Below are 133,177 nucleotides of genomic sequence, written 5' to 3'. Positions count from 1 at the left end.
ATCATAGTAAAAGCTAGTATGTCCTCAAAAATTATGAAAAAATGTCATAGTATAGTTTCTCATCCAAATTCATAAATAAAGTCATACTATAGTATGTAGTCAAAATACGTCATAATATACTGTGTCGTCCAACATCATGAAAAAACGTCATAGTACAGTACGTCGTCAAGAGTCATTGAAAATTAGTCATAATATAGTATGTCATCAAAAATCATGAAAAAACATCATAGTATACTATGTTGTCACAAAACGTAATAGCATAGTTTCTCATCCAAAATAATGAAAAAAAAGTCATAGTATAGTATGTCGTCCAAAATCATGAAAAAACGTCATGGTTTAGTATGTCATCAGAAATCATGAAAAAACGTCATAGTATAATATGTCATCAAAAATCATGAAAAAAAAGTCATAGTATAGTATGTTGTCCAAAATCGTGAAAAAAAGTCATAGTATAGTATGTCGTCAACAGTCATGGAAAATTAGTCATAGTATAGTATGTCGTCAAAAATCACAAAAAACCCATCATAATATAGTATGTCATAGCATTGTATGTGGTCCAGAATAATGAAAAAACGTCATAGTATAGTATGTGGTCCAGAATAATGAAAAACACGTCATAGTATAGTATGTTGTCCAAAATCGTGAAAAAAAGTCATAGTATAGTATGTCGTCAACAGTCATGGAAAATTAGTCATAGTATAGCATGTAGTCAAAAATCACAAAAAAACCATCATAATATAGTATGTCATCAAAAATTATGAAAAAACATCATAGAAGAGTATGTTGTCAAAAATCCCAGAAAAAAAGTCATAGCATAATTTCTCGTCCAAACTCATGAAAAAAGAGTCATAGTATAGTATGTGGTCAAAAATCATGAAAAAATGTCATAGTATGGTATGTCGTCCAAAATCATGAAAAACATCAGAGTATAGTATGTTGTCAGAAATCATGAAAAAATGTCATAGTGTAGTATGTTGTCACAAATCCCAGAAAAAACGTATTAGCATAGTTTCTCATCCAAAATCATGAAAAAAAAGTCACAGTATAGTATGTCATCAGAAATCATGAAAAAACATCGTAGTATAATATGTGGTCCAGAATAATGAAAAAACGTCATAGTATTGTATGTGGTCCAGAAGGGAACTGCCCATTGGTCCGACAGCCCATTGGTTCAACATCCCATTGTTCCGACCATATTAAACTCATTGTTCCGAAGTCCGTTCCGAAATCATCATGATGCCCTGTGGTTAAGGTCTGGTTAGGTTTAGGCACAAAAACCACTTGGTTAGGGTTAGGAAAACATCATGGTGTGGGTTAAAATAAAAAAGAAAGTGACAAACACATAACTGTGAGCCTGCTCCATCTCAAGCCGGTCGCGGCGCACCATACGCGGACAGTCGGACTAATCGGATGTCGAACCAATGGGCTGTAGCACCAATGACATGGACCCGTCCAGAATAATGAAAAAAACGTCGTAGTATAGTATGTGGTCCAGAATAATGAAAAAACGTCATAGTATAGTATGTTGTCCAAAATCGTGAAAAAAAAGTCATAGTATAGTATGTCGTCCAAAATCATGAAAAAAGTCATTGTATAGTATGTCGTCAACAGTCATGGAAAATTTGTCAAAGTATAGCATGTAGTCAAAAATCACAAAAAACCCATCATAATATAGTATGTCATCAAAAATTATGAAAGAACATCATGGAAGAGTATGTTGTCAAAAATCCCAGAAAAAAAGTCAGAGCATAATTTCTCGTCCAAACTCATGAAAAAAAAGTCATAGTATACTATGTTGTCCAAAATCATGAAAAAAGGTCATAGAATAGTATGTGGTCCAAAATCATGAAAAAACGTCAGAGTACAGTATGTTGTCAAAGATCATGAAAAAACGTCATAGTATAGTATGTCGTCCAAAATCATGGACAAACGTCATAGCATGGGATGTCATCCAAAATCATGAAAAAACGTCATAGTATAGTATGTCGTCCGAAATCATGAAAAAACATCATAGTATAGAATGTCATCCAAAATCATGAAAAAACGTGATAGTATAGTATGTCGTCAAAAATCACGAAAAAACGTCATAGTAGAGTATGTCGTCAAGAATCATGAAAAAACCTCATAGCATAGTATGTCGTCCAGAATAATGAAAAAATGTCATAGTATAGTACGTAGTCCAAAATCGTGAAAAAAGTCATAGTATAGTATGTCGTCAAAAATCATGAAAAAACGTCATAGTATAGTGTGTAGTCCAGAATGATGAAGAAACTTCATAGTATAGTATGTCGTCCAAAATCATGAAAAAACGTCATAGTTTAGTATGTGGTCCAGAAAAATGAAAAAACGTCATAGTATTGTATGTGGTCCAGCATAATGAAAAAACGTCATAGTATAGTATGTCGTCTAAAATCACGAAAAAACGTCATAGTATAGTATGCCGTCAAAATCATGAAAAAACATCATAGTATAGTATGCCGAAAAAATCATGAAAAAACATCATAGTATAGTATGTCGTCAAAAAACACAAAAAAAACGTCATGGTATAGTATGTCGTCCAAAATCATGAAGAAACGTCATAGTATTGTATGTGGTGCAGAATAATGAAAAAACGTCATAGTATAGTATGTCGTCAAAAATCCTGAAAAAACGTCGTAGTATAGTATGTCGTCAAAAATCATGAAAAAACGTCATAGCACAGTATGTAGTCCCAAATCATGAAAAAACGTCATAATATAGTATGTGGTCCAGAATGATGAAAAAAAAGTCATAGTATGTCGTCAAAAATCATGAAAAAAAAGTCATAGTACAGTATGTAGTCCCAAATCATGAAAAAACGTATAGTATAGTATGTGATCCAGAATAATGAAAAAACGTCATAGTATAGTACGTAGACCAAAATCATGAAAAAAAAGTCATAGTATAGTATGTCGTCAAAAATCATGAAACAACGTCATACTATAGTATGTTGTGCAAAATCATGAAAAAACATCACAGTATAGTATGCCGTCCAAAATAATGAAAACAAGTCATGACATAGCATGTTGTTAAAAATCACGAAAAAACGTCATAGTATAGTATGTACTCCAAAATCATGAAAAAAAGTCATAGTACAGGATGTCGTCTGAAATCATAAAAAAACGTCATAGTATAGTATGTCGTCCAAAATAATGAAAACAAGTCATAACATAGGATGTCATTAAAAATCACGAAAAAACGTCATAGTATAGTATGTCGTCCAAAATCATGACAAAAAGTCATAGTATAGGATGTAGCCCAAAATCATCAACAAAAATTATAGTATTGCATGTGGTCCAGAATAATGAAAAAACCTCATAGTATAGTGTGGTCGAGAATAATGAAAAAACGTCATAGTATATAGTATGTTGTCCAAAATCATGAAAAAAAGTCACAGTATTTTATGTCATTCAAAGTCATAAAAAAAAGTCATAGTATTTTATGTCGTCCAAAATCATGAAAAAACGTCATACTATAGTATGTGGTCCAGAATAATGAAAAAACGTCATAGTATAGTATGTGGTCCAGAAAAATGAAAAAACGTCATAGTATTGTATGTGGTCCAGCATAATTAAAAAACGTCATAGTATAGTATGTCGTCAAAAATGACGAACAAACGTCGTAGTATAGTATGTCGTCAAAAATAACGATAAAAACGTTATAGTATAGGATGTTGTCCAAGATCATGAACAAACGTCATAGTTTAGTATGTCGTCCGAAATCATGAAAAAACATCATAGTATAGAATGTCGTCCGAAATCATGAAAAAACGTGATAGGATAGTATGTCGTCAAAAATCACGAAAAAACGTCATAGTAGAGTATGTCGTCAAGAATCATGAAAAAACCTCATAGCATAGTATGTCATCCAGAATAATGAAAAAATGTCATAGTATAGTACGTAGTCCAAAATCGTGAAAAAAAGTCATAGTATAGTATGTCGTCAAAAATCATGAAAAAACGTCATAGTATAGTGTGTAGTCCAGAATAATGAAAAAACTGCATAGCATAGTTTGTTGTCCAAAATCGTGAAAAAAAGTCATAGTATTGTATGTCATCCAAAATCATGAAAAAACGTCATAGTATAGTATGTCGTCCAAAATCATGAAAAAACGTCATAGTATTGTATGTGGTCCAGCATAATGAAAAAACGTCATAGTATAGTATGTCGTCAAAAAAAAAACCAAAAAAAAGGTCATCGTATAGTATGTCGTGAAAAATCACGAAAAAACGTCGTAATATAGTATGTCGTCAAAAATCATGAAAAAACGTCATAGTATTGTATGTGGTCCAAAATAATGAAAAAACGTCATAGTATAGTATGTGGTCCAGAAAAATGAAAAAACGTCATAGTATTGTATGTGGTCCAGCATAATGAAAAAACGTCATAGTATAGTATGTCGTCTAAAATCACGAAAAAACGTCATAGTATAGAATGTCGTCCGAAATCATGAAAAAACGTGATAGTATAGTATGTCGTCAAAAATCACGGAAAAAACGTCATAGTAGAGTATGTCGTCAAGAATCATGAAAAAACCTCATAGCATAGTATGTCGTCCACAATAATGAAAAAATGTCATAGTATAGTACGTAGTCCAAAATCGTGAAACAAAGTCATAGTATAGTATGTCGTCAAAAATCATGAAAAAACGTCGTAGTGTGTAGTCCAGAATGATGAAGAAACTTCATAGCATAGTTTGTTGTCCAAAATCGTGAAAAAAAGTCATAGTATTGTATGTCATCCAAAATCATGAAAAAACGTCATAGTATTGTATGTCGTCCGAAATCATGAAAAAACATCATAGTATAGAATGTCGTCCAAAATCATGAAAAAACATCATAGTATGGTATGTCGTCAAAAATCACAAAAAAAAGTAATAGTATAGTATGTCGTAAAAAATCATGAAAAAACATCATAGTATAGTGTGTAGTCCAGAATAATGAAAAAACTTCATGACATAGTTTGTTGTCCAAAATCGTGAAAAAAAGTCATAGTATTGTATGTCATCCAAAATCATGAAAAAACGTCATAGTATAGTATGTCGTCCAAAATCATGTACAAACGTGATAGTATAGTATGTCGTCCAAAATCATGAAAAAAAGTCATAGTACAGGATGTCGTCTAAAATCACAAAAAACGTCATAGTATAGTATGTCGTCCAAAATCGTGAAAAAAAGTCATAGTATAGTATGTCGTCAAAAATCATGAAAGAAAAAGTCATAGTATAGTATGTGGTCCAGAATAATGAAAAAACGTTCCAGTGTAGTATGTTATCCAAAATCATGAAAAAAAGTCATAGTATTGTATGTCATACAAAATCATGAATAAACGTCATAGTATTGTATGTGGTCCAGAATATTGAAAAAACGTCATAGTATAGTATGTGGTCTAGAATAATGAAAAAACGTCATAGTATAGTATGTCGTCCAAAAAAAAACAAAAAAAAACGTCATAGTATAGTATGTCGTCAAAAATCACAACAAAAAAATGTTATAGTATGGGATGTTGTCCAAGATCATGAACAAACGTCATAGTATAGTATGTCGTCCGAAATCATGAAAAAACATCATAGTATAGAATGTCGTCAAAAATCACAACAAAAAAATGTTATAGTATGGGATGTTGTCCAAGATCATGAACAAACGTCATAGTATAGTATGTCGTCCAAAATCATGAAAAAACGTGATAGTATAGTATGTCGTCAAAAATCACGAAAAAACGTCATAGTAGAGTATGTCGTCAAGAATCATGAAAAAACATCATAGCATAGTATGTTGTCCAGAATAATGAAAAAACGTCATAGTATAGTACGTAGTCCAACATCGTGAAAAAAAGTCATAGTATAGTATGTCGTCAAAAATCATGAAAAAACGTCATAGTATAGTGTGTAGTCCAGAATGATGAAGAAACTTCATAGCATAGTTTGTTGTCCAAAATCATGAAAAAACGCCATAGTATAGTGTGTAGTCCAGAATGATGAAGAAACTTCATAGCATAGTTTGTTGTCCAATATCATGAAAAAACATGATAGTACAGTATGTCGTCCAGAATAATGAAAAAAACGTCATAGTACAGTACGTAGTCCAAAATCGTGAAAGAAAAAGTCATAGTATAGTATGTCGTCAAAAATCATGAAAAAACATCATAGTATAGTGTGTAGTCCAGAATAATGAAAAAACTTCATTGAAAAAACATCATAGTATAGTGTGTAGTCCAGAATAATGAAAAAACTTCATAGCATAGTTTGTTGTCCAAAATCGTGAAAAAAAGTCATAGTATTGTATGTCATCCAAAATCATGAATAAACGTCATAGTATTGTATGTGGTCCAGAATAATGAAAAAACATCATAGTATAGTATGTGGTCTAGAATAATGAAAAAACGTCATAGTATAGTATGTCGTCAAAAAAAACCAAAAAAAAACCGTCATAGTATAGTATGTCGTCAAAAATCACAAAAAAATGTCATAGTATAGGATGTTGTCCAAGATCATGAACAAACGTCATAGTATAGTATGTCGTCTAAAATCATGAAAAAACGTCATAGTGTAGAATGTCGTCCAAAATCACGAAAAAACGTCATAGCAGAGTATGTCGTCAAGAATCATGAAAAAAAGTCATAGTACAGTATGTAGTCCCAAATCATGAAAATACGTCATAGCATAGTATGTCGTCCAGAATAATGAAAAAACGTCATAGTATAGTATGTTGTCAAAAATCACGAAAAAAAAGTGATAGTATAGTATGTCGTTCAAAATCATGAAAAAACGTCATAGTATAGTATGTCGTCAAAAATCATGAAAAAACGTCATAGTATAGTATGTCGTCAAAAATCACGAAAAAACGTCATAGTATTGTATGTCGTCCAGAATAATGAAAAAACATCATAGTATTGTATGTCGTCCAAAATCGTGAAAAAAAGTCATAGTATAGTATGTCGTCAAAAATCATGACAAAACGTCATAGTATAGTATGTGGTCCAGAATAATGAAAAAACGTCCCAGTGTAGTATGTTATCCAAAATCATGAAAAAAAGTCATAGTATTGTATGTCATACAAAATCATGAATAAACGTCATAGTGTTGTATGTGGTCCAGAATAATGAAAAAACATCATAGTATAGTATGTCGTCCAGAATAATAAAAAAACGTCATAGTTTAGTATGTCGTCAAAAAAAACAAAAAAAAAAAAACGTCACAGTATAGTATGTCGTCAAAAATCACGAAAAAACGTCGTAGTATAGTATGTCGTCAAAAATCACGAAAAAACGTCATAGTATAGGATGTTGTTCAAGATCATGAACAAACGTTATAGAATAGTATGTCGTCCAAAATCTTTAAAGAAAGTCATAGTATAGGACGTCGTCCAAAATCATGAAAAAGAGTCATAGTACAGGATGTCGTCAAAAATAATGAAAAAACGTCATAGTACAGTATGTAGTCCAGAATGATCAAAAAACGTCATAGCATAATTTGTTGTCCAAAATCGTGAAAAAAGTCATAGTATTGTCTGTCATCCAAAATCATGAAAAAACGTCATAGTATAGTATGTCGTCAAAAATCATGAAAAAACGTCATAGTATAGTATGTCGTCAAAAATCACAAAAAAACGTCATAGTATAGTATGTCGTCAAAAATGACGAACAAACGTCGTAGTATAGTATGTCGTTAAAAATCACGAAAAAAAACGTCATAGTATAGGATGTTGTCCAAGATCATGAACAAACGTCATAGTATTGTATGTGGTCCAGAATAATGAAAAAACATCATAGTATTGTATGTCGTCCAAAATCGTGAAAAAATTCATAGTATAGTATGTCGTCTAAAATTACGAAAAAACGTCATAGTGTAGAATGTCGTCCAAAATCATGAAAAAACGTCATAGTATAGTATGTCGTCCAAAATCACGAAAAAACGTCATAGCAGAGTATGTCGTCAAGAATCATGAAAAAAGTCATAGTACAGTATGTAGTCCCAAATCATGAAAAAACGTCATAGCATAGTATGTCGTCCAGAACAATGAAAAAACGTCACAGTATAGTACGTAGTCCAAAATCGTGAAAAAAAGTCATAGTATAGTATGTCGTCAAAAATCATGAAAAAACGTCATAGTATAGTGTGTAGTCCAGAATGATGAAAAAACTTCATAGCATAGTTTGTTGTCCAAAATCGTGAAAAAAAGTAATAGTGTTGTATGTGGTCCAGAATAATGAAAAAACGTCATAGTATAGTATGTGGTCCAGAATAATGAAAAAAAGTCATAGTATAGTATGTCGTCAAAAATCATGAAAAAATGTCATAGTATTGTATGTGGTCCAGAATAATGAAAAAACGTCATAGTATAGTATGTGGTCCAGAATAATGAAAAAACGTCATAGTATAGTATGTCGTCAAAAATAAAAAATAAAACGTTACAGTATAGTATGTCGTCAAAAATCATGAAAAAACGTTATAGTATAGTGTGTAGTCCAGAATAATGAAAAAACTTCATAGCATAGTTTTTTGTCCAAAATCGTGAAAAAAAGTCACAGTATTGTATGTCATCCAAAATCATGAAAAAACGTCATAGTATAGTATGTCGTCAAAAATCACGAAAAAACGTCGTAGTATAGTATGTCGTCAAAAATCACGAAAAAACGTCATAGTATAGTATGTAGTCCCAAATCATGAAAAAACATCATAGTATAGTATGTGGTCCAGAACAATGAAAAATCGTCATAGTAAGTATGTGGTCCAGAACAATGAAAAATCGTCATAGTATAGTACGTAGTCCAAAATTGTGAAAAAAAGTCATAGTATAGTATGCCGTCAAAAATCATGAAAAAAAGTCATAGTATAGTATGTAGTCCCAAATCATGAAAAAACATCATAGTATAGTATGTAGTCCCGAATAATGAAAAAACGTCATAGTATAGTACGTAGTCCAAAATCGTGGAAAAAAAGTCATAGTATAGTATGTCATCAAAAATCATGAAAAAACGTCATAGTACAGTATGTAGTCCAGAATGATCAAAAAACATCATAGCATAATTTGTTGTCCAAAATCGTGAAAAAAGTCACAGTATTGTCTGTCATCCAAAATCATGAAAAAACGTCATAGTATAGTATGTCGTCAAAAATCATGAAAAAAACGTCATAGTATAGTATGTCATCCAAAGTCATGAAAAAAAGTCATTGTACAGGATGTTGTCTAAAATCACAAAAAAACATCATAGTATTGTATGTGGTCCAGAATAATGAAAGAACGTCATAGTATAGTATGTTGTCAAAAATCACGAAAAAACGTCATAGTATGTCGTCCCAAATCATGAAAAAACATCATAGTATAGTATGTGGTCCAGAATAATGAAAAATCGTGATAGTATAGTACGTAGTCCAAAATCGTGAAAAAAAAGTCATAGTACAGTGTGTAGTCCAGAATGATGAAAAAACGTCATAGCATAATTTGTTGTCCTAAATCGTGAAAAAAAGTCATAGTATAGTATGTCGTCAAAAATCATGAAAAAACGTCATAGTATTGTATGTGGTCCAGAATAATGAAAAAACGTCATAGTATTGTATGTCGTCAAAAATCATGAAAAAACGTCATAGTATAGGATGTTGTCCAAGATCATGAACAAACGTCATAGTATAGTATGTGGTCCAAAATCATGAAAGAAAGTCATAGGATGTCGTCTAAAATCACGAAAAAACGTCATAGTATATTATGTCGTCCCAAATCATGAAAAAACGTCATAGTATTGTATGTCGTCAAAAATCATGAAAAAACGTCATAGTATTGTATGTCGTCAAAAATCATGAAAAAACGTCATAGTATTGTATGTGGTCGAGAATCATGAGAAAACGTCATAGTATAGTATGTGGTCCAGAATAATGAAAACATGTCATAGTATAATATGTTGTCAAAAATCGTGAAAAAAAGTCATAGTATCGTATGTTGTCAAAACTCACGAAAAAACGTCATAGTATAAGATGTGGTCCAGAATAATGAAAAAATGTCATAGTATAGTATTTTCATAAAAAATATCATAAGTCATAGTCTTCTGTGTCCTTAGAGTTGAATATAAAAGACAGTACAGTACGTCAGGAGAAATGGCATTATGATGTCATAGTTTAGTTTGCCTTGAGAATACAATCAAACAACCACAGAATAAGAATCAGCTTTAATGAGCAAGTTTTTGTTCACATACAAGGAATTTCACTTTGGTTTCACGGGATGTTTCAATTCTTTTAACTCCATACACTGAATGCAAACTGCCATATGTACAGAGAGTACTGCATCCATCCTACTCCAGCCTTGCACTCTCCCACTGCTGCAGTGTTCTATCTTTCTGAATGAGGATCAATGGGGAGGCACTGCCCAGAATGACAATGACCATCACCACAGCTTTACATTCACCACTAGAGGGAGATAATGTATTTGCAATCCTCACTGCAGCATGAGGCCTGGGGAGGGCTGCTAATAACATTTAATAGGTCTCGTGTCAGGCTGCCTGGATGTCCTGATCTATAAGAGAGGCAGGGTCAGTTTTACATGTTCCCTCTGGTGGATAATATGGCTCCGGCAGCCCGGGAGAGCTGCTGTTTCATCTGTGCCCTCCGGGAACAGCAGGGTAGAGAGAGTGATGCATCAGTGGCCCTGCTGCTGGGTTTTGTGCACTGGGGCGCAGCGATGCAGATGGAGATGGGCAGTATAGAGCTGACACAGGACATTATTTCATGTCAGGGATTTGTTGCTTTCCTGTAACTGTTTTACAGTCACAGTCCCAGGTGGACACAGCTCACGGCATCTATTGCTGCTGACCAAGACGGAGTGCTCATGTGAACTGACTTCAGTGTGAAGGGAAAGACCAGAGACAACAACTTCACTTGGTTTCTGGATGGATTTAGACACAACAAGCAGCTTTACCTTAAGAAAGAGGAAGATACGATTCCTAAGCATTTTATAATTACATACATTTACCTGCTATGGCACATAATACATTTTAAATTTCTTTATTTGCACAGGAAAATGTCAAACAGATGACTTTTGTATGACGTTAAGGGGGATATCTTAAGTTAGGACCCCTATATCTGACTAAAAATCGATGTGTGTGTGTGAGGTCTTGGAAAGACATACTAAAAAAATAATATACATTTCTTACATAAATAAAGAAGCCAATGGGATGACAGGATTTGGTAAGGTTGCTGAAAATGCATTTTTGGAGAATATTTTGGAGTTGTGGAAAATGTCCTCTCCCATATTTTTAGAGTGCTTTTCAAGACAAAACACAAAATAATAGACTACAATAAAATACACACATCATTCACACATTAAAAGCCATTTTAAAAAGATGTGTTTTGAGAAATGATTTGAACCTGGAGAGGTCAGTGCGGTCTCAAATGTATTTAGGGAGTGTTACAGAGGGAGGGGGCCAGGTTTGATGCTTGGTCCTGTTGTTGTAATATATGGATGTCATATCACATGAAAAAAAAAATCTAATGGGAGTACCTTTAGTGGGTGTGAAACAGCCCCATCGTTAGGACATTGCCATCAACTACAGGGCCTGATAAATTATGCCATCAACTGAATGAAACCGCTCGGACACGGCTCCAGTCTGCTCCATCTACATAATTAACTGTGAATGTCATCACCGGCCGGCTGAATAAAAGTGTGCTGCGGCCGGGTGGGTGGACGTGGGCGGAAGCATAAAAGAAGAAAAGACATCATGTAAATTCAGTTTTTAATCAACATTTGAAAACAAATTGGACAAATGAAAGACTGTTTTCGCTTTTTTATAAACTAGATGTGTGTTGTTTTTTTTAAGGTTTTTAAATCATTTAAGAAATCACATTTTTTTTCCAGAGAGAAAAAAAAAGAAATTAACTGACAACAGTGACACTGAGAAAGCAGATTTCAGAAAGTAAGGAGTAACATCTCAAAAGTGTTATCACTGACACAGTCTCTCTTCAGCGCTGTCTTAAGCAAACCAAAATGAAAGCATAGTCTCAAGCCCATACAGTGTGAACATGTGGTCCTCAGAGAATCAAGGGCAGAAGATGAGGGAGATGAGAGAAAAGCAGACGTACATACAGTGTTTAACATCCAAACAACGACCTCTTAGATTTAGTGAAAAACCACTAACGTAATAAAATAATGAACGCTTGACACTAAAATGCGACATAATTTTTCATTGTAGAAATTTAATAGGGTGTATGACGGGAAGTCTTCAGTCTGCAGGCTTTAATTTATGAATCTCTAGAGAGCCCAGTTGCAGTGTTATTCTTTAGTGTGGACGAAACATCGCTTATCAATTTATCTACTTAGTCATTTAAACAAATCAGGCTGGCAGTCGGCAGAACAAAGAGAAAGTTGTGTGGTTTTGGTTTCACCTTGTGGCACAACATGAGTCGTGGGTATTAGTCACGTGTTTATTTGGTCTTGTCAAAGAGGTGAGACGTTGCACAAAAATAACAACCGGGTCCAAAACATCTTACACCCAAAATCTGCTGGGAAACAAGGGAAAATGAAAACTAGTGATGCAAGACCAAAGAACAAGACATCTATAAACATACAGACATCATTGACACAGGGGGGCAAGCCGAATTCTTTTTTTCCCTTAGCGAATTGACATGTAATAACATTAAGGCTTTTTGGTAAGGAAGATAAAAATCCCTTGTTAAATACCAATCTGTTTGCCTCTCCCCATCTTCCTTTGTTTATTTCCTCTTGAATTAAATCAGGACTGAACTGCTGAGACAAAAACAACCTCACCTGTTAAAAGCTGTGCACAAAAGATGGACGTGAAAAAAAAAAGTTACAGAAAATAGAAAAGGAAAAGAGAAACTGGCGTAACGTTCTTTTTCTGCAGCTCGTGTTATTCTGCGGCCTGAATACAAGGTGATGTTACAGCTCAAATCAGTGAAGCTACACACAGTATTGAAACAATTACAGTTGACATTCAGATAAAGTCCAATTAGACAACATATTCTCTAACAATCGTCCTGAGGGGGGCAGCAATCTGGTGAGAAACGAAACAACATGGAGAAATGAAAAAAAAGATAAGTCTCCTCTCGCCCTTTCTAATGATGGTGGTAAAACGGAAGTGGATGTTACAACTACTGAGTATCTAGATTAGATGGTCAAACAAAAATGCCCTCATCTTCCTCCACATCTCCCCCACATCTACCTCTCTCGAATAAACACTCTTGTTTTCTCCACCCTTCCTCCCCGTCACAATAGTCCAGTTAGTTCCCTACTGCAGCTCCTTCCTAATGTACTTAAAACAGGCTACGTCCATTTAAATACAAACCTTAAAGTGGGGCACCCCCCTCCCACCCAACATGACGTCCCTGTCTCACAAAGTATAAAAATTGTTGACCCCACCCTGGACCTATTATTACACACATTTCTCAAAAATCTTTGACTCCCCCACCCACCCAGCTACACCCTCACCACCCAAATCTAGCCCCCTCTGTAGTGGACTGAATATAAACCCTCCCAATTCATCTCCGTCACCAATCCAAATATCTGTTTTAAATGCTGGACATTTCAAGTAGATCTCAAATGATAAATTGGGTACCACCAAAGCCATCTGTCAAACAATTAATACTCCCAGATCTATCCGAAATGTTGTTCTGCCAAATTCATCAGGGGGCCGATTTTGAAATGGGTGATACATGTACCCTCCCTCCCTCCCTCCCCATCCCTCCCCTCATCCCGTCTTTTCTTCATGCCTCCTCTACCAGAAGTCCCGACGGTGGTAAGCGTCTGGATCGCAGTATTTGGTCACCACCACCCTGTTGGCAAACTTCCTTCCTGTCAGCCCCTGCATGGCCTTCTGGGAGTCAAAAACGGACATGAACTCCACAAAGATCTATAAAGAGAGGGGGAAAAAGATTACAGTGAGGACTGAGGGTTTATCAGCATGTAACACTGGTTCTCAAACTTTTTACAACACGTACCACCTCAGGCAATATTAAACTCCACAAGTGGCACTGTTATGACCGACATTAAAATACAGTGGCGTAGGACTACCTCACACAGGTTTCGTCAGCTCACACAGGAGGCAGGTTTTTAAGAAGATTTTTTAGCCCTTTTTAGATAGGAACTGTGCAAATTTGCAGGAAAGCCCAATCAGTCTTCTTTCAGCATTGGCAGCATAAAAACAAAATCGGGGAGTGCGGCAAAATGACGCCTACCTACTTTTGTTTATACAGAATGCACCTTTTTCGGGGCAATGGGGGGCGTGAGCAAATAGCAAAACATGTAGCTCAGCATGTGACGTAAACAGTGACGTGGGAGGGAAGCCGCGGCTGGTCAGTCCTTCGGCAATTCTCTCCTAAGTCGGCCCGTTCTTCACCGTTCCCGTCATCTAACGGTTAATGGCCTCTTCGTTTGCAAGGGCAAGGAGGGCGCACAATTCCTTGTCTCCCCAGTTGCTCATCTTTACAGTGTCTGTCAGGTTTGCGTTTCCCTCTTGCTACTACCTGCTCGCTAATTCCTGCTATCAGCTGTTTCCTGTTTATCCACCGCCAGTGGGTCGCACGTGCGGCGTCATCAACAGCTCCTCCCACAAGTCTTCAACAGACCCTCCCATTGCGGAAGGCCACCTCAGTCTGTTTAAACTAAAAGGGTTCCGCCAATATGACTACCCTATGAGGCAGAAAATTGGGCACCTCGGATCAACTCGCCAATCTGCCTCTGTGTGTCTAAACGCTTGCAGCTTGCCGGCAAAACGGCCCAACATTCGTGCAAAATCTGGCAGTGTAAAAGGGGCTTTTTATAGAGGTTACTCAAGTCACTATTTGCTGCTAGAGGTGCTGTGGAGACTCCACTGCCACTGCTCACGTAGCCACGAGCACAATTCACTGTCGTCTGATTCAGTTTCAGAAAGGTTGCTCAAAATTTTCAGTCTTATTTGCACTTCTCTTGCTAATTATTCCTGTTAGCGTGAATGCCGCTGTTACTGAACATCCCAAACATCCCACTGAGCCTCGTTAAAATTAAAAAAAAAATAAACAAAAAAAACAAAACAAAACAAAACAAAAAAAAAACACGAAATGCTTTCTCCGCATTTACTTATATTCATATAAAAACAGCCCAGTCTGATTGCGCAACATAATTCTGACTCGGGTACATTATGATTTAATCAATCATTTTATTTCATTCTTATAATGTACACTTGACCTGTATAGAGGGTGTTTAAGTCTTGAAATAGACCCATGTAGAGCTGCTCAGCACTAGTCATCATTATTGGCCAATCTAAAGGCTGAAAAACATTACCTGATTTTATCCCAATTAATTTCAGAATTGTATTTAGTGTTGCTGAAAATATAAAGTATTTGTTCCATACATTCGGTTGAGAAATTCAAGTATCTATTGAGAAACATTTGTTTACAAATCTTCCAATTTAACAAAATCATTCTTTTAGCAGCTAAGAAGGCTGAGCTTACAGTTTCCCTGTCATTTGTTGACCTTCACTGTGCAGCCCTATACCCTTACCAACAGCAGGACAAGGAGAGGGGTTGATATTTATTATTACTGAAGTCAAATGAAACACTTCTGTCCAAAAGGACGTCACTACAGGGCAGTGCCACAGCACATGAATCAAAGTTCCCACTTGACCACAACCATGCCAGCAGAGCTCAGCGGAGCCTGGGGTCTATTTCTCTGAGACTGGAGGGAGTAAAATGTGCTCAGTGTTGGATTTTCATTTGTACAACTCTGTATCTGACTGACTTGGTAATTACTGCAGGGTACCTCCATATTCTTTCCCATTCTGCCTGTAAGAGTGAAACGTCTAAGTCTTGTTTCCACTGTGAGGGAGTCCGAATGAGTACTGAGTGAGTACTGTACCTCTGTCTGATGCAAAACATCTGAACTGTTCATCAGCCTCAAACTTGCAGTCCAAGTATTCTTTGAGAGAATTTAATTCAATTGGGGATACTATAAGATGGTATCTGTGTTCAGGTTATACCTCTTCTAAAGCTCCTCAAAGGTTAAAATCACTCCATTTTCAATGGTTTGTGAAATTTCTGTGATGTTTCGTTGCTGCCATACATAATTGAATAGCAGATTCCCTGCTGCTTTAAAGGCTGTATTGTACTAAAATTGATATGATGCTATGCCAGCTCTTGTGATGCCCATTTTTTAAAATAGATCTTTAAAATTATATCACATAAGAACTTAATAATACCATTAATAATACCAGGCAACCAACCCCGATTCTATCCTTTTTATAGCACCAATGTAAAGGATACCTGGCATTACATGCAAGATAATACAGATACATATCTGGGGCTCCAAAAACCCTCTATCTCTCAGGAGAGATTTTGTTAATGTTATCAAACCAAGGTTTTGAAAGATAAAATAGCTCAGAAGACAATTAAAAAAAAATCAATATTAGGTTCATCTTGAGCGCTTCAGCTCTGCCCCGTAAGGATAGAAGCAGGGTAGACCACCTTCTCAGGTCCTTAGCCATAGCATGTAGTAAAGGCTCTGAATTCAAAGCTGGACCAAGATCTGTAACATATGACCAGTGATTTAAAAGGCATGGCTTCATTTTTGGTTCAATTTATTTTATAGCTAGAGGACTGCCAAATGATTTAACAATTTCTAAGACTTTTGGAATGGAGCGTTAAGGGTTAGACAAGGTCAACATAGTATCATCTGCGTATACGTTTAATTGGTTCAACAATAATGGAGACAAGGGACAACCTTGGCTGGTGGAGCGTTCAAGTTAAAAGGTGTTAAAACCATGCCATTGCTCTTAACTGATGAAATGGCTTCATAATATAATGCTCTTATCCACTGTAATCACCTCTGACCAAAACCATATCTGTACAGTGTATAAAACAGGTAAAGCCACTCTATTTGGTCAAACGATTTCTCCGCATCCACTCCGCTACTAATGAACGCTGGAGAGCTCTGGACATAGGCATAATTTGCAGATGCCTCCTCATATTATTGGATAGGCACCACCCCGGGATAAAACCTACTTGATCAAGGTGAATTAGATTGGATGTAACTTTTTCTAAGCGTTTCGCTAATATTTTAGCAAATAGTTTGTAATCATTATGAAGCAAACTTAAAGGCATGTAGTTGTTTGTGTCCAAATGGTCTCTCCCTGGTTTGGGCAACAATGATATAATAGCTGTTCGCATTGCTTACGTGCAACATCATGATATCAACAAAGAAACAGTAGGGAGATTTCTTTCATTTATAAAATTCTGTAGTATAACCACTCACTCTTGGTGAATCCCATTTGCTGAACATTTAATAGTGTTAAGAATCTCTACCTCTGAAATGGGGGCCTCTAATGTTGCTTTTTCTGGTTCATCTAATTTTGGTATGGGTAGATTCACAAAGAAATTGTTCGAGTTTTTTCCAATTGGTATGCCGCCATTTTCCCTGCCTTTCCCCCATTTTCATGATATTTCCTTCTTAATTTATATCATGCAAAAGCACACTCTTCATGCACCATCGCCTGTGTCTCTGCTCTTGCCAAAAGCAGTTCCTGTTTTAGACAACTGTTATTTGCATCCCCCATATGTATCAACTCCTTTGTAGCTCGTTTTTGTAACTGGTTTATGTACTTGAATTTAGAGACAGGGCAGAATGATACAAAAGGGACACAGGCATTTATATAAAGAAAAGAGGTTGCCTCTGCAGCCACTTCTGTAGCTCCTCCCGTGCCATTTCAGGTGTGTTATACATCAACTTTACTCCACTGATGGTGACAAATCAGGTTGGTTATGATATTCCAAACCTCAGGTTTTGCTTCTTCAGCTCCTCTATTCATTAATTATATTTTGCATGTAGAAAGGCTGCCCTTTCCAAGAGGACGATATTTTTTCTTTACTGCGGTAAGGATCTTCTGCGTGTCACTCCATCTCAAAGGGTGCACTACGATCAGATGAGGTGGATCCTCTGTGTCTGGGTGCGGTCGCGAGGCGAGGTAGAAGCTCTTTTGCACCCAAGTCCAGTGCATAATGAAATATGCGGTTCAGTAGCCCAATCAGATCCCCTACTTCCCTATCTTCCTTCAGTCCCATTATTCTGATGTTATGTCTTCTGCTGCGAGATTCAAGGTCTTTAACCCGATAGCAGAGATTTGTAACTTGCTTGGATAATTCCTTAACCAGAGCATTTTCCTTTCCCAAGTCATCTTCCATATCACCTGTGTTCCACCACTTTTAAATTCTCTGGATAAGTTTCGAATGGTCGAGTTAATCTTCTCGAGTTTAACATTAGGGCTTCTTGGTTGCTTTGGAAAGTACTGGTTAAACATTTCGTCCATGTTGGAGCCTACTTACTTGTGTCAGTGCCCTGAGTCTTCCCTTCACTCACACCCTTCACTCCCTTCACACCTGTGTTCTTTGAAGAATACCCAACTTTCCTTCTTTGTCTTGTTACCTGGTCTTGAGACATCCGCTTGATAAAGCTGTTCAACTTATTTTTTGGTTTGCTACTTGTCTTTTAAATGTTTTAAGCATAAATTTTCCAGTCTGGTGAGTCAAGAATCTTACGAAGACACCATCGTCATCTGTCCGTAGTCAGGTGATTCCTCACACTGCCATATAACATAATTTTTCATGACCTGCAACTCAGGACAAATCTAACTAAGGATGATCAAATTAAATAAAGCAGTTCCTACCTTGCCAGTCCCAGGCACCTCCAGGCCGTCCACAGGTCGAGGTATCTCAATGCTCTTAACTTGGCCGTACTTGCTGCACTCGTCCCTGACGTCCTCCACAATCTCCTCATATTCCTCATCATCCAGCAGCTCCTCTGGGGCCACCATGTTCATCAGACACAGCACCTCAGTGGGCAGGCCACCCATCTGAGTCACTGAGCTGTTCAGACCTGGCACCTGCAGCGTCACTGGGGTCTGATTTATACTTGTCTGCAAGTACAGACAGAAAAGTTGGGACAGGGTCAGTGGCGTAATTTACATAACAACGTGCTACTATTATTATGACATCTTCAATGTCATTCAATGTAGACATAATAAAGGTGAAAAAGAGGATGTGTCATATTTAACTGCTGACTGCTGCTGTGACTTTTAAGAAACCCCTTACAGTGCTGGCTCACATGAATAACAAAACATTTTCTCTCTTACGTCTACATAGCGTTCGTGTTATTTACCACTAAAAGGGAGAAAATGTTTTAATTTGTGATTAAAGTGAAACCACAGCCTTCATTATATGACTTCACATCCATCTTCTCCCTGCTTTAATCATCTAGCTGTATTTAATAATTTACTGATGGTTCAGAGTGTGTGAATAAAGTGCACGATGTCCCCAAGTCGTTTATCTACAAATAACAGTGGTGCTTCATCAAATTTCAGGCTGCTTTCTGCGATACCATAATGCACATAATTAATAATGAATGATAAATGTTAGCAATAGTGTGTGCTGTAGCTGCTAACAATAAAGCGAGTGGTTACTAGTTTTAAAGCCAGGGACTGTGGATTAAACTTTCATATGCAACACACTGGAACCGACCAAGTTTACGGTACTTGACAGCTGATGCTTATGCAAAATATTTTCTTGGACTACTCTGCAAACATAAGCTTGCTGACCAGGAAAAGTTTTACATGTATACTTGTTAGCAGTGTGCCCGAGAGTGTGGCAGATATATTTGCAGAGTAGATTTCGTCAGCAATGTGTCTTTATCCAATTTAGCAACTCTAAAAGAGCATCCAGCCTCCCACCACCCTGCTGTCATCTGTCCAGCCTTTGGACACTCACCAGAGTGGCGTTCTTGGATCCCACACTGGCTCTCTGCACCAGGAGCTTCTTGTCTCCCAGCTGCATGCCGTTCAACCCAGCAATAGCCTGTAACAATACCGAGATTTTAAGTTATCCTTTCAAAAGCCATACACAACTGTGGAAGTTTAAAATGACAATGTAGTCTTTGGATAGTCTGTTTAAAATTGTCTTTTTTTCTGTAGCATTGGTTACCTGGTCATTAAGGTTGACATCAACATATTCACAAAAGGCATATCCTTTAGATAAGCCTGTAGCACTGTCCTTCACCAGGTTGAAGGCCTTCAGGGGGCCAAATGACGTCAGCAACTCTTTCACCTGAAACACACAAGACAAAAGAGTCACAGAAGGTTTGGAGAATTTCACAAAGTTTCACTGACTTCAGGCATTTCCATCAGGTGAACAAAACAGACCAAAGTGTAATATTGCCTTTAATGGCAGCCAGAGTTACAGTTTTATATCTTTCATTAGTTGTTATTTTCTACTAATCTTTGTCGTTAATTCACTTTAATTTTAGTTAGTTTACAGAGTATGTTTGCTTGTATCTCTGCTTGTGTTCAGTTTTATTCTTATTTCAGGTAACTAAAATGTTTTTTCTCACCTTGTTTTAGTTGCCTATAACAACCTTGCTGCATGCATAAAAGCATCATTTTGTCTTTCTTCTCTTTTTACAGGACAATACAGAACTCAGTGTGTATGACATGGTCGACTTTCATACTAATCTAATCTACTAATACTAATTGCCATGGTTAAGGAGGTCAATACTGTTTTGGAAGGAAATATAAATGTGTTGGGCAGTATGAGTGTCGTACATTAGCTGTCCAATGCAGAAATACCGACCTGGTCATCATTCAGGTAGTTGGGCAAGCCGCCAATGAAAAGCTTGTGAGCAGAGTCAGGTACCACTGTGGACACCACACCTGCAGGAGACATGAAGACAACAGTAAGAAACATGAACAGGGAAGCACAGAGAGCAAGCTCCTGTGAGGAATGTATTTTTGAATACTCATGAATTATGCCACAAGTACTTAGGGGTTAAAAACCATTAAGTGGCTGTGTACCAGGCACATAGACACTGGGGTTCTCGCTCATGCCGGGCAAGGGCTGGTAATCGTGGGGACGACGAATCTTGAGACTCTGGCCTTGAAAGATGATGCCATCAAAGGCCATTGCCTGTGTTGTTTCGTCCACTGAACGAAACTACACAGAGACATAATTAAAGGTGATTACATTATAAATTGCTACATTAAACCCAAAGAGGACACATGATATGTTTATAGAAATATTATCTCACCTCAAGGAAGGCAAAATTCTTATCCTGGTTGATCTGTACTGCAAGGACAGGGTTCCCAGGGGCCTGAGTAAGACCACCCAAACGCATCTGGGCATTGAAGAAGTCCATCATGGACTCCTACGCAGAAGATGAAAATGAACGAAATGGATGAAATAGGATGAAGAGGATGAAAAAGTCATATTAAGAAACCTAACAGGCTTATAACCTTCGACTCAAAAGCCAAATGCTGTCCTGTTCCTCACCTCTGTGATACCAAAGGGGATGTTGCCCACGTAGAGCCGGCGGGCCTGCCGGGTCATCTGGCTGCCCACGACAGGGACAGGGGTGGGAGTAACAGCCAGGCCATCTGGAGTCATGGTCGGCAGGAGGGCTGTGGCTGGGATCTGGCCCGCAGCTGGAGAGCAAAGCCGAAGACAGGAAACATTCATCAATCTAATCACATTTTTTACAACAATCATACAGTAACTTGATGAGCATATTACTGATGTGCTGCAGTAAGGTAGCATATGGGCATCAATTTCTTAACTGTAAAACTAGGACAGTGGAAAGTGGGATGTTACCTTGCATGGCTTTGTACTGCATGGGAGTGATGTGTTCAAAACCAGGTGGAGGGACATCCCAGTACTTCTTCACCTTGTTCTTCTTCTTCTCACGGTGTGGAGAACGGCTGTTGGAGAAACAGAAGGTGAAATAAAAGACGCACCATCAACATGTAACAGACATCTCTCATTAGCTCAGCAGTAAACTACTAGATGTGATGATGAGTCATGTCTTCAAAAAGTACACAACAAAATGTAGTCACTTTTGGGGGGGATTGCATCAATAAAAACTTTGTAAACATGATGGGAAAGGGGATAAAGGGGCACAAAACCCCACCCAGGCAGATGTTTACACAATGAGCCAATACTACAAAGAATCAGAGGCAGGTCATTAAATTGCAGTTGTTGCAGTAATGCACAAACCAGCTTTGTGTTAGTTTGCTGTATTACCTTCCAGCTTTGTCCTGGGGGAAGCTGGATGGTGAGCTGAAATGACATTGGAAGGGTTTCACATTTCTCTGAAATCAATCATGACATTCACCAACATTTCTACTTCACAAAATTAGAACCTGCTTTTCTATGACCCTCACCAAATACTAAAAAAGCTCTTATGAGCCTCTGCAATTTGTGTATTTCAAAAACGGGTGCATTCAGTGAGCCTCGCAGCTGACGTGTAATACCATTTGTGAACAACTAATGATGCAATGAAAGCAGAAATTATATCCTCAAAAATACACAGCAGCTGCAAAGGGGAGGGGTCAAATTTTACATCTGCTCACACTGAGTGACCACCAGTGACTTGTTTTAAATTGAGAAACAAGGTGCAGGGTGAGGCCAGAGGTCACATTCACAGCCAACCTGAACAAGCCTTAAAAAAGTCCACGTTAGGAAGAATGCATTCACTAAAGAGATATAGCTTCAAACTGTTAAAAGTCAGCCTCTATTAAATTCATTAACTAATTCAATTAACCAACACTGACCAATACTAGATTTACTAAAAGCACATTATTTGAAAGATATAATTCTCAACAGCTGCTATGTGTCAAAAAGCGATCATGTTTCCCTGACAAGAGACAGGATTGTCACATTGGTCGGTGTTATCAGCGGTTTTGGCAGTATTGTAGGAAGAGCTTGCACACATATGAAAATGTTCCTACAGCCACAAGCCTAAACAGATTTTTATCAAACAATGCAACTCAGGCTCATCACAATGAGACAATCACACACGCAATGCTCGGCTGCATGTGTCAAAGACATCTGATATAATGCGACACCAGAGTGAATATGCAAATTACAAAGCCATTCGTGTCACAGGAGTTCTATTAATACCAGTATGTGTGATTTATGATTCCAGGGTGGATCTTAAATTCTTCATAAAACCATTTTGAGTTAGTCTTGATGTTCTGTGTTAAATTATCAAGAATATAAAAAGAGGTTACAGCAGCTGTTGCTTTGTGTATTCGAGAGCTTGTCTCATAAGCTGGAGGCAAAATTACTACAATGTCATTAACACCTGTGACAAAGGGCTTTGGGACAGAGAACATAAAAATAACATCATCCAAAATAGACTCTATGAAAGTCAATCTGTTAGTGAAATAATAGGAATAATATTTCACAGGCTTATATGCAGTTAATTTTCAGTAGCAGCCAACCAGCTCATCTGAAGCCAGTCTAAACCAATCACTGTGATCTACAGCCTCACGTTACAGTCACAACTTGCTGCAGACACCTGTCAAGCTTTGTGAATTTACACTGGGGCCAAGATTGGTATCTGCCAGTGAAATTGAGACGACATCAATCAATCAATCAATTTTATTTATAAAGCCCAATATCACAAATCACAATTTGCCTCACAGGGCTTTACAGCATACGACATCCCTCTGTCCTTATGACCCTCGCAGCGGATAAGGAAAAACTCCCCAAAAAAAACCCTTTAACGGGGAAAAAAAATGGTAGAAACCTCAGGAAGAGCAACTGAGGAGGGATCCCTCTTCCAGGACGGACAGACGTGCAATAGATGTCGTACAGAACAGATCAGCATAATAAATTAACAAGACATCAACCCCCAAATTTTGAATGGATGACAGGAACGGGCTTGTGAGGACAGGACTTAAATTTGCTTGCATTAGCTTGAATTTGGAATTTGCAGCCACCTACAATACAGTAGGCCACTGGTTCAATGCCAAGACCAAGTCGAGGGCGTGGAGAAGACATGCTGGTATGGCAATAAGGCACGTCTGCGTGCACACTCAGAGTGATGCCGAACCAGCAAAAATGTGTGCATGCTTGTATACATCTACAACTAACTGTGAAAGATACTAGCTTCTTTAAATTAAAATGGTCAAAATCGTTCTTTGTGATGGCGTATGCCTGACTGAAAGACACAATTTTTACCCAGTGGTAATTACACAAACTGCTAGAAGGGAAGACTACATGATGATGCAACGTTGGTTTTCACAGTTCTTTGGTCCAGGTCTAAGTTTATTAGAGGTACTAACCTGCGTCTGTGTCTGCGCTCCTTACTGTCCCCACGGCGATCCCTGCTGCGTCTGTCCCTGTCTCTGCTCCTCCTTTTCCTCTCTCTGCTACGGCTGCGGGAGGAGGACCGGCGGTGGTGGCGGTTCTCTTTGTCCCTTTCAGCTGCGGGAATGAAGGGCTTATTAACTTACAGAACAGTATATAATATGTAATACCCACTTACCAGTCAGAGGAAGGATAAAAACATAGCAATAACACAGCATGGCAATATAGTAATCATAAATACCAACATCTGTCATAATGCACATCCCAAAGAATCTAGTAATACCCAACAGCCCAGTGTGTTATATTCTCTTAGACTGCAATCACATATGCAATGAGTGACACAGCTGAATATGAATCTAACCTCAACTCAGTTCATATGGTGATCCTAGAATTGGTATTGGTAAACTACAAGTAAGCAATTTAATAACAAGACTACAGCTTACATGTGAGTACAATGCTGAATGGATTAGTTACCAATAAATGCAATGTGTCCTCTGAATTTGAAATAAAAACTAAATAAAAAAACATAGTATGAATTTGGTTTTAAGTGCCACAATGTGTAATTTGCCCAGCTCATAGCCAAGCATTGACTACTACCTTGGAACAGTGTATTGAGTGTAAATGTAGATCTGGGTTAAACTGAGCTTAATATGGGATAAGGGTCGAGGCTATGGTTGGTGACGTTACCGCCTGTGTGTGTGTGAGAAAGCTGAAGGCGATAATAGGTAAAGAGCACTGGAAATTTTCGCTGGACGCAACAGCTGCAACGGATGAATGCTACCGGCCCCAGTCATTCAGTCAGCTGGTACAGGCAGTTGGACTACCATGACATAGACTGCCCCTGCCTTAAGGAAACAATGCAAGAAATCCTTACGTTACAACACCAGCTACCGCTATTAGGATATCACAGAAGGTTATTGGCATACGCAATAATTGGTCAGACAGAATTATCTGACGAGATACATCACATTTGAAATGATAAAAGAATGTAGGCTAATAATTTAGCTAACAGTGCTCCAGTAAATAGTCATATCCACGATTAGCTTAAATGAAAGCAGCGATTACAATAAAACTAGCCGCCACCGTTTTATATTTCTGATGTGAAACTGGTTCATTTACCTTGTTTGTTTTCAGAGAGCTGTCTTTCGAATTCGTCGAAGTCCGACATCTCTGTGGGTTGAAGGCTGCTACGCTTTCAGCGACTGCGTTGTTCAGTTGGCGGTGGCTAGCTTAAGCTAGCAACAAAGTGAACAACACTTTTAAAAGCAAGTGCCCCGTAGATGTAAGTTAGCTCGACTAAGTTTGCTTCACCTAACGGCCTATTTAACAACAGAACTTACAAAAATCGTTAACCAGCACGCACATCAGCCGTGTGGTGTATATTTACAACGTAACAGACAGAATCATTGAGAAAGAAAACGTGTTCGCATGGGTTAGCCTGCTAACGTTAGCTAACTAGCTTGTAGCAAAGTCCAGAAGAATAGGCCTCCTGCTCCAGACACTAGTGTGGACGCTCGTTAGCTCGTTAGCTTGCTAGCTGCTGCGAAAGACGGATGAATGAGACTCGTTTCCACGCCAAATGCAGGTCCCAGGGGGTCACTGGTCCACAAGGCGCAATTGTTTGACTATATAAGTCAAATGCATACGCTTTTAAATGTTTAAAGGCTAGTGAAAACAATTAAGATTTCGGTATGCCCGCTTTTTTGCTCCGTCTCCCAGGAACCCCGTGACACCGGAAGTTGATGAATGACAGGTTTCCGGTGAATGAAAAAGGACACTACGGAGCTAATACTCCATCCGTCAGGGTCACACGGTAGATAAAAGAAGTTTCGTCTTCAGCCCCCTTCTTTATTCTTTTCACAGCTAAATAAAGTCTCATTAACTACTGCTAAAGTTTTTGTTTTTATTTATTCACTTTATTTTTTGTAACGTTGGAGCCCCATTTTAATTTGCAGGTCACCAGTTTTGACCATAGACTGTATAAAAATATTTTTGACAGATCAAGATGGCTCCCTAACTTTGGGGTTGGACTCTTGAATGCATCTTATGAGAAGAGACGATACATACATATATAAATAACATTAAAACCATTGACAGAGGACATGAATGATACTGACCATCTCGTCACAATGCCATGCTCTGCTGGGGAAACCTTTGGTCCTGGCATTCATGCAGATGCCACTTTAAGCACTTCACTCATCCAAACACTGCTGCGGACCATCCCCAGCAGAACATGCACCATGCCTCACAACAAATAATGCTCAGTAATGGCCCGAGGAACATGACAACGTGTGCGAGGCATCAACCTGGCCTCCAAATTCCCCAGATCCCAATCTGATCAAGCATTTGTGGGACGTGCCAGTACCCCACCTCACAACCGACAGGTGTCAAAGGATCAGCCGCCAAGGCCCTAGTGCCAGACTCCAATGCACACCCCAAGAGGTCCTGTTTCCATTCCTTGACATGTCAGAGCCAAGTCCGATCCACAAAGGCCCCACTGTGGATCAGGGGTACCTCTGGGGTACTGACACGTCTCACGAATGCTCAGTGAGATTGAGATCTGGGGAATTTGGAGGCCAGGTCAATGCGTTGAGCTCTCTGTCACTTTCTTTGGGCCACTCCTGACCAGTTTTTGCAGTGAGGCATGGCGTATTGCTCTGCTTGGGGGGCCACTGCCATCAAGGTGCATTGTTGCCATTTGGGGGGTGTACTAGGTCCACAGTGGCGTTTGGGTGGGTGCTGCGTGTCAAGTGGTATCCACATAAATGCCAGGAGCCAAAAGTTTCCCAGCAGAAAATTGCATTGTAACAAGACCATCAATGTTATTCACTTCACCTGCCAGTGGTTTTAATGTTTTGGCTGATAGGTGTATATATACACACACACACACAGTTGCACGCTGATCAGCCAACTCATTAAGGCCACTGGACCTAGATCCACAGTGAGGCCTCCCTGGATCATATTTGGCCCGGACCGACCTGTCAAGGATGCCCCGTGGTGTCTGGCAGCAGGGCATTGGCGGCAGATCCTTTGAGTCCTGCAGTGGGTTGTGAGGTGGGGTGCCAGCACATCCCATGGATGCTCTCACAGATGGGGGTATGGGGAAATTGGAGACCAGTTGGATCCGTTGAGCTCTTTGTCATGTTCTTCAGGCCATTTGTGGTGTGGCATGGTGCATTGTCCTGCTGGGGGGGCACTGTCATCGGGGAGCGTTATTGCCATGTATATATATATTTATATATACATAGTGCACTGCTGTTCATTGGATTTACTGACATTTAAAGATGTTAGCACACACTGGGTTTATCAAACTAACTAAAAAAATCACAAGCCTTATGTGATATCAGTATTGACCTTGAAGGATACAATTCTGACTAAATTTTTTACAGGAGAAACTGTAAGTTACATAATAAAGTGCTCAAAGGAAAGCTACATTGTCTCTAAGCAGAAACACCACTCACAGCATAATGTAGTTGCCCAGTTCCTAATGCTTAAAAGAGAAAACATTCTATTTGCATTTTGTATGAGCCCCTGGCTGCCCTGTCTGCCACACTCTCCTACAGACAGACAAAACCATACAACACTTTACTCCCCAATGGATATCACAGATGAATAAATCTACATTTTTTAATCAATCAAATGCCTTATTGGGATTAGTGCCTTAATATACATTTAGTGAAGGATAGCCATTGTTTCAGTGAGATACACATTTCACTCAACATACATGAATATGAGACATAGAAACGAGACAGATTATTGTTTCAAACATTGTACCCTGGTATGATTTTGCTAAGTTTAGCAGCTGCACAACAGCGTGCACCGCTTGCCTTTAAGCCATACAATCAGACACTGAATGTGTGTAATTTCCACAGATTGAAGCACCTCTATTTTTACTTTTAAGAAAAATGTTTTAGGAAATTTTAAACCAAGAATCACTGTATTCCACTGTTCCCTTATCTGATTTAATATGAGATGTCATAATTTCACTGTACCGGTATAAACACCACACATTATTGTACAATATAATCAACAGTCTGCTGCTTTGAGAATTATAGATTTTGACCTCTATAAACTACAAACCATCAATTAGCTATTATTTTTACATGCATTTGTAGTGGGAAACAATAATAGATCCTCTGTAGGCACAAGCTAGTTGCTTTGCTGATGCCGTAACTCACACTATAAAATTGTTTGTGTGATTAATGCCCAGTTTTTCCCACACAGAACCGGAAGTTACACAAAGTTACAAATAGCTAATATAGTAAATGCTCTGTGCTGTTTTACAAAAGGTATAATTGTCACAAAAGCATTACAGCAAGAGCCCCAATAAGAGAAGCATAAGAAGTGACATTTACTGTGTTTTAGTGCAGATCATTTACAAAAAGGTTTGGTACAACCCTTAGTGGAACATCAGAGTAATGCAGCAGTATTCTTGTTAAAACTGGGCTAAAGTGAGTCAAACACACACAATATTACCAACATATGTGTCTGTCTTTGATTTTTATCTAAGAGACGTGAATCTTGTTGCAAGAAGTATGTTACTGTCAGAAATGCATCTGCAGCTAATGTTGGACTTGTCTTTACTGTAGTCTGTACGGTCCTTCTCTTCAGGGTGTTCAGGAAGTGAAAGTGGTCCAAAACTGTTGCTTGTCTCACACGAGGAGATCACATAATTGCTTTAAGGCAAGTGAAAATGGTTGAGGATATAATGACAATGCTAAAAATGATCTAACAAAGACACAGAGCAATATAAACAAAACAAAATTTGGATGACTTCTTAAAAATACAGTATAACTCTACAAAATCTATTAAGTGCAACATAATTTTAACATACACAGACATTGTGATTGACAGCTACCATATTTTTGGGATCATGTCATAATTGCACACATAAAGTGATAAAAATGGCTACGCTTAAAAATCATTTACACTGTCAGGAGCTGAAATGATCGAGACAATCAATTAATGAACTACCAACCACAAGCTGATCCAGATGTTCAGGTTAGAAAAGATCAGTGTATCTCTGCAAAGGCTGAAACATGAATGAGCTAAGTTGGTTACACTCTATAATCCCAATCGTAAAGACACACTCGTGTCCAGAAATTCTGAATCACAGACATGCCACATTCGCTCTTTGAGCAATGACAACCATTTTTTTCCCTTTCCGACTGCAGCGGACACTCCCACATCCTCTATATTACTGGAACAATGGTGATAGATTTGTCAAAGAAAGTGACATCATATTGATAATAAAAAGTGAGATGCTAAAAGTTTGTCTGAAAAACAAAGGAGCTCAGCTGCAGTTCATATGTTTTCCAGAGAGATGTCCCATTCCTCTGTCCTTCTCTGCTCAGTGTCTAAACCTGTAGGAGATGGGCAGGAGCAGGTTATTCTTCTTCAGGGCCTGCACCCTGCTAAGTGTCTCCTCATCCAGGGCCGTGTAGCAGCGCCGGGCATAGTCCAGCAGCTTCTCCTTGGATGGGTCGAACTCACCCACCTCTGCCACCTTTTCTGGGGCCACTAGTAGCAGCTCAGCGATGGGTGTGGTGGAAGCCACCGTGTTGCGGTCCACACCGTGGATTTGGAAGGCTTTCGACATATTTTTCAGACGCTGGTATGTTAGCAGGATCTTCTTGTAGCGAAACAGCACTCCAGCAGCGTCTTTCACTGAAGAAGAATGTACAAGAGAGTTAGCTACAGCAGTCTTATAACAGACTTATGCAGGATTTTTCTCCTTCCCTTACCTCTCTGCCTCTCTCTAGGGGCTCGGAAGACCCGTCTTCTCTTTAGTTGGTGTCTGTTGCTGTTAATGGTGTCTTGCATTACATCTTCCCCTGATATCAACTCCTCCTCCTCGAGGTAGCCCTCCTGCTCCAAGTACTCATCAGATTCTCCCAAGAGTGAAAGGGACTCTAATGAGAACATAAAAAATTCCCTCAGCAAACATCACAAGCTGAAAGAAATCAACAAAGGTGATGGGTAGCTTTGTGCCATTTGCATTACCTGGACCCATGTTGCTATGCCCACTCATTTCATTCATGGATGACCTTGCAGCACTGTTGCTGTTGCCGCTGCTCCCGCTGGCTGTGGTGTTGGGAGTACTATGGCTATGGCCTTGCAAGAGGGCCTGGGATTGTGTAGAGTTGAACAGAGCATTTATAGAGGCAAGCTGAGTGGTTAGTGGATTGGAGACATTGTTTTTGGAAGGCACCATGGTTGGAGGGCCAGGCCTTCGCTGGATAAACTGACGTGAGGGAAAATGCTGAGACTCCGTCTTCTGTTGCTCTAGGAAGAGAAGAAAGATGTAAGATGAAATACATACTGTATTTATTTTATTGTAGTGCATAAATCTTTGTTTTTACCAACGGGACGATCTTCCTCTCTTCTTGCCCTCCAGTTGAATCGTCTGGATTCATAACCTACCAAGACAAATACCAAGAGGTAAGAATTTGTTTTCCATCCTTAGAGACTTGCCTTGGGAAGTTCTGTTCCTGATCAACTTATACTTCAAACGTTTGTCAAACAGGTTATCATCTCACACCTGTATTCTGTCCTCACCATTACTGTACTGGCTCTGACTCTGCTCCTGTCCCTGGCTCTTTGTGGAAAAGATGAAGCGGTCCAGCTGGCAACGGAGGAAGTCCCTCTCCTCCTCCAAGTCCTCAATCCTTTTCTGCAGCCAAGAGTTTTTCTCCAGAGAGATCTGTAGCTGGGTCCGCAGGTTGGTGATCACCATGTATGAGTTGTTTACTGGAGACGGGCCAGCAGATGGGGGCGACTCTGAGGAGGACAGACAGGATAATTTGGGAAATCACCAATGCTGTGCATCAAGAAGAATGAAATCATCGTAGAGATTGAAAAAGTGAACTTTCTGGTAGTGATTCTGACATTCACCATCAAAGTTCTGATCACTTTGATTGAAAAAACCTTGCTGCTCAAAGTTGCTCTCCTCATAGGGAATGGCAATTTCATAGGCATCCTCATTTTTGGGAGCTGAACAGGAGGAAATATGCACAGTGTTAATCAAGTACCTGACCTACAGCTGTATGCTTGAACATCATGTGTATTTGCAGTTTTTAAGAGCTTACTCTGCAGGTGGAGTGAGCCTGCGTGACTCTTGGATGTGGAAGCAGCATCACTCCTGTTTCCGTCCTCCATCTCACAACGTTACACACCAGACAACATGAACAATGAAAAATTAGTTACTTAAGAGGTCACTGGGACATTTCACACTTATGTACCGACTCTACAAATGCCTTCGTTACATAAATATAGTGCTTATGCTCACATTTGTTTACAAAAGGTAACGTTACAAGCTTTCCCTATGTGTCTAGTCGTGTTTAATACAAGCCCACACATCCAGCACACCATAGCTAATTTTATTATAACCCTCTCTGCTCATGCACGCATTAACTGACACAGTAAAACTGGATGTGTTGCTCAAATATAAGTTTGTAGCAGCCAGGCACAGTGCTCACAATATGGAAGCTTGCTAACATTATAGTTAGCTTCGCACTACGTTAGCCTCGCTTAACGCTAGCAAGAATTTAGCTGCGAATATAAAATTACAATTCCTTCCTTTCTGTACACTTTAGTGTTTAACTCCGCCATTCGGACATTACTACAGTCTCCATGCTACCAATATATTGTGCAGAAATTGGTACATACCACTTTACGTTTGTAATAACTTAATCGTGCACATGTAATAAGACGTTATTACTCTGTCATATCTCCATTCACCAGTTCGACTGCTAGCTAACAAGCTAACAATAACAATTACCGATGTTTTCTTTTTTTCATCACTGTCTTGCGTCATTTCCGGTTTTAATGAAATCACCGGATGAGCGTCTTCAGTAAATAAAATAAAAATAAAATTAAAAAAAAAGTCCTGTAGAGGCTTTGTTTGTAAAGTTACTATAGATAAATATAGTATTTAAAGCGACGAGTCTTTTAAAATATGTATTTAAATAATACGCAAAAGAAAAAAAAATATATTTTGTTTGGTAAAGTTACACATTCTGGAGCAATTTTGCTTAAAATATGCAACGTTATATAAATAATGTACGTAATAATAATTTTGTTTAGAGTAAATTTATATATCCAGGAGCATTTGTGTCTTTAGATATCTAAGTTTATGTAAATAATGAATTAAAAAAAAATGTGTGTAGTAAAGTTAGATATCCAGGAGCATTTGTTTCTTTAGATATGTAAGTTGATATAATAATAATAATAATAAAAAATAATAATAATTTTGTGTTAAGTAAAGTTACATATTCTGGAGTAATTTTGCTCAATATATGCAACGTTATATAAATAATGTATATAAAAAATAATAATAATTTTGTGTGCAGTACTTTCAGATATCCAGAAACATTTGTTTCTTTAGATATGTAAGTTTATATAAATGATAAATAAAAATAATAATAATTTTGTGTGTAGTAAAGTTACATATTCTTGAGCAATTTTGCTTAAAATGCAACGTTATATAAATAATTTATGTAAAAATTAATAATAATTTTGTGTGCAGTAATGTTAGATATCCAGGAGCATTTGTTTCTTTAGATATGTAACTTTAGATAAATAATAAAAAATAATAACATTTTTGTGTGCAGTAAAGTTACTGAGCAATTTTGCTTAAAATATGCAACGTTAAATTAATAATGGATGTAATAATAATAATTTTGTATGCAATAATGTTAGATATCCAGGAGCTTCTCTTTCTTTAGATATGTAACGCCATATAAATAATAAATAAAAATAATAATAATTTTGTATGCAGTGATGTTGGATATCCAGGAGCATATGTTTCTTTAGATATGTAGGTTTATATACATAATAAATTTAAAAAAAAAAAAAAAGTAATTATGTGTGTAGTAAAGTTACATATTCTGGAGCATTTTGCTTAAAATATGCAACATTACATAAAAAATAGATGTAAAAATAATATTATTTTTGTGTAAGTTAGATATCCAGGAGCATTTGTTTCTTTAGATATTTAACTTTAGATAAATAATAAAAAATAATAATATTTTTGTGTGTAGTAAAATTACATATTCTGGAGCAGTTTTGCTTAGAATATGCAACGTTATATAAATATGTCAAAATTAATTTTGTGTGCAGTGAAATGACATATTCTTTAGACATATATATATTTTTTTAGATATATTACGCTTTAAAAATAATAAATGTAAAAATAATAATTTGTGTGCAGCAAACTTACACATTCAGGAGCATTTTTCTTGATATAATGTTAAAACATTATAAATTAATTCGCTGGCAAAACATGCAACAGCATTTCCCACTCGTAGTGTCGACACCACATGGTGGCCACACCTGAGGACAGGTAGGGCAGGTGCCGAGGTGTCAGGTTTCAGTGTCGGCTGGCAGCTCTTTAGAGTCGATCCGGAAAGAAACACGATTTCCTTTGTGACCACGATTGAATTTAAAATACTTATTGACTTCACGGTAAGTTTGGGATTTTGTTTCTGCCTTGAATATGTTCATATTAATGTGGACTCTGCTGCTGCTGTGTGGTTGGGCTGCATGTAAAGGAAGTTTTGTGAAACGCGCTGGACAGGTGTGGCACCTGTTGTGACTTGAAATGCAGTGTCAAACATGCAACAAAACAGAAGCCAGTATCTAGTATTGAAAATGTACCTTTGCATATTGCTTTGTATTATTGGAGGAAAAAAACACTTGCTTACAGCTTATTGATTGATTAATGTTTGAATTAATTAAGAATATTTGTCTGTATTTCTATAATGTAACTTAAGTCACAGAGACAAGGCAACATTTCCACATCACATCCTCCCCTCTCTGTTCCAGTGCAGCCATGGCACCTAAATATGACGGCCTGTCCCACTGTAAGCTGGCCCTGGTGTTTGCTGTGCTCATGGACTTACTGGGTGTGATTTCCCTGCTGCTGGGGGTCTTCGCTGAACTTGAGATCCAAGGCCGAGACTTTGGGGATCTGCTGGTGTACACAGGAGCCCTCCTGGTGCTGCTGTCCCTGGCGGGCTGGGTCATGTGGTACAGTGGCAATATTGAAGGTCTCACCTCTCAGAAGGAGCTGGGGAAGACTGCTGGAGCTATGGACCGCCTCGCTCGCTCCCTGAGCCGCAGGATACGCATCCCCAGAACTCGCAGCAGCCCCACATAGGAAGTGGAACCTGAAGATACGGACTGACTGATTGACTGTTACATGAAGGGCTGCCTGCCTTTAACCAGGCAGCTGGCCAAACTGCCTGAGGCAAGGGAGTGTCACTCCTGGTTGTCGTTCTCCTCACAAAACAAAAGCCTCATTCACATGGGAAAAATGACCTGTCAGTGTCATTTGTTGTGTTGTCATAAGGAAAACTGGGAAAATGTGTATACTGGAAGCTGTATATGGACTACACTCAGGTTTATGTAATAAGCATTATAGATTCCAATATATGAAGATTAAAAACATGAATCTCATGTATTAATTTGTCAGTTTCCTTTGAAGTAGGGCTGGGCCATATATCCTGAGAATTATATCGCGATATTTTTAGGCTATATCTCAAAACACAATACATAAAAAAAAGAATGTATATTAAAAAAATAAAATAACATATATTTATATTTAAATCTCCTCCAGCGCACCTTATCAGTGCTCGGACAGGAAAACAAAATCGAACATAACAATATTTCTTACCAAATACTCTCAGATGCAAACAAAAAAGTTGCAGAAAATATTATTACAATGAGATTGTTGATCAATAATCATCAGTAATGTGGATATAACCACTAAGTGGGTTAAGGCATCACTTTACTGTATTTCTGTCTTTAAAATGAGGGAAAAACCCACTTATTATATCATGATACAATGATATCTAAAATCTAAGACGATGTATCATGACACAATATAATGTCTTAATATTGCCCAGCCCTACTCTGGAGTTATTATTTTTTTTATTTTGTAATGTGGTGATAACAAGTGGGTCAAGTCGTTCATCTTTACACTTGCAGAGTTGTATTTCGAGATCGGTCTACACCACTTTTAAAAGGTCTCTGTCTCAGAATCACCTCCAATCATCCTCAGTCTTGTCTCACTCTGACAAAGAGGACTCAGGATGTTAATTCAAGACCAGTTAAAACCACAACTATGGGATATCTAAGTTGCCTGTGTGAAAAAGGAATGCTGAAAATGAATGGTTAAGGCAAATTCCGACACATAAAATTCACCTCTGCAATCTCTTTTTATCAAGACACATGGTACGTGTAAATATACGCACATATATACAGTATGGCAATGAAAGTGAATGAGGAGTCTTCAAATGTTTTCTGTGTGTTTTTATGGGAATGTGGATGTCTCGGATCAGATTCAGGAGTGCATATGGTTTTTATGTTCTACATTTTATTGTCATGCAGTGTGGGACTCGCACTGCTCTGCTCTTGGTATTGACTCGGTCTCAGTTTAAGTGGTCTTCACTCCTGCACTGACTGTTTGGGTTTCTGCACTGGATTACAACACTTTTGCTCAGAATAAAAATTCCACAACGTCCATTGAAGACATATTTAATGACAATAATCATGTTTGCACAAGGTTGAGCCAGAAGGAATACTTACGTCCTAATTTTCTTAATGCGAAGAATAGGGAGATGCTACGATATCACCATGAGTGCATTTAAATACTGCATAGGACACTTGAAGAAAAAAAGATCTCCCTTATTTCACAAAACATACTGAAATCAAATTAAAACAAATTAAGACAATCAAAGACATTAAGGTGGAAAACGTATTGAGAAAATAAATAATTTTTAAGGACAAGCACTGATGAAGCTCATTTAGAGGATGGGATATCACACAATTAAAATGTGCAGTTTGTAATTTCACTACAGTGCAACGTGGAGGGGAGAGTTTGAAAGGAAGAAAAAGAAAAAAAAAACAATCAAAAGAAGTTATGCCCAGTCTCCGCAGCATCACGACGTAACAAGTGTCTGATTGTCTTTACGCTGAGAGAAGAATAATACCTGTTTCCAGTTCACAGTTAACAACAAAATATGTACACAGCAGCTTCACGTGCAGCCACAGTATTAACTTAAACTCTATGATCACAAGATGAAGGACAGAAAGACCTGGTGCCGCCTGGATGGAACGAAGATGTGAATGAACACTGGCAGAAAAATGAATCAGAGAGCTGTACGTCAGGGAGACTGAATGTTAGTGCAAAGGTAAAATGAGCTATGAACAATCAGGCAGCTGAATCACTGACCAGTTACAGACATGATATAACATCAGATGAAGGCACACAGTAAGGCATCGACATCCATCAGGACAATCCAGTCCAAACACAGATGTACAAAATTAACGAGGTAAACAAGGATGAAACAGCATGTATCATATATCATATATATTTTAGAAGATACTTTAATCACTGCCACATTGAAACGCTGGTTCCTTCAGTTCCATGAAAGCACCATTTCAATGTTTCTAGCTTTGCTGGTGCACAGTGTACAGTATGTCTGCTGCGTCTTTATGTCATTCCAGCGGGGCAGTACTTGGAGATGATTCATGTCAGAGGGCAGGGCTGGGCACAGAGGGCGTGGAATTCTGCCAGACGATCATGTGACTGCGTTCCGACCGCTGAGGTGTAGCCTGGGACAACTCAACCGATCCCTCACTTGCATCGTCGCCTGAAAGAGTGGACGGCTCAGTCAGGCGTTTCATAAACAAAGCACTGACTAAAGCAGTGGTTCCCAACTTTGTACAGCGCCTTTCTAGTCATCTGACCACTCTACGAGTCACATTCACCCATTCACACACACATTCATACACTGGTGGCCGAGGCTACCATACAAGGTGCCACCTGCTACTCAGTTTTTAACACACTCACACACTGATGGAACAGCTATCAAGAGCAATCTGGGGTTCAGTATCTTGCTCAAGGATACTTTGACATGCAGGAGCCGGAGATCAAACCGCCGATCTTCCGATTAGTGGATGACCCCCTCTACCTCTGAGCCACTTCTTATTTTTAAAGTTTAGCATCAGGGAGAAGAAACCCTAGGGTATATATGACTGTTAAAAAGGACAAACACAATCGGAGAAATGTAAAAATAAAAAAAGTTTTAAATGTCAGAAAAACTGATGCAACATTCACAGCAAACTATCTGCTCAAATTCATCCAAACTGCTTGTTTTACACAAACTTTCTGCAGTTACTATGTTCACTGTTTGAATTAATCCTATAGTTTATCAGTTGCTCTGTACTGTTATTGTTATGCATTGAATATAAAATGAAATATCCATAAAACATGTCATTTAAGTCAGTTTATTCAACGACAGAAAAGGGGTCCCTCGGGGAAAATCGTTGGGAACCACTGGACTTAACGGTCAGTAAATGCAACCTAGAATAGGAATAAATCAGACAAGTTTTAAACAATTTGACACTACAGTATTTTCCTTCAACTCACCAATCCTGAAGTTAATGTAGCCCTCTCCTCCACTGAGGATAAACTGAGAGGTAGTAGTGCTGCAGCCAGGGGAGACGATCAAACAAGCTGTGGGGCAAAGATGATTTCACGTTCACTATGAGACAACTACAGCATGCAACTGCTTTCTGAAACAACTCCCTGAATCAAAATGTTTAGCATGCTTCAGACAATTAGTTTCTTACCAGGTGCAGCGATGATGAACCTGACAGCTTGTCTATGCCCATGGTAACACAACTGAGCTGATGGCATGGTGCAATATGGGATGGAAACATCCTCTGATGCTGTAGATGGTCATTAATATGATTAATACTAGAGCGAGCACATTTCTGACAATGTAAGATTCAAGTGCTTACACTCTCTGTCTAAATAAAACTCACTTATGGATAATGGGACGGAGAAAATGGCACCACCTCCTGTGCCCACCCACAGACGGCCAGAGATGACTGTGAGAGATGAGATCTGGAGCGGTGCGAGTGTCAGGAAGGCTTGGCCTACAGAGGGAGACAGAAGCATGTTAGCTGAGCTGCAGGGAACGAGTTTAAATCTGGGTGTCTAAAGGCATCAGACACTTTAATGCTGTTTAAGACATTTTCGAGATAATTCATGATGAAATTTAAGAATGATTTTTGGACGAATAACCGTTTTCTTATTCCAGCATTGCAGGTAAGTATAAAGGTTACTATATTATGTTGGAATATGGTTTTTAGAGTCAGCGAGATTAATCTAAATTTTGCCAACAGGTACGTGTAGGTATAAAGTAAAAAGACAGTATTAGGTTCAACGGTAGGTTTTAAGATTTGAAACATCAGAAATGTGGACATTCACACAGAATCTAAGACTATTTAATGAATTTTAAGGTCTAATATTTGTAAAACAAAATTGAATTAAAGACATCTTAAGACTTTTAAAAGGACCTGCAGACACCCTGCTACACTCAAAGCTGCCTGACACAAACACACACATAAAAAATGGTTGGTTTTTTTTTTTTTTTAACTTAGGCAGGTTGACCTTTTGTCTGTTGATTATGAATTGTTTCCACACACCCACAGAGGAACCTGCACATGCTCTTGAAGCCACAAGGGCTGCTAAAAATATAACAGTTTAACACATGCAAAGGTAAATTCAAAAACACCACAGGCTGAAATTTCTTTCCCCAATAATAAAATTAAGAACAGAGAAACAAAAGGTAGTAACGACGACAAGATGACAAGATGTCAGCATCCAGCTAATGACTATTAGTGTGAGCAGTGCTCCTGTGAGCTCAAACTGTGCTTGCTAACATTATAGGAAATGACTACACTATGATTAAACATACTGTAAAACCTCAGATTCCACTAAATGTATTTCTTCACATTTAAAAATGATTTTTAACAAAAGAAAAAATGCAGTTTTAGTACCTAATGTTTTAGTGACCAAAGCGCTAAAATCAACTTCCTGTAGCGGCCGTCCTGTGGACCAGTCAAACAGTCTGAGGATTGGGTCGAGCCGGCAGGATGCCCAAACACCGCTTCCACCGGCACACAGGAAACGGACCTGCTGCTCACTGCGCTCAGACACTGAGAATGTTTGCTGTGGGGTCAGATAAGGAGATACGGTAAGTTCAAAGATGTACGTGAAAATTAGACGCTAACAATGTAAATAACACCGTCGTTTCTTACCTCAACCTTCTTACTGTCAATGTCAACCACGTGGACTTTGTTCCAATATCCCACCCACAAGCGGCCACCTTTTGCAAGGCAGCAGCGAATGGGCTGCACAGGGTTTGATCCGAGAGGCATCAGTGAGTGTGACTGTAGATTCCAGCCACCTGAAAATCACAGCATTCACTGCTTCGTTATTTGTCACTAAACATTAAAGGTCGACTCCATCTGTGTTTTTTTCCCCAGTTTTTTTTTCAAATGACACTACCCACTTAGCTGTTAGCAAATAGTCATGACATAGGTTAGATTGAGGGGTTGTATGAGGTAATTATCCACAGTCAATGTAATATTTTTACCACTTAACCTTGCCGTCACACAGCCCTATCCCACCAGGAAGTGAAGCCCTTATATTGCTCTCTTCAAAGCCATCAGACTCCTTTGACAAAAACACTAATTTTTCATCCCTGAACACAGGAAGTCGCTGGTTAGCCGCTGCCTCGATCAATTAGCTAGTTTGTGTCATTGTGTTACTTCCAGATCCAAACTAAAGTGACGTCCACAGCAGCATTGCTCAGCTTCCGTGCTGGCTAGCGGATCAAGGCTGAGACACACCAAACCAACATCAAATAACTAGTGGCAACTAAAGCCAACTGTTGGGTCGCCTCATGTGGCCTGTGTCTCAGCCAGAAAGTTGCACCTGAACACACCGCAGAGACTACAGCCAACGGCCAACTAGCACGTACGTTCTGTGCCTGTGTGAGAGGAAATAACTCTCCATAGCGGCAGGCTGTGGTAGCCTGTATTCGTCATTCAAAAAGGGAGATTGGAAGACCGACAGGGCAGATTCAAGACATCATTTGTTTGCTTTCTTCATTTTTTGTTTCTCTTCTCGTGCACTAAGTTGAACTGCCAATCTCACTGACAGACTAGTGACAACTGTGACACACCACACCACAAAAACTGTGACGACAGGCTCTCACTGATGGCTCGACATTGACAGACAGCCAACAGTCAGCCGGGTGTGTCAGGGCTGTTAGAGGGATATAGCTTATTTGGAGGATTGATAACACACAATTCTCAAAGACGGCTTGGCTCAGTCATGAAGAGGCACATTAGGCAGACAGGGGGGTTTATATGTAGCAACCTCATCATTAGAAACCTAGGGCAGGTCACGTGGGAAAAAGGTTTTAGGAGGGCTTGGGAAAATTGCATTTTGATGCTGAAACATACGTACTTTGACCAAAGTTCAAGCTGCCCTTTAAGTTCTGTGACGAATGCACTGATTAACTGAGACTCTTTACCATAAAGAGAAGAACAGAGAGACGTTACCTGAACTGTGTGAGAAAAATGCTAAAGTCCCATCAGCTAAACCGGCAATGACTTGACCCTGGGAATACCTGTCAGATTGAATCAACAAAACGCAGCTTATTTTCAAAGATCTCTGGATGACGACATGAAGATAACTCAATCTTACATTATAATATACAATAATTAAATGCTAATACTTAAATATGAATACAAATATGTTTCAAACAGAGCAGGTGGAACTCACAAGAGCGAGTGAACGCCTTCTGAGAGAGAAACAGACTGCAGACAGCGCCTCCTGCCAGCAGAGGCTGAGTGTATCAATATACTATGAGATAGAGAGAGAAACAAGAGGGGGATTAGAGTCAGAGCGCTTTGCCAACATGCATTTTACTCAGAGAGGGTGTCATCCAGCACACACTACCTTCCTTCCTGAGTTCCAATCCACACAGTTCCTGCAGTGTCACCTGACATAACAAGACCAGAGAGGAAAGGAAGTAAGCAGTGTTGATTTCCAAATGTTTCCAGTTATCAGTAAGGCGTGAAGGGATAATATGAGAACAGTACACATTAGGAAAGTTGTCTTTAGGCAGCTGCTGCAGCCCATTGTACTGGCACTGACCTATGGGAGGCACAGCACAGAGGCAGAGGGCAGGAGCTGTGGGAGGGAGGCTGAACTGATCCAGTACTGTGTTGGACCGTGCTGGATCAATCACTGTAACATCGCTGCAGGAGGCGGGGCCAGAAACTACCCACACAGAACACTGGCAGAGAAGGACGAATATGGAGTTTGGAAAGATGAGCAACATGACACAACATGTCCATGGGTGGTGTTAGTTATGGTTGGATGGCATTGTACATGGTGATTAGAGCATGACTGCAGTTATTATTTAACCAGGATAATGACAGACTCACCGTGGCCTCTCCTGAGATCTCAGGTGTGACTGCAACCGCACAGTTCAGCTGCAGAGAAAAATAAGTTTTGTTTAAATGCACCGGAGGCGTGACGTGAAGGGCTGCTAGGTTCTTGTGTTGAAGAGTTTTGCAGTGGAAAGATTTACCTTAGCTGTGGAGTCTCTGTGATCCAGCAGTCTGAGCTGCATTAGGACAGGCACGTCCTTCGGCTCCGGGACGGGTTCTTGGGATTCCTACAATGAGGACAGATAATCAGCAGGACTGCAGAAATGTACACGTCCAGATATTTTAATTGGTTTAGTTCAAGTAAATGCTAGATGGTAACATAAATGCACAATTCGCACACAGACTAATAAAAGCCAGATGAGCAAAGAGTGCTGCAGGAATGAGTCCTAAAATGGAAAATGCTGAAATGAGTTAGCATTTTTGCACTTTCGGTTCCCTTGTCTTGAAGTTAATTGGTTTTTAGTTTCGTGCTTGAAGTAGGGTCTGTGGTTAATACAAGCTTTAAGAAGTATTTCACTGTCTGAGAGATGGTCTTTTCACAAAACTGGGCTGTCTATGCACAAGATATACTTTTGAAATGGGTGCTACATGAGCAGAGAAAACAGAGGAAAGGGGCTGTGGCATTCGCTTTTGCTCAAGAGGTAGAAAACCTACAACTACAAGGATGCACTGCGCAGGCCAATAAACCCTCCTGCTGATTGGGAACGTAATGCCAGTTGCCCATCCCAAAGCAATATGGTGGCCAGCTGATAGCAAACAATCTCATATTACAGTTACAGAAGGAGTGTGTAGGATTTATTGGTATCTAGCAGTGAGACTGTAGATTGCAAACAGCCGAAATTTCTCCCATGTGCCAAGTGTAAACTCGCAGTTAGAATTCCCTCAGTGTTCACTGTTCAGGAGGTTTTTACAATGTTTGGCTTGTTGCACTCGGGGGTGCCAGCCCAGCACCTTACCTTTACCTGCTCACCTTTTGTCTCTGATAAGATAAGATTCAGATATTCGGGAGGTTTTCAAGGAGAGCTGAATTTTCTGCAGAGGTCTCGTCATCTCCTTACAAATAACTGTTTTTTTCGATGCTGTTCAGCTCGTCACAAAGGGGCTATTAACTACGCTGGCTGACGTGAAAACACAGATGGCCCTGTCAAGAGCCAGTGTTTGGTTTGACCATTCTGGGCTACTGTAGAAACATGGTGATGCAACACGGCGGATTCCATGGACAAGGACCTGTTCTGTATGTATTTATAAACGGCTCATTCGAAGGTAACAAAAACACGATTCTTTTTTCCAGGAGACTATACACTGAAGAAAACATATGAATTATATAATATTCTATTTCTGCAAATATATCCTCCTCAATTCTGCACACTGAACCTTTAAACAGTGCACTAAAACATGTTTCTGAAAACTGTTTTAGGCATGAAATAGGCAATACAGTAACAGAATCTTGGTTTATATTTGATCAGCGCTGCCTAGCTTTATAGTTTGATTGGTATTTGGTCTGAGTTTGAGAGAGGGAGGAGGGTGCTTCTCTCTCTCGATCCGCTTCTATACACAAAAATGAGGAAGTACAATCTTTAGATCGACTGAATGAGCAGGGAGATGTGGGTGCTGGTATGATGGGGTGATGTTTACCACAGTTAATTTACACATTCTACCTACATTGTTATGATACAAAGCTAGTCAAAATCTTTAAAGTATGTTGTTATGTTTTGTTCTATGGCATAAAATACGTCAGTAAATACCCCTTGTATGAATTTTGAAGCTTTTCCATGTACAGCAACATTGAAGTCATGCCACCCACTATCCATCCCATGCATGCATCCCACTAGCTTTTGAGATGCTAACTTCCACATCAGCCTACAAAAAAACATCAACCCTGCAGCATTCTGTTGGGCCCATTTAAAATCATGTACTCTACAAAATTCCCACTCAGATTGCTGCATTCCTGTGTACCTATATGTGGATTTCTGCTACCTGTGTGTTAGCCAGCGGTGTGCTCCAGCCGTGTATCTGCCGTTTTCCGAGTGAACCCCAGACGTGGGAGCGAATTTCTTTGTAGAGTTCTCTCCTCCTGACACGAGGGGAGACAGCAGCAGGAGAAGCAGATCTAGAGAGAGTGCTTTTACTGTTAATCAGCTTGACTGAGCATTTTTTTAATGATTCGAATTTGTTGCAAATAATGACAGAGCATATGAAAGAGTGACACGCCCAGAAACACTTGCTTACTCAGCATAAGTCTGACTGACAGCCGGTGGAGACTCCAGAGGAGAGCGAGCGAGCGATGGAGAAGTTGGCAGGGCGAATATAGAGGCAGGAGGCGGGATTAAGGGCTCTCTGGACAGGCCGAACAAACGGTTGAACCTTTAATTAAAGAAAAAAAAACCACAATATTTTATACAGACCATCAAAAACACCTGACTTCAGCATGTTACCAAATGTGCAGTTTTATTTCTACAGCTCCGTGTTGTGTCCACGTGTGTAGCTTTACAGACAGGTTCAACATGAATCCAAAAGACGCAATGGTTCTTCCCTCTCAGGCATGTAGTTGCTGTGCTAACACTGTTTACCTTTTCAAACACTAAGGTTGCTTTACAGGATACTCAAGGAGCGGCCTGTCAGCCTTCATGTAACTCTTCTGAGCTTCAACTTCTGCATATTAAAGTTCATCAAACCAAACTGAAATTGAAACTGTAGTTATTTCTGTGACTATTTTAAAATCAGACTGCCACAACGCTACATTCCCACTGCTTTTATTTTTGATATTTTTATTTTAATGTGTTTATGGACTGCAGGCTGCCCTATCAACAGGAGGTCAAGGCAACCTGGCAAACCTCATATCTTGGTTATCCCAACTGTTTTTCTTATATAGCATATTGTTTCATTCTTTGTTGGTTTGCTTCAAAGTTCCCCTCCAGACATGTTTTTAAGTATGTACAAATACTCTTCTATGATTAATATTTTGTTTCCCATAGTTCTCCCACTACAAAATTAAAAAAAAAAAATATCTGAAAAGGGTCTGGAAGTCCATCTACTGTTTCTTCCTCATTAAGACATTCTGGATCTGGCCTTGCACCCCGCCCAACAACCACTGCTTGCTGCTAAACAAAACATCTTAGAGATTCAGCCACAAATATTTGAGTCTCTGTCAGAACCAGCTTCAGATGAGGAGTTTGTTGTGCACTCATATCAGCAAATAGCAGACAAATCAGCATGACAAATGTAGTTGTATTTATTTGTTTATGTTGTTTGTCAGCTTGCAACTGGCAGTGGCTGACACAGTGTCAGTGGTCATAAAAGGTACAATGTTACAGTGTGTTCACATTGTCACATTGTGATTACGTAATCATACACCAAAGGTCTAATCAAAGTTTGCAGAAAGATGTATTCTGTCTGGCTGAGATTTTTATATTGCTTGCTCGGTGTACGTTCAAATCTCAGACTTTGAGAAAGGAATGTGAAAACTCCTCTCTAGTGACAACCTTTGCACAGATACAAGACGGTCACAGTATAGTAAATATCAGACATTTTAGGGGACATAAACACATCCTGAGTAGAGGGGATCTTTAAAGTAATCTGTAATAACAGTTTATGAGCATCACAAGGCAGATTTACTATCTGTTTATCATCTGGCACACAGTAGCACAGGAACCAGACACCCTCAGAGGCTGCACCAGCCAACATTCTGTAATGAGGACATTAACTCTACTGCAGTTATAATTGACAAGAGGGTGGGTATGCAGTATAATAAGACAAGACAAACACTTACTTTCTCCAAACACTCAACCTTTTGTCCTCCGTCAGCCTCTCCTCCTTTGTCGCTCTATCAAGAAGAAAAAACAAACAAACGCTAAATCAGACAGGAGATTAAAAACCGGAAACACAACTGCACAATCATAATTCTCTATCAAAACTGACATAGTGTATTTAAATATACTATGCTGGCTCAGTGGTCTAGTTACCTGAGTGTCTGACTCCGTCGTACAGCCTCCTGCAGCTCAAACAGACGCTGTTTGTACTGGTTCTTCTCCATGACCACACGAGCCATTTCAGAGCGAGAGAAGTGGCGCATGGAGGTGGGCAGAGAGGCCTGAGTGGAGAGATTCATGCTGTTTAATGTGGTGATCATAATTAACACAGTGAGGTTACTGAATTTAAAAAAGCTTTACAAATGTAGTGCTACTGCTGCTGCGTGATACAGTAAATTAAAATGATGAATAAACTCCTCTTACATCAGGATCCTCAGATTGGCATGCCTCCAGTTCTTTCCTAAGTCTATGAAAAATAGTGGATATAAATCACAAAGTTAATTTATTGTTATTGTTCCAAAGAGACTGAGAATCAACAAACAAGATTATGATGGGAAAATATCTAGAACAATCTTCTCCACCTCTTTGTTTCCTCCTCCTTCTCCTTCATCCGCCCCTCCAGTCTTGAGACTGTTTCCTGAAGAGAGGTCACCTCCAGTTTGAGAGCTGACCGGTCGTCAGTGAGCTCGACTACCCGAGATATCAAGGCCTTACGGGCAGCGTCTACTAACTCACTGAAAACAGAAACCGGAATAAAAGATGAATAATTAAAGATTATGAGGACAACAGTTCCAACAAATTTGTGACAACAGTATCTTCTATCTTTTATTGATTTGTTTGTACTGAAGCAAGAAACCAAAGTGTTTGGAAAATCCCCCGCATGCTGGACTAGTCATAATAAGAAGAGAGGATTAAATATAGGACTCACTGGGTGACTTTCAGTTCCTCATACTGAGAAAGAATCTCCTCAAACTGGTCTGCACTGCCTACACAGAAAAGAAAGTGTGAAAAATGCTTGAACACACAAAGAACACTGAGAGAAGAATATATTTAGTCCTCACTCACATCCAACAGGAAATGGCTACATGAAAAGGTGCAAATCAGTAAAAAAGGAAGTAAACCTAAACTAGTGGCTTAAAGATGTTTTCACTGATGTACTTGCACTTCATGTTAGCAAGGTATAAATAGTTTCTCACACCCTGATGTCTGTGACCACTTACTCTGTGCTTCAGTGCTGCACACAGCACAACACAAGCATTGTTTCTGCAAATGATAACTGGCTAATTCCTGGGGAGTTAGCATTTTGTAAGCATGAACTAAACCTCTGGTTAAGATGAAGTGAAAGTACATCAACCCTGTTTGTAAAAAAGCTCTATGAATGTGTGACTTTACCTCTGACGCTGGCCCCTCGGTCAACGCTCTCCACATAATCCCGACTCAGCTCTGACAGCTCAGAGAACACAGAGTCATTGTTGCGCAGCTCCCACTCCATGCTATCATCATCCTCCTCCTCCTCCTCTTCCTCTTCCTTCTCGTCTTTTTCCTGCCTCTCCCCACCCTCCACCTCTTCTTCTTTACAATCCTTCTCCTCTGCCTCCCTCATCTCGTCCTGCACGCTGGTCCCTCTCGGCAGCTCTTTGGCGTTCAATTTAACCGGGGTGCTGATGGAGATGCAAATGAAAGATAAGGAACGATGTGCTCTGCTGTGAACATGAGCTGAGGTGAACTTGGGGTTAGTTAATGATTACACATGCTTTTCACTGAAATCTCCATCTGACAAAATGTAGTTTATGGTTCCAGATTATTACCTTGCATTCATGCTGCCGTGAAATTGCCTCAGCTCGGGAGTGGAGCTTATGATGTCATTGATAAACTCATCTGCGGCTGGCTTTACTGCAGTGTCAATCACCTTTTCCTTCTTTGCTACTAGGTCTTCCAAACAGGGAGGACCAGACTGTGAATGTGGTCTCTGAATTATCTGAGAAAAAGAGAAGGAAACAACAGCTACTTCTCTGCCAAAACTGTCTTTAAAAATAGTTTGTATATGTGTAAAGAGAGAATTTGTTTACCTTTTCATTCACACTGGATTCTGACGGGACATGATTGGATGGAAATTCAGCGTTCTTGGGACGCAGATGATTCCTAAATACAACATGCAACATAACACAGTTAGGACAATTCAATTAAACAAACAGTTTCAATCTTTCAAAACATTTTGCAACACTTTCTTGCAGCATTCTTAACATCACTGAATTATAGCCTGCAACCTTTGATCAAAACCTAGCAACAAAAGCTATTTTATATTTAAAATTACCATTATATACCTTTTTTTCAAGACAAAGGCTCAAGATGAAATTATAGTTTTCTTGCTAACAAGTTAACCACTTGTGCTTTCCCAAGTGTTGCTGAAAAGCAAAACTCAATTTACATTTGCAGACTGACATCTTTTAGTTACATAACGTACATACTGTACTTCGTATACTACTAAAAGGTAAACAGAGACACTGCTATGTTATGCAGTTGTTATGGTTTGAGATACACTATGCAAGATTGTCCTTAAAAAATCCTGTGGTGGTGTATTTTTCTGCAGAGACTCTGTCTTCTGCCTGTATTGTCCTATTTTATTCTTATTTTCTGTGTTCAAGACATTTATGGGTGTATACCCCCACAGTGCTCAGGTGAAGTCGTAGCTTTATAAAAAGTTGACAAACAGGTGTCAGACCTGGCAGCAGGCATCTTAGAGACACAGCACAGACAAAAACGCAAATACAACAAAGCAAAACATGAAACGAGAGTGAATCTGGGGTTGGATTTCACTTTCACTTGTCTACCAACAGTAACCAACAATCCTGCATAGTATATATTTAAGCTCAGAAATGTTAGTTAGTATGTCCCAATGTGGGTCAATATCCAATGTCGAGACAGGTTAAGAGTGGGATATCTTGATTATGTTGTTGGCTATGGCCCACAGTAGCTTGTGTACAGTTCAAAATGAAGCTGCTGTCGTGAAATACTTAAGTCTTTATGTGTGAGACACAGTCTACAGCATGAGAAATAAGTTATAGATAAAAAAAAGAGCTGAATAAGAACAACCTTAGAGGAGAGTCTCGTTCAGAATCCTTTCTCTTGTCCAAAAGTTCTCGATATGTGTGAGCCAGCTGAAGGAGAGGACATGAGGGATATGTAAGAAACAGGGTAGAGACAAAAAACAGGTAAATATTTTAAGGGCTGCATAATTATGTCTAAAACGAGAGTCATGATTTTTTTCATCAATTTTGAGATCGAGATTATTTAGCTTGATTATTCATTGATTTTAAGGCCAAAATAATTTTATTGTGCTGTCACATGTGCTCATTCCTGCAAATGTAAAAGATATGTGCATCAAAATAAGACTGGTCCTTACTCACAATGCATCTCTGAGAAAGAAAATATAAATATTTCTTCTTCACCTTCAGTGCATCTCTCAGAAGCAAAATATAATTAAAGTTATGCCCAAAATATAGGCTAGCTAAAAATAAATACACCATTACAGAATGCAACCGAGTAAAAACGATGTTTATGAGCAGAGCATGTACTTAAAACATTAATATGAGAGGGAACCAAGTTTATTTAATTGTAGGAAGATAAAATTGTGGCGGTGAATAATATCTGATTACTTGTGCAGTCCTTAAATATTAAAACATGATGTTAATAAGTCACTGTGTTGTGATACAAGAGACTAAACAGTCGGCCCTGACCTTGTTGTGAGTGAGCCTCAGTGTGCTCAGTTCTCTACTTAGATTTGCCTTCTGCTCATCCAAGGCCACCACTGCAAGAAAACATAACATACAGCTTTAGAATTATGGTCTACTGAGTCAGTTCCACTAAAAACTTTTTAACTGTAGCTCTACTTTAGCATTTAAAATGTATCTAGTCAAGCCATGCGAAAGAAAGATGGATGACTGGAAGGCTAATATGCCATTTGTCACCATTAATACTCAGATACTCACACTGGTCAGCTTGCTCTCTTGCTTTCTTCTCCAGCTCCCTCTCTCGGCGCTCTCGCTCCTTGTCTCTCCCCCTCATGGCTCTTCTCTCTTGTTCAATTTGGTCATCCAGCTCCAGATACCGCTGACGAAAACAGATCACTTTAACACCTCTGAGCGGAGACAACTACCTACTTTTGTAGTCTTTAAATGCACATAATCTAAATCATGGTATGCCACACTATATGAACACAACTCCATCAGTCCCCACCTCCTGACTGTCTTTCCTGAGTGCCCTCTCCGCTTGGTATCTCTCCAGCAGCTCCTCTCGTTCAGCTTTCTCCCTCTCCGCCTCCTCCTCCCTGTCCCTCAACTGGGCTTTGCAGCTGGCCAGCCCCTCCAGGACCCACACAAATATGGGCACCAGCGACTCCACCACACCTTCGCCATGGGCCTCAATAACAGTCTGTGATGGGGCAAAGCAGCAGAGTGAGTACAATTCAGAAAATAATGGTATAGAAAGGAGACAAAAAAAACTTGCAGAGCTGCTTTACCTGTAACTCTGAGTACAGTTTCCCTGCCTCTTCACTCACGATGTTTGGGTCCAGCTCCACCTCCCCTGACCCACACAGCACTCTCTCACTGTACTCCATCTGCCTGTTGCTTTACTGCATAAACTGTTCAAACGGGTTCCCCAAATCACACTGAAGGTAGATTTTACAACTCTGGGAGCCAATTTTGTAGCTCTCCTGACTACACTTCCTCTACTACAACTACTACAACTAGTTTATCTGGCTTTCTAACATTTCTGCTGACACCAGCACCACCCATCCTTCACAGCTTCATGTTCCATTCGTTCTCGACAAGGGCAGCATCATCTCAGACTGCATTTATCTAGCTGTTTCTGCACTGTGGAGTTTATCTGATGTCAGGGGGTGTTTTAGGCTCCATCCTGGGAGAGAAAAGAAGAAAATATAATCATATATAATAATGATAATCTCCTCCACACTGCAGTTAGTTTAATAACAGAAGGACAGTCAACTGTGTTGTGCAATGTGCAAGCTCAGACATGCATTTTTGCCCCTTTTTCCAACTAATTACCATAAGCTTGTAAATGATTGAACATGGTCATGTGGCTCTCTGCTTTAATAATCTGTGACTAACGTGGTTTATTTAACAGCAATTAGGGATGAACTTTAAATTCCAATGGTTGGTTTTACACTCAAAATACATTTCTTTAAGATCAGTAACTTTAGAGTGTGTCAGACTTACAGACAAATGTACAGTTTAGATTACACACACTCATGTCTGGAGGGATTTCTTTTAAAAGTCACTATTTTCAAAGGCAGACACAAGTTAGTTGTGTGTAGTTCTGTGGGTTAAATACATTTTAAAATAATTTGGCAACTACTTTGATAAACAATTAATCATTTGAGCAATTTCAAACAAAAATGCCCAGCATTCCCTTGTTTCAGCTTCTCAGTCTGGCATATTTCCTGCTTTATTTTATCTTATGTAATAGTAAACTGAATATATGTTGGACTGTTAGTTGGACAAATCAAACAACAAAACAAAACACAAATTATTTTGCCAGATATTGTCTGAAATAATTGTTTTTTTCAATAATATCTCAAATAAATGTGAAAAATGCTGATTGCAATGTTTTTGCGCTCTACGTCACTTCCTCTCTTTGGTTCACTTCAGGGCATGCACCAGGGTTCACTTGCAAGTGAACCAAGACCCCCAACTTTCAAGTGGACCAGGGTTCGCTCATTTGGTCCGCATCAGAGTTGGAATGAGCGTTCACACCACTCCAAACAAACCGAACCATCCGTGGAAGCGGACCACGGTTCGTTTAAAGCGGACCAAATAGCGCCAGTGTGAATGCGTCCTTAGAGATAGGGTAAGGAGCTCGGAGTAGAGCCGCTGCTCCTGCGTGTTGAAAGCAGTCAGTTGAGGTGGTTCGGGTATCTGATCAGGATGCCTCTTGTTAGAGGTACTCCTTGCACATCCCACTGGTAGGAGGCCCCGAGGCAGACTCAGAACACGCTGGAGGAATTACATATCTAATGTGGCTTAGGAACACCTTGGGGTCCCACAGGAGGAGCTGGAAAGCATTGCTGGGGAGAGGGATGTTTGGGGTGTTTTGCTTGGCCTGCTGCCCCCACGACCCGACCCCAGATAAGCGGATGAAAATGGATGGATGAATTATTTTTTGTCAATGGACCAATCGACTCATCCTTTAACTTCCAAGCAAGATAAGCAACCTTAAGTGTCACCATGAGCTTCAGGAAATGTGATGGGACTTTTTTCTAACTATTTCCTGACATGTTGTGGACAAAATGATTAAGAAAATAAACAGCAGCTTAATTGATGTTGGTTAGTTATCATACATATTTGGCAAGGTGTGTAATGAAAGGGTGTAGCTCCAAAGTTGCATGTAGCTACTTTCTTATTTTAGTTTTTGGCAGTGCAGTCTCACTAATGAGCTCTAAAGACCCTCTGGCATTTAACCTAAGGAGTTGGTGGGTCTCTATGTTAAATACTTATGTATCTCTAATGAGGATTATGTAATGTGCAGCACGGAGGGACAGTATGTGAGAGCACCACAAATAGCATACAGAAATTCAAACGGTTAAATGTAAACACTCAACCTAACATGACAGCTTAAAGACACTAACAGGTTATATGTGTCGCTAATTAGCCTTCATGGTCAGCAAAGAGGAATAAACAACGGTTGGAAACGTCACAGCTGAATTGACATACTGTATAAATAAGTAACATGACTGACAGTGGACACCTTCAGAGATCTCTGGCAGCAACTTTACAAAGTTGTAACTTGACTATAAAACAAGCCGAGTCGTCGCGTTGTTCGGCGGCCGTTACACAAACTCACCTTAACGGCTGACTCCTCCGTTAACTTTCATTTCACTGCCCCCTCAAAACACTGTAACTCCAGCCGTGTTTCTTCGGGGACGATATCAATTACACATAAACGAGTTTAAAGAAGGAGGTGTTGTTTGATTGTGACGTACGCAGACATGTACTCGATTCGGCCAATCGGAGCGCTGAAATTGTCAGAGTAGCCAATGGGCGTGAAGAGGAGGCGGGACGTGGACAGGTTTGTTTTCAGAGGAGGAAAAAAAAAAGTTTCCTGAAACTTGAACGTTGACACGTGACCAAGAAGGTTGCAGCGGATTGTCAGGTGATCTGAGTGACACACGGCCGAGTCTGATACCTGGGGAAATACTTCACATGCCTGAGAAGTGGCTGGTCTCTTTCCCATGTCACTTTAAGTGATAACAATAGTATCAGGAAGTTTAAATGTATGTATTGTGCAAAGGTCGTGTAGGTGAAGTTATTCAGGTGCAAAGTTAAAAAGCAAAGGAGACAGCTGAGCCAGTCTTTTTATAAAGACATCATTCCAAAGCCTTGTTGTTTTATTACATACAAATGTGCTGTAAAATAATCACCACGAAACCAGCTTGAACAAAGGTTGATTTATAATTTCACACAGTGAGGGACAGAAGGAAACAACATGTACAGTAAATCACAGTGAGGAATGTCAGTGGATGATGTACAGTTCATTTTAATTCCAGCAGATGGAGGTACTAACACATTAACCCCCTCTCAGTCCTCTTCTTCTTTCTGCCCCCCTTTGATTTCTGATGAAGTTGTTGGTTTCTGTTCTGTTGACCTGCATTTAATAGCCTTTAAAATAACAAAGCCTTGCTTATTCACACCTCCTTGTCTGCAGTGTATTACAAAGCATAACAATATAGTCTCTACATCTTTTATATTCACCCCAACAATTATTTACATTAAAGGGTCAGCTTACGTACAACATAATACTTATATAGCTGCTTAAAAATGTATTTTTAGTTGAAGTACAAGTAGCAACCATTACTGGCACATTAACAGTTCAGTGAAGAGCAAAAACAAGCTCTCCAAGACTGTCAACATTGCAGCAAAGTTTTTAAATGTTTTTATTCTTATTATTAGTGGTAGTTTTACTCATTTATTCATTGTTTGAACTTTGTATTAGGTTCCCATACAATACACCCAGTGGTTAACACATTCAGTTTGCACATAAAGTGGAAAACAATGATCATAAACCATACATGAAAATAATGTAACAAGTACGCACAATCTCCAGGTATAAATGTAATCATACAAAACCAAACAAAATGAGAAAAATAAAAAAGACAAGAGTATGTACATACACACAGGGGTTTACCAAATTGGTCGTAAAGTTGTAGGATATGCATAAATCATTCATTTTGGTCAGTTTTTTATTACATATTTTAAAATTTGACATTGTTTTATGATATTTTTCTAGATTAGATAGATAGAATTCTTGAAAGAAGCACATGGGGGCAATTTTTTAAAAGTATTTTGCTCTATGAATATAATATTCAGCTAAGATAATGAGTAAATTGATTACATTAAATTAGTTATATATTGGTTTTTAGAGAAATTTGGATTTTTGAATATTATTAATAAAACAGGTTTTTTGAGTGAAATGTTCATGTCGAAAGAGTTTTTACGAACTTCACGTTTTTACATTGAGGCTACAGTAGGTTCTACAAGCTTGAAAGGGAGGGGGAGTTGAGGGGTATTCAGTTGGTTGCAATCTACAATCTCACCACCAGATGCCACTAAATCCTACAAACTAGTCCTTTAAGGTATCAAAAATAAAGTATTCATCAGTATCCATCATGAGTGAAGAGCAGAATGCATTTTCTGTCTGGTATGATATTTGCAGAACAGTCCATTCAGAGTTTTGTGCAGACTTGTCAATAATTCCTCTTCATACTGTGACTTTTTTAATCACCCTCCCACTCTCTACAAGAACTTCTTTCCCGTCCTCTCTCTCCCCTCTTGTCATCTCTCTCTTCTTCCTTGTCAGGAGGTAAAACGCCACCACACTTCCCACCACAGCAAAACTGAGGCCCAGAATCACAAGTCCCAGTGCCAGTAAGTGAGAGGTTCCTCCCTTAGACTGGTTCAGTTGGTCCCACAGTCCCACAGCTACACAACTGAAGCCGATTAGAGTTCCCCAAAAACCAAAGGCCAGCATGCAGGATCCACAGGACAGCTCTACACCCCCGGTCATCACAGTGATGCCCGCCACAGAGACGACCCCTTCTGGTAAGGTCACTGTCTCAGACTTGGGGTCGTAGGTGACGGTAGAGGTGGCGTCTGATAGAGTTGATGGGTCGAGCGTTTCCAGCTTGTTCGCCATGGTTGGTTTTAATTCCTTTGTCAGACGGTCAAAAGTGATTTTGCTTACAGCTTCCTCTTCGTCTTTGCTCCTTTAACATGACATATAGACCTGATTAAAACATTTAACATTCAGTTTTCACTTTTTATTTAAGAAACTTTTTATAAGATTGGAAAAATCATCTTATTCCAACTCTTTATTGAAGCTATGTTTACAGCAACTGAAATATTCAAACCACATCATTATATTTCACCAAAGATGTCCAGTGCATTATTTACACGTTTCCTAAAAATACAGCCTAATAACTGGGTATCTTTGGGCTCTCCACTACAGTTTAAAGATGTGTGGGTGTGAGCAATGTTTTGCTGCACAAATTATGTAATGATTGACCCACTGATGGGCAACCAAAATAGGTCCAAGCATTTCAGCTGAGGTGAATTAAGATACACAGCAACTTAAGTAAGGTTTAGATACAAATACAAGTGAGATCTTTTTACATGGAACCAACAAATATTGGAGATTACATAACTATAATGGACTCAGTTCAGCGAACTGCGATAAGCCTTAAAGGGTGAGTTCAGTGTTTTTAAACTTGGACCCATGTTTTGTGTCTTAAGCCCCATTTCCACCAAACACTTTTGGTATTGGTCCTTTGGAACCAAAAGTAACCCTTCAGACAGGGTACCTAGACCCTGGTGTTTTAATTGCAAACAGTACCCTTAAATGTGGGCGGAGTTGTTGTCACTCACTGCTCCGTATATCACTTGCTGTATTTCCTCATCAGCGGTGACACAGATGGAAGTCTACACCTTGTTTATCGTCCACAGAACGAGGCTGCACACCGCCATTTTCAGAACAAAATAAAACAGGCTGCAGTGAGAGTCTCTCTCCATGGGATATTTAAAAATAGCAGCTTTGTGCATTTAGTCCTTCTCAGGCAAGCTCAGAGGTTTAGTGTTGACGGAGCCCACAGGAACTACGCTCCGACAAGCTTTTTTTTCTCTCCAAGTGTGTGCTAGGTACCCCAACAGAGGGGGGACAAAAAAATGGGGACGGTACAGAACGGTTCCATTGGTACCATCCACAACTTTGCACAGTAGAAACGGAAAAAAATGCATACCGAACTGAACTGTACCGTACTGTACTGCTCGGTGGAAACGAGGCTTAAGTGATGGGAACAAGAATTTTTTAAAAGGGGCCACTGCAGACAGTAATTAAATATTAATTTTATCCTTGGATAACACTCCATTAAAAGTCCATCCATCCATCCATTTTTGTAACCGCTTATCCTCTTGGGGGTCGCGGGGGGGGCTGGGGAGGTGGGGTACACCCTGGACAGGACGCCAGACTATCGCAGGGCTGACACATAGAGACAGACAACCATTCACACTCACACCTATGGACAATTTAAAGTCACCAATTAACCTGCATGTCTTTGGACTGTGGGAGGAAGCTGGAGTACCTGGAGAAAACCCACGCTGACACGGGGAGAACATGCAAACTCCACACAGAAGGGCTCCCTCCTGGGATTGAACCAGGAAACATCTTGCTGTGAGGCAACAGTGCTAACCACCACACCACCATGCCATCCCCATTAAAAGTGGAAAAATAAATAAATAAAATAAAACTCACAAAAACCGTCTTGGTTGGTCTGTTCACTGTTCCAACAATCACCGACTGTGGTTTGGTTACAATTAACTCTTAATTCACTCAGGTAGATGTGAAAATATGCTGCCTCTATACATGCTAAAATGACTGTTTGACTAAATAGAACCCAGTGGGTTTAGCGATAGTTATTTCTGGGCAGGATCTCACTCTATCAAAGAGGTCTATCTCTATAGGATCATTTCCGAAATGTTGTCAGACACTTAGAATGATAATCTGAGCATGTCATTGGCAAAGACTTCAAAGATTATTGTCCCCATCAGTCACTTCGACACTAAAACATGGGAAAATAGGGTCCAGGTAGAAATATATAATATGTCGAACTTACCCTTTAACATAAATCTTACTCTCTTTAACCCAGTGGACAACAGATCTATTGTAAAATTGTGTCATGCAAACAAAATTGCTCAAACCCACTAATTTCTAAATTCTAAACTGAAATGAAGATCACAAGTTCCCCAGGTGTATATCTTTACTTTTTAATCTCTTTGATGGGACAGAATATGAAAGAGTAAAAGACTTGCTCACATCAGAAACTAAAATGTTGTACATGTATATAAAAAGTACAGCAGTGCTTACCTCAGCGTTGAATCAGGAGCTCAGATGTGAATAGAAACTGATAAAAAAGGGTCCTTTATAATCATTCATGTGATTATTTCTTGTCCAGGTATGTGAGAGATTTTAGCGAAAGGGTAAAAGTGCTGCTGACTTTCTCTCTGGACAATGGGTGCCGAAATGTGAGCAGGGGCCCTAAGTGCTGTTACCCACTCGTATGCGTCACAACATGAGGCCTCACAAGATGGTGGACACAATTGTGAAGATTGTTGTCACCACTTGTTTGTTCCTCTCTTTCCTCGTGTTCAGTAGGAAGCTCTTGTCCGTCATTAAGCCTCATTATAACCCATTACCAGATATTTATCTTGGAACAACTCCCTTCCTCTTTTCCTCTCTCTGACAGTCTTAAGATTTGAGTTGTGTCAGCACAGAGGCATTGTTTGGGCTGAAAGTGGGTTTTTCTTCTTTTAAAACATTTTCCTGTTCAGCATTCCTATTTCTCTGGTGGTGAAGTGCACATTATTTCATCAGTGCTTTACTTCTAAAAATCTGGAAAGTGGAAGCCCATTTCCACCAGTGTGATTAAAAGAAAGGACAACAAGAAATGTCTGAAAATAATCACTTTGTATCTTAAAATAATGAGAAACATTGTTAAAATTATGAGTTAGTATCTCAAAATAGCAAAGATCTTACTCGAAATGATGACTTAAATCAAAATAATTACAAACTTTTTTTCAGAATAATGAGTTAGAATCTGAAAATAATGACAAACTCTCTCAAAATAATGTTGTAGCATCTCAAAATAGTGATCTAGTGTCTCAAAAATAATGACTTATCTCAAAATAATGAGAAACTTTCTCAAAATAATGAGAAACTTTCTCAAAATAATGAGAAACTTTCTCAAAATAATGATTCAGTATTTCAAAATAATGAGAAAAGAGACTAAGTCATTCTTTAAGCTTCCTATTATTTTGAGATACCAAGACATTATTTTGAGATTTGTTTCATTATTTCAACATACTAAATAATTGTTTTCATTTAAAAAAAACAAAAAAAAACAAATATCATTATAATGAGTTACAGAATCTTATTTTCCATCACACTGGTGGAAATGTGCTTCCATACTATTCGACATTATGACTATCTTGAAATATGATCAGGAAGGAAGATGACTGAGAGTTTTGTACTGTTATAGTGGTGTTCCCGTACCTCTACCTCGCACATGCACTACTCACACTGGGCAGCTCATAAGTAGAGAGAGGTAGAGAGGAGAGATCAGCAGCAGCAGCAGCAGTTGTATTTGGTTATGACCTGTTACTGTGGCTATGGCAGCAGATGGAGATGTGTGGTCCTACGGGCATGTCTATAGGCAGCAAATTCAACAAGCTTTTAATTCTACAGGTTCTGGGATGACCCTGATGAAGGCCACAAGCCGAAACGCGCCGGTCAATAAAGTTGTTTTTCATACCACAAGTGTTGCTGGAGCTCTTTTGACAATTCTACAGGTTCTACCAGCAAGTTGGTGCATTCACTGGTTTGTTTTAGAGCCGTTAAGCTCTGAGATTTTTTTTTTTTTTTTTAAAGTAATTTGAATATTTAAGTTTGTTTTTAAAGCAAATACTCCAGTACTTTAACTCAAATAACAATTTGACTCAGCAACTTTCACTTGTATTAGAGTAAAATTTGACCAGGAGAATCTATATTTTGACTCAAGTAATAGAGTTGTGTACTGGAAATAATCATTCATAATCTACACCAGTGGTTTTCAAAAATGTTGTGCCCAAGGCACACCTGTATAAATATCTGTGTACAGTAGCCTCTGTCATGTGTGTTATTACTCTTATCACGACATAAATGTTTGTTTTTATTTACTAATATCAAATAACAATTGACAACCAACTATTGCTCGCGAAATATCTAACACAATGTTTTAAAAAATCACTTGAAACTTTTTCAAATTACATCAAAGCACCAGTAACACAGTAACAGAATCCAAACAGTGAATAATGTAAGATAATGTGATGTGTCACACACTTATTATTCCCATGTGTGAAGGGTGACAAATAGGTTCCCTGTGAAGATTTTGTTATTTTTTTTTAATTAAATGAAATTAAATTGAATTTTTTTTTTTTTTTAGGTATAGTTTGCCTCTTTATTAGGAAATGGGTGTGCACAACATACTGATACAGTCAATTAAAAATTCATACATAACTTTTTATATAGGTCCAGTTGGATATTGCAATAACAATGTATGGTTATCACAAAATCGCACGGCACACCTGGGTTTGCATCACACCACTTGAGAACCACTGATCTACACAAATAAGAAACTGAAGAATGCTGCTTGGTTTTCCTACCAAGTGGCAGAAACACATGGATGCATGGGCCTGATCTGTGTACACCGAGTGAGGCAGATTTACAGTGTATATGTCAGTGCTGACACTGAGTTGGCTCCTGGTTTGATGCTGTCACACAGGTGAAGCTTGATACTGCCATTTAATTGGCTTTAATGCTGCCCAGCCAAATGGGATGTTGCCAGTGGTGAGTCATTGACCTCATTGCAGATATTTCTAGATGTGTTGACTTCTACTATCACGAAACTTTCACCTGTCACTGCACTATTTTTAATGTGTGTTAGAGGTTACAGCCTGCAAAATAAATATATATCCTGGTTATTGTTGCAAAGCACTGTAAAAGCTGCTATAACGTGTTATCATTCCTTTATTAAATAAGTGTCATTATTGTGTTTAGTTGCTAAAGATTGTGCTTCAGCATCCACGTTACATGAACCCTCACCTTCACCACAAGCAGAAAAACATTGCACACAAATCCTTTGCTTGCTTTAGCTCTAGCTATTAGTCGAGCCCAGGGTACAGGTCAGGTATCACAGGGTGTTTTGTGGAGAGGAGGGGTAATGCTATTGGCTGTGGCACTCACAGGATGATGATGATGGTAATTGGCTAGTGCTGGATTGGGTGGGATGGGGCAGGTCAGCAGTAATCCAATAGATGGACTCACTGAGAGCTCGCTGACCTGGAACACGTATGTTGAGGGTCTCTGTACCAGACTACAACAGCGTCTGCCCTTCTTACGGCTTCTAAGAATTCATGGTGTCTTTGAGAGCCTAATTAGATACGCCATCAGTTTGGTTTGGTAACCTCTCTGTGCAACTGAAGTCCAAACTAGTCTGACTCATGCCGACTGCATTAAAGATAACAGGTGCAAAACAGCATCTATCCCTGCAGTCTACCTACAAACAGGCCGCTCTTAAGTAAGCTGACAAGATAATAACTGACCCATCCCGTGTGCTACACAATGAGTAACAGCTACTACCATCAGGGAGGAGGTTTAGAGTACCACACTGTTGATCGAATAGATTTTAAATACTCTTTTATCTCTTCTTTAATTAAAAAGAATTCATCATCTAATAAATTTAAGCATCAGAGTATGTTTTATTATTATGTCCTGTCTTGTTTCCTGTAGCTGTTTTGCCACTGCCTTTTATGTATGTGGACTTTGTTGCATGGATGCAGCATGGGGGGAAGCCCAATCCAAATTCCCAACAACATGGGACGATGAAGTGAAAGAAAAACCTGCTGCAAAATACGACATAAATAATAATCATATATACACACTTAAGTGTACATAAGAAGTGCTACCGCTGCCGTCAACTTGTGCTTTCACATGTCCTGTTACAACATACACACCCTTGTACACATTTGTCTCATATAAACTCTGCCTTACGCCCCCGCATCCATGCCGAGTTAGTCTGAAACAGTAGTTAAGACAATCAAGATAATACTTTCAGTCTAATCAGAGCGGACACACAGAACACAGACTGATGATGCAAATGTGTCAGCCAAGTGTAATGAAGTGAGTTTAATGTTCTGTGACGCCTCCTGTAGGCTGATGGCTGTTGACAATAAAGATGGAGACCATATACAGAGAAATGCCCACAGGACTGGGACTAAGTTACATGGTACTGGGTAGAAACTTTCAAACCTTTGAAAATAAAGGCAAAGTCATGTGCGTGCATGTTTGTGTCAGTCTGTACATATAACAGGGCTCCTTTAGTGCATGAAACAATACGATGTGGAGGGAAAAGTCAAGACTGGACCAAAAAGGCTAAAGAGAAGAAGAATTTGGCAGGCCAAGGGGTGTTAACTGGTCTTGATGATAACCATGGTATCTAAAAATGAAATATTGATATCATGTTAATAATTCACATACTGCATAACAATATTGTGTAAATAATCCAGCCCATCTTAAATCATTTCAGTTTCATTCTTGCTCTTTTTTCCCTACTTCAACACCATCTGGTTGCCTTTTCAATATCCATTAAGTGTAATTGCTATTTTTGTACACTTATGGTTAGAGACTCTCTCTCCACCTCCCTACACTTGTATTTTGAGTGTAATTCATTTTGCAAAAAAGAGACAAAACTATAGACTGTCTAATATAATCAACGTAGCTATCATGATGTCACCCATTTGTTTGTGGACTTCTGTTTTGAAGCCTTGAGTTTGGCATTTCAGCTGTCATCACATCTCGTGTTTTTTGGAGCTAGAAGTGACCATATTTTTATGAGAAGGTGGAGCTCACTCAAAGTGGCCCTGCCATTAATTAGGTGTAACTGGGGCCCTTCTGTGTGGAGTTGGTATGTTCTCCCCATGTCAGCGTGGGTTTTCTCCAGGTTCTCGGGGTTCCTCCTGCAGTCCAAAGACATGCAGGTTAACTGGTGACTCCAAACTGCCCATAGGTGTGAATGTGAGCGTGAACGGTTGTCTCTGTCTATAGCAGCTTTTCCACTGCCTGTTCAAGTCAGGAATATCACATTGTTACGCCACCTCACTGCGCTGTATATAAGGTATGATCACAGAATGGGGGGACAGAGTGGTCTCGCCTTTCGTCCGCCAGAGGAGGTAGTAACAGTGCTAAAATTGTGTCTGTATGAACAGGACAGCCTGCAGGATGGGATCATGGGCGGCACAGGTGTGACGTCTTGACAACATGTTATGTGTGCTACCCAAAGCAGGAAATTTATAAGGTGGCTGTTAGCAGTTAGCAGCTAACCCAAAGAAGAAGACCAGCAGCTGAAAATGTCCTAAATTGGGACAACAATGAGGTCTGGGAGCCGCGATGCAGTGTATAATCACACACTGAAGCGAAATGATGCTGCCATTGTTTGGCTCTGTGTAAAAATGCAAAGGAGGCATAAAGAAGGGACTTTGTAGCCGCCCTATAGCACGATCTCTGTGTAAAAAGTGCTTATGTGTTAGCCCTGTAATAGTCTGGCGATCTGTCCAGGGCGTATCCCGCCTCTCGCCTAATAATAATAATGTCAGCTGTGAACCCAACCCAACCCTCCAGGGACCCTTAACAGTATTTTTTGTACCAGGCCCAGACATGTTTATATCTGCTGTAAAGGTGGGCATTTTACCATGAGGATTGACTTGATTTTTGAAGCCAGCTCCAAGTGGCCATTCAAAGAACTGCAGATTCTGGCACTTCTGCGTTGGCTTCATTTTTCAGCCCTAGAGGTTACTGCTTGGACAAAACGCACAATAAACAAAGTTAAAAATGACTTGGACAGATAGCATTATTTATTTATTTAAATTTTCTTCAGATATCGTGATAATATAGTTATCGTGAACTCTTTTGGCCATGACAATTGATTAGTGAGAGTCTGATATTGTGCCAGCCCTACAGACCAACAACAAAAACATAATTTTGCAGAGTAAGAAAACATGTCCGAAACGTCTTAACATTCAGCTCAGTAAAACAAACCCAGACTAATGACACAAAAGTCAGTAAAAGGATGTCATGTAGGACAAGAAGGAGGTCATATGACGGCCAGCAGTGAAGATGATGCTAGGGGCATAGGTGGGATTGGAGGTGGAGGGGGGAGTTAAACTTCCTGGACAGATGGTAGTCTGGTATTAGATGTCAGTGGTCAACTAAACCCATTGAAAGGCCACTACTGAAATAGCAGACATACTGCTGAAGGGCCTAAAGCTAGCTTTGAAAAGACCCCACGTGGAGCCATGTGAACATGTCTGCTAATCTGTTGGTCAAAAATAACTTTTATGTTTTTATTATTCTGTGGCATGCAAACACTTGCTAGCTTCATGAAGGGGTTGTAACCACGAGGATACAGTGAAATGTATTAGATTTCTGTTGATTGATTAATACTGAGTTATTAAGTAAGACTATAACTTCTTGGATACACTACCACAAGGTGTAACTCAAAACTCCTACACTTTATAAATAACATAACTGGGGAAATAAACACTGTTATATACCATAGATCTTTCTAGATTTCCAGACCCAATAGAGAAAAGTCGGATCCGGGGGTTCGTTTTAGTCAAAAGCTCAGCCAGGTTAAATCCCGCATTAACACGATTAACCCACTCGTCCATGGTAGGAGTGTTTCCCCCTGCCCTCCTTATCTCTCACTGTCTTACTGTCAAGACACACACTCAATTCTGCAGCCATCGTCTGCCTGCACAACACACAGGTAAGCTTCCCTATTTTATTTCAGATCATCCTCCCAATGTAATTTACTGAGTAACAACCAATTTAGGATTTCATATGTGGACTGTACCATATTTGTAAATCTTTTTTTTTTCCTCTTGCAGGGTTCTCTTTGGCCTCTAAGATCAAGACAAGAGGTCAAGCCAGTGGTAAAATATTTTGAACAAAGGAGAAGTTCAAGTGGGACAAAGAAGAAAAACTCAGGTGGCAAATATTTGCCAGTGAGTTTGTCAGAACAAAGACACTGAAAGCAACGACCATGGGAAATACCACCAGTAGCGCATTATCAAAGGAGATCCTGGAGGATCTAAAGCTCAGCACCAAATTTACCGAAAACGAGATCAGCCAGTGGTACGAGAACTTTCAGACTCAGTGCCCGACGGGACGTATCACACCTGAAGAGTTCGAGCAGATCTATGCCCGCTTCTTCCCTGACAGCGACGCCAAGAGCTACGCACGACATGTGTTCCGCTCCTTTGACACCAACGATGACGGCACTTTGGACTTCAAGGAGTACATCATCGCACTGCACATGACCTCCACTGGGAAGACGACCCGAAAACTGGAGTGGGCCTTTTCGCTGTTTGATGTGGACAAGAACGGATACATCAACAAGACGGAGGTGACGGAGATCTGCCAGGTGAGGGGGAATACCTACAGTCATGTGTCAGATAATGATCAAAGGATTAGACACTTTAACTTGGTTCTAGTGTGAACAACTAAAGGTATCTACTATTCCTATGGTGCGGTCTTGCTCTAAACATTTTGCTTCTTCAGATTAATTCCTAAACATGCATCTTATCTTATGGAGAGTTGTATCAAACTATATTGACTAGGAGTACTAAAGACAGAAATGCTGTTTCATATCATTAGTACTGCTGCTATAAACATACAATATCAAAACTTCAAGCTGCTCTGTGGCTCCTCGGGGAAATGCCTGATTCTAAGTTGTCAAAGCTAAAACTGACAGACAAAATAAGAGGATTACTTGACATGCAATCCAGTACAATAGTCCTGCTGTGAATACTACTTTTTAAGGTTAGAATCAGTGGTGTAGTGGAGGGTATACGCAGTTATACAGGGTATACCCACTTCTTTTTCTGGCCATTTACAGTATGAGCCAAGAATCCATTGGAATATATAGAAGAGTACACCCATGTCCTCTTCAGTAACATACCCATCTACCTAGTCACACCTCAACTACCACTACACTACTGTTTATAATGTTTCATATTCTTGAATTTCTATGCCGATGAGATACTGATTTAACTCTCTAGTCATTTTTAAGGTTATAGTTTTGGAGAATTATTGTTGTACCGCATCACATTGTCTAGTTATCCTGGTATTTCAACACTATCTCCTAGAATTACGTTTGTATGTTACTAAACTGCTTTCTTAGTTACATTGTTGTCGCAACGTAATTGCTGCCTGGATTATGTTCAGAGACAACGCTCCTTTCAGGCAACAAAACACCACATTTATGTACCATGTAGGCTTCGCAGGGTAGGTGGTTGGGGAGGCTGGCGAGTATACAAAATGCAGTACTATGTCACCAGCACCCCAGATACAGATTCATGCCTCAGGTTTAGGCAACAAATGCAGTTTGGCTACGTTTAGAGAAAGATCGTGATTCTAGCTAAATGTTAAGAAAAAAGTAAGATTGCCTATTTTGGTAAAGACAACAACAACTGAAATACATTGCCAGAGGACATTTTGCTGATACGTTCTGTATGAACATTCTTACGACTAGCCAGGTACGTTAATTAGCAACATTTCCGCAATATGTTAATAGTAAACGTAATTTGCTCGGTATTACGTTTCCCTCAAAACGTATTTGCTGTTTCAAATTAATTATAAATAAATATAATTTCTAGGAGACGGTTGGGTACTTTGTTGAAGGAGAGTAATTATACGTACATTATGTAGGTGCAAGGCTATTAAAAAGAGCGTACATGACCAAAAAAAAAAACATGCATGCACATGTACTTCACACCACAAACTATTTGTGGTGTGAAGTACATGTGCAGGTGTTATGTTTTCCTGGTATTTTGCCCACTCCCTTTAAAGTCTGTGTAAAATGAGTTGCTATTCGTTGGAAAGTGACCATCCCTCTTATGGTATGTAGGTCCCAACACTAATTGCCATCCTAATTAGCCAGTCTATTTGAGCCTCAAACCCCTGGTAATCTCTGTGATTACAGGGTTAACTCTTAGACAATATAGGCAGTCCTACTCTTAAGCAAGACTGCTCTTGCATTGCTCTGTCTTTAGAGGGACTGCTCATCTTTGTCCCTGAGGCTAATCCATGTTTCTTTGGATCACAAGGCCGCCACTTTTGGATTCTTGAGATGTATTGATGCTAATTACATTATATAGTCATTAGCAATTGTTTTCACATAATTAAAACTCTGATTTAGGTTGTATTTACTTTCTTTATCTTCTGTTTTAAGAGGAATGATATAGAATTGTAAGAGGTTTAGACAGATCAGCTGAGTATCCAGCTGGCATTGTAATGGGATTGCATGCCTGGCCAACTGGACTGAGGCCATGTGCATCACGTTTACAACCAGTGCACAAAATAGCCACTTTTTAAAGCCACCCTGCCAAAAGTTCAACAACCTTTAACAGAATTAGACTCTGTGGAGAGGAGGACGATAAACAGATCTGCCATGCACAGAAACTAACATCATTATAACAGAGAGATAATCCAGTGATATCTGGTTTCATCTGTGGGTTCGAATAAGTGAGTGAGGAGGGCAGAATTAGCCAAATATTAATTTAGTCTAGTATAGTAAACCACAATAATATGGTAGACAAGTTAACAGAGGGTGTGAATACAGTGTATCTGTGAGAGTATCCACATTTATATGTGATACAGATCTGATTTTATTATTTAAAATTGACTGCTTGTCATCTATAAGATCACAGTGTGAACTACAGACCACACGATCAGAGGGGCAAGATGGAGGGACAGTCCAGTGAGAAAAGAGAGGACATCTTGGTGTTTGGCCTGTGGCCTGAGTCTTGGCACTAATCCATGTTAATCTAGGTGTCTTAAATGTGGGAGATGAGTGCTTCCTCTCTAAGTGGGACACACACTTAAAGGCCTGAACCTAAAGTGCACCGTCATTTAGTCATTTACAATCTGCTGGATTTTAAGTGGCATATTCCAGATTCACTGTCTTGGAGAAATGACACACAGGCCGTGGGCTGCTTGATTGTACACATTGTTTACATATAAGCTGTGATGGGCAAGCCCTCCAGGACTGCTCTCGTAGCTGCATTTGGTCGGCAGATCAGACGTCGTGTGGGGATTGCAGGCTACATTTCCTGTGAGATGTAATTGTAGGCTACTTGATTTGTCTGTATACAGACAAATTGTTAAGAGTATACAATGGCTAATGACAGTAATCAGGGACGAGACACAAGAGAGAGTGTTGGCCTTTAGCTTTTCTCTAAATGTCAAGTTGTTTTGCATCAGACGCTCTCTAAACCCCAAGACACTAATTAACTTGAGCTTACTCACTTGTCCTACAGGCTAAACGCCTCTTGGCTTGCACACATTCATTTCTTGTGCGGTGTTGATGTTCCATACATTATTTGTTTGAGAGAAATGATGCGGCATTATCACCAATCTTATACCCAACCCCCTTCAGGCCATATTTAAGCTGATCCCAAAGGAGGAGCAGAGCAGGCTACGAGAGGATGAGAACACACCCGAGAAGAGAGCCAACAAGCTGTGGTCTTACTTCGAAAAGAAAGACAACGGTAAAGGGAATTACATACATGTGTGTCTGTGTTTTGTGTCCCCGTAGTGCATGACAGGTCACTGTGTTCTTATCGCTGTGTACTTAATGTTAGAGGGAGATAAAGTCGGTGTATAAGCCCTTACTACCTTTCCTCAGCAGCTGTTCTTGCATCCTGTAGTGAAGATTACATTTTGCAGCTGTTTGGCTTCACAGTAATACGAGCAATAAATCCACCTGGGGGCACATCCCAACATCACATGTGTCATGCAAGCTTTATTATGTATGTACCAGCCATATTTCATGACTCCACTGCATTGCATGCTACTGTCATACACACACACACACACACACACACACACACACACACACACACACACACACACACACACACACACACAAACACACACACATACACACACAGGAGATAAGACCGGATTTCTTAGATAACATACAGACGCATTATTCAACCTCATGTTTACCCCTCATGCCTGACCGTATATCTTGTTTACTGTTTTCACTTCCTTTGTTTTTTCCCTCACAGAGCGACTGGCTGAAGGAGAGTTCATTAAAGGAGTGATTGAAAATGAGAATGCAATGCGTCTTATCCACTACGAACCAATGAAACAATAAAGTCATTCCTGTTTCTTCCCCTCTCCTTTCTCTCGTTAGACTCTACCAAACAATTTTTCTCCTCTTCCCTTCGAGCCTCAGAGGCTTCCTCCTCCATCGTCTTCAATCTGCTTTGTGTAAATACTCCTCTCTGCAGTGTCTTGGTTGCAACTAATTTTTCAGTATGTTTCGCTCATGTCATGTTGTTTTGTTTATTGATGAATTTGTTCTATTAGAGGCTAAAAGAGGCAAATGAAGATGTAGTGTTTGAAATGTGTGTGCAGCTAAAAAGAAGATTTACAGTGACTATTATTAAAGCGATATATAATATATAGGCAGGTGCTATTTGCACCCAGGTGTCCGTAGCCAACAACGCCATTTGCACTCAGGGTAGAACAGCTAATGTGGCTATTTACACTTGTGTGTATTCCTGGGCATCCTGTGTCGAAATACAACCAGTCTTTTCAACTATTCTGCTTAAGTTTATGTACATAGTGTGCATTCAGCAGGGTTATACATCCTACAAATTGAAAACAAGTCAACTAAATTTAAAGGTGATAAGCCAGTGTTGATTGAGACAGGATTCAATCCCAGTCTCCTGTGTGAAAGTCCTGTGCTTGACAAATTCATTGACCACATCTAACCCCATACGGGTCGGCCAGTCTGGTCCGTGGTCAGTGTTTACTTTTTCAAGTAACAATCGCGGTCCCAGAGAGTGAGTGACCTGACAGTGCGTTCATAAATTTACTCTGACGCTCTACACTAAAACGAGAGCCCCATTTGTTGAAGACACGGAGCTTTATATTTCTATGTGAATTAACGAACGTTTAAGTTAATCGCACATTCACTCCGCTCGGCTCTTTGATTCTCCAAGAGTGTGGTGCTCTGGATAACCAAACGGTATAATCTGACAGCATTACGAATTTACAAACGGTCCAGTTTGAGTATTTCTGAACGCACCACTTGCATTATCTTCCGTCATAGTCTAAAACAAGCCAACAGAACTTGCTAGCTAGTGCTAGCTAATGTCTGTGGAGCATCGTTTTGCCCCCAGCTAAGCCCCACCCCACCAAAAAAAGTCATACTGTTTACTAACAGTAAAAGGGTCTATACTAATTGTTTCAGATCTTGGCTCTTTAACGTGACGTGTTCTAGCCAATCAAAGCACACAGTGGGATTCATAATAATTGGTCATAGGAATGGGTCTGAATGGCTGAAAAGCTGCAGTGTGACTATTCTCACCTGGGTGCAAAAACACACTCCATAATATATATATATATATATGTAAAGAATGTGTATGATAAATATTGTACTATTGTTAATCTTTTAAATAGTACAAATTTTGGCTCTGGAGAAATTAATGCTAATAACAATTATATAAATACAGTATAATACCTGATTAAGTTTTTTTTACATTACTGGAAATGTCTTAATAGAGGTCGTAGCTCTCACATGTTGTACTCTATTCACTGTACAATCAATTAAAGGTTTTCTCTAAAATCTGTGCTTTGAAAATCAATTTATTTGTCTTTCCCATGAAACAATAAATTCCTCTATGACCCAGAAACATGCTGTGTAATAAAATACTGGAGGTTGACAAAACTGACGCTTTCCCAACAGGAAATTCAAGAGTATCCCACATGTAAAACCTTCAACATTCAAGGTGAATTTTGAAACATTTATTGAGAGATCTTTGTCTGTATAATGTGACGTTAAACACAGTAAATACCTGAATGTAACATCCATTTAAAAACTGTTATTTCCCTGAAAGTGTGTTTTCGTGGTGCAGATCGTTTGTGTTTTTGTGTCTGTGCAGTGTCTGGGTGTGCGTGCCTGCGTTTCTTTCCAACTTTCATGCTGACCCCCCACAACCTGCTCCCCCCTCCATCCCTTCACATGCCTTCCATCTCTCCTCACTCTATTCCTCCTCCTTCTTTCCATCCAACTCGGGATTACTGGTTTACACATAATCTTCTGTTCAACATCAGAGAGCAGACTTTTCAAAATCTCCGTAATCTTTCTATCACTACGTGTCTATCGTACGGGGTTTGTCTGTGCATCTGCAGGGAGAGTGTTTGTTGTAGCCTCTGGTGTACATAAAGTTTGTCACAAGAGAGAGAAGAGCTTGAAAAAGGAAACATGCCCCACTCAGATAAATGAGAATATATTTCAGTATTTACTCTAAAGGACAGGCTGATCCGTTTAGGTATCAACAGGAGAAGAAACATCCAACCTGTCTATGCAGTGAAATGATCATTGCGATAATCTGTCCTGATACATTGCATGTTAAAGGTTCTGTATGTAACTTTGTACCAGTATTAATTGGTTTTTATTGACAGTGGTGAACAGGTTGTAATGTAACTTAAAAAGTGAGACTTTCCTCGACTTTCTCAGTTGTCTCTAGCAGGCTGTGGATCAACTTCTATGTAGAGGACTCAGTCCAAATTCTTATCAAACAGTTCAATGGATGTGACGTAATGCGCGTTGCTGAGTTCCTTGCCTCTCTCAAGCTCCACTACAGTGTGGAGCAGAGTCCATGTTTCCTGCTTCCGTTAGGCCTCTATACAGTTTGCAGCAGCGGCCCGACAGAAGACAGATCTTCACTTAAGGACCTGTAGCAACTCAAATTTAGGACAGGATGCTGACTGCTGTTCACTTAACTGAGGTGTCACAAAAGGATTCTCTGAAGGTTACATACAGAACCTTTAAAATATGAACAATAAAATAATATAAACATGTGTTAACATATGGAGAAACATTTACTTTGCTACCATGAGGCACTGAGAAATACCCAGAAAACATGCAGTCCTGCATGTCAGTGTGATATCTATACACTGTAGTCTTTAACAGTTTGATCAGTTTCATTTGCCTTAAAGCGTCTTTAGTACGTCCCAACTTCACTGAAAGTCAAAGTGGAAGAAAAGAAAAACTGGATCTGTTTGCTCACATCGATCCTCCTCCAGCACGGTGATAGTGTCTTTACGTTTTTCAGCCCTTAAAAGTTGATGGATATAAATGATCCTCTAACAAGGTGAATCGACTCGGTCCATGGCCTCATCCATCTCATCCATCTCTCTCTCACAGTCTTCACACCCCTCTGGCCCGCAGCCTCCTACTAATACCAGCGTTGGTACGTCCCCATTGCCCACTCCAACCACACTCCCGTTCGGGGCCCACGCTACGTCAATCATACCGTCTGGACACTGCAACAGGCCGCTGACGGAGTAGAGCCCGCCCCCTGGAACAACTTCATCATAGGCGGGAGCGTGAGTGGCGGCTCTTGCTTCCTCCAAACGGAGCCTCTGTCTGCGACGGAGCTCGATGATGGTCTTTGTGTAGGAGTTGAGTGTGACCACAGCGGCCCCCATACAGCAACTGAAGGACACCCAGGCAAGACTGAGAAGGGAGGAAAGAAACACGTCATCAGAGCCTATAGATAACTTTGTATGTACGTGCATTAAAAGCACAGGCGTCTCTAAAGAGCAGCCACCTACGCAAATGACCAGCCGTAGTCCCAGGACTGAGGCCTCCAGTCTTTGGGGCCCACAATGACTGTCATCTGAAATACTGTGGTGTACATCATATGGGCCACCATCCCAAGAAGACCTACGTAGAGAGAAACATATAAAAACCAGACAGAATAAAGAGCCATGCAAATCGAAAAGGTTATATGGATAAGGAGGTGGTTATAAAGTTAGTGAAAGAACGAGTCTCACCTGATAACACGGTACAAATCGCTGCGTACGCATTGATTTTTAGCGAGTGCATCTCTTTATGGGAACACAAGACTTCCAGCCACATCAGTAAGAAGCCCATCCCCAGCAGGCCGATGTACGTAAACTCTGAAATAACTGACAGCCAGAGCACACCTGCAACATTTGAAAGCACATACACAATTGATGCACATGGATCCATATTGAAAATATCAATAAAAAGGGGTCAAAATAATGATAATTTCGTGGTTTTATATTTCAGGTGATACACAGCTCACCTTGTGTTTCTCCAGGTGTTAAGTCTATAAAGCTCCGACATTTCTCCCCTGCCGACCAAATTTACAGATACGAACAAAATAAATACAATAAACATTTCTTTGAGTTCAAATTAAAAGATATTGTGACCAGGCGCTAGTGTATTAGTTTATGTGTGATTGGACGTGCGGTTTGTGGCCTCACCATCGTTGTGTTTCTCGCAGCTTTCCCAGAAACCAGTGTGGAAGTATCTAAAAGCAAACTTGTCTTCTCCCGTCTCCCAGATGTATTGAACTGCATTGGCCAGCTGTCTCTGTCTGATCCGGGCCAGCTCGTCCCTCCTGGCTGGAGACAGTGTGCGGTTGAAGGGGTTCTGAGTGGGACTCTCTGTTTGACAGAACAAGAGGAAGACAATGAGGAGAGCATTTTAGGAACATTTTTGTACCTGCCTATACTTCATAGGATGATAGAGTTAATGGCAGGAGCACAAAAATGCACTTGGTGGACCATCAACTCACAGACTTTGGTTCAATCCCAGAACACCTTTTACCCCTCTGTTTTGCACGTTAACATCTAGGGTAGAGTATCATGAATTCTGTTGGGACAGACGGGTAGTGAAAAGTGATAGAGCTTGATAGTTTTCGGCGGCACACTCCAAAGTTTTGAGAAAGAGTTGTGAGAAATCACTGCCAAGATGGCTGCACAAGTAACAGAAGAAACACAAAATGTATTTTCTTTATAATTAAGATTTAAAACAACAATAACCATCATATTATCTTAGTTTAATGTTGTTTCAATGTATTATGGTCCTTTTCTTTGTCCCTTTCTTTCCATAGAAGTAGCCTCTGCTGATGTTTTCGGTAGCTAACTAACTAGCTAGCTAACGTAACATTGTTATTGCTGATTTGTGCATGACGGTCCTGCGTTTTGACATACGCATATGATGCCCGAAATTAACTTAAGTAGAGCAGCAAAGTTGTTCAACTTGTAACCGCTCCTCTAATATCAGACTGGCAGGATAGGACAGGCCCCCACGAAAGCTGCTCAGCCTTTTGGCAAACTTTTCCCGCTATTCACGCTATTGCAACATAAAGAATTGTGGCCAAAAAAGCGTTTTCCCATAGACCACCATTACACAAGAGACGTCTGTAAAACTGTTGACAGGACACCTAAAACTGCAAACAATGTTAATTATGAATTTTTCTCCAATGAATTCTTGAACCATGGAGGTTTTTTCTATTTGTAAAACTTTCCAGGAAGCTAGAAAACTTTTTTGGTGTATGTGCCAGGTGAGCAACTCCATTGGAAAGAACAGTGTCGAGTTATTATTGAAATCTATGGGATAGGAGCAAACGATTGCAAACGTTAGCCTACAGAGCACTGCTAGTGGCCTGGAAATGATTGTTGACTTGTTTGATCGATTGATAGCATGAAATTTCAGTTGTAAACAAATTGCAAGCATCCGTATTTTTCTATCTCCATGGCAAGTGATGAAATCAATACTGCCATAGTCACACCTGTTTATGTAAAAGCCAACTACTGATGATGTATCAGGGTCTTGAAGGGTGATCCCATTTCATAGGAGATGATTTTAACTATTTCACCCTTGTAACCCATTGTACCCCTTGCCAAGGAGCAAACTTCTAATAGCTATGACTATAACTATCTAATAGGCTCTTTAACTGAAGATTTTCCATTGGGAAAAATGCAATGCACCAAAAGGTCAGAGAATTAAATGACAAACACACACTTTGCGTGCAGACGTGTGTTGATGCAGAATTGATGGAAATTAAAATGGAGTATGTGCTTCAGAATGAGATGGCTACTGTACTTAACAGTGTGCACAAAACAAGTCTTAATCACACCATGGCCTCGAAAGTAACACGCCTCTGTGTTTTCCAGTCACACGCAGGCTTGTCAGGCAGCACCCTGTATCAAAAATGCGCTGGCTGGAACATATCTCCAGAGACATATAGAGATACAGAAACATGCGTGCATACATCCATGTGTGTATTTGTAAATCATGTCTAGAAGCATAAGGGAGAGTCAAATCCACCACTGTAAAGGTAGATCTTTCTGTATGAGTACACAAAGTACATGCAGCGATCAAAGATGATTCCTCGGTGCAGTAAGAGCGGTTAATCTCATTGTGGATTAAGCATATCTGTTGAGAAAATAAAAACCAGGCAGCAGGCAGTGCACTATGCCCCACGGACCAATAAACCTTTGGCATCTATCCTCACACCCCGCAGATTTATACTAAGCCATAATTCACTGTGGGACCTAGGTATGTGCAAAAAGAGATTAAAAAACATCAAACCAAGGACATTCAGTTTCTCACATGGGGAGAAGCCTGTCAGTTTATCCACTCAGATTAGTTTGAGGTATTGGTTGTTATGCAGTGACAAGAAATTCAGTACTTGTGTAATCAGGTTCAAAAGTCAAGGCCAAAATTTTGTTAAAGTCAACGTCATAAAGCTGCATTTTATATCTTTGGCGCGTTTTGGAAGACTCATGAGACGATGCATGACAATAAACTGACCACACGAACAGACACTCAAACAAAGATGAGACATAATATACTGAATGCACAATTAAAGAGACAGTATCGCTTTGTCAGCTGTGTCTTGTCATCTTCTGTCCTTACTGGGTTTTTTTATGTGTAATTGATGTTGTTTCTAACTGTTTGTCTGTTTTTATATTTGTTTCTGGGTTTTTTTTGTATTTTGTATCTGTTCTTATATTTTGGTATTTATCATTCTATTTATGTGGTATTGTAATTTTCACAGTGTTCTTGTAAAGCACTTTGGTGACTTCTGTCTTTTTAAATGTGCTATAGAAATAAATGTGACCTTGACCTTGACCTTACTGTTACATCACATATATTTTTTGCTTTCTGTTAAAACCTGGCAGCTCATCACCTCTTTAAACCACCGGAAACATCTGCCCTCAAAAAACACACAACAGCGATGTGTCTCTCCAGAAATCATGACCCGAAATGATTATGACATTGATCATGATCCATGAGTAGATGCACGCTTCCTTCTGTGCCATGATACAGTTGGCGGGTGTAGATTGGCACAAAGAAAATAGTTCCTACATGAAACTGCTTTTATGCTGCTAGGTATAAAGCAGCATAAAATGGAGATACTCAAATACAAGTATCTCAACATTTATCTTAAGTACAGTACTTTATGTTCCACGGTGGTGAATGGGAGTATTTTACAATATTAAGCTTTGAGCTGGCCTGAAGCAGAAGAAGACTGAATGACAAAAAGTTGCCAGGTGACTGATCCCAGTATCTGTTGCAACATGTTTGCAGGCTTATCAGTTTGTCATAAACTCATCCTACATGACGTCAACAGTTAGGTGATGTTTTCCTGTCATTAGACTTGCAATAGTCAGGAATGATGTGACTGTTGAAACCGTACCGACCAGGTTCCACCCGTCACACTCCACATGTTACTGTCTTTCAGACATATACTCTCAACAGGATAATGCATCATTGTTTTAAACTGCTTTAAGAAATGCTGTTCCAATTACAATCAGTTATTTGTAACAGTGTCATTGTTACTTCTTAAAAATGGGCACAATTACCATTATTTGACAAAGAAAAAATCCTGACTCCAGGTCTTCTTCCAAACTCTTTCTGAAGCTTTCAACTGCATTTCACAGCCCACATCAGCAGACCAAACTGAGATGTGATTGAAAGCTCTTTCTGAAGGAAAAAGCGATTAAGTAGACTTAAAGTCAAGATTAATTTGTCAAAGTACTATTCCCAAGTTCAAGAATGAGAATTAACTCATTAATGCATTCCATATTTAATGTGTTAAAGAGACAGTTCACCCAAAAATCAAATATACACATTTTCCTCTTATTTTAAGTGTCATTTATTAATCTGGACTGTTGCAATGTAAGTTACCAGGTGTTATATATCGGCCGTAGAGATGTCTGCCTTCTCTTAAATATAATGGAACTAGATGGCACTCAGCTTGTGGTGCTCAAAGCTTAAAAAAATAAATAAATACATTTGAAAAACTCAGCAGCAATGTCTCTTTCCAGAAATCATGACCCGGTTACTCAAAATAATCCACAGACCAGTTTCATTAGGATCTATTTTCTCTCTACCGAAGTACACCATGTATTACTGCGCAGAAGGAATAGTGCATCTACTGCTAACTCACTTAGCACCACTGAGCTAGCTAACATTACAGCTCAGTCAAGGAGGGCGCCTTCTGTGTTTACATATTGCCCTGTCAAGAGTATGAGGCTCTCGTCCATGAGTAGCTGCATGCTTCTTTTCTGGCAGGTGTAGTTTGTTAGAAAGAAAGTAGCTTCTCCCCACCCAGAAGGAAGCGTGCATTTACTCATGGATGAGAGACTTGTACACGACAGCCCGAAATGTACACATCAATGGCGTCTTCCTTGGCTGAGCTGTGATGTTAGCTAGCTTAGTGATGCTAGGTGAGCTAGCAGTAGATGAACAGTTCCTTCTGCGCGGTGATACAGTTGGCAGGTGTAGTTTGAACTATTTTCATTCTATGAACTTCTCCCGCCAACTGTATCATCGCACAGAAGGAAGCGTGCATCTACTCATGGATCATGATCATCAACTGCTGAGTTTTTCAAATGTATTTTTTGGCGCTTTGAGCACCACAAGCCGAGTGCCATCTAGTTCCATTATATTTGAGAGAAGACAGACATCTCTACGGCCGATATCTCCAACACTCTGCAACTCACACCAAAACAATCTAGACTGACAAATAGCACTATAGGTAAGAGGAACAATATGTATTTTTGAATAGGTGGTAAACTGTCCCTTTAACAGTAACTGTACATCTCCACCCAGCCTAAATTCTCTGCTGAGACTCAAATCATTGTCAAACTCAGGAGAGAGCTGTTTGCATAAATAGGGAGGTGCTCCTAAAAAAGTAAATAGCTATTAAAACAATTGTCAGTACACAAACAGAACACAATAAAGCTGCACAAAACAGCTTTTGATGTGTAGATGTAAAAGACAAAGTGACATCTACCTGTGGTGTAAGGCTCGCTGTTGTTCTGACCACAGTTCTTCATTTTGACGGGCGACAGGCAGAGGGGCTTGACCACCTTGTGGGTGCCCTCACACCAGTAAGAGGTGCAGAGAGCCAGGATGGAGAGGGCCAGAGCCAGAGTGGTCAAGGTCAGGGAGAGCAGGGAGCGAGAGCGACGGGACAAACGCTCCAGCATGGCCACACAGGTGAAGAGGGAGGCGGGGGGGGGAGGCCGGAGAGAGAGAGAAAGAGGGGAGAAAGCCAGGCAAAGAGGGGGCAGGTGCTGCACGTGGGGATAGGACAAAGAAGGACAGAGGGTTCAACTACTGTCACAGATGGAGCCGTGAGGGCAGCACAGATGTTTCAGGGTGGTTTAAAAGACGTGATGAGCTGCCAGGTTTTAACAGAAAGCAAAAGATAAATATGATGTAACAGTAGGGACAGAAGATGATAAAACACAGCTGACAAAGCGATACTGTAAACTCAGCGTGATTAAAAGAGAGGAAGATAAGGGGAGCGGGAGGGGAGGGAGGTGGATAAGATGCTCTGAGGTTGATACACGTGGGAAAGGACAGATGGAACGAAAAAATGAACAAGAGGGGATTTAGGTGGACGACCCTAGGAGAGATGCAAGGACATAATGGTGTGCTGGCCAGACAGCTTTAATGTGATATCCTGCTATTGATCCGTGTGGCCATACATCCCCTGACCTCAGCAGTGGTGGACCAGTTTGTCTTCACTCGATGTGACAAGAATAAAATAAAAAGAATTTATCGTTAAAAGCTGAATATCTAAAGAGGAGATAGAGGACATCCTTAAACCCATCTGGCAAGAAAGTGAAATTAAATGGTTGAATGAAACAGAGGCTAAAACCAGAGTGTCCATATGGTGACATCTAACATTGTTGGAGTCATAAACCCGCCTGAGGTCACGTACGTCCTCCAGCTGTGTTTATAAGGAGAGGTTATGGAAGAATAAGTGATGTGCTGCTAATATCTCCCTGCCTCCTGATGAACACACTCAGGCCCGCCCCTTATTACGAGCTCCACTGCTGGACCCTAAGTGGAAGAGAAGACGAGAAGAGGGGAGCACAAACAAGAGATTACTGTTTTTGATGAAATTATGGATAAACCACAGATCGAAATGAATTTTTTGCGAGTAATCCCTCATAATCTGCTTGTGTTAGGTGTGTTTTAGTGTGAAGTGTGCTCTGACCATGACTGCTGTCTGTCTCTCATGCAATATTTCAGCCAACAGCCCCTGAAACACAACAGGACAGTAGTGAAACCAATAGAATTTGCATGGGAAGTGATTCATGTTGGTTTCTATTTGAATAACAGACGGTTACAACTTTAGAAAATGGAAAGAATAAAATCTATTGCTTTGTGTTTTTCAACTGTTTTCTTTTTAAACTGCTCCTTGTTTTTGTACAGTTCACTTATTGTTTATTTTTTACGTACTGACTTTATGTTTTCCTACTGATGCTTCCTGTTTGCATTATCCCTTTGCTGCTGTAATGTTCCCAATGTCCCCGCTGTAGGATGAATAAAAGATTATCTTATCATATCTACAAAAAAATGATGCAAGGGCGACATTCATGTAGCATATGTCACAACAGATCTCATACTTCCATTGTGTATATAAACTGGGGGCTACCGTTTTAAAAGTGTAAGGACAGTGTGAGTGTCACATTTCACATTTTAATTCACTGTAAATGTGAGCCCAGTGTGAGTGATAGTGACTGGGTTTCACTTTCTTCACATTTATCTTCCCAACTGTATTTGACAGCTACAGAATTCAGGTCTTAATCATGTCTAACATCCAAAATCTTTTCAGGTGGACGTCTCTGAAGTGAGATCTTAGCAGTAAAGGGGTCCTGGACATGAAAAAGGTTCAAAGGAGAAGCACTGGACTAAAAATAAGGCAGCCTAAATACCTGCTTTATGTCATTTCTTAAATGTTAAAGACAACTATATGTTTCTATGGTTTTCAAAAGACCTTTGAGACATAACTCTTGTAATCGCCTGATATTATCACCATTGCTTACGTCAATGTCAAGACAATTTCCTTTTAAGAACATTACTCTTCGGCCCTCAGTTATAACACACTGATCGCACAGTACAGTGTGTGTGTGTGTGTGTGTGTGTGTGAATAAATTTGCGAAAGTTTACAGGTTGGATGCACACTAACCCACAGATTTTTTTTCAGAGTCTGGTTCTGCCCTGATGTTATCACCATTGTTAACTCCAATGTTAAGACAGTTTCTTCCTAAGTAAGAACATCACTCTTCAGCCTCCAGTTAAAACATATTGAACACACAGTGCAGTGTGTGTGCGATATAAATTTGCAGAAAGTTTACAGCGTGAACAACTTGCATGCACACCAATCCACAGATTTTACTAGAATTACCACCACAGCATGAAGAAGAAGAAAAAAACAATATAACTCTTACAAGAAAACAGTAAATGAAGTTTCTGTTTTTCAGATGCTTTGGCAATTTGTCTGTCTTGACAAATGTCAAGTAGCTGATTGGCCACCTTCTGGGGACAAGCTGATATTAAGTTTGTTTAGTTTCTATCCTGGAAGTGAAAATACTTTGGTGTACATCAGTCTGCCTCTTTGGCACAAGGATAGAAAATATACAGTCAAAGCTTACACACACGGTGCTTTTATGTCAGTTAAACGTATCATTATGATGAACTGGAAATCAAACAAATCAAACTGTCCTAATATAGATATTTATGGATACATTATCAATGGAACAGGCAGCTTCAGCTCTTTGTGAATAAAGCCATGAAGATGATGGACCCTGGAGTTTTATAAATTTAAGATCTTACAGAGGGAAAATGGTTCATGAATGAACTTAATCTATTTTATCTGTTATGTTTTGCTCGATTTTGTATTTGTGTACAGTGTGTATGCTATATGTAGTATGTCAGTGTGCTGTCCTCTGTCATATGTCAATTCAGAACTATAAATAATAATTTTTTTTATTTATTTATTTTTTTTAAAAGTGGCGGATTAGAAACCAGATGCCATTTGCCTCATTTGTCTGAACTCATTAGCAAAACATCTGAAAGGTGTACAATCAGTAAATCAGAAAGCTCAAATTAGGCTTAAACTTTAATAGCAATATATATTTTGGGGGCTGTAAGTCAATCATTTTCTTCATTTATTGTTTGGTCTATAGCTTTGAAAATTGTGGAAAATTCACATTAAAATTTCCCAGAGCCAAACGTCAAATCTTATCACATTAATTATTTTATCTAAACATCAGTGCAAAACTAAAATCTGTTCAGTTTACCTTCATAAATGACAAAGAAAAACATCAAATTTTCACATTTGAGAGGCTGGAACCAGCAACTACTATTTGTCATGTAAAAAAAATGAAGCGATTTGTTTTTTGGTGATTGACAAACCTGTAAGTTAATTATTTTCTCGTTTTATCATTTGGTCAGAAAATGGCGGAAAATCCATATTAATATTTTCCAGAGCCAAAGGTCAACTCTTCACATTACTTATTTTATCCAAACATCAGTGCAAAACCCAAATGACAAAGAAAAGCAGCAAATTTACCATGAGAAGCCAGAACCAGCAACTAGAATTTGTCATGTGAAAAATGACTTAAACGATTTGTTTTCCATTGATTGACAAATCTCTAAGTTAATTTTCTCGATTCATCGTTTCGTCTTTAAGTCAGAAAATAGTGGAAAATCCACATTAAAATGTTCCAGAGCCAAAAGTTAAATCTTCATCTTATTTGTTTTATCCGAGCATGACTGCAAATCAAAAATCAACTCAGTTTACCATCATAATTGACAACGAAACTTGTGTTTTTCATGTAACAAATGACTGAAACGATTAGTTCCCAGGTGATCGACTGATATCTTTAGCTCTAGTTATTTTAGAATGATCAGTGACAGGTACCTACCAAAGATCTTTTTCTTGTCCCCTGTGGTACTTCAGGTCAAACCAGTTGTGACTTCCTGCAGTCCTGTAACCCTGCAGTCTCTCTGCCCTTAATCAAAAAGCTCCTTAAGAACTATTTGCTCCATCAGGGACAGATTCTCCGTGTCACTGCCCTCTTCATCTTTCTCTGTCACCAGTATTCCTCCTCCGGGATGAGCATCAGTGACCCTTACCTCTCCGGCTGCACTCCTCCCTTTAATCCTGCTGGCCAATAGTCAGTCAGAGATGCAGGACTGCTGATGGACTGATGGAGCGACTGAGCGTCTGTCTCCACGCCACTCTACTCTCTTTTCTGTCTTTCTTGGGAATTTATGTCACAAACCCATCCTGAATCATGTAATCCCTCTAAGTCCATCTGTTACTGTAGTGCCCCCTCTCTTCCTGTGTCTGTCCCTTTTTAGACTCTGCTCCTTCGTAACCTCCCAAACCTCCCTGTGCCACCAGTCGAAGCTCCTCACCAGTTTAACTTTTAACCACATATTTAATTATAACACAACAAGAGCTGAATGAAACTGTGAACCAGTGTATCCATATGAATGGGCTTTTCCTTTTTCCTCCTCTAATCAGCACCAGTGCCGAGCAAAGCTAAATCCTGTGCCCACTAAGTTAAGTGTTTATTTTCGGGTGCCAAATGTCACGTTTAAAAAAAAATAAAAACAGTGTGACAAGCTTTCTATAGTCACAATAATTTATTTACAATATGTATGTACAGAAAACTGAAAAAAAAAAGACATAAAAATGAAAAAACAACAACATTGTGTGCATGTTTGGAGGATGAATTTAAGAAAGAGGGAGTTGTAGAAGTGGTTTAACCCCAGGCTTGAGATTTACAGTAATGAAGAACCAGCTTGTTATCACTGCCAAAACACTGAAAGAGAGAAGAAGAGACAGAAATGTAAATGTTAAATAAAGCAATACCACAGAGGAGTGACGTGACAGTATGATTCCAATATGACTGTATACAGGACTGATGTTAACTGTTACATTTCATTTGATATTGACCTGTTGAGCTGTGCGAGCTTATGTCCAGTGTGAATTCTGGACTTTGCCTTTGTTACTTTAACCAGTGGTTTAGGATTTTGGTGTTTGAAACATGCAGCATTCCTCTTATTGCTCCCTCTGCTGGTCACAGCTCCACATGACACATTAATGTTTGATAGGCTTGTTCTCTCAGGCCTGACAATTTTAAAGGCTACCACTCTTAGGGTGTTTTCACACTTGGTCCTGTTCAGCCCTCTAAGTGGACTCATGCACATATGTGAACTCAGCCCCTCTGAAGTGAACTGTAATAGTTCGGTGAGTTTGGTTCGCTTCAAGTCTGCGGTGTGGTCCATTTAACCTGTGCACTGTGAACTCAAAGCGCTCCAGGTTTGCTTTGCTCGTTGCCATTGTATTTAGCCCTCTAGATCACATGCTGTTGACCTGGGACGCTTGAAAAAACAGCCAAAACCATGCCGGCATGTAACACTTGCAAGGACACAGGAAGAGAAGTCGTTTGGTCCACGGGAGATACTGCACGTCTCCAGATGTGGCATGTAGAGTACATCAAACAGCAACAGTCTACAGCACAGAAACACTATGGTTCTCCTCCAATTTTAAGTTCATGTGAAAGCAAGGAGCTTCATAACCGCACTGCAGTGCCATGTGACGTCACAATAATAACCAAAACTATATCAATACATATTATATATATAGTGTGATCAGAAAGTGGACTGAGGCCCCATCAGAGCTGAAGTGGACCACAAAGAGAACTGAGTCCCTTTACTGTTGGCCCACTTTTTGGTGCACTTTAAGAGGGCTGAGTTTAGTTAGTTTAAAAAGGACTAAATGTGACTAAATGTGAAAACACCCGTAGAGTCCTGACAAAAACCAGGAAATGCGACCACATGACTCCAGTTCTAAAATCCTCACACTGGCTACCTGTCACTTAGAGAACTGATTTCAAAATCTTGCTGCTTGTGTATAAATCATTCTGTAGCTCAGCGCCCAAATATATCTCTGACATACTTGTGACATATGAACCTTCTAGGACCCTGAGGACATCTGGGGCCGGCCTGTTGACTGTCCCAAGCGTCACAACAAAACATTGTGAAGCAGTGTTTTCTTATCATGCAGCACAAACCTGGAATAACCTCCCAGATGATGTTAGACAAGCCTGACGCTGATCACTTTTAAGTCAAAGCTAAAAACATTATTTTTTTATACTGCCTATTCCACCGCAACCTTATTTTAAAACACAATTTGAAATCATTGCAAAATAATCTTTTTATCTTTGCACCTCGTCTGGACTTTTGCTATTATTAATGTGTTTTTTTTAACATTGTAAATCATTTAGTAATTAATTTTAGCTTATATCATAATTATACCTTATGTTGATATAAGACTTCAATTTCAGTGGTATGAAATCATTTTTAAATGCATTAAATTTAACTGTCCTTATTGTGTGAAACATTTTTTGCTCCTTATATGTCAAATTATTCTCTAAGGGGCTCTGATCAGATCCTCTTTATTGTGCCCTTTTTGTCCAAAGAAGTTATGTTTTTAGTGCCTTTTGATTTGAATAAATTACTGTATTAAAGATCCGTCATCATTTAATTCATCTAAAAACGTTCCATTTTCTCATCTTTAAACAGATTGCCAATGTTTTCAGTAATGCCAACACTCTTCCTCTCCCTATGTAGTTGTGTTTTTTTATTGTTGTGTCATATAACACTGTTAAATCGAGTGTTTGTGTGTACTTACATCAAAGAGGACTCCTACTTCTTGATCCGGTGAGGGGGCAAAGGACTGGTTTACATATATGAACTGAGGAAAAAAAGGAAGAAAAAGAAAGAAAAGAGAAACAGATATGTAGAGAGTTACAAAACTTTCCAAAGCTTCTGTCCAAGACATGATTTTGTGAAGTGAACAAGCCACAAAACAAACTTTATTCTTACCAGCTGTTCACTGCCATCAAGCTTGAGGAAGCGAGAGATGAACTGCGACAGGGACTGCACCGTCCTCCCCCTGTCCACTGCCCACTTCTTTGTTTTCATGATAGGAGTGTCTCCCACTGCCTTCAGCAGCACGTCAACTATAAAAATAAAAAACGTGAAAAGTGAAAGTGCTGCTGCTGCCACCAGCACTGGTCCGGGCAAATCTCAACATGCATTGTTCAGGGGAATTTCTGGAGAAGTGTTGTTAAATGCAGTGAAACATAACCGCTATTCAACAGTAAGAAAACTGAAACTGTGATGACACACTTCCAGTAAGGACTGAGACAAAATACAACAGAACTACATGTCATACAAGAAATGAGCAGTGGGCTTTTGCACAATATGTTATTTTAGCCAACAGTTTGTGCAACACTTCCGTCCCTTTAATCACTTCTGAAGTGTATTCAAGTCATTTCATTCCCTAAGTCCTTTCCTGTTGGTACAACTGTAAACTACATTCTCCATGTGTACTCCTATGAAAAGCCGTTTATTTGTTGTAAACATAAGCATCAAGATTCACTGTTGGCAAACACAGAAAACTTAGCTTTATTATGATAAACTTACATTGAACCAACATGTTTAAAGACTTAGACCTTTCATTATGTGTTATGGCACATTTTTTAAAATTAAAGTTTTTTGAGTGAAGCCCGCACACTTTAAACATTCAGGGTATTAGATCCATTTGTTCACTTTACTCTTATAAGCTTAGAAAATATGAATGAATGAAAACAGGCTGTGAAAGCTTTGTATCCTCAGGAATTGACTGACTACAAATTTCCATCCTTGTTCCATCCTATGCTGCTCAGATCTCATGTGTGCAACATTATGCTCAAAGAACATTATTATGACCACAGACACAAAATGGCTGAATATACAAGCACAAGTTCTTTACATGTCATTTGCACAACAGCTGCAGTGGTGCAGTCGTTGGCAATTAAATTCTTGTTCTCAGGCTCAGTCCAAGAATGCTACCGCAAAAAAATGTATCAAAGGAAATCACCAAGTAAAAAAGGACAAATGAAGACATAAATATAAATTGTGCACTAGTTAAAATGTAGGAATAAAACATTATATGAGGCCCTTATACTACTGTTACCTGGCGTGCTGATAAGTGCACCCTCTCTAATAATCTGAGGTGTTAACTTGCGTATATGATTGATATTTATGAATTGTACCATGTAGAATATGTATCATGCACGTATATATTTTTGTGTACACACATCCACAAATTTATGTATATAGTGCTCTGTCTCGGTTGTTTTCCCTTTGTCTTGTCGTGTATCCGTTTGCTGTCAGTTTTTTGACTTGTGGTGTATTTTATTGGTTGTATGTTTTTTTATTATTGCTGTTGTTTATTTGTTTTGCTTGTTGTTGGTTTGTTTGAAAAAACAATAAAAGAAAATTATAAAAAGGAATAAAATATATGTAAAATAAAATAAAACACTGTGGTGAACTGGTGTGCAGTGGTGATAAAATGAATTAACTGCAATGTAGACAGGATAAGATGAATAGTATACACCTATCAGCCAAAACATTAAAACCACTGACAGATGACATGAACAATACTGACCATCTCGTCACAATGCCATGCTCTGCTGGGAAACCTTTGGTTCTGGCATTCATGTGGATGCCACTTGAAGCACATCTCTCATCCAAACACCGTAACAGACCAAGCCCCCCCTCATGGCAATAACACTCCTCAATGGCAGTGCGCCCCCTCCAGCAGAACATGCACCATGCCTCATCCCAAACAATACTCAGAAATGGCCCGAGGAACATGACAAAGAGTGCAAGGCATCAACCTGGCCTCCAAATTCCCCAAATCCCAATCTGATCGAGCATCCATAGGACATGCCAGTACCCCACCTCACAACCGACAGGCGTCAAAGGATCCACCGCCAACGCCACAGTGCCAGACTCCACAGCACACCCCCAGAGGTCCTGTGTCCATGCCTTGACATGTCAGAGCCAAATCTAATCCAAGAAGGCCCCACCGTGGATCGGGGGTTCCTCTGGGGTACTGACACATCCCACAAATACTCAGATTGGGATCCTCTGGGGTACTGACACATCCCACAAATACTCAGATTGGGATCTGGGGATTTTGGAGGCCAGGTCAATGCGTTGAGCTCTCTGTCACTTTCTTCGAATCATTCCTGAGCAGTTTTTGCAGTGAGGCGTGACGCACTGCTCTGCTTGGGGGGCCACTGCCATCAAGATGCATTGTTGCCATGTGGGGGGGTGTACTAGGTCCACAGGCGTGTTTGGGTGGGTGCTGCATGTCAGGTGGCATCCACATGAATGCCAGGAGCCAAAAGTTTCCCAGCAGAACATTGCATTGTAACAAGATGATCAATGTTATTCACTTCACCTGCCAGTGGTTTTAATGTTTTGGCTGATCAGTGTATATGTATAGTCGGGCCAAGGCCATTTTAACTAGGATTTATTTTGTTCTCATATACCGGATGTTATGAACTAAGGGTAGTGTGTAGTCCTTGTTTATTTACTGGTATTCATGTATTTAATCACTGTGATATGATTACTATTACTTTAAATATTAAGACAGATTAACAGATCAAAACAATACGTTTTGGGCAGACTGTGTAATGATTATCATCTTGACCCTGATTTGAATTCAAGAGTTTCATCTCAGGGTTGTTATTAACACGTATGAAGTACAGTAAGACGCCAGTATTGTTTACTGTAATGACTCTGAAACAGAAAGCCATCCTTGAATTAAATCTAACACGGCTAATAAAATAAGAACAAGAATAAAAGAGTATTTCAAACTCATGTCAAACCCCAAAACATGATTTTCACTAAACTGACAGTTTGACAGTTTTAAGCTAACCGAAGTTTGTTAGCTTAGCCTTTATAAAGTATTATCTACTAAATGTGCAGTTGCTATCGGCATTACCGTAACATACTTAATACAATATAAGACAAACATGCTCTCTGAAAAAATATCTATCAAATAAGAGCAAAAAGATTATATGTTGTCTTCATAAATATTAGCATTAGCTTTCAATCTTCCCCAAACCAGGCAGTGCCACATGAAAAAAGCTAAACGCTTATTGGCTGAACAGAAAAACGGAGCGTTCCTATTGGCCAAAATCTTAGTCAATCGTCGTCACGTCACACACCCGGAATTGCTTCTTCTCGCACTATCAACATTCCTCGTAAACAGGTGATTGTTGTGCGCTAACTGACCAGGTTTTTCCGATATATTGCGCGTTCTTACTTTTCTTCTTATCATCGTTTGTCGCTGAGTCGTCTGACGGCGGCTGTGACTCCTCTTTTTGCGTTTCCGTTGGGGACTCTGCATTGTCAGACATCTTCAGGTGACCACTGTGGGTGAGCAGTACCCGCCCACCTCAGCTAGCATGGCGATTCGCTGTGAGCAGTGGCTGCTATTGGCTGACAGAAACGTCAATCACTAAGACGCGTAATTCTATTGGTGGATGGGCTTCTGGAGAGTGGTGTTTTTCCAAAGGAAGGCTGTTGAACTTGTCGGTCTTCTTAGCTACATGCTAGGTTAGTTGTGGTTTTGACTTTTGAATAGATATTTGTTAATAGCATAATTATTTTAACAAATTCAGATGTTGGTTGTCTTTCTGATTAATCTCGTGCAGTTTTGTGTTAAATAGTTAGTGCATTCTTCCTCCTTTACTTGCAACTAAAATAGGTAACATTACATTTTCTGTTGGTTTCTGATTACGCAGGAGGCGTCACATGGGACATTATACTTTAACCTGACAGATAAACTCTCTGCAGTCCAGCTGAACCTGTCACCTACTCCTGCTCCTTACTATCTGACCATCAGATCTCAACAGTAAGTACATTTCCTATGTTTAAGTTCCCTCAAATGACCTAGGATGGCAGCCGTCTGTGTGTTACTACAGTTCATTTGTGTGAAGCAACTATTTGATCTCATTGTTATGAAGACAATGGAACTCCATTAAGGAAACATTTCGTACAAGGAAGATAACCTCTTTCCTCCTGAAGCAGACACATTGCACCAGTGTAAAAACAAGATTTGAAGTTAGAAATCGCAAAAGTAGCCACTATATTGCAAACATGTCATTCATTGCTTGTCTCTCCAAGCTTCAGGGCTATTGTAATGTTCAGTGACATGACATCCATAACACTGTGCCAATGGATTTGTAACTCATTGTATCTGAACATGATTCGTCCTTATCTGACCTTGCTCTTGCAGTGGCAAACATCGGCAGGCTCTCCACCAAAAATGCCGTGGTCTTCCTGTGTGACATGCAGGAGAAGTTCAGAACCAACATCTTCCAGTTCACCAACATTGTGAGCAACGCTGCCAGAGTGCTCCAGGTTAGAAATACTCACCATCACATTACTATCACAGTGTCTTGTCAGTAGGGTTGTAGCAGTATGCCGTGAAACCGTTTAGCAAAGTATGAAAAATGACAATTATAACATCCACATTTGCTTATTCATGGTGTTGAAAAAAATGCAATCAGACGGAGAATCTCACCAGCACATGTGCATCTCCTTTCCTCCTTCACTGCCTGTCAGACCTTTCACACAAACATCCATAAAAATGGTCTCAAATTTCAATTATAATAGAGCCTTTGTTCAACCAGAAAAGGCATTTTACTTCCTTTAAGGGCCATTGTAACTAGTAAGTGTAATATCATATGTCGTGATAGCATAGTATTTTACCGTTGAAATCTGTCGCAACCCTACATGTTAGTCATACCGGCTATCAGCCTCAGATATTCATTTCTAAGTGTTAACTGTTTCTCTTCTTCTCACAGGCCAGCCGTATTCTGGGCATCCCCCCCATTTTGACAGAGCAGTACCCTAAAGGCTTGGGTCCCACAGTACCAGAGCTGGGAGCGTCAGACCTCAAAGCTTACGCTAAAACTTCATTCACCATGATGATAGCGGAGGTGGAGAAGGAGCTGGAGGCCCTGGGGAACCCCAAGCAGGCTATACTGTGTGGAATAGAGGCACACGCCTGTATTGCAGTAAGACCCAACACTGTTAAAATGAACCAAGCATCATAAAAGACAACATAAAGACACATGCATACATTTATGTTCATATTTATGCTCATCTCGTGATCGGAATCTGCTGTTGCAAACGGTTGCATCATCAAACCTTAATGAAGCTTTTCCCCACTTTATTTGATATCTAGTTAAAGTGTGTGTTGTGGAGAAGCGCTGGACTTGACTTACATGAGCAAGGAAGGGGAAGCGGTCAGCAAGTTCCATTCAAAGCAGCAAAGGCTGTTAAATGTTGAGTGTGGTTTTAGCTCTGGAAGTGCAAAACACACCTATTAACAATAAACGTTAACAACAAATATGCAATATGTAGGTGAATCAAAGTGTTAAAGGAAGTTAACTTACAGGATGCACACATCATGACTGTTGCACAAAAGTATGAACAAAAGGAGGAAGGCTGCATCTAAAGCCTCTCATTAACTTGTGTGATTGCACCTGAGGGAGGTGGGTCCCTCTCAGGCAGGAGTGTTGGATTTATCCTCCTTGCCTCAGGTGGGTAAAGGGATCTCTTTATGTAGACTTTTAACAGCGTGGGTATCAGTACTCGAAACTTCTCAAGTCAGACAGTACCTGCATTTGATTCTTTTTGTACCCAGATCTAGAAAGATAAACTTTTTGTGTGGTTTTGCTTGCAGCCAATCACTGCAAGTTCTTCGACTTCATGTCTGTGGTGTGGTGAAGTTGAGCGCTGGAGTTGGCAGTTCATCATGCCACCAAAACAAACATAATTAAAGTAGATAACTGAATGCTTCCATTCAGGAGATGGCTATTAAATGGTATCAAATGAAGTACTCTATTGCAATCTGCAAATTTACCTTCTTTATCACTGGCCCTTTAGAGATTAAAGAATTTAAGAAACAGCCTCTAACAAATTCTTTTACACAATTTAAAGTGTACCCAAATACATGTGTTTGTATTGTACGTACACAGCAGGTATTAGTTATTGTTGTTAAAAATGACCCCAAAAAACAGCAGGTGATGATGTGACAGATGATAATTAAGCTATTACACTATTAAGTAATGTAATTATGTAATTATGTGCCACAGATTCAGTTAGTTAACGAGGACCTCTGCTTCTTGTGTTTCCCACAGTGCACAACATATGACCTGCTGGAAAAGGGAATAGAGGTTCATATCGTGGCTGATGCGGTCTCATCCAGAAGGTATCTGTGTATTCTGTTATTTCTGCCGTGTAGCATGCAATGATATAACCTGCATTTAATATGAATCTGTTCCTGTGTGTGTCTGGAACCTGTTTACCTGTATATGTTTTAATACTTCTGTGTGTCTTCCTCCACAGCCAGACAGACCGTCTGTTTGCTCTGTCCCGACTGAAGCAGAGCGGAGCGTACCTCACCACCACAGAGGCTGTTCTGCTGCAGCTGGTTCAAGACGCCAAACACCCCAACTTCAAGGAGGTGCTTAGTACAGCTGCTCTCTGTTTTGAATATAATACTGCGTTCCATTTACCTCTGAAGTGGGAAGTCGGAGCTGGGAATGATGTTACATCTGAGTCAGAAAACCAAGATGTTGTTAGCAATACCAGTTAATAAGAACGCTTTAAGCTGTATTTTGCACATACAAACACCATAACAACATATCTAAAGTCAGGAGCTGGACAGTACTGTGTGTACATCTGTTTTAATGTGTCACAAATAAGACCGAAGTGCTAATAAACAGTATATTACTACAGCTTTCACTGCTGTTGATGCACGGAGCAGCTATCTTGGAGTTTGAGGTCGGGGTTGGTGAGGTTCTTCAGAAATCTGACTTCAGGAGGCGTTCCAGTTGAAACTTCCAACTGGAAGCTTGACTGGAAATTCTGACTTCCCAATGCAAATGGAACGTACCATAGGCCTGGCAGTAAACTCCAGAGGAAAACATAATTTGCACGTACACAGATTGCTATCAGTCCAGAGACTGCAGCTTCAGGGCTGCCAAAAATACACTGCTTACAACCTTTATCACAAACACTGAGGGCCAGCTACGGATGACCTTATACTGTGGGGTGAGGGGAGACTTTATGCTGCAGTGGTACTTTTTTGTAGTCTTAAATTTTGATTTTATTCTGAGCTGCCAGCTTAAGCAATGAAGTGACAAACGTATACTCTCTTTTGACAGATCCAGAAGCTCTTGGCCCACCCGTCCCCTGACACCGGCCTCCTCGCCTTCTTCAGCGCCCTGTAGGAAGATCATCACCTGTCATTCTGTCCCATAGATACTGTACAGAATTTCACTGCTTCCACCACACTGTTAAAGTGCTTCAATAAAGTGATGCTTTTATAAATCTGCACTGCGTTTGTGTTTCTGAATCAAACCCTTAAACCTGAGGACAAACTTACAGGTTGTTCCTCTTTACTGAACCCAGAGAACTGAAACTTGTACTGCAAGCTGTGAGAAGTTGAAGAGGAGGGACCAGCTGACAGAGGCGGGAGCAAAGAGTTATGTCACAGAGAGGGAGGGGTGAGTGACGTCATTCTGGTATAGTCTGAAAGGGAGGGGAAGGAGACAGGGAGAGAAAAAGGAAGCTCTCCGACAAGTTTTTTTGTGTGTGTTTCTCCAAAGTTACACCAACTTTCACAATCCAAAGGTATGGCTGGAGGCCCGGTGTGGATCAACATGCTGAAGAGAGAGATCTGAAGGGAGGGACGGGCACCAGTTTGTCAGCAGTTGTGCACAGCTGATGACAACATCAAATATTAACACTTTCTAAGGCCTTGGGCCTCGAGTGACCATAAAAAGGTAAGCAAGCCTCTCTTCTTCCTCAGTAAATAGAAAGTGTAGGTGGAACTGTGACAGTAAAATGGTCACACATTCATGCACTGTGTTTGCTTGTGAGTGGATTGTTTCCAGAGCAGCTCAAAGTGTCTGATCTTGCTGGATGGCAGTTCAGGAACAGAGCGGTTGACAGTGTTACATTACAGGCAGAGAGGAATCCACTTAAGCATTTCACAGTGTTTGTGTTGCTGCTGCTGTGTCCAGAGTAAAAAGGACATGTTGATCCAGGGCTTCCTCTTCTGATCCCTCAGACCCTGGACAGAGAAAAGGACACACAATGTCCTCTGAACTGGACTCCAGTCTCACCAGTATTGACTGGCTGCCTCAGCTGGGAATCAGCAGCCTGCGCTCGGGGAAAGAGAGAGGAGGAGGAGGAGGAGGAGGAGGCGAGAGGGACAAGAAGAAAGACAGAGGGAGGGAGAGAGGAGACTTTCTACCCTCTGTGCCGGACCCCTCCCCTTCTAACTATAAAGGGAAACCCCCTCACAGCTACGCCACTCTCATCGCCATGGCAATAGCAGCTGCACCTGAGAGGAAGTTGAGTTTGAATGACATCTACACCTGGATCAGTGACACTTTTCCCTACTACAGCCGAGCGGGCCGTGGATGGAAGGTGAGCTGTAGTGTAGAACAACATATTGTCAGTGTACTGGGGTAGTAATGTCTTTGTAACTGAAGTATGCGTTTGAAGTAGGAGGTGATTTTATGAACAATTTTAATATTATTTGCATCACCTGCTGGATTTTGACTTACTTTTTGTCCTTAACAGAACTCCATCCGTCACAATCTGTCTCTTAATAAATGCTTCAGGAAAGTTCCTCGGCCTCAGAATGACCCCGGCAAGGTGAATTACTTTTTATATACTATTTATATCATGATGTTGTACACATATTTGTGCTTGTGCATGTGAGATGGAAAAATGTTTGCATAAAAGAGTGTTAAACTGGAGACTTGTGCTGTATTTGTAGGGCTCATATTGGACAATGGATGGACCTGCAGAGAATCCAGTGAGGGCACCGAAGCGTCCCTACCCAGAGGAGGAAGAGGAGAGGCAGGATGTATGTTGTTTAATATCACTTATTAACTTGATTACTATCAGACCAATATTGCTAAAATACCCAAAAGTGTAAAGAAGCCATATAATGCTGGCACTCTATCCCCATATTTTACTCTTTACTGCTCTACATTAATCTGTCAGATGTAATCACTAGTGTCTTGGCAAATTAAGATTTGAAATTAAAAACTTCCTGTAATGCATTAGGTAAAACTCATTAATCAACACCTAGTACTCTAGTTTTCCGTGACACATTTTATTCCTAATACTTATTTACTTCAGAAGGGTCACTTCACCCATACAACATCTTCCCTAATTTACCTCTGGTGTTATTTAGTCATGCAGACACTGGTTTTGGTTTCATTTGTCGAGGTTTTGAGACAAAATGAGAAATGAGATTTCTGCCTCCACCACAATAAAATGATGAATGAAACATAATTTATTGTGCACAGCATTAAAATATTACATTTAAGATTCAACACCAGCAGTGTCCTGGCTACTCGTGAGAATCTGCAGACCATGCAGATTACATTTTTATGTAGGGGCTTTACTTTATATGAAAGAAGTTGTTAATATGAAAAAGGTTGACATTATTTTTTGAGAGTGTTAGAAATCTTAAAAACCCAGGCAAAGAAAAGCATGGCAACCAAATTGGTATTTCTTGGTAGTTTGGGTGAACCAAACCTTTAAAGTTCCTCTGCGGGTGTTGATTAAATCCCTAAAACTCATTTGTATTCTTCAAGATTACATATTTAGAAGTTTGTTTTTTCCATAAAAAAAATCCCTTCATGCTGCAAAATGGCTTAAATGTAACTCCTTTGCCTCATTTAGTTTGCACAGCTCTATGAATATGCAAGTTTCAGTCACTCCCCACCTTCTCAAGCATCAGTCCAGTCACCAGAAGAAAATGTTAGCGCTGTATGTTTCTGCAAACCACAAGTATGATACATCCGAACATTTCATATGTATCACAGCAACCTAGTGATGTAATTTATGAGTGGAATTTGTCATCCAGAGGTGGAGGGGGTAGTGGATGGCATGAAACGTAGGCGAGACACCTGCCAAGCTGCAGACCAGTATTCGAGACCAACAAATTTTATCATTATTATTATTATGATTATTTTAATTTTTAGCAAGTCGTCGTTTTAGCCACCAAATGTGGGTGTTTTTGTACCAAGACATTGCTGCAATTCCTGCCAGAATAGTGCCACAAAAACTGTATTTCAAGCCAAAACATGATCTTTCCCTAACTATAATCAGGTGTTTTTTGTGCCTAAAGCTAACCACACGTTAACCACAGCGTTGTTGAAACATAAAGAAACATTAAGTTTCAACATATCCGCTACATAGTAACATACAAATGTTACCTATCCAGGTTTTTTTGGCATTTGGGTTGTACCTGCTCACCTTCGACTCTGCTCATCAAACACACAAACCTCTGTTTGTAAACAGTGATAGATAACACGAACCCTTAGCTCGATTAAGTTATCAAACAGCTAGTCTCGCTCACCAGACCTTTCTCAAGAAAAGAAAGGTCTGGCTGGGCCGACTCTCACTTTGAGATTGGAGAAAAAACGCCCCGGCTGCTTGTATTTCTTTCAACCAATCACAATTGTTCTGGGAGGTGCCACAGCAACGGTGCACTTGCAAAAATATTGCCGGGGGGAAACAGGTTTTGGTATAACATGCCCACAAAAATATCACCTACAGGACGCGAACCATGGCAGAAAAATGCTACATCCCCGCAAGATCAAACACCGCAAAAGTAATAAAGGACGTGTTGAAAACGGTTGAAAACTGCTACACAACCGGAGGTGGTAGGGCGGGACTTCAGCGGGTGGCTCGTTCCACCCAATGAGAGGCTGATCTATGCAGCGAACGTCCGCCCACTCAGACTATCAAACAGCTAATAATGTGTTGTTGATGTTAGATAAGCCTGGGTCCCAATCGCCAGCTCTGACACGTTGGAACTTAAAGTGAAAGTTACAAAATAGCAAAATAGGTTTTACCGTAGCGGTATGCTAATATGGAATAGCCCCGCCCTGCATGTTGAATGGATTGGTTCCCTATATTTGTGATGTAACAAACCCCAGAAGACAGAGTCTGTGTACTTGAGATTGTCATTGGTACACTGCAGTTTCAATGGGGAAATACTCAGCCATAGTATTGACTGTTTATTCTGCTCATGATTTATAAAAACACCAGGGTAAGAACTTGATTCTCACTGGAGGAGGCCTTTAACTTGAGTAATGCTTCTCTTACTTCTCTTTATCCATCTTTAAAAATCGTACCGCTGTGCTGTTACAGGTTCTTCAAGTACAGGGGTCACAAGCAGAGAGAGGAGCCTCTCCTCATCAGCCACCACAACCACCCCCCAACACAGACCACCATCTTCATAACACAGAGCCAATGGGAGCCATCCAACAGCAGCCGCCCCACTCTGCCTCCCTCTCTCCTCCCCCATGCAAGGTAGACTCACTTTCCCTCCTCTTCATCACAGCCACAGTTGCAGCATCTGATCTAATGTCTTTTATCCTCACAGCAACCGTCACCCTACATGCCCAGCCCAGGGTCAACTCACCCTGTCCATCATCCATCTGCCTCTCCTTCAGCTGGGCTCCCACCTGCCGCCCCCATCTCCTCCATCAACTCCTTCCCACCTCCCCATCCACCCGGCCCCACTTACTCCATCCCCACTGCCTCTGCTACGCCTCTGTCTGCTGCCAACATGTCCGCAGCTTCTTCGGTGGCTCCCTCTTTCTCCAACGCCACTCTGACCTTTCCTGCTAACTCAGTGTGTGCTCCCACTTTCTCCTGTGCTCCTAACGCAGCGCCTGTGTCTGTGTGCACTGTGCCAGGACCCACTCACCCCTCTGTGTGTGTTGTCCCGTCATCTGTTGCTCCTATTGTCTCATTAAACTCCTCCACTGATCCTCCGCTGCGCTTCACCTTCGATGAGATGACCTTACCGGACTTGTACGCGTCTTTCAAGTCTCTCTTCAAGACCATGCGGGAGCGGGGGGGCTCACAGTGTAAGTATCGTGTGTCCATTAACTCTATAAAGTATGCAAACGCAAACAGAAATAAATGACTTATTTTATATTCTCTACAGCTGATGGTGCTCCTCTGGCTGTCCCGCACAGTGACACTACCCCTCTTCACACTCCGACTCTGTTACCATTGTCTCCTCACCCTGCTCCTGCGCCGCCCGCACCACCTCCACCAGCTGCGCACCCTCCTGAGACGGACCGCATTCCACAATACAGTGAGTCTCACATTGCCGTGACCCTAGAAATCCTTGGACTGTATTAAAAGCAGCAACATGACACAGGAAAGATCAGTGCTTTCTAAAGTTACCTTCCTCCCTTCCACTTTAGCGGTGCCAGCTGACTGGTTCAGTAACCCAGATTCTCTGAAGGAGAGCTTCCGCATTGCCAGCAGTCTAGACTGGGCAAACATAGACCTCTCTAGTCACCCAGGTCTGTGCTGTTTACCAGAGTCTTGTTTGAGGGGGGCTTCACCCAAATCACAAATGAAGGTATTTTCTCACTTACCTCTGGGGTAGTTTGGGTTTTATCTGCTGAGGTTTTATGATATTGGTCTGAGTGTTAACTCTGGTCTGTCTACACATCAGTCATGAATCCACTTAGTATTGTGCAGTGTTCACACTACGAGTGACACAGCAACAGGTGACATGAAGCTACAAAGCCCAACACTTGCTGCTGCCAAGAGGCAACCTCTGGAGCTGAAAAATGAAGCCAACATTTGTGCAGTTCATCAAATGGCCATTTGAGGCTGGCTCCTGAAGCTAGTCAATCCCCATAGACATCCAACCTTAGAGCAGAAAAACATGTGTACAGCCTGGTACAAAAACGGTTCTGATCTCTGTAGCTAGTTACCACCTTCATGACAACTGTGCTAGGGGTGAATTACTCTATAACGCAGCCGTTTACTTTTTATCAAGACTTAAAGATACACATGATTAAGGCCATGGCCTCTCTGGGTGTCTGTGAGGCCTCATCTCAGGTTCTCAGACAGATCCATTCCTCACTTTTCCACAAATGTACCCTCCTTTCCAAACATGGTCACTTCTCGCTCCACAACATCAAGATGGCGACAGCTGAAATGCCCAACTCGGGGCTACAAACCCAATGAGTGATGTCACAGTAGCTTGGTCCATTATTTTATACAGTCTGTGTTTGCAGTGGATGGGCATGATGCGCTACAAATCAAAGTTGAGCTGGCCTCAACATTCAGTGCTTCAATGATGCAGTGAAGCGTCAGCCAATCATATGTTTTTCTCTCTAGCTGTGTTCCTGTACTGTCATTTAGCTTACTTAGCATGTATTTTTGACCAAATACAAACTTTACGTTCAGTCGAGGCGCTTTGAGGCAAGTAGCAGACGCACAAACCTGTGATGACGTAACTATGTTAAGAAGCGCACAAGCAACACTTTAATGGCAGTAAGATAGCTGGCCATGCTGATTTGTTGTTGATTATAGTGTGAACACAGCAAAGGACTATTAAAGTCTNGTACTGTCATTTAGCTTACTTAGCATGTATTTTTGACCAAATACAAACTTTACATTCAGTCGAGGCGCTTTGAGGCAAGTAGCAGACGCACAAACCTGTGATAACGTAACTATGTTAAGAAGCGCACAAGCAACACTTTAATGGCAGTAACATAGCTGGCCATGATTATAGTGTGAACACAGCAAAGGACTATTAAAGTCTGTCCATTGTACATCAAGAAAAAATGAATTGACAGTAATTTCCTGAAGCAAAAACACCAAATGTTTTTCAGTCCGAACTTCTAAAATATGAACATGTGATACTTTATTTTTGCCTTTTATGATAGTGAACTTAAAATCTTTGGGTTTTGGACTAATCGGCAAATAAGTCAAGCAACAGAAAATTTATGTTCATTTAGTTTCGTTTAGTTTTAGATTATTCAGCAATGAAAATAAATGATCGTTGCAGGCTAGAAGGACAGTGCCATCAAAACATTTAAATTAATGAATGAATAAATACATTTTTCAATTCGGTGACACCAAAAACTACATTCCATTTGCCTACAGAATATTGGCATGGAGGGAGGAATCTCAGAGACTGATATCTAAACAGAAACTATGTCCATGGCTAAATACAACTTGAAGTTACATAGTGCTGAGAATCGATATTTGATACCTTTAAGGTATCGACCAAAATAACCCAGTTCCAAGTAGTATCAAAAAGTCTCCAGTCAAATGATACCTGCATTGCACTGGGGGTCTGATCCCAGACTGTCCTGACTCCCTGCAGGGTCAGCAAACTTTCTGTTGCTGCCTTCTCCAAAGCCCCTCCTCCCATGGAGAATGGTCAGTTCAACATTTACCTCGTTAGCACAAGATAACAGCAGTAGCGGTTAACAACAAAAACACAACACTGAACCATTTCACCCTTCCAACAAACTCTGTCCTTAAACCCATTAATAACCATTATGTAACGTTAGCCATGTGAAGCTAACAGTTAGCCCTGTCAATGTGTGTGTGTGACCAGATGAAGAGATTACACTCCAGCAGCTACAGAATTCAGTGCTATTTGATGAAGTTTGCAGTTCAGTGTGTCGAGAAAGTACGGCTATACTGCACGCCACTCCACTCACATTATTGGTATCGAATGAAGTACTCTATTCATATCAGTATCACTTGTATTGGTACTGGTATCATATTTTTTTAAGAAGTAAGTGAGAAAATGCCTTTATTTTTTGTGATTTGGGTGAACTGTCCCTTTAAGATGTTTTTCTTTTGCAGCTAATGTAACATTTCATTTGGCAGAATGTCTTGAGATATTTGAAAAAAAAGGTTGTAAATGTAATCATGTGTATTTGTTACATAAGTCTTTGCCTCTCTTCATAACTCGTCTTGTACTTAAAGACGCTCCCTGTCTGTCACCAGACCTGCTGGAGAGCATGCGGCAGGCGGAGCTCTGCGACTGGGCCCTAGACCCGGCGCTCTTCACCTCCCTCTGTGACTCTCTGAACCGCTTCTTCACTCAGAAAGGCATGATCAACTCCATGAGTAACTCCCCACTCGCCCTCGGTGCACCTCACCCCGTACAGGTCCCACCGTTCACCTCCAACCCTCCTCCTACCCTCTCCAGCCTCACTCACCCCTCACCCCTCCCTTACTCTCCCATGGCTCACCCCATCGGTGGCGTGCAGCCGCCCCGGAGGGCTCTGCACCTGCAGGGACAAGGCCTCCACAGGCCACAGCTAACACAACCTGCACACACAACCGGTAAGACCCAAACATCTTGTTCTAAAAGTTGTTTGAACATTTCCAGTCTGGCTTGTGGAAGGAAAGGTTCACATTTTTCAGTCTGTTTTAAAAGGATTCTCACAAGCAGGCTGAAACTGTTACTATCACTGCCTCTGTCCAAAGGATTCTCTCTTTGTGATTTTAATTTAAATGAAATGAATGAAATGCCTCCACAGTGAACGAGCAATCAGACCGAATTAAAGTAATCAGGGTCCACCTTTAACAACAGCAAAACTATATCAGAAAATCCATTCACAACCTCTTGCACAACTCCTGCAGTATATTCCAAGTCTTATTTTTCCAGTCGTACACTCAGTACTTCCCAGGCACATGCATTTTTGCTTCAACATTTCAGTTTAAAACATGTCAGTACAAACAGTGCAGTAAGTCATGTGAAGCCACAGGGCCCAAAAATACTTTTTTCCCCATAGACTTGCATTGTGAAAAAGACGTCCACAAGTCAATGGATGACTTTGGCTAGTAGCTAATGGTGCCAACTCCATAAACAGTGTTAAACAACAGCGACAGTGCTGACAGAGCTAACAGTGTTAACCAGGGGGTAACAAGAAGGTGGGTGCTACGCTTCAGTGACAACGCTGTGCAGGTATCAGCGGTAACCACCATATGACAGCAGTGCAAAGTGGCAGCAATGAGTGAGCCAGTGGGATACACACATGCACTGACAGGGATGTGTGTCCGGACTGTCTTGTAGAAAAATTTCTGTACACAGTTTCACTTGCAAAAATAATGATTGGGAGTTTTTCTACAAGTTGCGTTCTGCTCGTCAATCTCCGATGCACCTGTTTGGAAATAGATATGCTAAGTATTCCCTTATCCGGACCATCTACCACAACGAAACACAGAGAAGCTTGAATTACAACACACACAGAAGGAGTGCCAAGACTCCTCCATATCTTTACATAGCAATTAGTGGTTTGCTGCCACAGTAATGATCTGAATGTTGCATACAACAGCTCAACCAACTACAACAATAAAATCCTGCTTTTACATTAATGCATTGAGTCATAACAATCCCAGGATATAATATGCAATAGTTGAATGGTTGCAGGGAACATTTTTCTGAAATGAGTTCTTGTACTTTTAACACTTGAAGTACATTTTTCTGATTATAATCATAGTTTTATTTCAGTAACATTTTCAGTGCAGGACTTTTACTTGTAACAGAGTATTTCTATAAGGTGGTATTAGTACTTTTATGGAAGTAAATGCTCTGAATACTTGCTCAGTCACATAATTTATATTAAAATCGTGTTAGGAAGGGATCTTTTCACAGCCAACATGCACGCACGTCTGTACACGCAGACATGTGACGGTTTCATTAAAATAGACTTGAAAGTGTGAACCTAACCTTTACGTTTCTTAGCCGTTTCCCAAAATGGAAACATGCAGTATGTTTTAAAGGAGAAGTTATTTAAATGGAAATATATCCTTCGCATAATCTGGCTTCCTCTAACTCAGTCTGTGTTTCTGTCTCTCTGTCAGCTGGGATGCAGCCTCAGTCTATGACGCCTCGACAGCGTCCTCCATTAAAGAGTCTCCACAGCAACAGTGAGGAGATCCAGGACGACTTTGACTGGGACTCTCTGCTCGCCTGAGCCTCGCCGTGAGCGTGTGGAGAAACAACAGAACTTTTCAGAGAAATGTGGCTCTCACAGCCGTCTTTACTAAACTCTATGCAGAGGCTGCCTCACTTGTGCATCCTGAAGCTTCTCGGAGAGCAAGTTTGGGATCAAGTTTGTCACATATGACTGAATGCTGTATTTCAAGGTTGAAATAGTTGTATGTTTTTTTTCCACGTTTTATTCAAATTCATATGCTGTAATAACTTCTGTTAAGCTTTTCTTCTGCAGGTAATCAGCAGGGTGTTTTTTCTGTTTTAGATTTATAAACATGTTCACCAAAGAAAATAAAGTGTAAATTTATTCTCGTCACATTTTGTTCTCCGCAGCAGTAAAAAACAAACAAACACATATGGGATATAGACATGAACTACAGAGGAAGCATGAAACAAGCCAAACACACATCCTGTGTTTTTGTTTTATTTCATAAATTCCTTTTGATTTTTTTTTTTCCATTTTACTTTTCAAATGTGAATGTTCACAGTCATCACCACACAAAATTCAACCTTACCCGATAAAAGAGATATTTTTCTTGTTGATATAAAATAACAATAAATTCATCAAACTAAATTAAAAGAACAGCATGGAGCATGTTGTCAAGTCCCATTTTTTTTTCTTCCTTTCATTCATTGAAATAATTGTCTTTGTTTTTTTTTAAAGAAGCATCAGTAGCTCTCCCTCCCCAAAGGACAGAGGGATGAAACAGGTGGACAGTGGTGCTCTGGGACACCTGGACACCAGGGATCTCATGAAATGTGTGATTGGAAAAAAATAACTAATGCTTCTGATTAACAAAAAAAATAAAAATGATTGGCAGAGAAATGTGTGACCCTTATAATACCTCATTTGAAATCCCAACATTACATATTATTAATACAAGTGACAATTTTTAAAAACAAAAATAATGGATGTCATTTCTTCCTCTCTGAGTCACTGAAATAATTTGGGACACAGGAAAAATGGAGACCGATATTGATACATATACACAGAAACAGGCATTTGCACTATTGCATACTTGCACACTCACAAATGAGCATTCATATTCTCACATTGCTGCAAACACACACATTCAACAAACATCCCATCATTTTCCCCGTCGGACCACAGATGTCAGAGCTCTCTTTAGTTTTCTACGATAGTAAGGAAGGGGGGAAAATAAGCATTTGATTTAAATGGCATAATCGTGTGATCTTCCTTGTTTATTTGTTCCCAAAAATTGGAAAAAAATAAATTACATTTAACATTAAATTAAATTAAAAGTGAAATAGTTTGACCACATTGTGCCTTAAATGTTAATGCAGGTTTTTCAGTCCATATCTCAGTCTGGAGTTCGTTTAAAATTCATCCTTCATGCACTCGTTTCATTTCAGTGGTTCAGTGTTTGTCTTCATTCTAGAGGGAGAGAAGAGGAAGAGGCAGGTACGACAGTTTCACTGTTCAGTTTGTTAGTGGCTAAGTCCCCTCTCCCTCTGTCTCTCTCTCAGTGCGGTAATATTACAACAGAGTGACACTACTGAAGAAGCCTGCGCTCACAGACTTACCTTCATCTCAAGACAGGACTGAAAAAAAACAAAACAAAAAAAAAAAAAAAAAAACCAACAACATGAAGAACGATACAGAACAGAACAGGATTAAAACAAAATAAATAGATCTCTTTTTCCCACCCAAAAACAACCCAAAACTGAAATGAAAGGAACTAAATGTGGAAAATTATTCTGAAGTGAAATAATGCTTTCCAAGGAAAAGATAAACAAAATTTTTGATTTTTTGTTTTTTTCTTTAAATATAGAGATGTACACATTTTTTCTTTTTGGACACAAATTGTGTTGAGGGAGGGTGGGGTGAATGAAGGGGGCAGCAGGTACGACAGAGGAGGTTGAAACAGGTGAGCAAAGTAGTGGTGACACTTCCTCAAAGAAGAAAAGGGTTGGTGCTCGCTCCCGTCGTTCCTCCGCCTCCCACTGACCCTCCTGCCCCCATCACTCCTCCTGTTCCAGCGGGCCCACCCAAAATCAGCTGAGGAGGTGCTGTGCCTCCGGGCCCCAACAGAGCCGAGCCCGGGGGGGCCATAGGTGAGAGCCCGCTGTAGGGCATGCCCATGGGGCTGGCCTGCATCATGCCCAGGCCCATTCCTGGAGCCCCCATACCCACACTCATTGGCCCCATGCCCATTCCGGGTTGCACCATGCCCAGCATGGGATTGGGAGGCACAGGACTGGAGCGGAGGCCGCTCAGGCCAAGTGATGAGGGCTGAGGTGAGATGGAGGTCATGGATGGAGCCACGCCGAAAGGGTTGGAGGAGGCAGGCGTTGGAGAAACTCCCCGACTGGAAATGGTGCTTCCTGGTGTCACTGCCATGCCAGGAGCAGGAGATGAGCCTGAGGGTCAGAGGGGACAGAAAAAAGTCATTTAATATCTACCTGTATGTTATGTTCAACACATTTTCATAGAATTATTATTTTTTTTATCAATATCAGGTTTTCAAATCTACGACATGTCATTTTATCGATAAGTACATCGACAGAGAATTATCAGCAACTTTTGTGATTGATTCATTCATTCGTTTTCTGTAATCAATTATCCTGTTAGGGGTCGTGGGGGAGCTGGAGCCTATCCCAGCTGACATTGGGGAGAGGCAGGGTACACCCTGGACAGGTTGCCAGACTATCACAGGGCTAAAGAAATGACTCTTTGTTGACCAGTCAATGGAATGCAGTGTTTTAACTCCACATTTTAACACCAGATCTGTGTGCTAGGTACCCCAACAGAGGGGGTGACCAAAAATGGGGACAGTACAAAACAGTTTCATCGGTACCATCTAGGGACGTAACGATACCAGAAACTCGATACGATATTATCACGATAAAAAAGTCCACGATGCGATATATATCACGATATTTATACAAGGGGAAAAAAGAGAAAATTTATTGTTAAAAATAGCTATTTTATTCAAAAATAGTGCATGTATACTGTACAGCATGTTATTTTTAACTTGAAAGCGTATCATAAACAAATCAACACACAGTTGAACATGTGCTTTCATTTCCCCCCTATTACTGCTNAGAGAGAGAGAGAGAGAGAGAGGTGGGTAGAGATGTGTGTAAAAGAAAACCAAAATAAATAAAGCCTAGCCATTTCCCTGGAAGTCATAGAAAAACTCAAAAACACACAATTCACTCAGTTTGTTCACGCCAGGTTGACAATCTTGACATCAAGGAGACCCTAGAACAGGAGATGAGGAGAGAAAAGCTCTGGTCCTGCGCTTTCATGTGATATGCGTGGCATTTCTGTGCGACCCTGCATTTCGCGAGTAATCCATCCAAAAGTAATGTGCAAAGCTGTATGAAAGCTTTGTTATACATTATTTTAGTGTAACATTATCTTTTTTTTTTCGCTGTGAAAACATTGGACTACCGACAAGTGCTTGGTCTTGTCGGAAAGCCACGATTCCGCTGTTTCACGTGATATACGTGGTTTCTTGTTATGACGCACGGTCGCGGAGAAAATCCACAGAGAAGAACAATCAATCTCCGTACTTTTATTCGCTGTTTCCTCCGGTCACGCACGGGTCAGAGACGGAGGCTGAGCTGCACGAGTCTGCTCTCACCTGCGTGCGCAGTTGCATGCAAAGGATTATGGGGAATGCAGTCGCACAGTCATATTACCGGCTCTGTAGGAGAACGCAGCTATATAACTACCGTGGCATTCCCACGACGGTATCGAGAATTTATTTTATCGCGACACCGCGGAATTTGACATATCGTTACATGCCTAGTACCATCTACAACTTTTTACAGTGGAAACAGAAAAAAAGTGTACCAAACTGACCCGTATCATACTGCTCAGTGGAAACTGGGCTATAGAGACAAACAACCATTTACATTCACACCTACGGCCAATTTAGAGTCACCAATTAACCTGCATGTCTTTGGACTGTGGGAGGAAGCCGGAGTACCCAGAGAAAACCCACGCTGACTCGGGGAGAACATGCAGGCTTTGCACACCGCATCCCCGGGGTGCAAACCAGGAACCCTCTTGCTGCGAGGCGACAATGATAACTACTGCGCCACCCTGCTGCCCCAAACTTTTCTGATAATAATTTTTTTCTGGCAAAAATGCAAAACATGGGTAGTCAGTGGCTTAGTGGATAGAGCAGGCGCCCCATGTACAAGGCTGTTGCCGCAGCGGCCCGGGTTCGACTCCAGCCTGTGGCTCTTTGCTGCATGTCACTCCCTCCCTCTCTCCCCCTTTCACGCTTGTCTGTCCTATCAATTAAAGGCTAAAACGTGCCAAAAAATATCATGAGTATAGTTCATCTCTCACATGATTGTTGGTTGGTTCATTGCCTGCATTTGATCTGGGGTGTTCAGAAAAACCGAATTCCTTTCAGCCAAACTCTCCCCATACTCCTACAGGTATCAGACACTTAAATTTATTGATTTTTAAGACCCATTCAAGACACCTTTTAACCAAATTTAGGACAGATGTTTTGACAAATCATGTTTTACTTATCCAGGCATCGCAGGTAAATAGTATATATGTGGTCTTGTGCAGAGGTAATTGTTATGTATGAATACAGTTATCAGAGAGAGTGAAGTTTGTCTACATTTTGCCAACAGGTAATTGCAAGTATTAAATAAAATGACGGTATTATAGTTTTTTAAAGATATGTGACATTAGAAATGATGACTTTTACATATAAAGGCTTCACTCATTTTCACAAAAAGAAATTAAAAAATGGATAAAGGAAATAAGATAAACTGTTTGTAGTTAAGACCTCACAAATTCAAATTTAAGGCTATTTAATGACGTTTAAGGTCTTACTGTAACATTGAATTGAAGACATTAAGGACCTGATTCAGAGCGTATTTTATATAGATGGTCTTTTTCAGCTGTGTATTATTGTGAATAATTAAACAGCTGATGATGGCATTTAAAACTTCGTGCAACCTGCATGGCTCTACCAAAAGCTTAAAAACCCTTCCCAGGAAGAGTAAGACTGACTAGAGAGGTAATGCTGAGCTTAATAAGAGCTGTTTTTCTCTTTCTCAGGTTACACACAGATAACACGATAGCTGTAACTAACCTGTGTTCTGGAGGAAGGGGTTGTGTGCTGAAGAGGAAGAGATGGAAGGAGGCGGCGGCTGTTTGGGTTTGGGTTTAGACGATACCAGGGAATCGAGATCCACAAGCGCTGCGTTGGGGCCGAGGAAGGACTCAGGAGTCTTACGAACGGGAAGTGAGGAACCAAGAGATGAAAGGTCGAAGGGCACCGGTGAGCCTGTGCTGTCACAGCCTGCTGCTGGGGACCCTCGTCGCTCTGGGTCTCCTGAGGAGGAAACGAAGGAGGAATAGAAATCAGAATATAATTTCTTTCATTATAATGAAACAGAACGTAGAACTGCTTCACCACAGATACTAGAGGAGGATGAAATGTAGGACAAGACAACTGTTGTGTGCATGCGTGTGAACCAGTACCTCAGTGTTTGTGAGTCCGTGTAGCTATAAGTGTGAATGTACCTGTGCCGTTTGTGTGTTTGGCGGTGCCACTCCAGATGTCGGAGGTGATAGGGTCAGAGGCAGGGACAGGCCCGTCCCTTGCCCAGGGGTCTACTGGCCCCCCCGAGGAGGACGTGCTGGGTGGCACTGGGGGGCCCCAGGGGTCGGCACTGGGGGGGGTCACAGCTACAGGGGAGGGGAGGAGACGCAGGGTAGGGGAGGGTTAACACAACACCTTACAGGTACAATCCACAATAAGGAGGGAGCAGGAAGCTGGGCTGGGTTCCAACACTGGTATTTCTCTCCTTGACCTCTGCAGTCCCACTAATTCCACAGGTGAGAGCAGACTTTCTGTAGCTGTCCACCGTGTTACTGTCACCTATTTGTTATCTAAAGCTCCGTGGAGGTAAAGGAGAGATAGTAAGCAGCTAGCCCACACATTAAAAAGGCACATAAGGGTAAGAGAAGAGACAGCGCTGGTTGAGACACAGCCACAGTCAGTCCTGAGTAGAAACAAGAGGATAAAAATCCCTGGTTTAGACACAGAGGGAGAATGGGTTTAGCATGCTTGCTTTCCTCATTACAAACTGAAAGCATGTGAGCGTATGAGATAATATGACAACATGGGGACATGACAGAAAATGTAACAGGGCTGTAATGAAGACAGGAAATGGAACGGTGGAGTGAAGAGGAATAAAAGTCGAGAGGTCTTCACATCCTCTTTCACCCACAGAGCAGGACACACTTCTGTTTTATACTCAGCGATGAGTATGTTTCCAACAAACCTGACAGAGTGAATACGTGACCAGTGTTGCAGCATCTTACCGGAGCTCCCCCAGGGGTCGACGTTGTTAACTCTGTTGGACGTCTCTCCCCAGGGGTCTGGGGGAGGGGCTATAGTGGGCGGGGCTCCCCCACCCCAGGGGTCGGAGCTTGTAGGAGATGTGGGCGACGCAACCCCCCAAGGGTCTGCGGGGGCTGTGCCCCACGGACCTGAGGCAGCAGGAGCAGGTACTGTGGGTGGAGGCGAGGGACCGGCAGAGCCCACAGTGGCGGCAGCAGGGGCGGCCCCCCAGGGGTCCACGGCACTCAGCTCCATCAGAGAGCCCTGAGAGAGAATATATTATAGATCAAAGGTGGAGTCAGTGACCCTGGAGCAAGACTGTTGATATTTTATTAAACACTTAAAACAAATCAGTGCTCCTCCAGATGCTCCGTTTTACTGTTGTACACGCTCCCACTGCCTTTATATCCATCTGAATATATCCATGGCCTTTCCACAGTCTCGTGCTCTGTTTCTGATTGGCTGGAATAGTGTGGTGCAACTCTGTCTGAGCCGGTTTGTTTGTTTCCCATTTACAGAACCAAGGCATGAACACCAGGTTTTTTTCAGCGCCCACCGAATAGACAGCTAGCAGACCATGAGGAGATATTTGCCTAAGAAATCTAAGACCCAATCACCCCACAACGCTGAGGTTAGATGATGGTGTTGTGATAAGATTCACAAAACACAGAAGTAGTAGACAACTTGCAGACCACACAGTTGCATCAAACAGACGGTGAACGAAACCAGACTGAACTTCTTACCATAAATTCTCAGTTTCTTTTCTGTGCAGTGTTATTATAACTTGATGAAACTACAAGATTTCTATTCCTGATTTCTGCACCATGTGCACAGATGTTTAAAGTCACATACACCGATGCTGTGGTTCGAGGGCCATCTGCGTTCAACAGAGAGACAGTTTCTGTAGATATTTCAGACCCCAGATCGAGGCTGAAATATGCTAGCGATGCCAGTTACAACCTTTAAGAATCTGACAGCATATAATGCCAAGTACAGCTTCAGTCGACAGAGTGTGAGCACACAGGCATCTTCTAGTATGATCAACGTATATGAAAATCTGAAAAATTTAAATTAATGAGCTACATCAAGTAATATGTCAACTGACAGGCCTGAAAAACAAATATAAATCCAAACATAGTGGCTGTGAACATCTGGACATATCCCAGAGAAAGCCCCATTTGGACAGGTTTCACATATGGAAAAATGGTATTGCATTAGCGACTAAAAAAAATCGGCATGATTTTGATCTACTTTGCATCAACGATGTCAGTAATATGTACGAACTGTGCACCCCTACATTAGTTATGAAAGCATCTGGTTTATTCAGCTGAGCATGCTATCATCTTCTTAATGATTTAAACTCAAGTATGTGACTGATTTAATGTGAGAGGCTTTAATAACCACCAACAAAATGTTCGAGTTCATATGTACAGTAAATTGCAAAAACACAGACACACAGCTAAAGAGAGTAACAACAGAAGAGTGAGAGATGTACAGTTTCACATACCTCCTCAGGCTTGGTCTTCTCCCTCTTGCTCTCCTCGATGGCCATCTGCAGTCTCAGGTCGTCGCCTCTGCGCAGTCGCTCTTCCTGCCAATCACACACACTGTGATGTCAGCAACCTGAGACACACACTTTCAGACAGCACACCACACGTATGGATTCAGGATTGGTTTACAAATCACAATAAAAGTCTGAATCAGTGGGATTGGAAAATGAACCTGACCTTTAATCATCGACAGAACATTAACGCAAATCAACCAATTCTACATTACAGTATTTCAACTAATAACCAATCAGACGAATGCTTGTTTCACACAGAAAAAAAGCTCATTCACAACCGTTGACACAAGACTACCCAAGAGAATACTGAGAACTGTAGTGCTGCTGTGGCAAGCAGGTTTAGACACAGATAGGATGTGAAAAACAGAATACTGAGGTTTGAACGCAGTTTCAACCAAGAGCAGCACTTAATGGGCGGGGCCGGGGGCAGCTGTGAAAGCAGCTGTGGTTAATTTGCTTGCTGACATGCTGTCATTGTGAATAATCCACAGAAGCTGGTTTTAATCTGTCTCTGCTGCTCGTGGTTCACTTGCTCACGATGCTGTGCATTAGAGATAGTTTTTCAGCTAAGCACAGTGGAGCCACTTTATCATCCAGCCTACCAGGAGCACAAAAGGTTATGATAAAAAAAAAATGGAGTGGAAATGAAGCAGGCTTTACATAACCAATATTGAATAAAAATGCCTTAATCACACCTAATACAGATCTTGCAGATCAGTCCAGGACATCCCTACCTAATGCCACCTTTTGTCCTACGTCTTTATAAGGAGGACTGACTATCACACAGCAGAACACTGACTAATCCACAAGGAAACAGGCCGTGTCTGCTGCAGAACTGAACAAGTCTCATGCATGATGCCACTAAGCAATAACAACAACAGCATTATCCCCCTTAAGACCCTGCATTAATTTATAAACTTAACCAGTCAAGTGGTAAAGCAGGTTCAGGACTCTAACCACCTGAATACAACAAGCAAACACGTTTTGCACTCAGTGAACACAGAACAAGGAGGTTACAACAGCAGGAGACAGGTGTAACAGGTCAGGAAAAGAGTGCATCTCAAATAAAGGCTACAGGTCAAAGCATGCCATCAGAGAGGGTGACAGGGAGGAAAGAACAATCAACACTTACAAACCATTCAGTGTTAAATTTAGTCAGTTATGATGAATATTTGCCAATGCCATGCAAATTCAACAAATCAAATTAGAGTTAATTCTTCGGGGGCTCACTGGACAAAGATTTGAAAAGCATCTACACTTTTTTATGAGTGCAAGCACTGTGAAAAAATGTGACACTGCACAGCAAACTAAATTATCTCAACCAAATTACTGCAGTCTGATGCAAATTTGCATCTTGAGGAAAATGACACATGACAAATATGAGCATAAATTAATTTTTCCTGGTTGATCAATACACGATGTGTGTTTGAGAGATTCCAATTGACAGAAAGACAGATAGTTGGTGACTGGCTGGCCAGTCAGCTGGGCTCACTCTCTGCCCCTGACCTTTTGTTGCATCTCTTTGCTGAGTGTGATTGCATAGCGGAGCTCTGCGTCCTCCAGAGGGTCCTTGCTAGTCTGGGGGAGGTCAGGTGTTACATGGTGAGAGCAAAGCTAGGTGTATGTCGTGAAAATTATCAGTAATATGCCTCTGTGTACACAACTGCTGCAACAGACTGTACAAACTGCAAACTTAGCTGTAGTTATAGTCATGCTTTAATCCTTATCTTAGAGAGCAGTAATGCATCTGTCCCTGCCTTGAATATGCTGCTTTGTGTTACCTGCTCTGCCTCTTCTTTACTCATGGCCAAAGCCAGCTGGAGCTGTAGATCTTCCTCTCCAGAGCTCTGTGGCCACGCCTGCTCAGGGTCTGCCCCTCCAGAGTGGGAGCCCACTGAGAGGCTGCCCCCCAGGCTGGGCGCTGAGGGAGCTGAGGAGGCTGCAGCAAAACAAATAAGCATATGCATGGATGAGAGCTCGACTCAGGTTATTAACTTCTCAGAGAAGCTCAGAGATTCTCTCAGAGTGTATCACTGTATCTCTGAGCACTGGCTCAACCCTTTATTATGTCTGTTTTAAGGGCAAATCTCACCACTGGAGGTCTGTGCCATCTTCTCTTTGGTTTTGAGGGCGTGGATCCTCTCCTCTCTTAGTCTCTCTTCATCTTTCAGCAGCGTCACAAGCTGTTTGGCTTTCTCTCGCACATTCACCCCCTGGAAAAACACAGGTGTAAGCACACAATTACATGCTGCAGATGTGTGTTCCCTTTTTTAAATGTTATATTATACAAACACACATACATTTAATTACTAAAGCTGTGACTACACTGTGCTGTTAGTGTAACAGCTCGTTAACTTACCACGGTTTCAGTTATCAACAACCCATAAAAACCTTTTATGGACGGCTCTGTAAGTTTGCACAAGAGGTCGGACACTCATTGTAAAATGTCCTTGAATAACACACGGCGGCGACTTTGTGCATTCCACAGAGGTGGACCTTACTCGCAAATCACTCTAACTTTCTATGCAGCTTTGTGAGCGTGGCCGTGTTTGTGTACCTGGTCTTTGCCGTCCCTGTCTATGTACTGAAAATCCTTGAGGGTCTGGACTGCGTATATGTTCTCTCGGCACTGTTGGGCGACACGTTCTGAACCGGTCTTGATCAGGTACTCCATAAGAGTCATAGCCTGGAAAATACAAATCACAAACAATGACCAAAGGTAGAAAAGGTCTGGAAATGCAAATATTAAAGCCATTAACAAGCTACAGTCATTCACACACGCAAAAATACACAGCTATGTAGTGAAGGAGTGGGAATCACAAAATAACTTATAATGTGAAAACTTTTACCACAAAAATCTGGAAAAATACTACAAAAAATCTGTAATTTATTCATTTCATAAAACCAGTAATATTAACACTGCATTTGAAATCACTCCCTCTCTTACTCATGGACTATAGCTAACAGTAAACACTCAATAGTTCACTCTGTAGTGGACAGTAAATCAAGATTTTAAGACACACCTCTGAAATTCAGAGGCAATGATTCAGAGTCTGAATCATTGTCATTCTGCTTTATCACATATGGTGTAGCAACAACTGTATTTTTTTCCCTGTATAAAATGGGATGTATTGCATTGTGGGACTGTTAGCAGAAAGCTAAGTTCACTTTGTTGACACTGCTTTAATTCCACTCTGGGAATACTTGAAAGCACTATATAGAATAGAAATTTCACTCTAAAATTCTATTTAAAAAAAAAAGAAGATGAAAATCAAATTAAATTAAGTGGACTGCACTGTAAATAGGGTGGGATTTCAGATGCATCCTGTTGCTAGAATAATGTACATTACACATACATACATTGCACTGCAACACTGCAAACACAATATTGAACTATTGGTATGTACTGTGATCACCACAACAATATTCCCAACCATAGGTGCAGTGCTGCTGGAGCACACCAGAATGCCGCTATGCCACTTTTTCTTTCCTCAAAGTACAGAAATATTTTAGTTTCCATTTTTCAGTTGAAATTAATTACATTTAATAAGTGCCTGAAGATCCAATTATCAAATAAAATAAATAAATAGAATGGTCAAAGTTGTCAAATGTACAATTAGGGTGTGTTGACTGATTCATGACAACGTCAGCTCGTGCACTGAGTAACATGCAAGAAAACATTCCACCTTAAAAGTTGACAGGAGCCGCCGGCAGCTCTGGAGCAGCAGTGACTTCAATTATTTTTTCTCAGTCTATAGCTAGCTGACTGTATATGATATATGCATCACTCTTCCAACGGTTTCTTCATTAATGAAGCATTTGAAAAGAAGCATTACAAAGCCAGTCTGTTAAACTTGGCCAGCTTATGCTCCAATGCCTGCAGGGAAGCTACGTTTAACGAGCCTGACCTCTGCCTGCACTGCAACTTTTCCTGAGAACGGATGTTATGAATGCGGCTTCATGTGCACCGCACAAGTATGTAAATGAATCATTCAAAACACAAACTACTTGTGTTATTTGGCCTGTACTGTATTGGTTAATGCTACACTAATTACAACCGACTACATTCACAGTAGAGCCTTATGCTCTAATGTTTGGCTGACTACTGTGTAATAATCACAACATGATGAAACCATTACTAAAGTCTGTCTAACATTTGATCATGTGGTCAGTTGTAGTTGACCGCTGTAGACTCTGTAAACTTTCCAGGAACAGCAGTTACATAATTTTCAAAAGAGCCACAACTTAACCACATCTGTGCACAAATACACGTGTGTCAAAGGTGCACTCCAGTACTTAAAGAAATGGCATTACACCCCTGGCTTTAACACACACAAACACACCCACATACACAAACCTTGTACACGTGTCTCCAGTTCTTGCCATGGTCATTGAGGCGCTTCCACACCATGCTCATGATTTCCGAGAAGGCCACAACATTGTAGGTCAGGTCAGCAATCTCTGACATCAGAGAGCTGCTGGGGCCCCATGGGTCATTGGATGTCGCCTCTCTAACCTGCACAACAGCACAGCAAGCGACAAAGTGAAATTATCCTCCATCCAAGACTGTCCGTGGTAAGAAAAATTTGGGGCAATTTAATGGTCCACAGTGTTCTGAGTAGCAATGCAAACTCAATTACAACACAAGGAAGACAGGGAAAAACTAATGAACGGATAATATGATTAGATTATGTCGTATCATGTATAACAAGGGGAAAGAATGAGGAGATTGCTTCAAAGAAATATTAGATTATCAGCAGCTACGTTATGTCATATGTGCTGCAGAGATACACGGGCGACATTTAAGCCGCGGACATATGGGGGATGTGGGTGTGAGAGGACGGCAGAAGAAGCCAGATAAGCAGAAGGACACACAACCTTGATTTCAGCCTCTGAATAGTTGTGGACGATGTTCTTTACTTGTCGCCGTAGCGATGAGGTCGACATGGCAACGGTCTGGCCGTCGAGTTCTGTTGCAATCTGAACAGCAGACGGAGAAGAAGGGTTGTAGAATAAAGTTAATACAAAACAAACAGCGACAGGGCAAAGAACATTATTTAAAATGAAATGTAAGACAAAAATACTTCATTAAAAGAGTTATTACTGATAAAAAAAAAGAGTGCACGAAGATGAAGAGTTAAACGGACTGGAGCAGATGCATGCAAGCACAAGAGTCTGGATGAAAGAGTGAGGGACCTTGAGAGGAACAATCAGAGTGTGAAAGATGGTGTCTATACCAGAGATCATTCTGAAATCACGTGACTACTGGCATCAACAGAGGAAGAGAAACAGCGTCATGCACACCTGTTACACAAGAATGATGTAGAATAAGGGTCTCTCCTCTTGGTATCTTTTTCGTGTGTTCTGGCTCGTGAGCCACTCATTCACGGAGTGCTATGTCTCAGTTTGTCTGTTTCTTCCCGTGGCAACATTGGGTCCCAAAACCTCGAGCGTGGGGAGATGAAAACTACAGAGCAAGATTGAGATTAACGTTAAAAAATAACCCATAGTCACTGAAAGATTACTACTAAATCACAACAAAGAAATAAGGACAAGTTAAAACTTTATGCTGGATTACAAAGCAGATATTCAGCAACAAATCACAGGACTTGCTGCTGATCCACACATGGCTAATATTTAGATTTAACATAATAGTTAAAGACTTCATCTTACTTATAAAAGTCGGGTCTTGAAGTCCTTTTTATTCTCTTAACAATAGCAGATAGTATAAAGAGACTATTGCTGAGCCACTAACACACAGAATGGTAAAAAAAACGTGTTGTTCCTCATACTCGTAAAATCAGTTGTCAAATCTAAATAGTAGCATTAGGTATAAGTCACATTATCTGAGTTGAAAGGAACTGCATGTGTTAGGAGTAAGACATGTGGAAGTACACATTTCAAACTTGTGATTCATTCATGGTTCAGTCAATAATTACTTTCACGTTTGAAAATCATTCAGGCAACCTCTATCTTTCCATCAGGGTCAAGCTATGCAACAGCAGCATTAAATAAATATTGGATTTCTGCACAGAAACTGAATTTTGAACTCTGCGGCCTGCTACACAACAACATGTGTCCATTTAATTTCATGTAATAATATTTCTTATCATCAGATTGATAACACCATGAGCTGTTATCTTAATCTCATTACCAGGCAGTAACATCAAGTGGAATAAGAGTTTACAGGAATGGAAAGACAGACGCCATATAAGAGCATAGAAAGACTTGTAAAGCTAATGACTTTTTAATTTAAGAGATGAGCCAAGAGTACGCAAATCTGAACTTGATAAGACACTATGTGCAGGGGCATCTCAGAACATACAGCTGTCAAGCCTCGAAGTGAAACACAGTGTTTTACTCCTGTCAGCTATTAACAAGAGGTGAAGTGTAGGGTGAGCAAGTTATCAGCACAAACTGGATGACTGACAAGCGGAGACACTGTCTGTTGAAATAAATGGTTGTTTCTGTTGTGCCACACTGGTAGCTGGGTCTGCGTTTGACAGCAGCATCACAGACCCATCCAGTTTGCTGCTGCTGGTGGTGTAATGGCATGCAGAGAATGATTTTGTGGCACAATATCGGATCCCTCGGTACCTACTGAGCATTGTTTGTATTTGATTGCTTACACAGCAGGCTGAAACACTGTTGCTGACCAGATGTATCCTTTCACCGCCACTATCTGCATTTTCTCACCAAATACACGCCATCTCGGCCTGTTACAAAACAACATGACAAACAAAAAGCTTTCTGAAAGTGGCTTTAGAAGTACCTAACTCACCTCCAGACATCACTTTGTTGTCAGTCCATTTAAAAGTTCTCGATGAAAGTTTAAGAGCAAGCCTTAACCCTAACCTTTCCCGTACAATAATAAAAGACACCCAGTCATTATCCAGTTATTCGTCTGCCTCTTCATAAGGCTGTGCTATAATTATGTTATTGCTTGAGTTTGGACATGTTCTTCTCTTTAGATGCACTTAATGGAAAGAGAAGAAGTTTGAGCAAGCTCAGCAAAGGGCATTTAAGATCATCTTCAAACACAGTGCTTGGCCACTCCCTCAGCTGCAATCTCTTAAAGACTAAAGGGAGGAAGACACTTTTTTTGCGCCAAAGAAGATGATAAATTCATCCCACCCACTGCATGAATATTACCTCCGACCAGGCAAATGAGCACTGAAAGGAGAAACAGTGCTGCTCCCTCCATTCTTGCAGACCTTTCTGCAGACTGCACTCAGACTCAATGGTGACAGGGAGGTACATAGACTCACCTGGGTTTACTGTTTTTTTGTTTGTTTATTTGTTAGTTTGTTATAAGCAATGTAAAGAATATTGGCACGCTCCATGCCTGTGGACTGTTTCCCACACTCACAGTTAAATAAACTGGTTTATTAACAAGAGTAACACATTTTAGCAGTTATATGAATTCAAACATGACTTTTTGTTCAGGTTTTCTTTGGCAAACCAGTGACATGACAGATATGCTCTTCCAAAACACAACTTTTTAAAGTGTTCGTATAGGCCTGACACAAATGTATGTCAGTGTTTAGATTTGTAGGTCAGACAAATACGAGACCATGTTACATAAAGGAACATAAGGCAACTATTGCAAAAGCCAGCTCAGGGACTCCTGAAGCTTTGTACCAAAGTTCAGACACGCTAACTGATCTGTGATAAGGGACATAACATGCCCTTGGTATCTCTGGTTGTCATACATTTCTCCACAATCTATACCACTTTGAGAAAATGTAATTTACTACGTTTAATTTCTGCTGTTCTGAAGCACTAAGGGACAGAAAACGCAATCACTTTATGGTCTACTATGAGAGACAGATGCCGTACTTAGCTCAACACACAGCTAGCCATGCAAAGCTAAACACTGAACGTTAACGACCTGTTGTAGATAAGTGATTGAGGACCAAAAAAATCCCAGTTACACCTATGTTATAAATGTAACGTAAGCTTTGCATTAGCAACAGGGTGAAGAGTTGGCATTAAACCTAAGCTATTATTGCAGTGTAGAACTCACACCCTCGACACAACCTGTTGAAACTTCTCCCCTCTGAAAAGTGCGACAGAACAACGTATGCCAAAACAACCAGACACTAAAACGGTTTCTTTCCACAGGCAGTCACTATGATGAACAGGTAACATTAGTCATCCAGTGTCAATAACTTTGTGGTATTTTTATAGCTTATAGACACCGTTTTTTAACATGCAAATATCAACATCAATGAGTATAAGCAGGCTGTGGGCTATATACTGCCAAATCCAACTACCTCATGTATGTAAAGCAACCTGTTATAATAATAAATTTTATTCCAGCACCCTCTGCACTCCATGCCATTGCATAACTGTCTTCTATTCAAGAAGGAGAAGATGACGACTTACTTTAATAATCCCAGAGGGGAAATTTACTCACACAAACGCTACCTATACACGTGCATTTAATGGAGAGATGTGTCAGATCGAGGGGGCTGCCCATGGACAGGCACCTGAGCAGTTGGGGGTTCTGTGCAGGGGTGGAAATGAACTCTCTTGTCCACCTGCCACTGTGACTGGTGGATTCCAAAATCTACCAGCCACTCAACGGATTACTGTGTTTTTTTGGCTGGTAAGTGAAGCTAATCTGGCAGTCACATGTATACTTAACCAACATTTGGCTGGTGTGTCTGGTGCTAATTTCCAACCCTGGTTCTGTGCCTTGCTCAAAAGGACAAGAGCATGAACTGGTAACTCTTCAGCTACCAGTCCACACTCCATACAGGGTCTTGAACAGAAGACCTTCTGGTTCCCAAGTCAAGTCCCTATGTACTGAGCTACTGCCGCCCTTAAATCTAAAAATAATACAATGTAGTAGTAGTAACAATAATAATAATAATAATAATAATAATAATAATAGGGCAGCACAGTGGTGCAGTGGCTAACATTGTTGCCTCACAACAAAAAGGTTCCTGGTTCAAACCCTGGATGGGGGGAGCCCTTCTGTGAGGAGTTTGCATGAGAGAAACCCAGAGAGAAACATGAGAGAAACCCACGCTGACACTTTCCCACGCTCACACAGGGTGTCAGCGTGGGTTTTCTCTCAGGTACTCCGGCTTCCTCCCACAGTCTAAAGACATTCAGGTTAATTGGTGACTCTAAATTGTTCATAGGTGTGAATGCGAGTGTAAATGGTTGTCTGTCTCTATGTGTCAGCCCTGCGTTAGTCTGGCGACCTGTCCAGGGTGTACCCTGCCTCTTGCCCACAAAGTAAATTTTGTTACATATGTTATGTACTTTTTTATATATATATTCATATCAAGTCATGGTAGTGCGATGTTTTTGTTTACCTTGTTCAGCTTTGCTGTCCTTGCTTTTAGCTGTTATGTTTGTTTCTGTGCGAGTACAAAAAACTCAAGAGTCAAATTCCTAGTATGTGTTAGGGGTAGGCAATATGAAGAAAATCAAAAATCTATATATTTTTGAACAAACACCTTGATGTCCATATTGTGAATATACTGTAGGTTTGCTTGTTGTTGCTTTAACAAAATATTTACACAATAAGATTTTTTTTAAGTAATGGTCTGTAATGTGGATATAAAGACTAAGTGGGTAAAGGCAAATAACAGTAAAGCTACAACAGTCTGGGAAGCTCAGTAAAGTATATCACTTTACTATAATGCAGTCTTTAAAACCAGGAGAAGACAAGACAGTATCTAGTCTAATATCACACTATCAATCTAATATTGATATCCTGCCCAGCCCTATTATATTTACACATTTACTTTGCCAATAAAAGCTGATACCAGATCTAACGTATTCCTTCTATCAACTGCATGCAGTTAACGTTGCACACCACAACGAAGAAGTTACCCACACCCTGTTAGCTGGCACACAGATAACGTTAACGAACCGCTGCCCATCCAAATGCAGCTTTCCCTGTCACACCTACCAAGTTAGCTAGCTAACGCTGTGTCAACTGACGTTATGCTAGCTAACCAGCAACTGTTAACTTACGCTGGGTGTTTGACACAGCGCAGAGTCTAGACTCAGAGTTAATGGTTACCCTCACATTAACGTTATACAACAGTGTTACCAGGTGCATCGTCAAACCAGCATATGTGTGCCACATAGACTGTGTGCGAAAGACAAGTTTACGAGCAACTACTACAGCTAATTAGCCAACAAACGCTAGCTGTCACCTGGCACCGTTAGCTTACATTAGCCACTTAGCAAGCAAACTCTCCCATTCTCACCTAAGCTAGTCGAAACAGTTGGCTAGCACTTTGACACCAGGGTTTGGGTAAAGTCTGGGTAAAGTATAAACAGGGGTACAGAAAGGTGTAGCTAGGCAGGAATTAGCAGGCAAAGTAACGTCAAATTAAAGGTGGTGTTCTTGTCTCAACACTGAAACAAACCAGACCAGACACGGACGTTAAGGTTACCTGTCAGTTTGACTGATAAAAGAAATCACTTGCTGCTCTGTTGCTGCTGCTGCTAGGAAAGATTAGCCTGCTAGCAAGGTAGCAGTTAGCTAGCTAGCTCCTGCCAGTTAGTTCGCAACAGGACTGCTGGACTGTACAAGCTTTAACAAGGACACGTCCTGCTTCAGGACAGTGTTGAACCCACGAGTTCAAACCACAAGGCAAAAATGTCAAGAAATAAAGACAACACAGCACAGTAAAAATTGAAATCAAGTGTGTACTGACCCTGTTGTAGCTTGAATGTACGAGGAGATGGCCGAATTTCCGCTTCCGTTCTCGACTACAGGAAAGACCGCACCCCCTGTAGCTTTGTTTTCCTGGGATGGTAGTAGAAGACTCATGAATTATTAATTGACTTTCTAACAGCCTGAATTAAAGTCCCAAATGAGCAAAACAAAGTGAAACGACGTTTTGTTATTGTTTAAGCCCTTCAAAAGGAGACAGGAACGTGACTTTTAATTGATTGTCTGGCCTAATTTCTTTTTTATTCAAATACCACCCACGCACTGTGTAGGGGAAAGAAATCACATCCTCTTTCATCAACATGTGACGCTATTTCCTTTTTTGTAGACCGAACATTTTAAACACCATGTATACTTACATACAGGCCTATCAGATGTAAAGTAAAGCATTGATTGGGCTCATACAGCCACGTGGAAAGCAGGGAGGACAGTTATACAGAGGGTGATCAACAGATAACTTAGAGCCTACTTTAGTCTTTAAACCAAAACTGAAACTAGGGTGAAGTCAGGTAGTCTAATTGGGGACAGTCTATGGTAGATTACCAAGAAAACCCCCTAAAATTCTGAGTGTGTTACCATTACACTTGTTATGTATCTCTGCTACATCTCTATAAAAAATGTGTTGCCAAGCAAAATACTTAAGAAACTTTCAGTCATGGACCCATGTTCAGGTCATGTTCAGGTAAAATGGGACAGCTTGTACCCTGAAGTAAAATGGGACAGTCATGTTTGTGCTTTAAATAGTTAAATCCATTCATCAATTCAGTCAGTAATTCATTAACTAATTAATGTAAACTATATTCATTAAAAACGATCATCCAACTGTTCTGCCCTGTTCTTTTAGTGCCTGTTTGTACAGTGGAAATACAGTGTGTGTGTGTGTGTGTGCTTGTGTGTGCAACAATGATTTTTTATTTTTATTCTATTTAACCTTTATTTAACCAGAAAGTCCCATTGAGATTGAAAATCCCTTGTACAAGAGAGACCTGGCCGAGGTAGCAGCCAATCAAAACACATTTAAAATGCAACAAATACAACATATAATACAAAAATCCACAATAAAACAACAACTATTCAAACATAGTGACCTCTCAAGAAAAAACAAGCACATGTCTCTATCACCACATTCTTTATGATGCCCTTAAATTCATGGATGGATATAAGTGTTTCTAATTTAGATCTTTTTGGAGATTGTTCCATGTTCAAGGTGCATAGTTGTCTGTTAAAACCAAGGGTACATTGAAAACCAATGGTACCATTGCAGTTGTCTGCACATGGTCATGTTTTTAATCGACAAAAAAAAAATACTAAAACTGTCTGTAATATTACAGGGTGGTGCACAATAGCATAGGTCATGATTGTATGGTACCTTGTAGCCTAAAATGTGCTGGTTTCACTTGAGAAAAACATCCAATTTTAGCGTCATTCTTTTGTCCCATTTTACCTAGGCGCATGACATACTCACTCAAAACCATTTCCCAAGAAAAGTAAAGTGTATTGTGAAATTATTTTGATTATAAGTCAAACATTCTACAGCCGTTTTTGTTGTTAAGGGCCTTCCCTGATTGTTTTAGCTGCAGCTCTCTTATTTCAAAGCAGAACAGAGAATCAACATCCCATATGGCGTCCCTGCAAGTGCCCACACTATTTCTCTTAGACCCAAAAAAAATTATATATACATATGTAAAACATATTTTGCAGTAACATGTTTGGTGATTCCTTGCTAATATTTAAAGAACCCAAGATGTAAAACCTTACTTGTCCCATTTTACTTGATACCCCAAACTACCCAACTTCACCCTGTTTGCACTGCACTGTAATTTTCATTAATCAAGTACTTTTATTGATTTTAATTGTACTGCAACTTTATTAAACTTCATTTAAAATCAGTTAAATAATCTTGTTATCTTTGCACCTCTTTTAACGGGGATTTTTTAAATTGTAAATCATTTAGAATTAATTTTACCTTTTATATCTTTTTTATCCTTTATTATGTTTCATTTTTTATTGCTCATTAAGAACTTTGAATCGCTCTGGTGTATGAAATGTGCTATACAAATAAAGCTACCTTGCCTATTTATGTCTTAATGAATTCTTTATTGACTACAAATTGTAATTATATTAACAGTCAACAAACTGGCCTTTCCCACTTTCTGGTTTAAAGGACATAACCCAGTGCATGTGGTTCATTATGACGTAGCTGTTTTACCTAAACTCTGTGGGGATATTATCACCATCATTGTCACCACCAATACATTCATGACCAATGTGAAAATGTGTGCAGGTCATATGAATGCTGTCATATGTAGTTTATGCTTTAAAGGAATGCTTCACCCACAAAATGACCATGTGTAAATCAGTAAGTCGTGTAACCTTGAATTTGTGAAGAAAACTTTTCTTACATGCCTCCACAGAAGACAGTGAACATATTAATTTATGGATTGATTGTGGACCATGTTTAACAACAGCAAACTGTATCAAAACATCAGTTCATGAACTCTCACACGACTTGTGCTGTATAATTCAAGTCTCTTTTATCCAGTTGTATTCTGGGTACTTCCCAAACCCATGCACTTTTGCAAGAACTCACGATTTAAAACATAACTGAAAGTGACTGAAAGTATCTATGCTCTCTTTCAAGCCAAGTTTTTTTTGGTGAAAATGTGTTTTGGGATGTACTGAGTATACAACTAAATAAATAAGGCTTGGATTATACTGCTCAAGTTTCTGAGAGTTTGTAAATGGATGTTTTGATATAGTTTGCTGTTGTTGAACATGGTCCCGAATCAATCAGTAAATCAATATGTCCATTTTCCATGGAGGCATGCAAGAAAAACTACAACAAGTTTTCTTCACAAGTTCAAGGCAAGGTTTTGTGGGTGAAGTATTCCTGTAATTGTCCTTATAAAGTAAGAGTGATCAGCTATACAGATTTAAAGTCATCCTCACCCACACAGAGCTTCTCTTATTCATGTCTGCAATTCAAGCAGAGGAGCTGGAAGTTACGTAATCTGAATCAATTTTCTTTTTGCACAAATAGTCCTAAACACATTACATTTACTTCCCCAGACGCTCCTTATGACTGCTTATCAAACAAAAGTCTCCTTGTTGGAGCCTCAGTGGGGAGACACATGAGCCAGCTGCTGATTGATTCTCCTCAGTGGTTTGAAACTATAATCTGCAACAGGCCACATCATGTCGAGAGCAGCATGTACTTCACCTCTAATTTCAAGCTTACAGCACCTTAATCAAGACTGACCTAGAAATGCAAAATCACTCCCTGAGCTTCATTAATAAGTCATGTAATGTAACGCACAATACTGTGTGTGGTTTATCCTCAGTGATGTAATGGCACACTTTGTCCACACAGAGGCATCATTGAACTAACTGTGGCATCAAGTGATACCAGAGCAGCTCACCTCAGAGCCGCCTGTCACTGGATCCATAAATATTACATGTTAAGCCTGATAGATCAGAACAACACAGGGACAGCTGGGGTGCATGTGTGGTACAAGTCCCCCTTTTATCTTCCATGTCTTTATCCTTTTATCTTCACCTTCTCCCCAGGGAGGAGGGGACTGAAAGAAATACTGCAGCATGACTCAAGCAAACTGTACAACTGTGATGCGCTGTCAAACTGCTTTGGAAACAGTAATCTCATGAAGACAAACAAACAAACGCAGGCGATTAGGCCAAGCATAAAAGCTATTTCGACACGTGTTGTTCCACTGTTATGTCACAGAGAAACTTTATACAGCGTTGCCTTTATGCTCACTGGCCCTGCTGTGTTAGAACAGAGTTTGTGATTAATTTAAGAGCACAACATTGATGTTTTGCTGTGTATGTATGAAATCTAAAACTAACTAAATCAATACATGTCTGTTATCAGTTTGTGAATGGAAGAGACATTTATTAGTTTGCCCTTAACTCTGATGCACAAATCAGCAAAACAGAATGATTTTCAAATGATTTAATGGATGAGTAGACCCTCAGGCAACAAGAACATGCAAAACAAAAACAAAGAGACACAAAACCACCACAAGGAGACATAAAATGACACAAAACAGCCAAAACACAGGCACAATTACCTCAGAGAGATACAAAATTACCTCAGCAAGACACAAAGTTACCTCAAAGACACCCAAATGGCTACAAAAAGACACTAAGCAACCACAAAGATGCAAAAAATGACCCCACAGTGATGCAAAACAACCAAAAACATCATATAATTACTCCACAGAGACACAACCTTACCTCAGAAGAAAATGACCTAAAAGAGACTCAAAAGACTACAGAGACACAAAACAACCAAAAGGAGACATAAAATGACCACAAAGAGACACAAAACAACCACATGGAGACATAAAACAACCAAAAGGAGACACAAAATGACCACAAAGAGACAAAAAACAACTACAAAAATACACAAAACAACCAAAAGAAGACACAAAATGACCACAAAGAGACATAAAACAAGTACAAAGAGACACAAAACAGCCACAAAGAGACACAAAATGACCACACAGTGATGCAAAACAACCAAAAATATCATAAAGTTACTCCACAGAGATACAACCTTACCTCAGAAAGACACAAAATGACCTAAAGGATACCCAAAAGACTACAAAAAGACACAAAACAACCAAAAGAAGACACAAAATGACCACAAAGAGACATAAAACAAGTACAAAGAGACACAAAACAACCAAAAGGAGACACAAAATAACCACAGAGACAAAAAACAACGACAAAAAGACACAAAACAACCACATGGAGACACAAAATGACACAAAATTGATGTTTTGTAGTGTAATATCAAATCTGAAACTCAAAATAAATCAAGACATGTCTGTTATCAGTTTGTGGATGGAAGAGACATTTATTGGCTTGCCCTAAATCTTGATGCACATATTAAATACACAATGATTCCCAGATGAACAAGTGGAAGAGTAGACCCTCTTCAGACAAATCTAAGTCAGAAGTCAAATCCTGTCAAGGAGATGCTCATTGATCTCTGTGCTTCTGCATGTGCAGTTTCAGCCCCTGAGCTCTGAGCTCTGAGCTCATCACATTGGTAACTGTCACTTTACATTATATTGCCACTTTACTTTTCTTAAACTGAACTGTTCACATATCCTCGTGAGACCCCAGCTTTTGTTTAGTATGCATTTTTAATTTCTCTTAGTTATTTCGGATGAAAAGGACCCAGATAAATGTAAAAACAATAACACACTGTCTTTGAACAGAAACAAAAATAAATAATAAAGAAAAATGTCCTGAAATGAGGATATTGAGTTTATTTTTAATAGTCACAAGTGTGTGATAAAATATAAAATTGTTTATTTCAATGCCTGAACATGGTTGTGCAAAAACTAAATTACAAATAATGCAACACATCCAAAAGCCTTGTGATTCATTTTCATTATTATCCTCAAATGAAACAATAATAAAGTTCCAACGTCCTAAAACGATTACTTCCTGATTAACAGTGTACTGTTGCTTGTTACTGTTGCTATCAAACTACAAACATTAAGCATAAAATAACAAGTTTCAGCCATAAAATCTGATCAGGTTTTGGACCTTGTCCACTTTTGTGTCAGGATTGGCTGCAGACTGACTTGGCAGAGATGGCTAATCAAACTGTTTATTTAAACCTGTATGAATGTTACTTGTATAAAAATTAGGTTTAGATAACATATCAATTATGAATCATTAATTTGATCTAGCTCTGACAGACAGTGCATCAGACCGACACAACACCACTTTATCCTGTTAAAACAATCCTCACAACTTGGATTCATTTTTATGAAAAACCATTTTGATTCTTTTGATCTGAGGACCCTTACGGACTAAAGGAATATGAATAACTTACAAGGTAATCGAAGAATAATTAATTTGAGGTAGCCAAACATCAGAAGAACTGCTATAAAAAAATGAACAGCTGGCAACCAGACCAGGCGTCTAATTGACACAGGCGTTTATTTACCAAAATGTGGAGCCACACTGGCCTATTAAAAGGGACTAGGCTATTAATTGGTATTTATTTACAGCCTTGTTATGCATATACATTTTACCACAGCCCATTCCTCTATGTGTGCATCTACTGATTTATATCAATCATTTTATATTTTATTTATGTTGTATTTTATCCTTTTTTTTTTTTTTTACCTTGCACCACTTTATATCCTTGTCTCCTGATTCTCTTTTTGTTTCTACTTGTGTGATTTTATTATTATTATACTAATGATACATATTTAATTGCATTGTTGGAGGGAGTCTGTGGCCCAAGTTTTTAATGGCAGTGACTCCCATTGTAACTGATGTTCATTTGACATATGAATAACTTTAAGCTTTCGAGCTTTGGACTTTATTATCTTAAATCTAAAACAACAGCCACCACATGATGTTCCCTGTCTCTCATAAGTGTGCTTTTTTTGTCATATAAGTCATGTTATCTTCAGGATGAATGAAAGATTTTCTTGCTTTATCCTGAATCCTAAATTATTCCACTTCATATTGTCATGTGTTGGAGGTGTTATGAAAGGCACAAGAAGAAAAACACTAGAATATAGTTATCGAAGCCAATTTCCATAGTTGGAACCTGCAAGATGTCCATAATTCCAAAGTGTTGACGTTGTGAAGTGCTTCTACCTCTTTTGGAATCTGTTATTTCTTTCATTGCAGCACTCTTACAACACGTACCAGCAAATTGAAGCATTAGGTGATCTGTACAGCTACAGCACTAATATATTTAGTTAATGACATTCAGATGTGATTTTGTGGAATTAAATATTTTGTCAATTTATGTCTTGTTTCTTTTTTAAATGAGAAAAAAGATAAGCTAAAAAATCTTGCAGTCTTCTGTCAGTTAATATATCATGTTTGTTATATCATGGCTGTTGTACAGTATACTCTCGCTATATATACACAAGTGCAAGAGTCCAGGAGTTGAAATGAAGACCATCTCATCTGCAATGTAAGCATAAACAATTTCCTTTTTTAGCAGTCAAAAGCACTCAAATATATGGAAGTGTAATCAAATAGCAAATGCGCACATTGTGTAACTTGCCAGTAACTGTCAGCAAAGTTGTCCGGAGTGTGTGCTCTTGTGCATGTGCGCAAGCCCCTCCATGACGCCATGTTCGTATGACTGTGCGCAGTGTCTACACTTTGCATGTGTCTGTTTTACATCCAGCGTTTGTGAATGAAAGTGACACTCTCTTGGCATCAGCGGGGTGAAAGCGATCAAAGTTGTGTGTTGGCTGTGGAGAGGTTGTCACAGCAGGGGCCAGAGGACCCTATGGTGTGAGCACAAACATGGAAGTACATGTTGGTCATAGCAGCCCACATGACCACGGCGGTGCTAGAAACCTGAGCAGCGATCAGCTGTTGTGATAGCAGCCAGTGTTTGTGTTACATAACGAGCAACCATTGAGCCAGTGGCAATAATAGTCCTGTAGTATGTTGTACCAAGGGAAATCTATCTGAGTGGACAGAAAGAGGAGGAGGGTGTCGAGGCCATGGGAGCTGAGGAAGAGGCCTGAGGTGCAGCTGTAGGAAACAGAGTTGGCATGTAGACAGCAAAGTACAGAGCGAAGGTGTTTTGCAAGGCGAGGTTTCAGCTGTTAGCTATGTCAGGGCTGTGATGATTGGCCATAATGTGCATATGGAAAGAGGTGAAGCAAGATGGGTTCATGACATGAGAGTGAAGGTTGAGGGAACAAAGTTTGTCTGACAATGAGAAAAAAATAAAAGATTTAAATCTTAAAGATGTTCTTTACTCTAGACTCCAGAGGTGTGAGGATGTCACGGTAAAATTAAATGGATTTAGTCAGCGGCGGATCTTCCTATAGGGAGGGGGGCCCCAAATTCCACCGCCAACCCCCCAAACATAGGGGACATGGTGGAGCTGAGTGTGTGAGGAAGACAAAATTTGCAAATACTATATTCTTTTATTATTTGTCATGGATGGATTACTGAATGGACCTACCCAGCTTAGACTCAGGGGACCAAAGTGTCAGGGGCCCCCCTGGCCTTCACTTGCAAAATGTCACTCAAATTAATACAGTACATACTGACCAGGAAGAGACTCAAAATAACCACAAAGAGACACAAAACACCCTCAAGGAGACACATATTGTAATGTCTACAAAAAGACCACAAAGACATGCAAAGAACTGCAGAGAAACACGAAATAACTACAAAAACAGGCAAAACAAACACAAAATGACTACCAGACAACACAAAATTACCTTAATAAGACAAGTTATCTTAAACAGACCCAAACTACTACAAAAAGACACAAAACAACCACAAAAGGACACAAAATTACCTGAAAGAGACCCAAACTACCATAAAGAAAAACAAAATAATCACAAGGAGACACAAAATGACTACAGAGTGATACAAAACAACCAAAAAATGGCATGAAAAGATACAAAATGACCTAAAAGAGTCCCAAAAGACCACAAAGAGACACAAAACAACTATAAGGAGACACAAAATAACCACAATGGGATGCAAAGGAACTGCAAAGAAACTCAAAATAATTTCAAAAACAGGCAAAACAAACTCTAAGAGATGCAAAACAATTAAAAAGGACACAAAATTACCTGAAGACTCCCAAACGACTACAAAGAAACACAAAACAACCAAAAGGAGACACACAACAACCACAGAGAGACATGAAATGACTACCAAATGACACAGTACGGCCAAAACACACATACAGTTAACTTATACAGACACAAAATTACCTCAATAAGACACAAAGTTACCTCAAAGAGATCCAAACAACTACAAAAAAACACAAAGCAACCACAGAGACACAAACTGACTAAAAAGGACACAAACCAGCCAAAAAAATTTACCTCAAAAAACAGAAAAAGAGACTCAAATGACTACAAGAAGACAAAAAACAACCAAAAGGACACACAAAACAACCAAAAGATGCATAACAAAGAGACATAAAACCACCATAAAGTCTCCATGTCCTGCTTCTACGTAGGAGAGGTGCTGGGGCCTTTTGCATATCTGTGCCCAGGGACTCATTGACTCATAATCCGCCCATGATGTTTGTTAATTATTATTATTGTTCGTTAAGTTTTTTATTAGCATTGATTTCTCATTAGCGCTTGTCCAGGGCATTGAATGCACCAGGTCCGGCCCTGGGTTTAGTGTATTTCAAACTGTATTGTCTTTATGCCTCGTGCAGAGTTAACCGAGAACAAAGGGCAGTGCAAAAGGACAGTGATACTGGACAATAAAGAGGTGTGCTTAAGTGTACCCTGTAATCCCAGTAACATTCAGGGATCATGGGTACAGCTTGTTGGCCTATTCCGATCATTCCTGCATACCTGTTGATTAAACGAGGGATCTTACACAGTGGGGGGAATTCCTGACTTAGACTGGCTGAGAGGGTGAGAAAGAGCGAGAGACATGGAAAGAGGAGGAGGAGGAGGAGGAGGAGGAGGAGGGAGGGGGTGTATTTGGATTAGCTGAAAGTGAGTGACAGCTGAGGAGAGTGGAGGCAGGAGAGCGACGGGTTAATGTGGTCAGGCTGACTGACAGATTGGAAACGGTGGGATATTAACACTGTTGTGCAGCCGGAGAGAGAGAGGGGGCACATGGGAGAGAGGGAGAGGTTTGAAATGCCTTGTAGCTGGTTCACGCGTATTTGCCAGCATAGCAGACGAGAGGCAGAGAGAGAGAGAGAGCTGGCACAAGAGTAGGAAAGAGAGGGGGAGAGTTCAGTGTGTGTGTGTGTGTGTGTGTGTGTGTGTGTGTCTCCTGGGGAGAAGCACAGACTTCATATCCAGGTCTCCAGTAAACATCTATGAGCCTCCTCTATAAAGCTGCTGTGCTACTGCATGGACCCTCGGAGCAAAGGCAAAAATATCAGCTTCAGTTCCTGTTGAACTGTCAGTGTAGCAGAGGGCACACAGCTGAGCTCCAGCACAGAACAGTAGCTGGGTGCAGTGGCAGCAGCTTGCCAGGGAGTCTGTAGATGCTGAAAAGAGCCGAGACAAAGTGAGCACAGAGATCAACCAACTGAGCAGAACATGACAGTAAGTATCGCACTTTGTTCCTGTGAGGGTGAATCCAGCTGCAAAATGTTACATGCACACTTAAATGTCAAGTTCATACTCATAAAATCATCACATCATGCTGCAAGACAAGCAACCAAACAAAAACATGCATAAATGCAACTATTTCCTGTGTGTGCAGACTGTTGAGGGTTTTAATGATCACATTACATGTTAGTTTTTGCAGCTTTATGATGAGATGACATGCAGGAATGCCACAAATGCATTGGTGTCTGTTTATTGCAAAATCACTGCAAGGCTGCAAAGGTTTGAGAGACAATGTTGTTGAGAGGATTCTCAGCTTGTAACATCCAGCGCTTCAAATTTGTTAATGACGTTGGCTTGTGCAGAGCCCCTTTTAAAATCTCAGCCCACTTGTCGCTTTGTGCGAAGGGGCTAATAACTAATAGGGTTTGATAAATAATCACCTCAGTTCACAGGGCCGTGGCGAATATCAACAAATGTTTCAGCTGCATTTGCGATGATGAATGTAACTGAGCCGCTAAATCTCTGGGTGTTACTGTGACCTGGATAAAACTCAAAACGTAATAAATTTTACTTCCTGGCATGAGTGAAATGAGGAGCAGCTGGAGAATGTATTAACGTGATAACCCTGACATGTTGTTAACAGCGGTGTGAATGAAACCCAACTGAGTATGAATTCAGGGATTTGGGTTTTTAAAAATGTGAAGACGAACATATGACAATCGGTCTGTTTTCCCACAATCCTTGGTAATTTAACATTCTTTGAATTTGGAAGCTGTCTCAGACGCAGCGTTTCAGCAGCCTGTGAGTCTCAGTGAAAAGTTGATGTTCTGGAGCTGCACCAATCTATACGCCATTGATCTTGAAGTGGCCCATCATCGGCTCTGTTTAAAATAGAGCAGTCTTGGGAACATCTGCGCCGCGCACGTCTCTCCGACTGGCTGAAACCTGCAGTCTTATTTTTGGCTGCACATCAGATGCATTTGTTTGTCAAGCAGTAACTCATAACTGAAGTCCAGGTTTTAAGCCGCTGTCATCAAATAACTCAAAAATAAAGTCTCATATGGCACTGTTTGATCTCTTATCACCATCAGAGGATTATTGGTGATTGGAAAATGTCAGTGATCATAATCAGGCGTGTTATCGTAACACCCTGATATGTTATGTTTGCTTGCAGGGACGTAATTGAATCAAAACTTAAACCGACTGACCGCTAATCCCAGTTACGCAACAAATGGAAGGTCAGAAGTAAAAATATGTTATCTCTTTATCTTTTGTGTTAAGCTGTGTGCGGTAACTGTTCACAGCTTCCCTAATTTGCCGGGGTATGTGGGGGCGGGGGGATCTACTTCAAAGGAAGTCATCGTAGATGTGAACGATGTTGGAAGACTGAGTGACAGCGCCAAATGTTGTGATCGCTCCGATAAGACATCGTGTTGCTGACGTCCAGAGTTTGATCCCGTCAATAGTGCGATAAAGATCGCACCAGTGCAGCAGAATGTGATAACATAACACAATATGTTCCACTAATCTCTCACAGATGCATGCTGGGACAGCGTGTGGATCGTTCTTTAAAGGAATACTTCACCCATAAAATGACCATGTGTTGATCAGTTCGTCAGGCTGTGTTGAATTAGTGAGGAAAACTTTGTTTTTCTTGCGTGCCTCCGCAGAAAAGTGAACATATTGATTTATTGATTGACTGGTAATCATGTTAACAACAATAAAACCAGTGGTGGATGATGCACCTCAAAGCCACACTTCCACCAGAAAGTGACTTTGGTAGAGGTTAAAGTCACCTATTAGAATATTACTCGAGTTAAAGTCTTAGTGATATTTACTGTAATTTTATGATATCAAATGTTAATAGTAAGTGGACTGCACTTGTAAAGCGTCTTTCTCGTCGTCCGACCATTCGAAGCACTTTTACACTACGTCACATTCACCCATTCACACACTGGTGGCTGAGGCTACCATACATGGTGCCACCTGCTACTCAGTAACCATTCACACACTCTCACACACAGAGCGGATTATCCACCAATCGGAAGATCAGCAGTTAGATTGCCAGCCCCTCCAGTCCGCATGTCAAAGTATCTTTGGACAAGATACTGAACCCCAAATTTCTCCCGATGGCTGTTCCATCTGTGTTAGTGTGTTAAAAACTGAGTAGCAGGTGGCACCTTAGCGTCAGCCACCTGTGTGTGAATGTGTGTGTGAATGTGTGAATGTGACTCGTGGTGCAAAAGGTACTTTTGCGCTATACAAATGCAGGTCCATTTACAATGTATTTTATTGGGAGCAATTTGGGGTTCAGTATCTTTCTCAAGGATACTTCGAAATAGGGACTGGAGGGAATGGGAATTGAATCACAGATCTTCTGATTAGTGGACGACCTGATCTAGTATCTTAGTATTGAAAATAAAAGTACAACTAAATGCTGTTAATAGAAAAGGATTGCGAAGTATATTTCTTCTTAACATGTGCACCACCAATGGAGCCTTCATTACAGTTAAAGAAAAGCAAGGTCTTGTTCACAACTTAAAGATTTAAAGAACAAAATCCAGTTTTCCTTTCCTTCCTTAGCTCGTCCACCCATCCTTTCCTACTTCCTTTCTTCCTCCCTCCTTTCTCTATTTTGTAGTAAATGATGAAGATGCTAAGGGAAATGTAGTGGTGTAAAAGTGAAAGTTAACAGAAATTTAGAAACTCAAGGGAAGTACAGCCACTCCCAGAAAAGTTCTGTAACAAAGTTTGATCACTTAGTTACATTACACCGCTGAGAAAAGTCACACAACTTGTGCAGGATCCAATAGTTTTAAATGGTAAGGTTTTCATGAAAATGCATGTGTTTGAGAAGTACTGAGTGTACGACTGGATAAATAAGACTTGGATTATCCTGCACAAGTTGTGTGAGAGGTGGATACAGCCTTGCTGTTGTTAAACCTCCAATGAGTCAATAAATCAATATGTTCACCATTTTCCATGGAGGCATGCGAGAAAAACAAAGTCTTCTCCACAAATTCAAGTTAACGCAGCATGACTAACTGATTTACACATGGCCATTTTGTGGGTGAGGTATTCATTTAGACTATGAAGGAGGAGGCAAAGAAATGAACTTTGAGAGAACAACAAACCTCATGAGAATAGTATTAGTGACACATTGAAACTAATGAGATATATGAGATGCAAAGTTACGAAGTCCTCGTTGCGCAACGAGACATGTCACAGGTTCAGGTGACAGATTCAGAATTTATTCTGTGTAGGTATCTATCAACAACATCAACACATGCAGGTCGAGCTGGATCTTCTTTCTCCAATTCCTCCAATCATCATCTGTAGGCATCATGCAATTGCACTCAGTATGGATTTGTGTGTGTGTGTGTGTGTGTGTGTGTGTGTGTGTGTGTCCAGGCTGCAGCAGCTCAGGAACTTGACGAACGATGTTTCCTGTNATCATCTGTAGGCATCATGCAATTGCACTCAGTATGGATTTGTGTGTGTGTGTGTGTGTGTGTGTGTGTGTCCAGGCTGCAGCAGCTCAGGAGCTTGACGAACGATGTTTCCTGTCGGCGCAGTCCCTTCCCAGCCTGAAGGTATCCGAGCACTTCAAGGTGGTGAAGCTCCTGGGACAGGGAACCTACGGCAAGGTCATGCTGGCCGTACACAGAAAGAGAGGTCAGTGCAGGACTCAAGGTCAAAGGTCATGACCATCTCCGTTCACTCGGTCTGCGAGAGTGTATGAAACTGATGTTCAGATTTGTTGTGTAACTATGTAAATCTGAGATGGGTGAAATGGTGAAACTCCACAGCAGCACATTTACCTCAGGCTCGGGTTTCTCTCTAATGAAGAAACTACACACGTCGCTCGGGGTCAGCGCTGCAATAACGCGACGACAGATTTGCCTTTTGCTGCTGTTCACTTAACCTTTTGCGCTTCTGTTGCCGTAATGAAGCGCTTTGGGGCATACTCTGAGATCGAGTTGCTACAACTGGAGTGTAGCCGTGTAACAGAGTCGTCCCAGAGGGGAGGGTATATTAGTTCGCAGCATCGATTTATGGACAACGCTCGCATTCCACCGCTGATGACAGCTTTTTGACCTGAGCTAATTTGATGTTGTAACACATGGTGTCTCGCTTCGTTCTCTTCAGGAACCCCGATGGCTCTGAAGTTCTTTCCTCGTGAG

At 40.2% G+C, this 133,177-nt stretch overlaps 12 protein-coding genes across 30 annotated transcripts in view; 5 read left to right on the top strand and 7 right to left on the bottom strand.

Moving 5' to 3' along the window:
• Nucleotides 1-11,722: 11,722 nt before the first annotated feature.
• Nucleotides 11,723-25,877, bottom strand: u2af2a (U2 small nuclear RNA auxiliary factor 2a). 4 transcript variants are annotated; one of them, XM_050047436.1, is made up of 12 exons: nucleotides 25,244-25,877; nucleotides 24,100-24,241; nucleotides 22,052-22,087; nucleotides 21,623-21,729; nucleotides 21,305-21,456; nucleotides 21,063-21,179; nucleotides 20,812-20,968; nucleotides 20,609-20,688; nucleotides 19,964-20,086; nucleotides 19,751-19,837; nucleotides 18,655-18,903; nucleotides 11,723-13,872 (listed from the first exon to the last, which is right to left on the bottom strand). In XM_050047436.1, exons 1-12 carry the CDS (start codon nucleotides 25,290-25,292, stop codon nucleotides 13,738-13,740), a joined length of 1,434 nt encoding a protein of 477 aa, XP_049903393.1. In that variant the 5' UTR covers nucleotides 25,293-25,877; the 3' UTR covers nucleotides 11,723-13,737. The 4 variants fall into 4 exon arrangements, with proteins under 4 accessions (XP_049903393.1, XP_049903394.1, XP_049903395.1 ...); XM_050047437.1 differs by having other exon boundaries at nucleotides 20,830-20,968; XM_050047438.1 differs by lacking the exon at nucleotides 22,052-22,087.
• A 2,082-nt stretch (nucleotides 25,878-27,959) lies between these two features.
• Nucleotides 27,960-34,141, bottom strand: ccdc106a (coiled-coil domain containing 106a). 5 transcript variants are annotated; one of them, XM_050047462.1, is made up of 8 exons: nucleotides 34,027-34,141; nucleotides 31,213-31,282; nucleotides 31,019-31,117; nucleotides 30,683-30,904; nucleotides 30,487-30,543; nucleotides 30,128-30,409; nucleotides 29,869-30,036; nucleotides 27,960-29,791 (listed from the first exon to the last, which is right to left on the bottom strand). In XM_050047462.1, exons 2-8 carry the CDS (start codon nucleotides 31,280-31,282, stop codon nucleotides 29,475-29,477), a joined length of 1,215 nt encoding a protein of 404 aa, XP_049903419.1. In that variant the 5' UTR covers nucleotides 34,027-34,141; the 3' UTR covers nucleotides 27,960-29,474. The 5 variants fall into 5 exon arrangements, with proteins under 5 accessions (XP_049903419.1, XP_049903417.1, XP_049903420.1 ...); XM_050047460.1 differs by having other exon boundaries at nucleotides 31,213-31,289; nucleotides 34,027-34,118; XM_050047463.1 differs by lacking the exon at nucleotides 34,027-34,141 and adding an exon at nucleotides 31,793-31,937 and having other exon boundaries at nucleotides 31,052-31,117.
• Nucleotides 33,441-35,493, top strand: LOC126392226 (transmembrane protein 238-like). 3 transcript variants are annotated; one of them, XM_050047526.1, is made up of 2 exons: nucleotides 33,441-33,589; nucleotides 33,950-35,493. In XM_050047526.1, the coding sequence occupies exon 2, from the start codon at nucleotides 33,957-33,959 to the stop codon at nucleotides 34,281-34,283; it is 327 nt and encodes a 108-aa protein (XP_049903483.1). In that variant the 5' UTR covers nucleotides 33,441-33,589; nucleotides 33,950-33,956; the 3' UTR covers nucleotides 34,284-35,493. The 3 variants fall into 3 exon arrangements, with proteins under 3 accessions (XP_049903483.1, XP_049903484.1, XP_049903485.1); XM_050047527.1 differs by having other exon boundaries at nucleotides 33,445-33,589; nucleotides 33,955-35,493; XM_050047528.1 differs by having other exon boundaries at nucleotides 33,479-33,589; nucleotides 33,898-35,493.
• A 153-nt stretch (nucleotides 35,494-35,646) lies between these two features.
• Nucleotides 35,647-52,231, bottom strand: si:dkey-17m8.1 (C-Jun-amino-terminal kinase-interacting protein 3). Of its 2 annotated transcripts, none has more exons than XM_050047347.1 (28): nucleotides 52,117-52,231; nucleotides 49,775-50,172; nucleotides 49,492-49,686; nucleotides 49,245-49,365; nucleotides 48,993-49,063; nucleotides 48,349-48,413; nucleotides 47,325-47,397; nucleotides 47,064-47,233; nucleotides 46,648-46,916; nucleotides 46,184-46,241; nucleotides 45,837-45,989; nucleotides 45,679-45,721; nucleotides 45,409-45,536; nucleotides 45,216-45,269; nucleotides 43,676-43,810; nucleotides 43,424-43,556; nucleotides 41,587-41,673; nucleotides 41,441-41,488; nucleotides 41,148-41,289; nucleotides 40,950-40,992; nucleotides 40,773-40,853; nucleotides 40,550-40,617; nucleotides 39,239-39,387; nucleotides 38,978-39,149; nucleotides 37,958-38,071; nucleotides 37,763-37,861; nucleotides 37,560-37,646; nucleotides 35,647-36,780 (listed from the first exon to the last, which is right to left on the bottom strand). In XM_050047347.1, exons 2-28 carry the CDS (start codon nucleotides 49,871-49,873, stop codon nucleotides 36,662-36,664), a joined length of 2,976 nt encoding a protein of 991 aa, XP_049903304.1. In that variant the 5' UTR covers nucleotides 49,874-50,172; nucleotides 52,117-52,231; the 3' UTR covers nucleotides 35,647-36,661. The 2 variants fall into 2 exon arrangements, with proteins under 2 accessions (XP_049903304.1, XP_049903305.1); XM_050047348.1 differs by having other exon boundaries at nucleotides 43,424-43,520.
• Nucleotides 52,232-52,648: 417 nt separating this feature from the next.
• LOC126392218 (transmembrane protein 100-like) lies at nucleotides 52,649-56,858 on the bottom strand. The gene is made up of 2 exons (XM_050047516.1): nucleotides 56,689-56,858; nucleotides 52,649-54,535 (listed from the first exon to the last, which is right to left on the bottom strand). The coding sequence occupies exon 2, from the start codon at nucleotides 54,463-54,465 to the stop codon at nucleotides 54,031-54,033; it is 435 nt and encodes a 144-aa protein (XP_049903473.1). The 5' UTR covers nucleotides 54,466-54,535; nucleotides 56,689-56,858; the 3' UTR covers nucleotides 52,649-54,030.
• A 6,183-nt stretch (nucleotides 56,859-63,041) lies between these two features.
• rcvrn2 (recoverin 2) lies at nucleotides 63,042-69,055 on the top strand. The gene is made up of 4 exons (XM_050047512.1): nucleotides 63,042-63,181; nucleotides 63,303-63,838; nucleotides 66,854-66,965; nucleotides 67,488-69,055. The coding sequence occupies exons 2-4, from the start codon at nucleotides 63,458-63,460 to the stop codon at nucleotides 67,574-67,576; spliced, it is 582 nt and encodes a 193-aa protein (XP_049903469.1). The 5' UTR covers nucleotides 63,042-63,181; nucleotides 63,303-63,457; the 3' UTR covers nucleotides 67,577-69,055.
• Nucleotides 69,056-69,616: 561 nt separating this feature from the next.
• On the bottom strand, nucleotides 69,617-81,083 carry si:ch211-149k23.9 (germ cell-specific gene 1-like protein). 2 transcript variants are annotated; one of them, XM_050047470.1, is made up of 8 exons: nucleotides 80,488-81,083; nucleotides 77,772-77,816; nucleotides 76,557-77,614; nucleotides 71,728-71,910; nucleotides 71,547-71,594; nucleotides 71,272-71,424; nucleotides 71,050-71,161; nucleotides 69,617-70,951 (listed from the first exon to the last, which is right to left on the bottom strand). In XM_050047470.1, exons 3-8 carry the CDS (start codon nucleotides 76,750-76,752, stop codon nucleotides 70,579-70,581), a joined length of 1,065 nt encoding a protein of 354 aa, XP_049903427.1. In that variant the 5' UTR covers nucleotides 76,753-77,614; nucleotides 77,772-77,816; nucleotides 80,488-81,083; the 3' UTR covers nucleotides 69,617-70,578. The 2 variants fall into 2 exon arrangements, with proteins under 2 accessions (XP_049903427.1, XP_049903426.1); XM_050047469.1 differs by lacking the exon at nucleotides 80,488-81,083 and having other exon boundaries at nucleotides 77,772-78,045.
• A 112-nt stretch (nucleotides 81,084-81,195) lies between these two features.
• atg12 (ATG12 autophagy related 12 homolog (S. cerevisiae)) lies at nucleotides 81,196-86,867 on the bottom strand. Of its 2 annotated transcripts, none has more exons than XM_050047524.1 (4): nucleotides 86,742-86,867; nucleotides 83,462-83,598; nucleotides 83,268-83,330; nucleotides 81,196-81,393 (listed from the first exon to the last, which is right to left on the bottom strand). In XM_050047524.1, exons 1-4 carry the CDS (start codon nucleotides 86,833-86,835, stop codon nucleotides 81,334-81,336), a joined length of 354 nt encoding a protein of 117 aa, XP_049903481.1. In that variant the 5' UTR covers nucleotides 86,836-86,867; the 3' UTR covers nucleotides 81,196-81,333. The 2 variants fall into 2 exon arrangements, with proteins under 2 accessions (XP_049903481.1, XP_049903480.1); XM_050047523.1 differs by having other exon boundaries at nucleotides 86,711-86,865.
• A 26-nt stretch (nucleotides 86,868-86,893) lies between these two features.
• Nucleotides 86,894-90,827, top strand: isoc2 (isochorismatase domain containing 2). The gene is made up of 7 exons (XM_050047511.1): nucleotides 86,894-87,034; nucleotides 87,223-87,332; nucleotides 87,717-87,841; nucleotides 88,288-88,500; nucleotides 89,629-89,699; nucleotides 89,837-89,954; nucleotides 90,658-90,827. Coding segments are annotated over exons 2-7 (594 nt in total). The 5' UTR covers nucleotides 86,894-87,034; nucleotides 87,223-87,331; the 3' UTR covers nucleotides 90,724-90,827.
• Nucleotides 90,828-91,034: 207 nt separating this feature from the next.
• On the top strand, nucleotides 91,035-101,910 carry foxj2 (forkhead box J2). 5 transcript variants are annotated; one of them, XM_050047384.1, is made up of 10 exons: nucleotides 91,035-91,278; nucleotides 91,566-91,927; nucleotides 92,084-92,158; nucleotides 92,283-92,372; nucleotides 94,676-94,837; nucleotides 94,911-95,400; nucleotides 95,481-95,633; nucleotides 95,746-95,847; nucleotides 98,306-98,647; nucleotides 100,172-101,910. In XM_050047384.1, exons 2-10 carry the CDS (start codon nucleotides 91,592-91,594, stop codon nucleotides 100,282-100,284), a joined length of 1,863 nt encoding a protein of 620 aa, XP_049903341.1. In that variant the 5' UTR covers nucleotides 91,035-91,278; nucleotides 91,566-91,591; the 3' UTR covers nucleotides 100,285-101,910. The 5 variants fall into 5 exon arrangements, with proteins under 5 accessions (XP_049903341.1, XP_049903340.1, XP_049903342.1 ...); XM_050047383.1 differs by having other exon boundaries at nucleotides 98,285-98,647; XM_050047385.1 differs by lacking the exon at nucleotides 95,746-95,847.
• A 228-nt stretch (nucleotides 101,911-102,138) lies between these two features.
• On the bottom strand, nucleotides 102,139-119,034 carry epn1a (epsin 1a). 3 transcript variants are annotated; one of them, XM_050047373.1, is made up of 13 exons: nucleotides 118,904-119,034; nucleotides 113,520-113,682; nucleotides 113,094-113,195; nucleotides 112,573-112,731; nucleotides 110,773-110,901; nucleotides 110,308-110,428; nucleotides 109,997-110,154; nucleotides 109,722-109,793; nucleotides 108,159-108,242; nucleotides 106,633-106,915; nucleotides 105,829-105,993; nucleotides 105,395-105,637; nucleotides 102,139-102,686 (listed from the first exon to the last, which is right to left on the bottom strand). In XM_050047373.1, the coding sequence occupies exons 3-13, from the start codon at nucleotides 113,160-113,162 to the stop codon at nucleotides 102,220-102,222; spliced, it is 1,950 nt and encodes a 649-aa protein (XP_049903330.1). In that variant the 5' UTR covers nucleotides 113,163-113,195; nucleotides 113,520-113,682; nucleotides 118,904-119,034; the 3' UTR covers nucleotides 102,139-102,219. The 3 variants fall into 3 exon arrangements, with proteins under 3 accessions (XP_049903330.1, XP_049903329.1, XP_049903332.1); XM_050047372.1 differs by lacking the exon at nucleotides 118,904-119,034 and adding an exon at nucleotides 118,640-118,840; XM_050047375.1 differs by lacking the exons at nucleotides 109,722-109,793; nucleotides 118,904-119,034 and adding an exon at nucleotides 118,640-118,839.
• Nucleotides 119,035-128,625: 9,591 nt separating this feature from the next.
• sbk3 (SH3 domain binding kinase family, member 3) overlaps nucleotides 128,626-133,177 on the top strand; it is a 6,432-nt gene continuing 1,880 nt past the window's right edge. The window contains exons 1-3 of the mRNA XM_050047466.1: nucleotides 128,626-128,987; nucleotides 132,521-132,668; nucleotides 133,143-133,177. The exon at nucleotides 133,143-133,177 is cut by the window's right edge and continues 168 nt beyond it. Coding sequence (XP_049903423.1) covers nucleotides 128,982-128,987; nucleotides 132,521-132,668; nucleotides 133,143-133,177 — 189 coding nt within the window. The 5' untranslated portion in view covers nucleotides 128,626-128,981. The remainder of the gene's footprint in view (nucleotides 128,988-132,520; nucleotides 132,669-133,142) is intronic.

The sequence above is a fragment of the Epinephelus moara genome, chromosome 6 (genome assembly GCF_006386435.1).
Source record: "Epinephelus moara isolate mb chromosome 6, YSFRI_EMoa_1.0, whole genome shotgun sequence".
In the NCBI taxonomy this organism is placed as follows: domain Eukaryota; kingdom Metazoa; phylum Chordata; class Actinopteri; order Perciformes; family Serranidae; genus Epinephelus; species Epinephelus moara.
The sequence above is the reverse complement of the archived record's forward strand: the minus strand, read 5'-3'. Positions and strand labels throughout refer to the sequence as shown.

What these genes read in the sequence shown, in the direction of transcription:
- isoc2 (XM_050047511.1), top strand. An exon ending in ACGCTGCCAGAGTGCTCCAG is followed by an intron (nt 87,842 to 88,287) that starts GTTAGAAATACT and finishes TTCTTCTCACAG; the next exon opens with GCCAGCCGTATTCTGGGCAT. An exon ending in AACACCCCAACTTCAAGGAG is followed by an intron (nt 89,955 to 90,657) that starts GTGCTTAGTACA and finishes CTCTTTTGACAG; the next exon opens with ATCCAGAAGCTCTTGGCCCA.
- si:ch211-149k23.9 (XM_050047470.1), bottom strand. Translation starts at nt 76,752, where the DNA reads ATGCTGGAGCGTTTGTCCCGTCGCTCTCGCTCCCTGCTCTCCCTGACC. An exon ending in CTGCGAGAAACACAACGATG is followed by an intron (nt 71,595 to 71,727) that starts GTGAGGCCACAA and finishes TTTGGTCGGCAG; the next exon opens with GGGAGAAATGTCGGAGCTTT. An exon ending in AACACCTGGAGAAACACAAG is followed by an intron (nt 71,425 to 71,546) that starts GTGAGCTGTGTA and finishes CAAATGTTGCAG; the next exon opens with GTGTGCTCTGGCTGTCAGTT.
- epn1a (XM_050047373.1), bottom strand. Translation starts at nt 113,162, where the DNA reads ATGTCGACCTCATCGCTACGGCGACAAGTAAAGAACATCGTCCACAAC. An exon ending in GCAAAGAGATGCAACAAAAG is followed by an intron (nt 108,243 to 109,721) that starts GTCAGGGGCAGA and finishes TGTGATTGGCAG; the next exon opens with GAAGAGCGACTGCGCAGAGG. An exon ending in AGAAGACCAAGCCTGAGGAG is followed by an intron (nt 106,916 to 108,158) that starts GTATGTGAAACT and finishes ATTCTCTCTCAG; the next exon opens with GGCTCTCTGATGGAGCTGAG.
- LOC126392218 (XM_050047516.1), bottom strand. Translation starts at nt 54,465, where the DNA reads ATGGCGAACAAGCTGGAAACGCTCGACCCATCAACTCTATCAGACGCC.
- LOC126392226 (XM_050047526.1), top strand. Translation starts at nt 33,957, where the DNA reads ATGGCACCTAAATATGACGGCCTGTCCCACTGTAAGCTGGCCCTGGTG.
- ccdc106a (XM_050047462.1), bottom strand. Translation starts at nt 31,282, where the DNA reads ATGGAGGACGGAAACAGGAGTGATGCTGCTTCCACATCCAAGAGTCAC. An exon ending in AGGCTCACTCCACCTGCAGA is followed by an intron (nt 31,118 to 31,212) that starts GTAAGCTCTTAA and finishes CCTCCTGTTCAG; the next exon opens with CTCCCAAAAATGAGGATGCC. An exon ending in AGAGGAAGATCGTCCCGTTG is followed by an intron (nt 30,410 to 30,486) that starts GTAAAAACAAAG and finishes TTCTCTTCCTAG; the next exon opens with AGCAACAGAAGACGGAGTCT.
- atg12 (XM_050047523.1), bottom strand. Translation starts at nt 86,825, where the DNA reads ATGCAGAGTCCCCAACGGAAACGCAAAAAGAGGAGTCACAGCCGCCGT. An exon ending in CAATATATCGGAAAAACCTG is followed by an intron (nt 83,599 to 86,710) that starts GTCAGTTAGCGC and finishes TTATTTTTATAG; the next exon opens with TTGACGTGCTGCTGAAGGCA. An exon ending in TTGATGGCAGTGAACAGCTG is followed by an intron (nt 83,331 to 83,461) that starts GTAAGAATAAAG and finishes TTTTTTCCTCAG; the next exon opens with TTCATATATGTAAACCAGTC.
- foxj2 (XM_050047383.1), top strand. Translation starts at nt 91,592, where the DNA reads ATGTCCTCTGAACTGGACTCCAGTCTCACCAGTATTGACTGGCTGCCT. An exon ending in GAGCGGGCCGTGGATGGAAG is followed by an intron (nt 91,928 to 92,083) that starts GTGAGCTGTAGT and finishes TGTCCTTAACAG; the next exon opens with AACTCCATCCGTCACAATCT. An exon ending in GGAGCGGGGGGGCTCACAGT is followed by an intron (nt 95,401 to 95,480) that starts GTAAGTATCGTG and finishes TATTCTCTACAG; the next exon opens with CTGATGGTGCTCCTCTGGCT.
- si:dkey-17m8.1 (XM_050047347.1), bottom strand. Translation starts at nt 49,873, where the DNA reads ATGGAGTACAGTGAGAGAGTGCTGTGTGGGTCAGGGGAGGTGGAGCTG. An exon ending in AATCCAGTGTGAATGAAAAG is followed by an intron (nt 47,234 to 47,324) that starts GTAAACAAATTC and finishes TCTTTTTCTCAG; the next exon opens with ATAATTCAGAGACCACATTC. An exon ending in GAAGGCGTTCACTCGCTCTT is followed by an intron (nt 40,618 to 40,772) that starts GTGAGTTCCACC and finishes TCAATCTGACAG; the next exon opens with GTATTCCCAGGGTCAAGTCA.
- u2af2a (XM_050047436.1), bottom strand. Translation starts at nt 25,292, where the DNA reads ATGTCGGACTTCGACGAATTCGAAAGACAGCTCTCTGAAAACAAACAA. An exon ending in GCAGTACAAAGCCATGCAAG is followed by an intron (nt 21,457 to 21,622) that starts GTAACATCCCAC and finishes TTTGCTCTCCAG; the next exon opens with CTGCGGGCCAGATCCCAGCC. An exon ending in ATGTCAACCTTAATGACCAG is followed by an intron (nt 19,838 to 19,963) that starts GTAACCAATGCT and finishes GTATTGTTACAG; the next exon opens with GCTATTGCTGGGTTGAACGG.
- rcvrn2 (XM_050047512.1), top strand. Translation starts at nt 63,458, where the DNA reads ATGGGAAATACCACCAGTAGCGCATTATCAAAGGAGATCCTGGAGGAT. An exon ending in AGGTGACGGAGATCTGCCAG is followed by an intron (nt 63,839 to 66,853) that starts GTGAGGGGGAAT and finishes AACCCCCTTCAG; the next exon opens with GCCATATTTAAGCTGATCCC. An exon ending in CTTCGAAAAGAAAGACAACG is followed by an intron (nt 66,966 to 67,487) that starts GTAAAGGGAATT and finishes TTTCCCTCACAG; the next exon opens with AGCGACTGGCTGAAGGAGAG.